This window comes from Prionailurus bengalensis, chromosome D4 (genome assembly GCF_016509475.1).
Source record: "Prionailurus bengalensis isolate Pbe53 chromosome D4, Fcat_Pben_1.1_paternal_pri, whole genome shotgun sequence".
NCBI classification, from domain to species: Eukaryota; Metazoa; Chordata; class Mammalia; order Carnivora; family Felidae; genus Prionailurus; species Prionailurus bengalensis.
Window position 1 is genome coordinate 60,556,065 of NC_057359.1, and position 107,114 is coordinate 60,663,178.

The window sequence follows — 107,114 nt, forward strand, 5'->3', positions numbered from 1 at the left end:
TGATACAGATTTTTTTGATCTTTCAAGAGAAGCCAGAATCTCATGATGTTTTAACATTGGAAACTAATTGCGATGTTTTTAAATGTTGATGAAGAGCCGACAAGACATTGCCCAACATTTCAGCAGTTTGCAATCTTGGCCAGAAAGAACACGGGTATAGTTTGTAGCCCCAGAGAGCAAAGCTAGGACTGATAGTTATGTGAAATCAAGATTTCAGTTCAACCTGATGAACAGTTTCCTAATGATTTGAGCAATATGAAAATGGAATGAAGCATCTCAGGAGGAGGTGAATTCTTTGGCACCAAGGTTCATGTTTGGGTCTTCTTAGAATTTGAAGTATATGATCTTTGAGATCCTATTCATTGATATCCATATAACATGTCCTATATTCACAAAATATCACTGATACACCCTTATCCCAATATTAACAGCAACCAGAATTGAGATTGTACCAATAGTACTACTGAAACACAACTCAGTTTCCTTTTCCTGGAATATGCTTGACTTATCACTTCTGGATGTTTACCTAAGTATCAAGGGGAACAAATGTATCTTGTCTTAGATATAAAGATGCCACTAGCAAATCCTGTACAGATATCACATCATGATAACCTCTAGCATTATATTCTAGCATGTCAGAGATGGAAGCATCTCAAAGATCATGCAGGCCTGTTCCATTTAATGGGAGACACAGAGAGGGGAAGGAACTTAAATTACACAGTAAAACCATGACCAGGATCTGGATATCTTTACTCTTGGAGCACAGTTCTTCCCACTGCAACTCAAATGACATATTTTGTTGTCATTAAGCTGAAATAATTCCCCATCACCCAGCTATCCCAGAATGACAGTACTTCTGGTCTAATGGACTTTAAGGTTCTAGGAGGAAGCCAGTCTCTGGAGGCCATTCCCTTTCAGTGGCCTAGAATGCTCAACTATTTATAGAGATAGTTTCTTTGATTATGTTTAGTGGTTACTTGTTTTAAAGGTATTAGGTCCACATGGTTCCAAATTCAGTGTTCTTTCCACGATGTCACTGTGCCTGGAAAAAAAACGCCATGGTTTTAGCCACCAGGAGCAGGATGAAAGGTGCAAGTGGGCCTGGAGGGCAGGCTGAGCCACTGAAACATGGCTTCTTAAATTCCCTAATAGGACAGAGCCTGCAGAGGGACTGATTGGCCCAAGCTATAAAGAGAAGAGGGACTCAACAGGGAGATGACCACCTTGAAACAGGACTTGTCTCATCGTGCTCCTTCATCCCATACCTCTAATCTGACACAAAGCCCTTTTGAGTCTTCCTGAGAAATATTTATCCTGCCTGGCCCTCCCTCTTTCCTCTCACAGAAAAACAACAACAACAACAACAACAAAGACACAAAAACCTGATTTGGACTTGAGTTACCCCACATGTAGGTTATTGTCACAGGCTTTTAGTTCACTTCCTCTGGGTTGCAGGAATAGTCTAAACCGAAATGAGCATGTATTACATCTGGTTTTCATTTATAGCATGTGTGTAAATTATGCTGGTCTTTTAAAAAGCCTAGATTTTTACCCTTCAACTCCACATAGTAAAAGAAACTCCATAAGTGCCACGCAAAGACTTGCTCCAGCTCAGAAACAAGGCTGGTCACCAAAAAGAAGAAACTTTCTCAGAAAATGGATAAACAAGTTGCATTGTATTTATACATTAGTATACTCTTCATTAATACAAAGAAGTGAGCTACTGATGCAGCCAGCAACCCAGATAAATCTCAAAAGTACCATGTTGAGTGAAAGAAGTCAGATATAAGAGAGTACCTGTAGTATGATTTCATTCATATGAAGTTCAAGAACAGGCAAAATCATCTCCTGGGGATATAATTTGGGATAAGGGTTGCCTCTGATAGGGCATGGGAAGGGATACAGGGGAATGTACTTTCTAACTTGATTGGGGTGTTGGTCATACATGGGTATACCTTTGTTAAAACTCACCAACTATATGCTTAACACCTGTACATTTTTCTGTGTGTAATTATTCCTTAAATTAAGAGGCTGTTGTAGAAAGAAGAACCCAGATGTCTGGTGAAAAACAATGGCTTCCTAGTAGTCCCCTGCCCTCTCTCAACTTCTCACTAAAAAACATCTGAAGAATTGGGGAAATTCGGAGCCTCCAGCACCATACAAAATCTGACAGACATGCAATGCCAACATCTTGGCATCATTTCTTCTCCTTTAAAGTACATGTTGCAGCTGGATTAAGAAAATCATATTTTAAAAAAAGGAAAGAAAATCATATTCTACCACTTTTTTTAAGGTATCTCCAGGCTATGATACTTTTTTTAAAATAAAAAATTTTAAGTTCATTTATATATTATGAGAGAGAGACAGAGAAAGAGCATGAGCAGTCAGGGGAGGGGGGTGGCAGAGAGAAAGGGAGAGAATCCCAAGCAGTCTCTGCACCCTCAGCACAGAGCCCCAGATGGGGCTCAAACTCACCAAATGCAAGATCATGATCTGAGCTTAACTGACCGAGCCCCCCCCCCCCCCCCCCGGGCGCCCCATGTCCTACCACTTTCATTCCCTGAGCAGATGCCTGAGAAAGGGTATGAAGCTCCGTGGCCCCTCCCACACCATCTGTCCTCTGCCAACTCTGGGGACATCCAGCCCTTTGGGAACAGATCTAAGGCAGCCAGAACACCATTTCTTAGTATCCACAGCCACCAACACGAGCCTCCTCTGCCAGCTTGCTCACTGTTTAAATTTCATTTGTTTCAGATTTAATACACCAGACAGTTTTTAACACCAAATAGGTCTATAGCACTTGCTACCCAAACAGCAGCTCCCGCCCCGCCCCTTCCCAGCTCACTCCCCATCCTCCCCAGACAGGGCTTCCAGTTCTTTTAGTTGTTGCCTCTGGTGTTTGCCTCCTTTTATATAAATAATGTGGTTATATCACTCTTTGGGTTTTGTTTTTATTTGACACATTAAATATTACTATTGGGGTGCCTGGGTGGCGCAGTCGGTTAAGCGTCCGACTTCAGCCAGGTCACGATCTCGCGGTCCGGGAGTTCAAGCCCCACGTCAGGCTCTGGGCTGATGGCTCAGAGCCTGGAGCCTGTTTCCGATTCTGTGTCTCCCTCTCTCTCTGCCCCTCCCCCGTTCATGCTCTGTCTCTCTCTGTCCCCAAAATAAATAAACGTTGAAAAAAAAATTAAAAAAAAAAAATATTACTATTGACTTCCTACTATGGAAAATAGGAATTTCGCTCTCTTACACCCTCACGCCTGCACAGCTTTGACTACACCTCCTTTCAGCACTGGTTATTTATGTTAATGTGCCTTCATGTTTGCAGATAAGCCAGCTAAAAAAACTGTATTTCTTGTACAACTTTTTATTTTTCCTGGAGTTAAGAATTACCTCCTTTCATTGTTTTCATTTCTCCATCAGAGCTATGAAATTCTCTCTCAGTGTGCTTACACAGGAGGTGATCCTTGTTTTCATTTTCCAGTATCCTCCTGGAGCCCTCTGACCTCTTGCTCAATCTGTACTGGGTTGCTCTTGAGGCCTGCCATACTGCAACCCTTGTGGGAGTATATTCTCCGGGAGCTTCATGAGGAAGAGTGCATGCAGGGTTACTATTTTGAGATCTTTAATGTCTGAAAACATTTTTAGTCTTCTCTCACTCTTGAATGATCATTTGACTGTATGTTAAGTACTTAGAGGACGATCCTTTTCCTCAGAATTTTCTCATAAGGCATCAGTTATGCCACTGTCTTCTAGCTTCCCATGATCCATTAAGTCACATAACGTTTGATTAAAAATTTTTAATGTTTATTTACTTTTGAGAGAGAGAGAGAGAGAGAAAGAGCGCGCAAGTGGAGGAGGGGCAGAGAGAGAGGGAGACACAGAATCTGAAGCAGGCTCCAGGCTCTGAGCTGTCAGCACAGAGCCTGACACAGGGCTCAAACCGAGGAGCTATGAGATCATGACCTGAGCCGAAGTTGGACGCTCAACTGTCTGAGCGCCCAGGAGCCCCATAACATTTGATTTTTGATCATTAGGATACTTTTAGGATCTCTGGTTTTTGGAAATCTCATCACACTATGATTTGGTGGGCCATTTCAATCTGAAAATCCAAAGGAACTGTGTTTTTTCCCTTAGGATACTTTCAGGATCTCTGTTTTTTTGGAAATCTCATTACACCATGATTTGGTGGGCCATTTCAATCTGAAAATCCAAAGGAACCGTGTTGCATTATTGCTTGATAAGTTCATCCTTTACAGCTATAGGTACTGAACATACCGACATTTGAGGGTCTCTCAGTGGAAGTACCAGCTTGCTTCCTGATCACCACAGAGTGATGCCCCCTAGTCTTTAAGACCTATCAATGCACACAGAGTTTCCACTCATATTTTTAGTGCCTCTCTTGTAAATATGGATATTCAAGAATGATCAGATGCTCAGGAAAGACTAACACAAGAGCCAAAAATCTGAGTTAGTAAAAAGGAACGTGGAGAAAATGAACACAATTCAGATATGATAATAAAACTATCTCCTCAAAGAAAAGATGTTACATCAATGAAATAAAAACAGGATGCTATGAAAAATGAACAATTATAAAGAAGAAGAGAAAGCCCTTGGATATTAAAAATGTTATAGCTAAGATAAAACAAATCTGGTTATTTTAGATATTTTCTCTTAAATCAGTCACTTTCCCCTAAAAAGAATCCTCCAATCTTCTGCCTTTGGAGATCAGCTAGTAGTCTTCTGGAACTAAGTGGGGGAAGGGGAGTTGGAAGGATATCTCATAGTTTGGGATGCAGATAGACTTCCACTTAATTCTCTCCATTTTATTCTTCTCTCTGTCTTGAATTCTGATTAATCTAATACTGGACCTCCTGGGCTGTCTTTTAATCCTATTTTGCCTTTAGTAAATTTTTTTCTTTTTGTTCTGCTTGCTGGGAAAATTTCCTCAACTTTACTTTCGAATCCTTTTAAAGATTTGGGAGGGGATGGCACTAAGCATATGAGTTAAACCCATCACCATTATCAAACTGCAGAGCATTTCTGCTACTTCAAAAGAACTGCCATACTCATTAGCACTCACTTCCCATTACTCCCAGCCCTTGGCAACCACTAGCCTACTTTCTGCCCCGATGAAGTTGGCTATTTTACACATCTCACATAAATGGAATCGTATGTGGTCTTCATGTCTGGCTTCTTTAACCTAGCATAATATTTTTAAGGTTCATCCATGGTGTAGCATCTATCAGTACCACATTCGTTCTTATGGCTGAAAAAAATTCCATTGTATGCATATACCATATTTTATTTATTCATTCATCAGTTTAGGGACATTCGCTTTATTTACACCTTATGGCTATTATGAATAACACTGCCATAAACATTCATGTGCAAATTTTGTGTGAACGTATATTTTCATTACCCTGGGTACATACCTCGGGATGAAATTGCTGGCTTTGTTTAGCTTTTTGAGGAACTGCCAAGCTGTTTTCCAAAGCAGCTGCACCATTTTACATTCCACCAGCAATGCACAAAGGTTCCAATTTTTCTACATCCTCACCGACACTTGTTGTCCATCATTTTTATTATAGCCATCTTGGTGGGTGTGAAGTGTTGTATCATTGTGGTTTGGGTTTGCATTTCCCAATGCCTACTGATATTGAGCTCCTTTCATGTGTTTGTTGGCCGTTTCTATGTCTTTTCGGAGACATGTCTGTTTATGGTTTTTGTTCGTTTTTAATTGGGTTGTCTTTTTGTTGTCGAGTTCTAATAGTTCTTTTTATATTCTAAATACAAGTCCCTTATTAGATATATGATCTCCAGATATTTTCTCCCATTCCATGCATTGTCTTTTCACTTTCTTCATGGTGCCATTTGAAGCACAAAGTTTTAAATTTTGATTAAGTCAACTTTATCTTTTTTGTTTGTTTGTTTGGCTTTTGGTGTCACAACTAAGAAAGCTCTACCTAATCCAAGGTCATGAAGATGAACTTGTTTTCTTCTGAGTCTTATAGTTTTAGCTCTAATATTTAAGTCTATGATCCGCTTTGAGTTAATTTTTGTATATCCTGTGAGGTAGAGATTCGACTTTTTTCTTTTGCACGTGGATATATAATACTCCCAGCACCACTTCTTTAAAAGACTATTCTTTCACATTGAATTGTCTTGGTGCCCTTAAGTTTTCAACCTTGTCGTTAGTTGAAAACTGACTGACAACGATCTTTAAAGATAATACACCTGGTCATGATATCACTGTTCTTGAGTTCCAGCCTTGTGTCAGGCTCTGTGCTGACAGCTCGGGGCCTGGAGCCCACTTCGGATTCTGTGTCTCCCTCTCTCTCTGCCCCTCCCCTGTTCGCATTTTGTCTCTCTCTCCTTCAAAAATAAACATTAAATTTTTTATAAAAAGATAATGTACCTAATTTAGGCAAGGGTGAGGGAAAATTTTACACGATGCTAATGGGAATATAAAAGAAATCCAGCCTGTCAAGGGCAATTCACTGTGCACATCCAAATTTGAAATACATATACTTTGATTCAGGAATTGTACTTCCAGGAATTTATTTCAAGGAACTAATTGTACAAAGATGTTGTGCATAGTGGTGAACAACTGGAAATAGCCTAAATGGCTATGAGTAGAAGACCAGGTAAATAAATTACGCCACATCCATACAATGAACTATGATGCAGACTGTAAAGATGGAGATAAACAAATTTATGAACAAACAAACAAACAAATATGATGGAGACCTAGATTTATTGATTTGGAGCTATTTACTGCTAAGAGAAAAAGGAAAGCATGTCACAAACCACCACTTAGAGTAGGATTCCATTTATATATTATGTATTTTACATGTGCATCTACATTCATAGAGATAGCTCGGGAAATATTCACAAAAATGTTAACAGTGGTTGCTACTAGGTAATGGGATTTGGTTGGCTTGTATTTTCTTCTTTATACTTTTTTGCATTGCATGAATTTGCTACATGAATATGTATTGTCTTTATATTCAGAAAAAGAAAAGCTATTTTCATTTTGTAGAAGAATGTCCTCAAGGAATGTATATTGTGGAAGACTCTTCAGTTGCATGGAAATGTGTTCATAATATATTATTGTTAACCAAACAAAGCAGGTTACAGTATCATCCCACTTATCAAAAAATTTTAATGTAATATATACAGCATTTCCTAGATATTATGATTTTTTTTCACTATTTGCTATTTCTGAAATAAGGATGTCTCATAATCAATATGAATATTTAATGTAGTAGGCTTCCCCCTCCTCACCCTCCTGAAAAGCTGTTATTAATGAGACGATGCTTCTGGCAATCTGAGACTTTAGAAAATGCCATATGTGTGTAGAGAAAAGACTGGAGGAATAGACACCAAAACATGAGCAGTGCTTAGCCCTGAATTGAGATTTTAATTTTTTCTTTTCATTAAATAGAGTTTCCAAGTTTTCTATAGTGTGTACATAGATAAACATTAAAAAAAAAAATAAGCCACCCAGGAACCTGACTGCTGTGCTTTTCAAGGAAAAAGTAGAGTGGGACTTACGGCCTTTACCAAAAAAAAAAAAAAAAAAAAAAAAAAAAATCCTAGCAAACTAGGGAGCACATATACTGCCAGAGTAGTGTCAGAGTCTAGAGTGAGGGAGGAGTACCTTGCGTGCCCACCAAGGGGCCCTGGCCGGGCAGGAGCTGGCAAAGCAAGCTTCAGAACAGATGGAAAGTTCAATCAACAGGAACAGGACTCTGAGATCAGTCTTAGTACTGTGTGGACAAGGAAATCCCTGTGAGGTAGAGGAGAGGGTCCAGATGGTGGGGACGCTGGCTAATTATGGCGAGGGATGCCCAACACTGTGGGGCCACTCAGATATTTTCCAGGCTAGCTCAGGGACACGTTCCCAATTCCTCACGAGAGACCAAGGACTGAGTCAAACAGAAAATAAGTCCACCCCCTTTGAGAGTGAAAACTGATGTAGGTTTGGGTGAGCCCTTCTCTCAGCCAAAGGCACAGGGTCCCTTCAGGAGATGAAGGACATGGAGCAGAGGTGAAGGACTGAAGGCCACAGCAGAACTTCAACAGCCTCTGAGGCGGCCAGCAAGCTCTGGGTCTCTGTTTAGGGTAAGGGAGGGACTTGGGCTTTGGGTGACTTGTGCCCGGGACACAGAGGAGAATGCCAGGCATTGTGCCAGGTAGGAGCTTCACCTACACGATCAGGTCTAATCCTCACAACAGTCCCCTGATGAGCAACCTGAGGCTCAGAGAGGTTATGTGGTTTGTTCAAAGGCACACAGCCAATAAGTGATAGAACACGATTCCCAACTCAATGGAGTCCCTCTCTGAAAAGGGAAAAACTGAGCAGAATTAATACTCATACTAAATATAAATATTGTTTGTTTACAAAAAATATGAATACACAGGTGGAGAAACACTGCAAGGATATATGCCTTAATGGTGGAATGGTGGATATGTCTCAGTGGTAGGAATTTAAATTTTAAATTTTATTGTCTGGGCTTTGGTGTTTTGACTTTTTTTTCTTTTTTTTTTATTTTTTTCCTTTCCACCTCCTCCGTGATGAGCATGTAAATCTTCTTAAAGCAGAGAAAACAAAAACTTTTTTCAGAAGCAGTTGTGAGGACTAGTGGATCAAAGTAACAAGAGTGAATTATAGTGAGACCTTAATGACAGAGAAATCCAGGTTCTTACTGGCTACGTGAGTTCCACTTGGCTTCACTGAACCTGTTTCCTAAACAATGAAAGGGGATCATAATCTTGTCCCAGTGAGCTGTTGCCAGGATTAACTGAGATGCAATGTACATGAAAATCCCAAGCACAGTACTTGGCATAAGGATGGTGTTTAATAAATATTAAACTTGACGAGTCATAGCTCTTCATGCTGCACCAGGAAGGCCTAGCACTTACAGCTGTTTCAGAGAGCAGAAAGGAATCTGGTTTCTTTGGCAGGGGCCCCTTACTAGACCTGCAGCTGCCTACACACCTGACACTCTTCTCCTTCTCCGTTTTTACCATCTGGAGACTAATAGGATCTCATTCCTTACCCCAATTTCATCTAACTGTTTGCCTCTTTCTCCCTTTGTTTCAAGAATCCCAGCTGCCTAGACAGTATTTTTGAATACATGTGACATTCTTTTCAACATAACACCCATTTGCAGAGCACCTGTGTCCTAAAGATGGCCCCAGACTTCTACTCTCCATACCCTCAGAAATACTTGAGCTCATAGTCTATTTGTATGAGCTCATAGTCTATTTGAGAATCTAGATCCTTCAACTCCCAGTTGGGGTCTGACTGCTGTAGCAGGTACACACAGGGTGTTGTGGAAACCCAAAAGGCAGATTTGCCAGTGTACGCACATATGCATGGGAGAGCAGGGGGAGAATAGAAGTATTCAGTATTTAAAGAACAATGATTTCTATATCACACGTCACACGTCAGCTTCATATAGTATCTTCACTAAAGAGAAAATGTGCCCATTCTGCTAAACTGGCTTCAAAGCCAGTCACACCAATGCTCGAGTGGGGCTGTTTCCTCCCGTCTTCAGATTTATTCAATTCTGTTCACAGCCACAAAGTTTGTGGAAGGCTCCGGTCATCTGATGATGTTGCTGAGGCAGTGGGGTGGAACAGGGCCAAGGAGTTACAAACTAGCTCAGAGTGTTCTCCTCGGACATTTTGGAGCTTATTGGAATACACATTCTGATTAACGGGCAGTTCTAGGACTCAAGTGAGTGCCCAAACCGGGCATTATTTGACGGATTTTAAAAACTTATTAGGCAAATGTTAACATTAATGGGAGCAAAAAGAGATTCACCCATAGTTCAGACTCCCTAAGAAACTAAGTGGTTTTCACTTTTGCTTATTCTCTTCTGGCCCTTGTTCAAATCCGTAAATTCCTGGACATGGTAATCATTGTAGATTAGATACAATTATATATTCTATTTCTTTCTTACACCCAGATGCATACTCAGAATGATGTTAAGTACAGCAACACTCAAAACTAGGGCACTGTGACAACAGCCCCTTCAGGCCTGTGGACTGGCCGTCCAGTGGAAGATGTTGGCAGGGCAATGAGACACACCCTGTTCTGCCTGTGTTATTTATGCCTCTGGCAGTGAAGCCCCTGACAAAGAAGCATGTCACTGGAACACATGCTCTTTGTTCACAGAGGTGCATGCCAGCACCGGCTGTGTCAGAAGGGACAGTACCGGGTTTGTAGTCTCTCCTCCTCTGGCTCTTTTGCTTTCTTTTTATTTGCTTGCACATTGTGGCTATGTTTATTAATTACTTTGTAGCTTAATCTTATAAAACAGACATTTATCCTGTGAGCTATGTAGCATGGGGAAAGAGGCCTTCATAGCCTTGCGTTGGTTATAAAGAGAGGACAGGATCTCAAGATTTGCCCCTTTTCTCCCCAAGGATCAATACCACCTCTCCCATGGGCCACCAGGTTACCACTCTCTCTGGCACAGAGCTACCATGTTCCAGTCTCCTTCAGCATCTCTCCTTTGCCTGCGGCATGGACACCTGCACGCTCCGTTTGGTGTTAAAGGCTGGCTACAATTGCTCTCAATCTCCTGTTCAAAGCAGGCCCCATGCTATGAGTTCATTTCAGTTGGACTGATGGTGTAACAGAAAAAAGATGGCAGACTTTGGAGTCAGACTCCTCTGGGTTTAAATCTTAGCTCTGCCTCTTAAGCCATGCAGCTTAAGGACCCAGAGCTTCAGTTCCTCATCTGTAAAATGATTAAAACACAGTCCACTTCACAGGGTTTGAAGATTACATGAGACAGAACACATTCAAGTCCTAAAAGTGAATAGCTCAATTATTGCTTGTTAGCTCATGTAACTGATCTGCTAGTTTTTCATAAAAGCCTTTATTTTATGGCCCTGTGGCTCTCATAACCTTATAGTTACAGACCTCCTGTGCCATCCTGAAGACTACTTCCCTCACAGATTTTCCCGTCACAGAGATGTCTGCTAAGACTAACATTTTACATACAACACTCAAGAAACAACGTACTAAAAAGTTTTTGCCTTTTCCCAAAATGCTTCTAAAACTTTTTTTGCTTTGAAATTTTAACTCGATACTTTAAAAATTGGTATAGGTGGTTTCGTTTGCCACTAAACGAACTCAGGTAAAATGGAAGGGATTGAGTCTGTCTTAACTTCAAGAAAACCTTGTTAATGCATAGAATTGTGCATTTTTCTCCATTCATAAGTTGTTGTCAATCTTTGGAGTCTGTCTATTAAGATTGTATCTGACTTGACCCATGACATATTTACTTATTTTAAGCTGAATACACCCTGAAGTGACTCCCTGGAGGTCTGCAAAACAAACTTAGTGCTCTAACCTTGGCTCTCAGGGTGCTGTCTGAGCCAGACGATTACAAAGGCTACCTGCCAAGCTTCCCCGAAACGCAGCCCAGCAGCCCATCGAGAATTACACACCTCACAGGGGTACCCTGAGGAATAAATGAGATAAAAGTGTGCGGAAAAACTTCGTAAAACTTTGAGACCCCATTAGAAATGCTAATTGCTGCCTTGCTAGCCTATGTTTAAATGTTAGGAAACCCAGGGAGATTCTCCGAAACTCGGGGACGCTCGGTCCTTCTGTGGCTCGGGCGGGCGCCAGGGATGCCCTGTGCCCACAGGCCGCGAGGGCCAATTCCGCCCGGTGCCGCGCGGTGCAACGCGGGACGGCCGCTATTCCGCCCCCGACGGGGGTCCCCGCAGCACTGGCCTCCCGCCTCCAGGCCAAGGGGTGTGGGGTTCGGGCTGTTGGCTTCGCACCGTATGAGGGAGAGGAAGGCGAACCCGAAACCCCTGTCCTGCGCTCCCTTCACGTCTCCCGACTTCGCGGGCGTCGGGCCGGCCTGGTGGAGCCTCCCCGGACAGACTAGGCTTTAAAGACCCCCGCAGCCCTCCGGGCAAACGTCCAAGGGCGGGCCGGAGACCCGCCTCCCGGCGCGGCGAGGTGGGGCCGGGGAGAGGGAGGTGGGGGGGTCTCACTTCGGTTGCGGGCGGGGAAGCCCCCGAGGAAGGTCTTACATCAGCCGCCCCACGTGCAGTCGGAGGGAGGGAGGAAGTCGCTCCAGTCCCCGGGGCTGCGCCTTTCCCCCCCGGCCTCCGCCCCTCCCGCCGCGCGTCTCCCCGCCCCGTCCTTGGTGCAGCCGCGGCCGCCGAGCCGAGCAGCGCCGCGCGGGGCCGAGTCGAGCCGAGCAGCCGCCCGCGCCGCGTCGCCGGTTTAAGCGCAGTGCGGGGCCGCGGCCGGGGGCGGCGGTAGTGAGACCAGCGCTGCGCTCCAGCCCCCTTTTCCCTCCATGGTTTCTCTCCGCTCCCGTGAGTAACTTGGCTCCGGGGGCTCCGCTCGCCTGCCCGCACGCCGCCCGCCTCCTGGGACCGCGCCGCCGGCCTCTGCCGCCAGCAGACCCCTTCCGACGGCCCTCGCTGCGCAGGCCGGGACGCCTCTCCCCCCTCCGCCCCCGCCGCGGAAAGTTAAGTTTGAAGAGGGGGGAAGAGGGAAACATGGACATGAAGAGGAGGATCCACCTGGAGCTGAGGAACCGGACTCCGGCAGCTGTAAGCAGAGACCCCGTCGGGCGCCCTCTCCCCCCGATGACTTGCATGTAATGGTGGCCACCTGCGGGGCCCGGGCCGCGGGTTCGCCAGCCCCGGCTCGTAGAAGGGCGCAGCTCGCGGGCTCGGACAGGGAAGGCGGGCGGGTTGGCGGGCGTGGAGGGGGGGAGCGAGCGCGCGGGGATTAACTCTTTGGCGCCCGCGGGCCCCCGCGGCCGTCTGGGGAAGGCAGTGGGGTGGGGGAAAGCAAACTTTGAGCTCTTCGCCCGCCGGGGTCCTTCCCCGGAGGAGCGCGTGTGCGTGTGGCCGGCGGCGAGGGAGGGAGGAGGGGGTTGTGTAACGCTGGGAGCCATGTTTGCAGCCTCCCGGGATGCGCGGCCGGGCGGAGGCCGGGCCTGCCGAGGAGCCGCGCGGCTAGCCGGGGCTGGGCCGCCCGGGCTCCGAGCGCTCCCGGACGGCCTGGGAAGGGGCTCGGGCGGGGCGGGGACTTCTCCGGTCAGGCCTCACGGTTGGCGCCGGCCGGGCTGAGGGCCGGGGCCGTGGGGGTGAGGAGGGGGGGCTGTCGGCCTCCGAGGGGGGCAAGGAGCCCCCTCGCGCGTCCGGGGGGCTTGGGCGGGCGCGGCCTCGCGCGCGCGGAGCGGGGGAGGGGCGAGCCGGGCGGCGGAGGTGGCGCAATCGCCGCCCCTCCCGAGGCCAAGTTTGAAAAAAGGACGCGGTTCCCGCCATTTTTCAAGCCTAAAAATAAAACTTTCTCCCCCATTTCTTTCGCTCCCCTTTCGTCCTCCGGGCCTTCCCCACTCCCGGTCTCCCGGGACGCGCCCCGTTCGGCCCAGGCCAGCCGTGGTGGCGGCGGCGACGGCTTTGCCTTTACTCCTCGCCGCGGTGGCGGAGCCCGGGGCCCCTGCCCGGAGTCTGGCCCCTCGGTGTGGGCGGGCTGCGGCTCCTCGCGCCAGCCGGGGCGCGCCACGGTCCGACGCAGCGCCATGTTGGCGGGCGCCCGTCTCCCTCCGCTGCGTACACCGGCCTGTGGGTTCGAGCCGCTGCTCCCGGGCCCAGACCGTGGTTTGTTTTGCGCCCGCTTCGCCGGGACTCGGCTCGTACTGGCGGGAGCCGCGCGCTCCGGCCGCCGCCGACTCCTCCGGCTCGACTCCTCTCGGGCGCGCTGCCGTCCCCCTCCCCCGTTCTTAAAAGGGCAACGCCAGGCGGCCGCCTCCGCCCGGGCTAGGCAGCGGGGGTACGGGCGGGCCTCGGCTGGGTTCGCGGGCCGCGCAGTCCCGGCGGCCTCTGCCCCGGCACGTGCTCCAGGGAGGCCGGCACCCGCCGCCGCGGCTGCGTGAGCGGCGAGCGGGGCTTTGAGAATCGCCTCTTTCTTCTCCACTCCTGCCCTCGCGGCGGCCGGGCGCGGGGCCATGTTCCCCGGCGCCCGCGCGGTGTGGCCTTGCCTCCGCCAGACCGGGGCCTCGGGTGAGTGGCGTTCCCTGGCCTTGGGGAAGCCCAGGGGAAGTCCTCCCACTCTGCCCCAGTCGAGCGATGGGCGCGCTTCGTGGAGGCAGGTAGCTGTGGGTAATAAGTTGCTAACTTGTGAAAATTCGTCAACCAGGGTTTGCCTGGTGTCCCCACAAATGGGGTACCGGGCGGGCCGCCCCGCAAGCCCCCCCAGCGTCCCCGGAGGATATGAGGCAGTTGGGCGTCTCGGCTCGGCACTCTGGGTTTTAAGGTTGAGGTTTGACCAGGGCCGTCCCTTCCGTCCACAGTCAGACATTTTGTGTCGGCCACGTGCTAGTGTAATGAACGGTTAAGCCTCCTCGCACCCTAAAACTTGAAGAGTGGTGTTCCCATTTTGAGGAGTTATTAATTTTCATACCTTTGCGTTATTACTGCGTAGCTGCACGTCAGTGCAATGTGGAGTAGTTAGATTTAGCCAACATTTCTAAAAGTATGCACATGGGACTTCAAAGCGCTTTAAAATCTGGAATTTGAATTCTTTGTCCGCAAACTAAAGTGCTGTTAAAGTAGTAAACTAAAGTAAGAGCAGTGTTCTTCCTATCAGGGAAGCACAGCTGGGATGATGTTCCCACTATATGGAATTTTTTCGTATGCGATATCTAATATGTTACTTCTTAGAAATGGGTATATAGGTGCAGGTTTTAACTTTTCAGGTAATCCTCTTAGGCCTTACACTCTTGCCAAAGACAGGTCAGAGTCAGGTGATTGTTTCATCAACGTTAAAAGTCAGTTTATCTTTGGCACTGTCCACATTTCAAGGGTTCAAAAGCAGCAGGTGATTAGTGGCTACTGTGTTGGACAGGACTAGCCTACAGCAGTCCACTGGTTTATTAAATAAATATTTGAGTACCAGCATTATGGCAGGGCCTGGAAAAGCAGGGTGAAGTAGAGAGCAGCCTCCTCCATTCTGAAGCCTCAGAACCCGGTGGTGCCTATTGCACTGGTGCGATTTAGGGGCTTTGGGAGCATCCTGGGAGCCTGCCAAGGTTGGGGGATAGGCAAAGAAAGGCTGCCCTAGGGAACCTGAGGAGGAGACAGAGACAGCAGGAGTCAGGTTCTTAAGAAAGGAAAGCTTTGACCTTAAACTGGAGGCTTTTCAGGAAAAAAATGCAGTGGATTTTGAAGGAAATTCTAAAAGAGGAGTTAAACAGTGTTTTGCGCAAAAGAATCATCCTTGCGGCAAATGAAAAGTTTGAAGATGACTCCTTTAAAACCAAACTCAGTCACATGGCTATTTATGTTTGTTGTGGGGCCAGCAGTTACAGAGCAGACTTGGCCTCTGGGACCCTTGTCATTTGGGAAAAGAAAAAGAACCCTTTCTTCACTGAATGTATAATATGGACAGGAGCTCTTAAATGCATACATGCATCCCATGGTTGACCTTAAAATCATCAAATGAGAACTAAGACTTTGAGGAGGGTGAAGGTTTAATCACATTTTTTTTTCTTTGTTTAGACCAGATGGGCTTTTATTGTGCCCATGGCTGGTTTTTTTGTTCGTTTGTTTTTGTTTTTGAGGTTTGAGTATGACCCTGGTAACACTTTTACCTTCTTAGGTTCCTTGCCAGAATACATGAGACCAAGATAATAGGTTTAGTTCACCTATTACCATATCCTTATTCCTTAAAACAAGTATGGACATTTCTTTAAGAGGGTACTTGCAAAGAAATGTATAATTCGGTTTTTTTCTAAGACCAAAAGAGCTCTTCACATCAGGTGTGTTTTCATAGTGGAAAAAATGGCCTAAGATGGCATTTAAAAATAATCTACATAAAGAATGGAGATCACCATTTAAAACTATAGGCGAAGGTAAGAAATACCTTATGCAAAATATTTGCATTGTCAGTTACTTCACTGAGAGCAAATTGTGCAGTGCTGGAACATACCGTATACACTACAGAAATTGGTATTTTCAGATGTGAAATGAGACACTGGCATTCAATAGTGAGATGTAATTTAGTTATATTCTAAAATTGGAAAAAATATGTGTTCCTTATGTGAGGCTCTCATCCTTCCATTACACCAAACATGACACTCTTTTCCAGCACACTTAGCCTTGATGTTAGCTGTTTTTGAGTTTTCCATTCAAAGTTAGAAAGCCCAGCAGTTCTGTGGTTCACAGTGGATGTCCATGTGGGACCCTGGTGGGCTGTGTGCGAAGACTAGGCACTTCTCACCCATAAGAATTGTCTTTACTTAAGAGACACATCTCCGGTTTCCCCACTTTTATGCCTTTTAAAATTTTTTCCCCAACTTTTGCCATCTTGTCTATTAATGTAATTTTGAGCACAATGGGGTATTCTGATTGGTTGCATAGCCAACTAATTGTTGGGTTTTTTTTTCATTTTATAAGTAATCTAAATTGAAGAAAAAATTAGATACAGATAAGTCAAAAATCCTGGATATAGATAAACATTAATAAAATAGGGTGGGCAGGTGTGTGTAAGATTTTTATCTAGACATTCTGGTGTATGGTCTACCAGAATGTCTATTTTTTTCCAAAGCCAAATTCTGTTAATGCATATATTATTACATAAATAGAGTAAGCTTCTTTATCTCTCTGTCACTATTATTTTACAGTCTTATTGTTAATGTTTGCATGGATCATAACTTATGGGGTGGTTAGAAGGGTTTTTGCCATTTTAAATAGTACTGAAATGAACTTCTTGTAATGTGAATCTTCTGTCAAATTGCTGTTTAGAATGGTTCATTTCTTTACCTACCCACCAATAGGATATGAGTGTTTCCTTCTCTCATGTTGACAGTTCTGTCACCTAAACACAGCTGAGAACCTGATCTAAATTTGTTCTGTCATTTTGAAAACATTATTTTAAAATAATGGTAAGGAAAAAGGTTTGAACATTGGTTAACTCAGAAGAATGGAAATTGGCAAGGATGACAGAAGTTACTTATTCTACATTTTTGGATGATTTCACTTTCTGCAATAACCATGTATTACTTTTCTAATTAAAAGAATTGGTAACTCTGTAATTCTTCCATGTTTCCCCCTCCTAACTTATAACTGGGGAAGATCACCCAAGCAATTTAAACCAGGTAGGTTTTGTTTTGTTTTGTTTTGTTTTTAAGTAGCCAGGAGAACGGGAAGTGAGAGCAAGTTGGAGAGGGTGAAAGGAAAATTGCTTGATTTTTCTCTGTGACCCCTAGCACCCATCGCCATAACTTGGCTACAGTATAGTTCAGATTTTTCAGTGAAAAAGTATTAGAAAACAGTACTGTTTTACTGATAGTTGCAGGAAACAAAAACACGAGTTAAATAGGAAATAATATGGATTACTTTCAGTTAAGTGTTTATCCTGAATTCATGTTTGGAAAAAATATATATAGTTTAATTAGAAAATGGTGCTGATGAGTGAATTGGCCTTAAAAGTCCCATCCATCTTCAAGCAGAAGTCCAGTTAACTTCATCTTGGACCAAACAGCTCCCTGACTTGTACACACAAATGTACAAGTGCCTGCCCATCCTTACCTCCTTAGATAGTAGCTCTGGGAGGATTTGGAACATCCAAAGGAGAAGCTGGGACCATTCTTTTCTTGATTAGAATCCCTCATTTATTGAGAGGTCACGGGATTATCTATCCCCAACTCCCTACCCACCGCCCCCTCTTCTGCAGTTGTTATCTCCCTTGCAAGTGAGTCAGGATCGCTTCATAGTCAAGGTGTAGAGGTGGAGGAGGCTTAGTTTTCTCAAATGTTGCTGACCCCATGCCTGAGAGCCGACACGTTTTGCCATGTTCTTGTTTAGAACTTTAAATGGGCTGGAGGAAGGCTGCTGAGGGTTGACTTTCCAGACCTGTTATCCTGGGCACAACCCCAAGTGGAACCCTCCTGTGGCCTCTGCTTTCTCCAGTAATTTCTACTCTGCTCTGTGCATATTCCTCAGTGGCTGATCCTCCTGTGCCTGTGGCGCTCTGTTCTAGCAGATAGCATGCTTTACTACATCTTCAGCTTCCTGGAAAGGTCAAGGGGCATGCCTTCTCTGCTGAGCCATACAATCCTCTGCCCTACTCCCCCCCCAGTAAATTCTGTTACCTTCTACTCATGGAGAAAATTAAAGGTCTCCAGTGTGCATTCCCTGAACTTCTTGCTCTCCCGCTTAGAAACTCCCCTACACCTGTATCCATCCTGACCTCTGTAGGAAGAGCTCCCTGCCTCCAACAAGAGTAGAATGATCTCATTTTTAATATGTATTTACTGTTGTAGTTGAACATCAGTTTTTTAATGTGATCTGTATTTTTTATGGCTTGTCTGTTTTTTGTCCATGCTTCTTTTGAGTTATTTTTTTTCTCACTTAGGGTAAAAACCGTATCCTTGAGCAAAAGATAAATAAATGCAAATACCTAAAATTTTCATATATCCAGAAAGGTCACATTCTGGATATATGTTTAAATACTTAAAGTATTTAACAGACGGGTTGGTTGCCATTTTAAGTTAGGAACTCAGAACTCAGTAACAGAGACTCGAATGTCTGTATTCTTTCATCTAGCAACAAATTGTGAGGAGAGAATCCTAATTACAAAAGAAATTTTACACGAAGGTATTGTGCCATTATTATGATAGGGAGAATTAGAAATACATTCAACAGGGAGGATTGTAAAGTAATTTTTGGTTCATCCATATACTCTAATGTTTTTAGTCATTTAAAAAATATTCAGAGTTGTTAAAATAAGCTAAGTAATAGAGTTTTATCTCACGACATTTGAAATATACAAAGAGACTGAACTAATATACCAAAATCTTCATAGTGACAAACGTAAATATTACTTGCATTGATGTGATTATGCTTGTGATCAGAAAGAGGTTCTCTTTATATCCAAGTTTTCTATTGTATCATCTACTCAATCCCCTACAATCCTGACACAAATCCCAATACAGTACTCTGACAAGCCTGTGACCAGTTTTCCTCATTTAACAGTTGTGAAAACTCTTTCTCATACTGAGATATAGTGGTAACTAAAGTAGACATTACCCTGCCCATCATGAAACTTGAAGTCTAGCAATGGCTTTTAAAATTGTTATACTTGTAATAAGTTAACATTATCACCATTGAAATGCTAAACAAGGTTATGTAGAGCAAGCTCTCCCCACCACTCAGTTTCTCTTCCTGAGAGATTTTCTGTACATAGAAGAAAGTGTGTGGTCTATAGCATAAAGGATAATACCCATTCTGCACATTTTTCATCCCACAGTGTATCTTGGAAATACGTCCCTTGTTGATGGGCCTTTAAGTTGTTTTCTAATTTTTCAGTCCTTTTTCAATAACTTCTCATGCTTTATTTCCATAAGCCTTTACACGTGTTTGAAACTAATACTTCACCATTGGTACCACTCTCAGTTTTTCTTAGGTCTTTCTTGCAGGTTCCTCAGGGTTCTGTCGTTGGCCCTCTTCTTAGGGATTCCATCCTTCCACTATTGTCTCTGCCCTGATGATTCCAAATACAGAACTGACAACCCGCCTCTATTCCAAACCACATTCCCAAAGGAACTTTAAACTCAGTAGCCTTCATGGTATTCATTACATCCACCCCTCAGAAAGCCATTCCCTGCTTATTTCCATCTAGCTACATGGCTCCCATTTTTGTAAGCCAGAACCTCAACTCCCCTCCACCATCTTTCATACCCAGCAACTAGAACCATTTAACATTTTTTTTTCTCCCAGTTCCTTCCTCTTGATTCCTATTTTGCTGTTTGGTTCAACAAACCAGTTGAAAGAAATATCCAAAAGGTGATTTCACCCAGTGACCTGGGAGGCAATATGGCTAAATCTAATTCGTCCTCATTTGGCTTTTGGCATATAAGTGTTACTCTGTATAATTTGGATCCTCTGTCATATAGTCATAGAAAATCCCCCAAACCAAGTGAGAACATTTTAGTTGTAGTGCTGTATTAGGTGTGTGGGCAGTTACAGTTGACTTTATTTTTATGGTTTGTTGGTTTTACTTTTTTTTTTTTAATACAAAAGAAATACATGCTTATAAAAACCTCATTACAAATAGGAATAAACAGCAGAGGTAGGTCCCTGTCATACCCCTACTCCTTTTCCCCAGAAGTTACTTTTTTAGCACTCAGTATGTTCCAGGTGCTATTCCTCTGCAACTCCATGCGGTGAGTACTGTTATCTTCACTTTGCAGATGAGGAACCTGAGACACAGAGAGGTTAGGTGAGTCTTCTGAGATCACACAGGTTGTAAGTGGTAGAGCCAGGAGGATATGACTTCAGGCATCTGTTTGTAGAGCCCACCTCTCCTCATTTGACACCTTAAGTTTTCAGAAATACTTATTTTCCGTAAAAAGGGGGGAAATGGCAGAGATGTGTGAAGAAATGTGGAATGAAGGAAAGAAAGACTTAAAGGTGTAATAGGCCTGCATGCATCCTAACTGAAACCAGGGCTTATGAGGAGGAAGTAGACAGGGTAGTGAGAAGTAGTGAAGAAGCAAGTGAGAAGTTGTGGTGTTGTGTGTATCACGACTCTAAATCTGTTTCCTTCTCTGTAAACGGGGGGAGGGTGTTGTGGTGCAAAGAATAATGAGTAAGTTCTCTGTAAATGATAGCAATTACCAGAATACTATCCTTGGATTTTGCACTGGAGGATGAAGACATTACTAGCTCATATTTTTTAGAACTATGAGTATCTTACTTCCATGTACCTGCTTGATGAATGCTATCAAACATGGTAGATTCACCACAAGAATGCCTTTGGCCGTTACTGCCGTTAATTCTAATTTGCATCACTGTATATTGACCAAAATGTGTTAAAAGTTGCAAGTTTCAGAGTTAACCACAGAACAGGAATGGAATAGGGATTATCATGGTAGATATTCACAGACTGTTTATTAATTGATCAGTATTTAAAATCATGGGGCACCTGGCTGGCTGAGTCAATAGAGCATGCAACCCTTGATCTCAGGGTCGTGACTTCAAGCCCCACGTTGGGCTTAGAGTTTAAATAAATAAATAAATAAATAAATAAATAAACAAACTAACTAAAATCTTCAGATATGATACCCTTGGACGGATTGGAATTCTGAATTTCAGGATCCACAAAGGAGATTTTATGGCCTGAAAAATCTAATTTAATGTTTAACAGTTTTCTCCCCTGGAAATATCTTCATCACATGTAACCCAAATTGATCTTTGTTTTGAATTAAGGCCTCTTGTGTCTTGACCCCTTCTATTGTCAAGATAATCTTAGTAAAGATGAGTAAATGTGTAGTGCAGAAACGTGTTGCCAAAATCTCTTAGCGATCTTGTTGGGAAAAGCAAATGTTTCCTCTTCTCCTGTGTCCATCTCCTGGGCGTTGAGGGAGACACAGCCCTGGAAGGGGTGGGGTGGTCTTCTCTGCATTTATAGTTAAAGCCGCGCCTTGGGAGAATAGACTTGGGAAAAGGAATCAGGGAGATAATAGTTTCTTCACCTGTATCTTAAGAACTGTAGTTTCTGTCTCTGGAAAGTAAAGCGTTTAAATCTTTTTTATACCATGGTGTAACATTCCATCCTTGATATCTAGTAGTATATTGTTACTAAAGGCTTAATCATTTTTCATTTATTTATAACTGTGATCTTGGTTTAAGTAGAGGCTGCCCCTGTATGTGGGTGTTTTTGCTCCGTGTTTATGGTTGTAGTTTTTGCTTCGTTCTTTGTTTTATGTATGTTTTTGAAAGCTTGGTTTTGTTTTGTTTTTTTTCTTTTTTCCCCTTTGTCATTCACAGGTTCGAGAACTTGTTCTGGACAATTGCAAATCAAATGATGGGAAAATTGAGGGCTTAACAGCTGAATTTGTGAACTTAGAGTTCCTCAGTTTAATAAATGTAGGCTTGATTTCAGTTTCAAATCTCCCCAAACTACCTAAATTGAAAAAGGTAAGTACTTTTTCTTCAGCAGTAAAAGAGAGAACATTATGAGAAGGGAAACATAGGTGATTTTACTTGTAAGGAAGCATTTAGTGTAGCAGAAAGCACATGGCCTTTGGAACTGGGCATATCTGGGATTGGATTCCAGCTCTATCATTTCCCTGATGGGTAATCTTCTGCAGGTTACTTAATCTCTCTAAGGCTCAATTTCCTCACCTGTAAACTGGTGCTACCACCTGACCTTACAGAATTGCTGTGATGTTTGGAAATAATACATGTTGGATGATCAATAAATAGTTATGAAGAATAATTATTTTGTGAATAAGTTACTAATTAATTGCTATAAATTTGTTGGTATGTTAGCTATGTGTTTTTTCTTAGTATGCTCTGGTTTAGGAACCACAGGGGCCTCTCTTCATGTTTTGTTTGTTGATTAAGGGTGAGTTTCAGTAAAGACTTCAGATTTGTAATCTATGATAATTCAAACCCATTACGAATTCTTAATGATTAGAAAGAAAGTTTAAAATGTGTTGTGATTAGGCGCACCTGGGTGGCTCAGTTAGTTAAGCATCTGACTCTTGATTTGGGCTCAGGGCATAATCTCCCAGTTCATGGGTTTGAGCGCCACATCGGGCTTTGTGCCGACAGTGCAGAGCCTGGTTGGGATTCCCTCTCTCCCTCTCTGTGTGTGTGCCCTGCTTGCACGAGCACATTTGCACTCTTTTTCTCTTTCTCTCCTTCAGAAAAAAAAATTAATTAAAAAAAAATAAAATGTGTTGTGACTGCAAGAAATCACTGTAATGAAGCTACTGTATTTCCCTATCGTAATTGATGGCTCATTGTTCATATTTTATTGGTCTAATTATAAACCAATCAGACCCCCCCAACTACCAATAAAAAACCCTCAAGGAAAATGTTTTCTCATGTCCTTACCCATGTAACTGTCACTGAGCTCCAGAATGTTAAAACTGGAAGAAACTTTGCTCTTCTAGTCCCTTATTTTATAAGCATAGCAATAGACCCAGAAAGGTATAGTAATTTGCCTAAAGCCACCTACAAAAGAGGTTTGTACTAGAGCCAAAACTAGAATCCGTATCTCCTATTTCCTAAACCATGCTTTTTCTATTATATAATAAAAGATACATGGTCACATAAATATTGCAGAATTTTCCACTGTTTCGGTGTTCATGTTATTAGGGATTTTAAGCAGAACTGTCATCCAAAAGTACACATTGAAGTCTGGAATCAGAATTAGACAAAATGCAAATAGGCTGTTCCTGTAGTCTGTTTGAGTCCTGAGAGGAACTTGTTTTGGGTTAAGTATATGAATTAAAAACCAGAAATGTTTACTTATTTGCCTTAGTTAGGTAATAAGTGTTCAGGCAGTCCTCATGAGTTTCAGGTAACTTAGCTTCCTATCAGGAAGAATAATCTTGTTATATTTAAATTGGTAAATAGTTCCCTTTCTTCTGTTAAGCATCTACTTTACAGGTTCAAGTATAATCTTTTTATGTTTACATGGTTATTGGTGACATTGGGAGCTCTGGTTAGCCCATTAAACAACTGGTGGCTTTCTGGCATGTATCTACGTAAACTTGATGCTAGTATGATTCTAGTGTGTATTTTGTGTTGTTTTCCTAGCATCCTGGTACATTTTCCTGATGTACTGTGGTCTGTGTGCTGTCTGACTTAGAAGAGGAGTGAATCAGTGACCCATCTATATAGGCTTTATCAAATTCTTCTGAAGTCTTGTTAATCACTTCCTTGCAGAGTTAGGGAGGAATGGAGAGATCCTACAAATCAAACTTAAAGGCAGATAAGATGTTCTCACAACTGATACAGACCTTATTTTCTTTCTGTCCTAGAGCACAGATTACTTTTTAACAAGAAACAGGTTCTGAAAGAAATTTTGTTGTACGAATGTCACAGGTTTCCTAAATTTACACATTGATTTCATTTCAAAATAAACATGTCACTAAATGCTTTGGCAGATTGCCCTGTTTCTCTGCTTCCTAAGATAGTCATGTTGAAAGGATACGAACATTACATAATGTGTGATATTCCAACTAACCAAGAGAAATGGTCTCTTTGTTTTGATTTACTAAAATCTCAGTAAAGCTAACACTTGAGTCTTTGTTGATTATAGACTTGTATTTTTAAATCTAGACCATGACTAGATAATCTGACTGGAATATCCCATGGGAAGGAAGAAATGTTTTGAAATGTTGCAGTTTCATCTTCTGAAATATTTAATAACACCTAAGTTGTTGAAGACTTGAGTTGTCATTTAAAGTCATTCTTCCAACAAATATTGAAGTTTTTAAAAGTTCTCTGTTCTGCATCATGTAGTTTATTTCATAGCATGCCAAAGACCAAATTACATGAAGTTTTCATGCTATTCTTTGTACGTAACATGGTGGGAAAGGCAAATTCTTCTGAAGCTAGCCTGCCTGGCTTCGGAATCCTCAGTCACCACCAGAGCTACTTTGTGATCTTGGCCAAGTTTTAGAGTCGTCTTTGTAGTTCATTTTTCCTCATCTGTAAATGCGGGTAATAATTCTACCCTACCCCATAGGGTTAGTAAAAGTAAATGAGTTCGTGTATCTCTAGTGCTTCAAACATTGCCTGGCACTTAGGTACTGTGTAAGAGTTAGATGAGGTTACCGTTGTTGTTGGCACTTAAAATAGAGAATTGAAACCAGTTGTATAGCCTAAGTTTTCTCATCTGCAAACTGAAGAGTTTGAATTATATGCTCTCAACTGTCTAACTTTTCCAGGCTCCAATTTCTTTCACTTCCCATTCTGATTCCTTGGTGAAGGCTCTTTCTTCATTGGCACACGGCTTGCTGTGCTACTTGACCTGCAGCTAAGAAATAAGAGTAGGTTCTTATAAAGGCTAGTGCGGCTTTATGCAAGAAGTGGCCTCTGGGGACTTGGTTTCGGCAACCCTGAAGCTGTTGCTCCACTCACTTTTCTGAGGTCATGGAGCTTCTTTAAGGGCTTGTTTTGGGGCCTATCCCACTCCTGTAGCCTTCAGAGCAACATTCCCCGGTGGCTTCCAGGTATAGAACCCTACAATGTGTCAGAACTCTACAGACCAAATTAGGTTTCGAGTCGCCATAGTGAGTTTTGTTTGGCACACGGAATAAGCTGCTTAGAATGCACAGACCATTTACCCTTCCTGGCAGGTATAGAGTATTACAACTTCTCAAAGAATTCTAATTTGCTTTGACCCACTTTTTAGGTTAGAAAATGGATTCACTGATATTAGGAGCCAGATCTTGAGCAAACTATTACAATTAGCAACTGGTTAAGGAATTCTTAACTTCTAACACAGCTCTTCTTATCCATCCTGTTTCTCCTCTTCCCCTGAAATGCTCTTGGAATCTATAAACTATTTATCTGTGTTTAATCAAATAGAGTGAACAAACATGTCCTGATAGGAACAGAGATTATTTGATCTTGATAAATATTTAAAAACTGTATTTGGTACTTAAAAGTGTTTCTCTGTGTGTATTTGTGTGTATATTGTATATTATCTTGCAGCTTGAGCTCAGTGACAATAGAATCTTTGGAGGTCTGGACATGTTAGCAGAAAAACTTCCAAATCTCACACATCTAAACTTAAGTGGAAATAAGCTGAAAGATATCAGCACCTTGGAACCTTTGGTAAGTATGTGAGAATTTGGAAACCAGGACTTATTGGTCATTTTCATTTTCATATTTCTTTATACTGAGGGAAATGCTTGGAAATAGTAATTGATCAAGAAAGTGGTGGTTCTTACTATAATACTTTCTAGAGAAGTTTTAAAGATCAGGGCCTTTCTAGTTCTGTGTTCTATGGCTTTGCTCTCCCTACCTGATACTGCGCTGGTGTCCTTTCACAGGGGAATTCTTTTCTTTTTTGTCTTTTTTGAGTTTCATATATTGACCATAGCCTTAAACATTTATCTTAATTTTTTTCCCCCCAGACTGGCCAGGCTATTCTATACTGTTATACTTGTATAGAAAAAGCTATTCATACTGGTGGCATATCTGAGTTGTAGGTGGAACAGTCCAAGGACAGCTCCAGTAAGTTTTAGGTCTTCTAATTGATTTTGTGCCCCAGCTGGATTGCTGTTGGCTTAAGTTTTGCATGGGAACCGCAAAATCCTCCTCAGTCTTACATACTAGGATAAGCTATGAAAAGATAAGTTTAAGTGCCAGTTGGGTTGCAGGCTCGCTGTGTGACCTTGGGCAAATTGTTTCTTCTCCCTGGGCCTCAGTTTCCTCACTTATGAAGCAGGAAGGCTAATAATCTCTGCCTTACCTTACTTAGAAGTTCTGAGAATAAAATAAGGTAATACGCTTAACTCTGCTTTGTAAGTCGGGAAACTGTACTAATGGGGGTCCAGTCCATGTGGAGATTGTAGGCCAAAAAAGAGCTGGAGAGAGAGGTTAATGCAAGGTATGGGGCAGCCTCCCAAGCTGTTCTGTTTGGCTGCCACCTGGAAATTTCTATGAATTTAAGATTGTTAAGTGACTGATTTCTCTAAATATGATATTCTGTAAATTTGGCATATATACAGAATTCCATTTTAATATGGCTAATGGAACTCCAGCTTGTTTCATACTATCCAAAGAAGCCTGTGGCTTCTTACTGTTTTTACATATACATAAAGTCAAGTGTTTCCATTTGACTCACCTTACAAATGTTAATTGGAAGAGGTTTATGTAAGCATATAGGAGGTGTCTCAAGATCTGGAAGAGCAGAACCCAAGAGGATAAGGCATCTTTCTGTACTATCTCTTTCAATTCTGATGTCACAATACATTAAAATATTTGGGTTTCACATCACTTGTACAGAATGCTTTATTAGTATTTCAAGGAAGGGAAGGTAGTTAAATTGTGACTTCTTTTAACAAAGGATTTCCTGCCAGAATTATAGCATCTTTTCCCTTCTAATCAATAATTAAGGCTCTACTCCAATGTAGGCTAAATTGCCTTTTATTGAGTCCCTTTATTTTTATGTTTCATTAAGTGGACCACATTTAGCTCATATTTCTCAAATGTTAGGATCCTGTTTCTTAGCTTTGCTTCATGAATTTTGTCCCCTTTTCTGATATAGGTACACCCCAGGTACTTGGGCTCCTTCCTTTTTTACTGGTTCTATTCTTTCCCTCCAAACCAATCCCCGTTTCCAATATTTAAGGAAACATTTATTGAGTTTTGCTGTATTTGAGGACATTAACATTTGCCCAATGTGTCCTCCTAGAACCCAGAGAAAAGAGAAGAGCTGTACCTCTTTTAGAGATGAGGAAACCAAGTTTAGAGAGTTTAAATAATTACTCAGTGGCCACATATCTAGCGATTCAAATCCAACTCTGCCATTCTTTCCATTGCCTTTGGGGCATATTCTTTTTACCTACAAATTTATTTCATACCCAAATTGACCTTAAACTGGGAATTCCAACAGGAGTACTAAAGTAAGTGCTGGTGTCTCCCAGTTGACAGGCTACACCAAGCCTTTATTGTTTATGTGTCAATGATAGGCCTATCGATTCACAGTCATTGTGAGCGTAAGAACACCTTTTTTCTAGAACAGAGTGCCACACAGTACCTTCTCATGCTGGATGACTGGCTGTTGCCTAATTCTTATGCCAACTGGAGTCCTCTTTGATGTTTCACCAGAAGCCTTTGTCAGTGTCCTAGCACACAGAGGCAGAGCAGAAGCAAACCTTGTATGGGATTTGTTTTCTTGGGTGTTCTGACCTGGTCATTGATGAATGAGGGCCATTTGGTGGTTGTGAAAGTCTCAGTCCCCAAGGACAGTGAAGAATGAGAAATAATCATAATTGTATTTACCGTTTTTAGAGGATCTGTTACGTATCATACACTGTAGTAGATGCTTTATGTGTGTTGTCTCATTAGTATTCCTCAAAAAATATTTCTACAAATAGAATAGAAATAACATGGCCCTCATTTTACATATGAGGAAGCTGAGGCTTGGGAGAGTCTGAATCCCTTGTCCAGAGTCACACACTTGGCTAGCCAGTGACAGAGCCACAGTGCTGCACACCCCGCGTGGAAAAGCCTGGGCTCCTGCCATTCTCCTGAACTTGTTGTTCACATTCCTAGGGGTGTTAGGGTAGGTCTCCGGAAGTTATATCCCGGAATAAAAAAAAAGCTGTAGGAGAAGGTGAAGGGGGGGAATGTTGGGTCCATTTTGTCTTCTGAAAGTTTTCTTCAATGGGAAAAACACCATCCTCATCCTCATTAACCACGTACATTTTGAACACCGTCTACTTTGAGCCCAGTTCTTACAGTCAATGCAATGATTGTGAATGCCTCTGCTTGCTACAGGGACATTAATCGAGAGACAAAGAAGGCATCAATTCAAACTTCCTTGGACACCTTTTTTAAGAGACCTGGGCCATCCAAACCATCCCCCAAAGCCCTTCTAAATTCTAAGAAGGCAAGCAAAATTATTGTTAATAAAATGTTTAATGTTTATTATGGCTAGCCTATTAGTTTTAGGCCAAATTTCTGGTATGGTAGCATTCTGATTTTTGGGTTTCTTTTTTGCTTTTGTTTTTTTTAGCAGTATTTACACATTACATTGGGGTCCTGAATAATCTGTGGGTAGTATATTTGGGGCCTTAAAGCACAATTTTAATATTTTAAGCAATTCTGGAGTACTACAATTACTTGGAATTTTGTTATTTGCTTTCACTTCGTTTTCTAGCATACTGTTTGGCATGTTTGAATTATTCATAATGGGTCCTTTTCTTAAGTAGCCAAAAACCTCACAGATACATGGAGTTTCAGTAATAGGTGAGCTTTGGAGTCTTGTCTACTGTGATAGTAGATGGAATTAGAGAAAGGGCTTGAGGCACTGTAGCACATTAAAGATGAGGGGTTGTATGTATTTTTATGCATCCATTTCCCGAGTATAATTTTGAGAAGTGAAAGGCTTGTTCCTTGAGTAAAGAATTTTTAGACTTTGGGAAAGCTGCCTAAATTTGCTTGTGGTTATATCTTAGCTGGTATAGAGTCAACCTTTTTGTGACGAGAAAAGAGTTCCCAGTGTGTCAGCTAGTTGTCTGGGGTGGTATTTCGACATTTTTTCCCTCTTTGGCAAGAAGTCCTAACTGGGCTTCTGGAGGTCAGGGCCTGCCCAGTGGGGAACCTAATCTGAAAGCTACACAACATAAAAGCAGCTCTCCCTGTCATTAGAAGTTCGGGGACACCTTTCTTATGACCTCAGGGGACTAACTTACATAAGCACATTATTTGATCCATAAACTCTTGGATCATTGTACATTGGTGTTTTGAGGAGTGCATTTGCCTGTTGCCGTAACCCTGTTCGGTGTTCCCTGCTTGGCTGTCTGTTCCCAAGGGCTGCTCAGTGAAAATAAAACACGTGTAGGAACCTCTTTGACCAGGAAGATGAAGATTCTGTAAGTGCAGGGGTCAGCCACCCTTTCCTCTACAGGGCCAGATAGTAGATCTGTTGGGCTTCTGAGGCCATACAGTCTCTGTTGCAACTACTCAGCTTTGCCGTGATTGTGGCACAAAAGAAGCTGTACATAATACATGGCCGAGTTACAATGAAACGTGTTTTACAAAAACAGGCAGTGGACCAGGATGGGCCAGTTGACTTGCCAAGCCATGCTTTAGGGCAAAGAATTTTAAATAATTTTGTAACTCTCCAGAATTAGTCATATACCTCAACTCCTGATGACAAGGTTTTTTTCATCTACATTTCTTCCCAGGTTCTTGTAAATGTTGAAATAGTTTTCCCAATAAAACATCAAAGCCTTCAAACGATGTTTATGTTTTCCAACTCAACTTTACACAGAGATCCTCTTAGTTTTTTTGTGTTAGTACTACTTTCTCAGAGAATACCAAGCTTTTTCTCCTGATTCAGAACCATTAAAAGTGATATTTATGAAGCTATATGTCATATGCCCTCCGGGCTTATTGGCCATATTCTAGAGGGCTCCAGGCTACATGCTGCTTCATGTTTTATGTTTGCTTTTTAAACACTTGTCCCTCTTCTCCTTCCTAAGAGGCCCTGCTGTACTTCTGCTGCTCTTTCCTTACTTGCCTATAATATACTACCTCTGCCCTCCCAACGTCTTCTTTCACCTTGAGTCACAACTTAGTAGAGCTGGGATAGAAATACTAGTACACGGTTGTAATAACAAATGAATCTCTGAGTAAAACAAACGGACAGTTTCTTATCTACTTTGGCTACTCAGAGCACTTTCCTTGGCCCAAGCTTTAAATCTCAACTATTTTGTGTTTCAGATAGAAGACAAAGTTCTAAACAAATGAGGTATTGCCACAAAATTTCAGGGTATGGTAAAATCAGAAGAATTTTATATCAGAAAGCTCTGGTAATAGTATTGATCTCCCGCCTCCCCCCAAATTAAAAAAGAGTAATGTTCCTCTTTCTCCTGAAGTTTCAACTCTGAGTGTCCCCCACCCTTTCCCCAGCCTGTACTGCCTCCTCTCTTCCTGGAGAGTAACTGTATCACTACACTTTGTGCTTTATTATATTCCGTTCTCTAGTGTTTCACATTTGTGTCTTCGAATAGAAATCTCAACTACCTTAAGATTGAATTGATTGATTGAGTGATTTTTTTTCCCATCCTGTCACCCCAGAGCTTTGAAGACTAGGCTTGATATCCATCAAGTTCTTACTGACTATTGGGTTACTTAGATGTTAAAACTTAAGTTTTGAACCAAATTTATTGAACCTGTTTGATTTGTCTCATACAGTGAAAAGATCTAGTTTAAATATTTTTTCAAATTTATTTTTCTTAAAACTACTAATGCTGCCAGAAAAAGACCATTCTCTGAGAAGGTAGATGTAGAAGGTAAATTGTAGAAGGTAAAATCTGGTGACTTACTATAAAGGTTGCAAAGGACTTGAAATGTTTTCCTGAGTATAAAACTGAGTCGGTAGCAGCTAACTGAACAGAGCCTAGAATTTTACCTCTTTGAGAGATGGGTTTTGTTGCTTATGTTCCTTTGGTTTAGAAAGTATGTTTTTTGACCCTTTTCTTCAGAAAAAGTTGGAATATCTGAAAAGCCTGGATCTGTTTAACTGTGAGGTTACTAACCTGAATGACTACCGAGAGAGTGTCTTTAAGCTCCTGCCTCAGTTGACCTACCTGGATGGCTATGACCGAGAGGATCGGGAAGCGCCTGACTCAGATGCCGAGGTGGATGGTGTGGATGAAGAAGAGGAGGATGAAGGTGAGTGGCCATAACATCCAGTGAACCTAATTTTTGCCTTTCAAAGGTCATGAGGAAGCTCCAGAATGTTGTTGTTACGGAGAAAAATAGTATGCATGTGTATAGGCATTCCATTAATTTGGGATTAGGACTTCTGTTGAATTTTAAGAAGCCCTTGGGACACTGAAGCCTTCAAATGATTCGAAATAAAAATGGCTTGTTAGCTAGTTAGTCTTGAATTTGGAGAGATCATAGACTGTGCCCTAACATATTGAAGTAATTGTGGTTTACCCTTTACTAAAAGGACCATCATCTCTCATGTCTGCCTGCCTGTTCCAGTTATTCCCCTTTCTTGGTTACTGTCTGACTTAATCCTCACAAACTACGCTCTGTCAGCACTTCCAGATTGCACTTCCTGATGCCCGTGAGCTAGGTTAGGTTTCTGTGCGTGTTAAAGCATCCCCTCATTTACTTCTTTCATAACCTGTCTCTCTGCTGTTATTGTCCCTTTGAGCTATGCTATTACGATCTTCTTGGGTAGGAACTATCTTTTTCATCTTTATTCACAAGGCCTAGCACTTCGTAGATACTAGGTACATGTCCGTTATATCCAAATGTAAATAAAGCAGCTTTCCTTGCATGGTGACCCACTGATTCTGAGCCACTTAGGATAAATAGTTTCTCGCCTCTCCACTGGCTTAAAAGGAAGCAGAGCGATCACTTTTCACATAAGTCAGCATGAAGAAAACTTACTCTCAGAATTCCTGATGTTGCTGGAATCTGGTATTACCGTATTTGAAGCATTATTTTAAATGTCTTTTTCTTTAAAGATAAAAATCCACAAAAAGAAATGGGCAAGAAAAGTAGAGGAGGAAATCTATCAGGCAGCTTGGGTGCAAATTAATAGTGTAGTACTCTGGTAGCACTTTTGCAGTTTTATGGCAGATTTGAGACAAGGTAATAAAGGATGGGATGTAGGTTGTAAAGTGGACACAGAATAGGACATCCCCCTTTGTTCCAAATGTTCACTTACTCCCTTCACTTGCAGGTTCTCTGTTATTCCTGAAAACCATTTGTGCCTTTTTGTCTATTTAATTAAGCTCACTTTAAACAGGTTGAATGGCTGTGTGTGTAGGAGCATGTAAGGAAATTACTTGGAGGGTGGAGAGCAGCTCCTGAGAGGGAGTATCAGTCAGGCAACAAATTTGCGCATTTCTTAGGTGTCGGGCACTGAGGTATATAGTTCTGAAGGTAAAAACCAGACTTGGTTCCTGTCTTCTTGGTGCTTACTGTCTACTGAGAAGAGAAATGTTAAATAATCACAAGTGAGTAAAGCATGAGGTAAGGAGAAGCATCAGGTGCTTCTGTAAGAGCTTGTGAGCTGGGATTAGGAGGTCTGGTGAGTCTACCTTGGAGAAGTGTGATGTTTAGGGGTGCCTGGGTGGCTCAGTTGAGCGCCCAATCCCCTGCTTTTTTTTTTTTTTTTTCCTTTTTTTAAGTTTATTTTTTTTGAGAGAGATAGCGAGCAAGGGAGGGGCAGAAAGAAAGAAGGAGACAGAGAATCCTAAGTAGGCTCTGTGCTGACATCACAGAGCCTGATGCAGGACTCAAACTCAGGAACTATGAGATTGTGTGACCTGAACTGAAACCAAGAGTTGGATGCTTAATCAACTCAGCCTCTGAGGCTCCCCGAGCGACCAACTGTTGATTTCCGCTCAGATTGTGATCTCATGGTTTGTGTGTTCAAGCCCCGTATTGGGCTCTGTCCTCACTGCTCAGAGCCTGCTTTGGATCCTGTCTCTCCCTTTCTGGCCCTCTCCTGTCCATATGCTGTCTCTCAAAAAGAAATAAACATTAAAAATCAATTAAGAAAATTTAACTGAGACCCAGGTGTTTGAATCAGTGTTAGCCAAGCAGAGAAGAAAGGGAAGAATATGCAGAGACTAGGAAGCAGGACAGCACAGCGAGCTTCAGGACCAGGAGAGGTAAGAACTGGTTGCCTAGAGGCCTGAGCCAAATGGAGTAGAGACGCAGAGGTGCAGGTACCGCTCAGCCTGCCTCTTATTTCCTTCCTCTCACAGGGTTATTACTCTCTTAGATTCCTCATCTGGCAGCTGGCTTTATGGTGATGCCCTTCCCTCAGAGAAGGAGCTCATTATTTATTTATTTTGGGAGGGGGGGTAACTTTTTACTATGGAAAATTTCAGACCTAGACAAAGATAGGAATAATAGTAAATTGAACTTTCATGTTCCCATCATTCAGCTTCAACAATCACTGATTTGTGGCTGATCTTATTTTATACATACACATCCCTACCCACTTCCCCCTTCCTTATTTTGAAGCAAATCCCAGAGATAATATCATTTCATCACTGACTGTTGTAGCATACATCTAGTCCGCCAGGACTCCTGGTCCCCAGATGTAATGGCATCATGATGGACAAAGGGACTGAGTTGCAGCAGCCTGGGAGAAAGGGGGCGACCAAGGGGCATGGGTTTCCCGGACGTTGGTGTAGCACAGCATTTGTTCTGTGGCTCAACCTGAAGTGCCCCAGCACCTTAGCAGGTGTGCCTTATGGGCCATCAAGGGTGTTTAATGAATTCCTTTGGACTGTTTTCAGAAGGAGAAGATGAGGAGGATGAGGAGGATGAGGATGGTGAAGAGGAAGAGTTTGATGATGAAGACGATGAAGATGAAGACGAAGATGTAGAAGGGGAAGATGATGAAGACGAAGTCAGTGGGGAGGTTGGTGCAACTATGTTTGCTGCTCTGTTTCCTATTTGTAGTTAAAAATGTGGGTGATTTTATTTTGTATTGTTCTTAAGAAAAAGGAAAGAAAAGAAAAAGGACTTCCAATGCAATTAGTAAACTTGTAAATAGACCATTAACAGTTGGATGGTTAATTCCTGTTCCCCCCTTTTAGTAAATACTAAGTGAAATCCTTGGCTCTGTGGACTTATCAGTCTTGACCCTTTAACTTATTGGGAGGAAGTAGTGAGTTGAGTGTTCATTCCATAGGATGAGAAAACTGGAAATGTTGAGAGCTGATGTATGGTCTGTCCCTTCTGTTGTGTTGAAGAAGGGACGGGAGGGTATGTTTACCAAGTCTGAACTTGTTCTTGTATGTTGAGCCTAATTCGGTAAATACGTTCTACGATTGCCGTTTTCAAGATTTGGGGATGTAAAGTTAAACAAGAATGTGGTCCTGCCTTGAAAGAGCAGGTAGTCTAGTTTATGGGACACCCAGTAATATAGTATCTTTGAGGAGCTGACTGCCAAGGAGGACAGGAGAAAGGATTGACCTAACTTTGACAGACCTCAGGGAGGTCGTGAAGATAGGCAAAGAAAATGAAATGTCATCAAAAAGCATGTTCTTTATAGTACAAAAAAAGTAAGGCTGAGCATTTATGTAATCTCATAGGTATTTAATGAAATTAAGTTCCTAAAAGGTTTTTATAAGGATGGGAATACAGAGAGTTTTATCTGAACCTGTTCTAAAATTAAGAATTTTTAGGGGCGCCTCTGTAGCTCAGTCGGTTAAGCATCCGACTTCAGCTCAGATCATGATCTCACAGTTCGTGGGTTTGAGCCCGCAGCCTGCTTTGGATTCTGTGTCTCCCTCTCTCTGTGCCCCTCCTCGTGCTGTCTCTCTGTTTCTTGGGGGGAAAACATGAATAAACATTAAAAAAATAACAAAAAATTTTTAATCATTTCTCGAATTATCCATTATAAATAGTATATTAAATTAACATGTCTGGGAAATAAAATGCTTACTTCTGAAAAGCAGTTTTTAAAGAAAATTTTAATTCATTTATTCAGAAAAACGAACAGATCTCAGAACATTAAAGTAGATAAAGATAATATTAAAGTTTTCTCCTTGGTGAATTTTTACATTTATTGGCAAGTTATTTTTCTCTTTGTACGTCTCAGCTTGGCAGATCAACCTAATAGTGGTTGCTGTTTACTGTTCTTTAGGAAGAAGAATTTGGACACGATGGAGAAGTTGATGAAGATGAAGACGAGGAGGATGAAGATGAAGATGAAGGTGGGTCTGATGCACGCACGTTGGTCCTCCTAAGTTAAAAGTCATGGGGAAATGTCCATGAATTTAGAATTTTAAAACTACAGGGAACAAAATAAAATTCCCTTTGCCCTGGTGGTCTTCACAGGGGCTTATATTGCCCTGTCAGTGAGCCTGTGTTGGTACAGACCTCCTGCTCTACGGTGATTAATAATGCCTGTCTGCAGGCAGGAGGCTGGCCTTCAGTCCCGCACTTTAAATGTGTTTTTAGACCCCCATCATTTGGGTTACTGCCACACAGGAGATTTCTGGTTTTGGAATTCTCTCTTTTGACAAAAAGTCTTTCTAATTGGATCATAATTTTTGCAGAGTATATAAATAGTACCTTTCCAGTTTTATTACAGTTAATTCTTTTTCCCTACCACAGCCAAAACCAGTGAAACACCTGTTTATTACTCATTGAGAGTATAGATTCTCCTACCTGTATAGGTTTCAGTGTACCAGATTATTTGCTCTGCTTTCCATTGGTTCATACTTTCTCAACATCTGCTCTCTGTGCCAGGTACTGGACCAGATTTTACATTGAATACAAGAGTTGGGGTCCAGTACCTGCCTTCAAGGAGCTTTCTGAAACATAATGTAAATTTAAGTAATTTTATTGACATAGCCATGAATTTTTACTAATTGGAAAGAACAGGATGATGTATAGGTGTTTTTGGCTCAAATACCTAACAATTCTAAGAAATACGTTTTGAGTTAATACTAACTTGCTACAATTTGAGTCATCTTTTAGATGGCAGCTTAAAGTTGAGAAAACGGGGTTAACCTTGCTGTCATTTGAAATGCTGTGCATTTTGTCCTTCTTAAAATCGACAACCTACCAATTTGATCAGTCTTAACATTTTTTTCATCTCCCAACCATCAGAAGTTCATTGTTGTTACCTCCGTTAGCAGTAACTTAGACAAATGCCTTTCCCATTGTCTTAAAGTGAATTTTTGTTATTGTGCAGAGGAGGAAGAAAGTGGGAAAGGTGAAAAGAGGAAGAGAGAAACAGACGATGAAGGAGAAGATGATTAAGACCCCAAATAACTTGCAAAAAAAAGAACTGTTCAGTATTGGTTGGACTGCTCATACGGATTTGGTAGCTGTTTAAAAAAAAAAAGGTAGCTGTGATACAAACCCCAGGATACCCACCCACCCAAAGAGCCAAAGAATAGTTCCTGTGACATTCCACCTTCCTCCATTTAGTCCCTCTTGGAAATTCACCACCAAGCTTGGGGACTTCACCCCAACAAAATTGTAAGCGTTTGTTAGGTTTTCGTGTAAGACTCTTGCTGTAGCGTGGATAGCTGTGATTGGTGAGTCAACCGTCTGTGGCTACCAGTTACACCGAGACTGTAACAGCATTTTTACTTTCTGTACAACAAAGAAGCTTTGTAAATAAAATCTTAACATTTTGGGTCTGTTTTTTCATGCTTTTCTTTTCTTTTTAATGAGATTTTTTTTTACATTAGGACATTTTGTGTGTCAACTGCCAAAAAAGTATTTTTAAGAATTTAAGTGAAATAAACACGTTCCTCTTTGGTAAAGCCTAGTTGTATGCTTACATTTTTAAATTAGACTTTAATTGTAAGCTCATGTTAAAACACTACAGAACTGGTTTCTCTGGCATTTGTATGTATTAGGTGGTGATTGAGAGGAAATGCACAAGTGTATAGGCTCTTTGAACACTTAAATTTGATTCTCATTTCTCTACTGTGGGAGTAGACTATTACTTATTTGTTTATAAATTTTCATTTTTGAGAGAGAGAGCGTACACGAGTGGGGGAGGGTAAGAGAGAGGGAGACAGAGAGAGGATCCTAAGCAGGCTCTGCACTGAGAGCAGAGAGCCGGACGCAGGGCTCAAACTCATGAACCATGAGGTTATGAATGACCTTAGCCAAAGTCAGCCGCTTATCCAACTGAGCAACCCAGGCAGGTGCCCTGGGAGTAGACTGTTTTTTTTTTTTTTTTTTAATCGTGTGTTTATTTTTAAGAGATAGAGCATGAGTGGGGGAGGGGCAGAAAGAGGGAGAGACACAGAATCCTAAGCAGGCTCCAGGCTCTGAGCTGTCAGCACAGAACCCAACATGGGACTCAAACCCACAAACCATGAGATCATGACCTGGGCTGAAGTCAGACGCTTAACCGATTGAGCCACCCAGGCACCCCTAGACTTTTTTTTTTTAATTTTTTTTTTTTCAACGTTTATTTATTTTTGGGACAGAGAGAGACAGAGCATGAATGGGGGAGGGGCAGAGAGAGAGGGAGACACAGAATCGGAAACAGGCTCCAGGCTCTGAGCCATCAGCCCAGAGCCCGACGCGGGGCTCGAACTCCCGGACCGCAAGATCGTGACTTGGCTGAAGTCGGACGCTTAACCGACTGTGCCACCCAGGCGCCCCACCCCTAGACTTTTTTAAAACAACATTTGAAATTCAGTGCTCTGGAGTCCCTGAAAGCCAATAAAAATGTTAGGTTCAAGTAACAGGTGAGTTAAAAAAAAAAAAAAGTATAAAGGGAAAAGCCTTACTCAGTGTTCTGGGAGATCCTAATTCTAATTACTGCCTCTGCCAGTGGTTTCCTCTATAACCTTGTGTTGACCTCTGGATCACCTCCCAGTCTGTAAAATTGAGGGGGTGTGACCAAATGGCTTCTGAAGTCTCTTGTAGCACTGATGGTCTGTGACCCTCACTGACAGGAAGGTCTGAAGAAAAAAAATGGGCTTTGCATCAAGGCCAAAACACGTAGGGTTTGACTGACAAGTGAACAGAGTATGGTTTGTTATCAAGACAGGCGTGCTAAAGAGGAATGACATGTGAAAAGCCTTGCCAAGGAAGCGGGTAGGCACTGCCCAAGGTCAACTCAGCTTTTCCAGAAGATGGAAATTTTCTCTATTCTTAAAGATCCTAAAGGGATTTGGGGGAGGGGTAAGATGTTCGGCAGTCTGCGTGTTCAATGCAACCATTTAATAGATACGTGACTTTGTTGTCAATGTTTTTTGTAGTAGAAGATTTGAGGATTCTTTTAGCAAATCTTAACACTATAAGCTACTGATCTTAACACTATAAGCTACTGATATGAGTAGGGTTTTTATGCATAGAAGTAGTTTTAAAGATTGGAATCTGAGTGTGTAGAAAAAGTTACATAGTGTCAATGGTACTCCCAAATCGTGTACTTTAAAATTGAAGTCTCTAGGCTATAAAGTGGAGTTTGCTTCTTGCTAAGGAAATTCCAAAAAATTAAATTTTTATTTCAGGTTTAACAGGTACTACTATATATTCTTCAGCCACAAGGCCTTTGCCATTTGGCAAATCTTCGAACATTATAAAGCAATTTCTTCTGTACCCAGGTTTTGCATATATTGCCAAATATCAAACAGTAACTTTGGATGATTGTTTTCCTGCCTCTTTAAGTTTACAGAATTTTTCCAGTATCTACCAAAGCACTTAGGCTGTGCCAGACACCCTAGCCGGACAAGTGGGAGAGGGCTGGGATGGAGACAAGCGAGCTGTTGGATATGCTCACAGTAACTAGTAGGGAAGAGAAGACAGACGCAGGAGTGATACTTAACTAGTACCTGCAGCTAGAGCTCCGGTAAGTGTGAGAGTAATACAGAGACTGGAAAGGTGGCATCCATCTAGAAGGATTGGGAATGTCTACTAGAAAAAATATTTCAACTGTACATGCTGCCACTACAGGTTTAGAAATAAAACGGTTTAGAAGAGGAATGGGGGAAGGAGGGAGGAGCATGATGAACAGGGGTCTGAGGTTGGCACCTGATTACCTTTAGATTCAAATGGGCAAGTTTGCCTAGAGGATGGGTAAGAATACAGGAATGGCAGGTGAGACTGCAGCACTAATTTGGGACTTCTAGGGGGCCTTTGAAGGTCATTCATTCTTGGGCATTCACTTTGTAAAATGTCAGTTTGACCTACTACATGTGGCCGGTAAAGATGTCTGGGAAATTACCAAGCCAGGTTTTCATTTCTATCATTTTTTTTTTTTTTTTAAATAGGGTTCTCCAGAAGTCTGTGACATGCTGCCCTCTGGGAGGGCCTTGAGGCTCACCTGCTCTTGACTAAAGATTATTTTTAAATTGTTGACAAGCAAGCATTTTGGTGATGAGGCCACAGAGTGGACCCTATTTCTGGAGTTGTCTCCCATCTGAAGGAGACCCTCACTGAGCAGGTTTGCTTTCAGCTTTTGCAGTAAATGTGAGTTATCAACTGTCTAAGCTGGGTGGGAGCTGTGTTGGGCTGGATGGCTGGTCTCACCTTGCTTGTGCGGGGCGTAGGTGGAATGGGTCTCTTCCTCACACCTGCCCTCCAGCCACAGCAGCTGCTCTCTCCCTGTGTAATATGTTGGAATGTCTTGATTGCATCTGAAACATTTGTAAATAAAAAGGAACCAATACTCATTGTGGAGACGAGGAAACTGAGGCACAGGCAAGTGAATCAAGGACTAGCCCAAGGTTTCCTGGTGAAGTGAAAGAACCTGGCCTAGAAGCCACATGGCCCAGTTTTCATCTTGGTGCTCTTACCTTTAGTTTTCTCATTCTGCTCCAGGAATCCAAGCCCAAGAGTGCTGGCCACTTCTGACAGGAATGCAGAAGCATTGTGTAAGATGCTAGTCCCCACTCCTCACCAGCATGAGGACTCCTGACCAGTGCCCGCATGAGGGTAGTTAACGACAGTCCCATGTTTCCATTCTGGCATTCCTATTTGCACTACACTACTCCCAGAGAAAGGTGAGACAGAACCATGAAGGTGGTTCTACCCTTAGGCCATGACCTTCCCTTTTCTCCAGCCCTGTCAAGTGGTGCTGACATCAATTTTAATGAGGCTGATGATACCGCTGTGCTGACAGTTTGAAAAGGGAGTCAAGTTACCAGCTGACTTAGACTTAAGCTTAGGTCGGCCAAACAGTTGCTCTGCAGGGAAACCACCAAGATTGCAGCAAGTGTAGAAATTCTTTCTAGAGCCAATTAGGTCAGCCTCATAATCTCTGACCAAGTATCTTTTATAACTTGTCCCAGAGGTATTGGGAGGGCATATAGAGAAAGAAAATTACCCTTGGAGCTATTCTGTCTGATGAAAGGGACTTCACTCCAGGGCAGGAGGGGTTTGTGAGGAGATGGGTATCCATTAAGGCACTGCCCCACCTCAACCCTAGAGAAGCAGGAGTGGTACTTGGTGAGGAAGGTTTCAGAATCCAGAGACCCTGTTTTAGCCCCCGCCTGGCCACTAGCTGGTATTTGGCCCCCTCCCCACAGCACTTCCTTTCTGTGAGTCTCCAGTTCCTCAGCTGAAATTATAGGGCCTGAACTAAAATGAGCTTACAGCTCTCTTCCAGCTGTACAGATCTGAATGGGGTACAATCCCAAGTTCTCTTCAGCAACAGGAATCCTTCAGTTACTCCTGCTTTACTCCGTTACCCCAGAGCCCTTCCAAGGAGTAGGTAAGGGTTTGAACTGATAGAAAACGTCAGCTTTGTTTTAGGCTGATGGAGTAAAAGGGATAGACCGGTAGCTGGAGACCAGTGAGGAGGCCAGATGTGGGCTGCACCTCTAGGACTGATGAGTGAGATGTCTTCCAAAAACTGCAATAGAAATACTAGCGGGACACCTGGGTGGCTCAGTTGGTTAAGCGTCCCACTTCGGCTCAGGTCATGATCTCAGTTTGAGCCCCGCATTGGGCTCTGCTGTCAGCACGGAGCCTGCTCCAGATCCTGAGTCTCCCCTACCTCTCCCTATCCCTACCCCCACTCGTTCTCTCTCTCTTTATCTCTCTCGCTCTCTCCCTTCCTCTCCCTCTCTCTCAAAATAAATAAACTTTAAAAAAAAAAAAAAAGAGAGAAAGAAAAATCCTGGTAAATCTGCCTTGACCAGTCCGACTACTCAGTGTTCTGGAAGTAACATTGCAGACTCATCAGCATGAGCAGGATGTATATCTGCCACTAGAGGGCACTAATGCTTCCAGTCAAGAAGCAGATGGCCATTTATTGAGAAAGGATTCTTTTTTTAATCCTCAAACCCTGTGAAATAATAAACTGTAATCCCCATTTTACAGATGTGGAAACTGAAGTAGCAGGAGGTGAAGTGCACTGGGGCATCTGGGTGGCCCAGTCCTCAAGGGTCTGACCCTTGATTTCGGCTCAGGTCATGATCTCAGGGTTTGGGATTGAGCCCCGTGTCAGGCTCCACACTGGGCATGAAGCCTACTTAAGGTTCTTTCCCTCTGCTCCTCTCCCCTGCTCCCATTCGCTCTCTCAAAACACACACACACACACACACACACACACACACACACACACACAACCTACTTAAGGTTCTTTCCCTCTGCCCCTCTCCCCTGCTCCCATTCACTCTCTCAAAACACACACACACACACACACACACACACACACACACACACACACACAACCTACTTAAGGTTCTTTCCCTCTGCCCCTCTCCCCTGCTCCCATTCACTCTCTCAAAACACACACACACACACACACACCAGAAGAGATGAAGTTCCTTAGCCAGAGTCATATAGCCAGTAAATAGCCTGGCTGGGATCCTAATCCAGCTATGCCCAAATCCAAAGCTTCTCCTCTCTATGAATGTGCCTCTTTAGGGCTCTCTGGCTCCAGACTCTGTTCTGGTAAGTGGGCATATTTCTTCCTCCTCACTCTGGGACAAAGTAGAGGCTGGCTAACCACACCCTGTTGGTTCCAGAGGTTCAGGACCGAGTGTAAGGTTTTCAGAGCTGGAGACGTAAAATGCTTGGGGGGGGGGGGCAGGCAAACTGAGCATTCTGCAAATACAGTCCCCATTTTTAATCATTTTGTGTTGTGGAAGGCAGTCCTGTCATATACCACTTTGGTGAACTTGCTAAACACCCTTTGCAATCTTGGAATTCTGTTCTCCCATTTGTAAATTGGGATTGCTTTGCTGTTCTCTCTGCTGAGTGAAAGTGCTCGATGCCCATGAGGGGTAACTTCTTCAGAAGACCTGGGAACAGCCTATGCCATTGGCCTCTGTTTGTGGTCGACTAAGCTAAGCGTGCATGTGACCAGCTGTGCACCTCCGAGCTGCTGTAGCAGTTGAATGAGAAGTGGGCAGCTTAGCAGGGGGGTAGCCTGGCACTGAGGGATTCTGGGAGTGGATGGCAGGACCCTGGGGAAACTTGAGAAGTCCATAGGACCCCAGCCAGCTCCTGGGTTGGGAACTCCTGTCCAGCTCTTGGCTTTGTGCATTCCAGGGACCAGGTCATCTTCCACCTTGTCTCTGATTGGCCTTTAGGTTCCTCTCTTGCTGGGGCATCAGACCATTGTTTCCCTGCTTCCGGAGCCACCCAGTGCCCCCCAGGACTACCTGTCTAAATCCTACCAACAATCACCCTGCCACCCTGACCGGGTCCAGTCTGACCGGTCCTGAGCCGCACTTCTGACAAAAGAAATGCTGGCCCCGGTGTGTTCATGGCACTCTACAATTTGTATGGCTCTTACATGCCCATTATCTTACTCAAGGAGGTAGCGTGAGGATTCTGACCCCATCTTTCAGATGAGGGAATTGAGGCTCAGAGTGACTGTTGTAAGACCCCAGAGTGCAGAGCAAGACCGGTTTCTCTTCCCACTTTGTGCTCTTCCCGGACAATAGCGGGCTGGTGTGAGAGAGCTAACAGGGGCTACTGGACCAGGTCCACTGGACTTGGGAGAAGCTCATGTGGGTGGTAACTTTTGAAATCCAGAGCTCTCAGTGATGCAGGTGCTTCAGTAGGTGGCAGATAGAGGGAAAAAGAAGAAATGAAGCTGAGGAAATCCACGTTCCCATGTCATGGGCCACTTGAGACCAATCTTTCAGTGTCCCACCCTGGACCTGTCATCCCTACGCTGCTCACCCCAGAGACACACACAAAACCTCCCCACCTTTCCAGCCTCACTCCCTGCCCCTCAGTCCCAAGTCCTTCCTGGCCCAGCCATCTGCATGTTCCTGCATGGGACTTGTTCATTCTTCCTCCACCTGCATGAGCAAAACCCACCCCATCTTCAAGAACCTCCACAAATGTGTTAGCCTCCCCAGTGGCCTGCAGCCAGGGTTTCTTCCCTGGGGTCCTCATTTGATGGCCTTGGTGACTTGCTCTCACCATCCTGGCACTGGCTTCTCTGCTCCCTGTCTCCTTCCCTGCAGATAGTGGGTGCTTTGGCTACATGTGCACTAGCCATTGCTGTGCCTCACGCTGGCACTCCATGCACATTTCCTCAATGACCCAGTGTATTAGTGTCCTGGGGCCTCCATAATAAAATACCACAAACTAGGTGGCTTGAACAACAGAAATGTGTCATCTCACGGTTCTGGAGGCTAGAAATCCAAAATCAAGGTGTCAGCAGGGTTGATTCCTCCGACGGCCATGGGGAAAGGATTTGGTCCGTGCCTCTCTCCTTGTCTTATAGACATCATCTCCTCCCTGTGCCTCTTTCCATGGAGTTCTCTTTCTGTACATGTTGGTGTGAAAATTCTCGTTTTTTATAAGGACACTAGTCACCTTGGATTAGGGCCCACCCTAATGACTTCATCTTAACTACTTGCATTTGCAAAGATGATATTTCCAAACAAGGTCACATTCTGAGGTGCTAGATGTTAGGACTTCAACAGACGCATTTGTGGAGGACACAATTCAATTCATAACACCAAATGAGTGAATTGTGAAAACCTCTGGGCAGAGAATGGCTGTCAGATGCTTAGTTCCCCCTCCCCCACCATCTCCCTTTGGGTGTTTGGATATACAAGCAATGTGATTAAAAGGAGGGCCTGAGAACTCTGGTTTTGAGAGCACAGTCAAACCCTGATTTGCCTCCCATCAATTTTGTGATCTTGTGTGACAGTTATTTCAAACCACATTTCTCTTCCGTATTAATTCACATTATTCAAACCATATTTCTCTTAAACCGTATTAATTCACATTAATTATCTTACCCTCCTTTAAACCCAACCAGAAAAATGAGTATATTTTGAGGAACAGAGGGCCAAAGTGGCAGCAGATAATACAGATCAGTACAAGGAAGTCTTGTGTTGACCCCAAAATCAGGTCCCACCAATCTGGAACTAACAAAGTTCTATCTCCAGACACCTATGGGAACCTAAAATGCCAAGAAATCCAAGCTCCCTAAAGTAGAAGAAACGAGATCTCTTCTACTTGAATCCCTCTGCTAATGCTGGAGCCCCCGCCTTGTAACATGCCTGACTTTAGTTGGATGCCTTGGTGATGGGGAGCTCACTCCTTATAAGCCAATATATTCCATCTTAGAAAAACAAAGTTCTTTATCTCTAGAATAATAAGGCATCTTTATCTTTTATTATTATTTAGTTAGGTAAGCAGTCTTTGTAAAAAAACTCCTAAGATTAAAAAAATTTTTTTTTAATTTTTTGAGAGAGAGACAGAGCATGAGCGGGGAAGGGGGAGAGAGAGGGAGACACAGAATCTGAAGCAGGCTGTAGGCTCTGAGCTGTCAGCACAGAGCCCGATGCGGGGCTCGAACTCATGAACTGTGAGATCATGACCTGAGCCGAAGCTGGACGCTTAACCGACTGAGCCATCCAGGTGCCCCTATACAAAACTCTTGTTTTTCCAAATCTCTAACATTCTTGGGCCTATGGAGCCACGGGGGGGGGGGGGGGGGGGACTAATCCAGCTTTTTCAGTGGAGTCCTGTAAATATTTGATGATATCCATCATGCCCCTGCAACACCCAACCTCTTTTCCCCAAAATTTATCTCATTTGAATGTTCTTGCAAGTTTCAACTAATGAATACCCCATGACGAGATCCCAGTGTCAGGTTCATCCATGTTATAGCATGCATTAGTAGTTCATTCCTTTCTTTTCCCATAATATTCTATTGTATGGCTGTATTACATTTTATTTATATTTGTGTAGACATGTTTTCATTTTCTTGGGTATATGTGAGGAGTGGAATTGCTGGGGCATATGTTTACTCTGTGTTTAACCTTCCGAAGAACTGCCAACTGTTTTCCAAAGCAACTGCACCATTTTACATTCCCAGCAGCAGTGTCTAAGGGTGCCTGTGTCTCCATGTCCTTGTAATGATCTGTCTTTCTGATTCTAGACATCCTCATGAGTGTGAGTTGGAATCTCATTGTGGTTTTGTGGCTAATGATGTTGAGCATCTTTTCATGTGCTTATTTGCTGGAATAGTATCTTTTTTTTTTTAATTTTTTAATGTTTATTTTTGAGAGAGAGAGAGAGACAGCATGAGTGGGGGAAGAGCAGAGAGAGAGGGAGACACAGAATCCAAAGCAGGCTCCAGGCTCTGAACTGTCAGCACAGAGCCTGACGCGGGGCTCGAATCCACGAACTGTAGATCATGACCTTAGCTGAAGTCAGATGCTTAACAGACTGAGCCACCCGGGTGCCCCTGGAATAGTATCTTTTTAAAAAAAATGTTTATTTGGGAGGGGGGAGAAGGGCAAAGAGAGAGAATTCTAGGTAGGCCCCACGCTGTTAGCACAAAGCCCAATGCAGGACTCAGTTCCATAACCGTGAGATCATGACTTGAGCTGAAATCAGGAGTCAGCTGCTTAACTGACTAAACCACCCAGGCTCTCTAATATTTTTTTTTTTTTGTAGTTTATTTATTTTGAGAGAGAGAGCAGGGGAGGAGCAGAGAGAGACAGGGAGGGAGAGAATCCCAAGCAGGCTCTGCGATGTCAGTGCAGAGCCCTATGAGGGGCTTGATCTCACAAACTGTGAGATCATGACCTGAGCTGAAACCAAGAGTATGATGCTTAACCATCTGAGCTTCCCAGACACCCCTGGGATAGTATCTTTTAGCATGTGTCTGGATCAATCTGGTTGTCCTCAGGTTGACAGTATCCATGGTTGAGACAGGGTTGCTATGGGGCATTCTGAGCTACTGGGCTGTTTTTAGAAATGGCTGTGAGCTGAGCAGACAACCAGGGAGAAGACTTTGTCTGGGCTGGTGATGAATGTCTGGGAGTTGCCCATGAGGACACATGAGATCTTAAAACCCAGTGAAGAGATAAGAGTGCCAACATCTCTAAGTGTGAGGGGAGAAGAATTAAAGTTCTTAAAGCTTTGGGGACTCTTGGAAGTTAAAGGTGAGAAGAGCAAGTAGAGACACATCATAGAGATCCACTATCCTAATTTGGGAGATAAGGCTGCTGACTGTCCGGATGAGGTCTGAGGGTAGGGAAGGTCCCAGGAGGCCACAGGCAGTGGAAACAGACCAGGGAATCAGAGTTCAGGAATGAGACCACTATCTGGGTGGACAGGTCTGGGTTGTTAGGGGTCTCACACATTTCTTCTGCTGCAATCCTCACTCCTGCCCTCTGGTGGTGTTTGCCTGCCTGTGGCAGGAAGTTGAAAAGTTCTTCCTCTGGAAGGGGCAGAGCTGAGAGTGGAACCCAGGCCTGACTTATTCCAAACCCTGTTTGGAATGTCCTGCTTCTTCCAGCACAATGTTTTGTCTCAGTCTCATGTGGTGACCCGACACAGGAAGAGATTGTTATCATTTGGAAGGAATTTGGGATGGGGGTTTTCACCTTAAATGTCAACTCTTCAGAAAGACTCTTCCTGGGTGTGCCTTGGTGGCTCATTTGGTTGAGCGTCCCCATCTTGATTTAGGCTTGGGTCATGATGTCACAGTCATGGGATTGGGCTCCGTGTGGAGTATGGAGCCTTCTTGAGATTCTCTCTCTCCCTCTCCCTCTGTCCCTCCCTCCTCCACTTTGCACTCTCTCTGTCTCTCTCTCAAAAAAAAAAAAAAAGACTCTTTATGACTCCCCATGCAAAGAAGCCCCTCCCCTTGTTAGTCTTACCAGCACTCAACTTGTTTTTTTCATTGCCCTTATAAATCATGATTTTATATTGTTAAATAAAGAAAACCATAGGCCCCACATGGTGTCACATAGACCAAGTTCCCAAACCAGGGCTTAGTACCCAATCTAATTGCAGTTTCAAACCCTCCCCCACCCCCCCACTGAAATATGGTCTTAACAGGTCAGGAAATTTTTCTTTCCATGAGAGGCAATGAAATCTGCCACCTGGGTTCTCTCCATCCCCCAAAGAAAGATGAGGTGATCTGCACGATAAGATACCTTGTTTTTCCCTAGCAAGCAGCCTTCTCTGGAGCAATCCTTTTCTTTCATGAGTACGTTTCTTGCCCCACTCTCTGTCTAGAAAAACCTTTCATTTTGTACAATTCCTCTACTTGCTAGAGGGAGTGCTGCCCAATTCATGAACCGTTTCATAAACCCCGGTAGATCTTCAAATTTACTTTTTGAAGATCTTTATTGTAAACTACAAGTTGCAAGAAAACTCTTTGTTCCCCATTTTATTCCTGGTGCCTGGCGAGGTGCCTGACATACTAGGCACTCAGAAATTATTTGTTGAATGGGGGGTGAGGTCGCATTTGGAAAACGGAGGCAGGTAAGATGTGTATACACAGGTCAAAATTCTCTGAGGGAGTCAGTATGAGCTGACTTCTACCTTCCATACCCCCCAGGGTGTGATGGTGGGCTTATTTTCTCAGGGACAGTAGAAAAATGATGTTTATGTCACAGGGATGGGGACCAAGGTTGAGGAAGCAGGAAGTAGGTGTGGGTGGGAGTGTGACTAGCAAGGGTGCCTGTAAATGGAACAACTGAGAAACTTGGGAGTATCAGACACTTTGGCCACTTACCACCAGGTCCTTGGCGGCTGGGGTTGGGAAACTTGGGTGGATCAACAATTCACTTCTTCCTCAGAGGAACTTTCCAGAAAGCTGACTTCAGGAGCAACCCAGGGAACAGTCATGTTTGCCTAAGATTGAATGTGGCCCGAGGAATAAACATATGAAGTCAGCTATGCCTCAGTATTCATGCCATCTTTCCTTTTCTGCACTTGGGCACTGAGAAAATATTTATTGGCACCTATTAAGTGCTAAGAAATTGTGTGATTGGTGCTAGGGATATAGTCAGAAACAGTCCAGGTCTGCTCTCAAGGAGCTCCTGGCCCTGCAGGACACTTATAATTCAAGGAAGGATCTAAGCAACATATGGGCAGAGGTATGGACTATCTTGTTCACCATGGTATCCCTAGGCTATTCGTGCTGAGCAGGTGCTCCAAATGGTTCCCAACCCAAAGAAGTTCACAATCTAAAGAGAAGACAGACGAGATGAGGCACAGTTACCATAAGAGATAATAAGTGGGCAAATAAGAGTCTTTTGGGAGCCCAGAGAAGATTGTTGGGGAGACCTGAGAAGAATCTGAGAGGAAGGACTTCTATATTAATGGACCAGAAGGTGGTCAGTCATGGCTCAGTACATGGAGGTGGAGGAGTGGGAAACCTACAGGCTCAGAAAACAGCCTATGCCAAGGCCTGGAGGTAAGAAAACATGACGCTTTAGGGGAACCCAAAATAGTTAAGTGTAGCTAGAGCACAGAATGGCAAATGATTAGGTAGTATTACCACGTGGTAGGATGCTTTATAGGGACCAACTTAAGAAGGGGCTTAGCATAGTAGGGCTGACCCCTGGAGCCTCAGACCCAGGGGTCTCAGGTCTGGGAATTGGGTCTCCCTCCTTTACCTTGATCCCCATGACCCAGCACTCTGGGTTACCCCAGTTTCTGCAAAGCTAAGTTCTTCCTTGACCTCTCGCCAATAACAGGAAAAAAAAAAATCCCTCATTGGTTTTAATTTGTTTTTAAGACCTTCCCACATGCTCTCACCCATTTCTATATATTGAACATTGATTCATTACCCAAGCAGAAAACGCCTCAGAAAGCTCTGGAAACTGGCTTTTTAAAAAGGGAGAATGAAATAAAAAATTTGTCTTTTTCTCCTTACTCTAGTAAGTTATATAGCACTACTTTAATTTACTGAAGGCTTTTATGTCATCACAAATGACATCAGCCTAATTTGCTTTTGTGGCATGGTTGTATTTTTAAATGTGGTTTCACCTTTTTTCCCTTTAATTTTCACTTATTCACAAAGTATTCAAAACCATAATGGTTTTCTTTAGCACGAAGTTCCTGAGTTACTTTAGCGCTGCGTTTAATTTTCTCTGTAGTCAGGGTCTGTTGCTCAGCCTCACCCAGAGGTTGACTGTCAGTTAAACTTGACAGAACACATGTGCCATCCGGTCTAGCACACCCACATATCACGGATGAGTGAACCCCTCTTTCCTTTGGTTGCTTCCTCCTGGCCTCCAAAGGTGCACTTCTTCAAAACCCCTCAACTCTGGGACCCTGTTTAGCCCAGGGTCCATTTGCCATCTGCTTTAACAACCAATGTGACTCAGAAAAGGTCTATTTTTGTCCTGTCTGCTTCCTCACCTCCCTTGGCCAACAAATCTGCTATCTCCAGCAGATCCCCAAGTCTCCTGGTCTCTTCTTGCTTATTCTCCTGGACTGCACTGGGCCTTTGACCCTGTGGGTCTCCCCACCTCAGGACCACCCTAGTTCTATCACCTGTTTCTAGTCTCTTTTCTCCATTCCTGCCTTCCCATCTGCCCAGGCTCATTCCTCTGTACGCTCTCTCCGCCAGCAGTCTAACTACCCTTGGTCTTGGTCTTGCTCTGAATCGCTCAGGTTTCTCTCTGGCCCAGACCGCTACTCTGAGCCTCAGCCCTGTCTTTCCTCCTACCTGGTAAGCAGTTTCACCTGCATATTTATACTAACATGTCTTCTCGCCTTCCACCTGGAGGTGCCACCTCCTTACCTTTCTCTTAGTGTTACTTTGCTCATCAGTTCTGGTAAGTCAAGCTGGAAATCAGTGTTTTTTTCTTTTCTCCAAACTGCCTCTTACTTCTGAACTTTGTCTGCAACTTAACAACATACTGCAACAGCCCTAGACTGAGAGGCAGTCCAGGGTCCTGGTCCCAGCTCTGCTCAGGCTTTCCGGGTGGCTTTGGGCAAGTCAGTGGAACTTTTTGAACCTGTTGCCTCTCATATAACAGGAATGGAGACCACTTACTGAAACCTTACTACAGGCCAAGTACCGTGAGCAGGGCTTTCTATACATCATCTCACGAATCTATATCATTTTCCCATTTCATGGAAAAAAAAACGTTCAGAGAGACTATTCACGATCAAGAGCCGGTTAGTGGGAGGGGCTGTGCTCAAACCACCCACCTCAGTAAGTCCACCTCCAGAATCCGTTTTTTCCATTACACCGCAAGGCTCACTCTCCCCACGCCCAAGGCAGCCGTCACCTCCCCAACCCCTCTTCGGGAATATTTGCTAACGGGTGCACGCAGGGACGCTGCAACCAGGAGTGGGGGCCCTGCTTTTCTTGCCGTGAGCCTAGAGCCCAGATCTCGCGAACAGAGCCTGCTGGGTTTTCCCTTCCCACCGCAACGCCTATCTTACGGGTGGCTCCGCCCCCTGCCTCGATTGGCTGGCGGGATCGAGGTGGGGCCCGCGGATTGGCTGCGCGGCGGCGGGCTGACGTGGCGGAGCTGACGTGTCTGGGCACGCCTGTGGTCCCCGCAGGGCTGCGGACCGGACTCGCGGCGGGCAGTGCGGCGCCGGAGCGCAAGCCGCCGCGATGCCGCTGGAACTGGAGCTGTGTCCCGGGCGCTGGGTGGGCGGGCAGCACCCGTGCTTCATCATTGCCGAGATCGGCCAGAACCACCAGGGCGACCTGGACGTGGCCAAGCGCATGATCCGCACGGCCAAGGTAAGGGCAGAGCCCGCGAAATAGAGGGTGGGGATCGGGGGCGGGGCCGCAGGAGAGCTGTCGGCGGGGAACCCGGACCACGTTTCTGTGCCTCTCGGTGCACCGTGTGCGACCTGGCGTCCAGCTTGCAGTTGCGTTTCCGAATCTTTGGAATTCTCATCCCTCTCCACGCCCCTGACTGCATTACAGCAGTTGCCTCCTAACCCGACCCAACCCCCTTCTGATGGCACCGTGATCTTTCTAAAACACAGGTTTGATCAGGTCATACCCCTGCCTCACAACTTCAGGGGCTCCCCGTTGGCCGCGGGTAGAGTCGAAACCCTTTAACATAGACTTCAAGACCTTAATGACCTGGTTCCTTCCTGCCTATCATTTTTCATCTCTGATATCTTTCAGCGACAGTGAATTACTTCCAGGAAGTTCTAGAAGTTCCTGGAAGTTGTTTTGGTCTCTCTCACTTGCCATTCTTTGTGTTTGGAATATGAAAGGGTTAAAATGCTAGGACTTTGGGTTCAAATTTGGATGCCACCACTTATCAGCTGTGTGAACATGGGATAACGGTTACTTAACCTCTGTGATCCTCAGATTCATCATTTGAAAATCGGCTTGGTAATAGTACTTAACCTCAGAGTGGTAAGGATCAAATGAGATGATTTATGTTAAGCTCTTAGCACAGTACTTGGCACAGAGGACTCAATAAATGTAGCGATAGGAGGTTTATGCATATTATTAACTGCTCCCTCCTGGCAAATTTCTACCTCTGTACAGATCTACTTGGATGCTTTTTCCAACCCTTCCACTCAAGGATGGGCCCCTATCCTTGTTCCCACCAGATTGCATTGCCCTTGTCTAAGTTTCTTTCTCTCTTGTCTTAGTTTGTGAGACACTTGAGTGGGGGGACTGTGGTGTTTTCATTGTGATTCTAGCCCCCAGCATGAGGTCTGCACTGTGATTCCTTGGTTTAGAGATTGCTCACTGCAACTGTTTTTTTTTCCTCTTCCCTTCAGTCAAAGCTGTTCACCTGATGTCATCAGTTGTGATTAGGTTTTCCCTTACTCTTCTTTGCAGAGTAACTCTGCTTTTATGGAAGTCTAATGAATCATAAAAACAGTTTCTTTTAAGCTTATTTATTTGTTTTTGAGAGAGACAGCAAGCGGGGTAGGGGGCAGAGAGAGAGGGGAGAGAGAATCCCAAGCAGGTTCTGCACCATCCGCGCAGAGCCCCATGTGGGGTTCGAACTCAAGAACTGTGAGATCATTACTTGAGCCAAAATCAAGAGTCAGATGCTAACTGACTGAGTCACCCAGGCGTCCCCATAAAAAACACTTTTAAAGAGTGACAGCTGCTGATGTTTTTGAGTGCTTACCCTATCAGATACTGGGCTAAATGCTTTAAATGCACCATCTCATTTCATTCCCACAATACAATATACATGGTAGATGCTGTTGGTCTCATTAAAAAATTTTTTTTAATGTTTATTTATTTTTGACAGAGACAGAGCGTGAGTGGGGGAGGGGCAGAGAGAGAGAGGGAGACACAGAATACGAAGCAGGCTCCAGGCCCTGAGCTGTCAGCAGCACAGAGCCCCACGCAGGGCTCGAACTCACAGACTGCGATATCATGACCTGAGCCGAAGTCGGTCGCTCCACCTACTGAACCACCCGGGTGCCCATGTTGGTCTCATTTTAAAGGCTCAGAGAAATGACTTGCCTAAGGGCACACAGCTAGTAAATGTTACATTGCATAGCTTTGCTCCTAGCCAGAGGGCTCTAGCCTTTGTGCTGTAACATTGTTTTCTAGGGGGAAAATTCCTGCTCTTAATTTAGGGAACAACCTGTTTGTGGAGATGTGACCTCTGAATGCTAAAGTTGTAAAAATACCTAGAGATGTTGAGGCCATGGAAAGAAACAGAGTTGTTGTTGTTGTTGTTGTTGTTGTTGTTGTTGTTTTCCTGCTCTTTTAATTTTGGAGGTTAGTTTTGGGACGGGGGAGGAGAATGAAGAGGTTGAGGCTTTGGTGTAGTGGAAAGAACACTGGACTGGAGTCAAGAGAACCATTTACTAGCTGAATATTCTTGGGCAGGTGACTCCTCCTCTCTAAGCTTCAGTGTCACTTGTTTCATAGCGTGTGCTTGTTTTTGTTTTTAAATTTACAGTAGTGGAATCTTTTTAAATCTTTTGTATTTTAGGATTTTTTTAAGTCTTTGTTGCCAAATAAAGTCACATTCCATGTTTAGTTACCCAGAGTTGCTCAGACCATGAAACGAATCTATTTGCAATATTAAAAGTTGAGTTCATCCAATTATTTTTGTTTTCTTACAGCAAAATATTATTGTAATTATATGCTATATATAAAATATAAATGTATTATAATTAGAGGTTGCCTAATTGAATGTACTTTTAATTGCCAAATTTTGCTCCAAATGGAGCATCACACCTTGGCCCATCTGGAGTTCTGCCGCTTGTCATTTGCCAGGAGAGAATCCATAAAATCTTGAACAGAGAAACCATCAACATTTTAGTAAAACAGTTACGGGGATTGTGTTTTCTGAACCTGGAGTTCACCATAGAATTAAACAGTTAAAAGACGTCGCTCAGTTTTAGGAAAGAAGCTGAGGAAAGCAGAGGAAGACCCTGCTCTCCTCCTCATACAACTGCTGTCTTGTGGAATGTGGTAGAACTTTCTCTGACCTCTTGTCTTTAGTAGTCTCTGCCACTTTACTTTTCTCATCTTGCTGTAAAGGAAACGTTTGCCCAGAGCAGACAAGCTATTTCACTTCTTGAAGGTAAGTCCACTCCTTGAGGTAGAGCTGAGAAGCAAAGGAGGCAGGAAGCAGCGCTCTGTGGGGCCCTACCCCCTAGCTTGCTGGAGGCCTGGCTGTCCCAGCGAGATCCAGGTTGCAGTCAGGTTGCAGTCGTGAGCCAGGAGACAGACCTGTCCTGCAGCCTTAGGGAAGCAGTCTGTCCAGTCCAGCCAGAGACTCGCTGTGCAGCTGTACTCTACTCGGGTCACTCTGGGCCTGGGGATCTTCCTGTGGACAATGAGAGCTCTGTTGCCCAAGGTCACTTTCAGTTCTGTGTTTTGAATCTTCCTGACCATGCCATCTTGTGGTCTTTCCAGGAGTGGGAGCAGAACTGTTAGCACAGATATTTCTGGAGCTGAGGTTTTCAGCAGCGTGAATAACTCTGTCTCCCTAAATGTCCGTGAGTTGAGACTTCAGAGGGTTTTCCTTCATCTTTCTATTGAGTAGTCTTTAAAAGCAATTTTAAGAGCTTGGGGGCTGTGTGGCAATAGAATTATGACTTTTAGAGTCGGACAGTCCAGATTTTATGTTACAGTTTCTGTTCAGTAAGACTGGAACTTAGTTCTAAGTCTTGTTTGTTTGCTTTTTGCTCCAGAACCTCTTGTTCAAACAAGATGCCATGCAAAACGCACAAGTGCAAAACAGCTAAAGCAGAGCTGTCTGTTTCCTGCCCCATAAGGGGCTCCTCAGAACGGTGAAGGGTCCTGGAGCTGGCCCAGAGCTGCTGTTTATGTAGATGGAGACGCCGAGTCCAGAGACAGGAAGTGATTTCTCCAAGGGTTAGCAGATTCTGACTTCCCCTCAGTTCTGGCCTAGGGCTCATTTTGCTATCCTCTGCTGAGTTACCCAACTTAAAATCTTCTTTAGCTCTTGAATTATTTTCAATATTCTAATATAAAATAAAATTTAAAAAGCCTTCATTTTTTCCTTTTTGCATTTTAAGGGGGAAAAATAGGGGGAAGCTCCATCCCCAGCCTTTGTTTCAAGATTTTCTTCCTTCTGCCCCTTTTGCCACTGTCAGTCAACCTTATTTTTTTTTAAATACTTATTTATTTATTTATTTATTTATTTATTTATTTATTTTTGGAAGAGCACAAGCAGGGGAGGGGCAGAGAGAGGGAGGACAGAGGATCTGAAGCGGGCTCTGTGCCAGCAGGCTCGCAGCAGTGAGCCCGATGTGGGGCTCGAACTCACGAACCACGAGATCATGACCTGAGCCGAAGTCTGATGCTCAACCACGCAACTGACTGAGCCACCCAGGTGCCCCTCAGTCAATCTTTATATTTAAAGTTACTGATGTCAGAGCAGTTGCCCCAACATTTCTCTCCTCTGTGAGAATCCAGGACAAGTCACTGAAGGAGCCCTGTTGTGTGTTGCAGGAGTGTGGGGCCGATTGCGCCAAGTTCCAGAAGAGTGAGCTGGAGTACAAGTTTAATCGGAAAGCCTTGGAGAGGCCCTACACGTCGAAGCATTCCTGGGGGAAGACGTATGGGGAGCACAAGCGCCACCTGGAGTTCAGTCATGCCCAGTACAGGGAGCTGCAGAGATACGCCCAGGAGATTGGCATCTTCTTCACTGCCTCTGGAATGGATGAGGTGAGTCCTCATGATTCCCACTCTGTTACTTGCCACTTTAGCAGACTCAGGGGACAGCAGGCGGCCTGGTGGCTTTTGGCCTAGAGTCGGCTCCAGCCCTTGCTTGAGACTTTTGTGCTTTCTGGACCTAGAGCTCCCCATCACATTAACCATATCAACGCCCCACTAAATGGGAAGCCAATGGGAGCAGAGGCCCAGTGAGGTTTTGTGGGAGGAATACCAGAAGTTTCCAAACCAGTTGTCTTTGGGAGTGGGGGCAGCCACACCGGAATCCCTGAGTCCCTCAAAGCTTGTGGGAGACCCGTGCCAGACCAGTTTTCTCCCAGTGGAAAATGGCCTGGACTAGGAATCAGGAAACCTCCATTCTGATAGGGGTCCGGCACTTGCTGAGTGGCCTTCGGTGATTTGGATGGGGGACATTGGTGTCATCCTGAGTTGCTCACAGAATGGCATGCTGACATCCTGGAAAAGTCCAGCTGGTGCCAAGTCTCAGGTCCCATCTGCTTTGTGACCTGCCTCTGTGAGATTCTTTCATGAATTCTTTTTTGAATGTAAAAACTGTAATTGTAAAAATAATAGATAATCACAGAAAGTTTAGAAAACTGACCCATAATCCCTATAGGGTGGTTCTCTTTGTAGATTTCCTCCTGAAGTCTTTTATATACATGTTTCATTGCCTGGTTGCTACATTTGTGAATATTTAGTTGTGCATGCTTTTCCCATTTACCATTATATCACCAGCTTTTACCCATATCTTGTTTTTTCTTTTTTCCAACTTTATTGAGATATAATTGACATATAAATCCCCACTTCTTGTGCTTAAAATTTTTAATAGCAATACAGTGCTTCTTTTGAGGATTTATAATGTACCTAACGGTTTCTCTACTTTTGGACATGTGGGTCAGTTCTTTGTGCTTATAAATGATGCTGGACGTGGACGTGGACATCGTTTTTTTGTGTTTTGTGTTGTTTGCTCGGGATAGCTTTGCAGACATGGATCATTAGATGAAACCTATGAGCATTTTTATGACTCGAAACATCTGGAATTCTTTCAGTTGATCAGAATATTTGAAACACTTCCATTTCATTCTGTGGGCCTCTCTGACCATTTGTGCCACTGTTCCAACCCCAAAACAGGGCTGCAAATTGAGCTGAAAAGAAACGGAAGTCTAGCGTAGGCTGTTGGTAGTTTTTTTGTTTTTTGTTTTAATGTTTATTTATTTTGAGAGAGCGAGCAAGTGAGCATGAGCAGGGGAGGGCCAGAGACAGAGGGAGAGAGAGAGAATCGCAAGCAGGCTCCTCACAGTCAGTGCAGAGCTCAATGTGGGGCTTGAACTCACGAACCTTGAGATCGTGACCCGTGCCAAAATCAAGAGTCAGACGCTTAATCAGCTGAGCCACCCAGGCGCCCCACCTGTTGGTAGTTTTAACAAGGGTGGGGAGGCAGAGAACCTAGGCATCTGTGGGAAATGACACATCCAGGCTTCAGTTCTGTGGCCCAAATTCATTCCTTAATTTGCAGCTTTCATAAGCATGACATTCTTCAGCTCCAGTTGTGCATTTGATAATCATAATTTTCTACTTTTGAGTTATATGTTACGGCTTACAGAGCATCTTGCCGTCCAGTAAATATATTTTATCCCTATTGTGCCCCACTCTGCAGATGAAGAAATAGAGGCTCTGAGGGGCTGGGAGGTTTGTGCAAAGTCACACAGCTAGGAAATGGGTCTTGAAGGCAGATCTGATGTGTGGTACCATGTGCTTTCTCTGGTCCTTCAGTTCTGCCTGGGCATCCGTGCAGGTGTGTGTGGCTTTGCAGAGCTCAGCAGAGCCTTTGGGCATCTCCCTTGCTCTTCGCCGCCTTGATGTTGATGGCCTGAGAGTCTCTAAGCCCAAAAGCTTTCCTGGAGACAAGGGGAGAGATTTTTTATGGAAAATGTTCCTAAAGAGGTTGCTGGGCATTTTTCTGATCCCAGTTTAAAGAGCACTTCCTCTGGGAATTCTTCCTGTTCACTGGTTTGATTCAGGCCCCTCCAGATGTATTCTTCTGGTACTCTTGTAATTGCATACTCTTGTGTGTTACTCTTGTGTGTGTACTCTTGTGTACTCTTGTGTGTTAACTCCTCCCTACTAAACTCCGAGCCCCACAGCATCCCTGGTGCCTGGCGTGCAGCAGGTGGTTGGGAAATACTTGTTGAAGGAATAAATGAATGAACCAAACAAAAAGGGTTAGTGGAGTTTTTTTTGTTTGGTCTTTTTTAATAGTTCATTTTTGAGAGAGAGACAGAGCACGAGTTGGGGAGGGGCAGAGAGAGTGGGAGACACAGAATCCAAAGTAGGCTCCAGGCTCTGAGCTGTCAGCATAGAGCTCGACATGGGACTCACATTCATGAATGTTGAGATCATGATCTGAGCTGAAGTCGGCCTCTTAACCAACTGAGCCACCCAGGTGCCCTAGTGGATTTTTTTTTAAATTAATTTTTTAATTTTATTTAAATCCAAGTTAGTTAACATATAGTGTAATAATGATTTCAGGAGTAGAATTTAGTTACTCATCACTTACATAGTTTTTATCAGATTCTTAAACGATCTGTAAATTAAAAAAGTTTAAGCAGGAAAGAATGTAGGCTTTAGGATCTGAAAGACTTGGGTGTTGTTTTTGGTTTTACTATTAGCTAACATTTCTTGAGTATTTACAATGTACCAAGTTCTGTGCTAGGTATTTTAAAAATATCAATTCATTTACTCCTCTTAGCCTCTTCAGATAGGACAATTTTTTTAAAAAAATAGTTGGGGCGCCTGGGTGGCGCAGTCGGTTGAGCGTCCGACTTCAGCCAGGTCACGATCTCGCGGTCCGTGAGTTCGAGCCCCGCGTCGGGCTCTGGGCTGATGGCTCGGAGCCTGGAGCCTGTTTCTGATTCTGTGTCTCCCTCTCTCTCTGCCCCTCCCCCGTTCATGCTCTGTCTCTCTCTGTCCCAAAAATAAATAAACGTTGGAAAAAAAAAAAAAAATAGTTATTCATTTTTGAGAGACCATGAATGAGGGAGGGGAAGAGAGAGGAGGACAAAGGATCCAAAGCAAACTCTGAGCTGACAGCAGCCAGCCCATGTAGGGCTTGAACTCCCAAATCATGAGATCATGACCCGAAGTGAAGTCAGACACTCAACCGACTGAGCCACCCAGGCGCCCCGGGTAGGATAGTTATTATCCCCATTTCACAGGGAGGGTGTCAGTAGTTACGGATCAGCTAAGCCAGGCCGACTCCAGAGCCCTCCTGCCTGACCACACTCTCCTTTCATCTCTCTGGGCCCGTTTCCTCTTAAGTAAAGGGCCACGCATTGATTAAAATACAGAACATGCAGGCCTCGTTTTCTGGAACTGGTGAGACCGTACGTGTAAAGCACACGTCTCAAGGCAGGACTAGGTCTGTGTGTTCACCGTGAACTCAGATCCTGACATAGTGATCCTGGTACATGCCAGTACCTGCTTAGTCAGTGCCTTGGTGGAAGGAAGCTCACACCTAGAAAGTGACATTTGTTTTCATAACATGCCTGTTTCGCATTACTGCGGGTTCGTGGCGTTTTGGGATTGCCCTTTAGCAGCCCCTAGGACTCAGGCACTCAGAGACAACTGAGCCCCCGTCCTCAGAGGGCAGGTTTGGGTTCAGGAAACTACTCATCCTTCCTGTGCTAAACGTGAAACTTTTGGTCTGATTGACTTAGTAACTTAGTCAGTAATGGGCAGGTTTGTTTCTGTAGGGCCCACAGAGCTCTGGAGAGAATTTCCAAAGAAGATTATAACAAATATTTTGGATCCCTATTGTTGTTTTTGCAATAAGCACACAGCCTTTCCCAGAGTGGCTACTTTAAGAAGCACTGGCATTTGGAGGACTGAGTCCTGCCTGATCTTTCTGTTAAAACTAATTAGCCTCGGGGGTGTACTTGCCCCCCTCCTCCACCACATAATTGCTTCCCCAGGACAGTTTTCCTAAAACCTGACTGTATCCAATATTGAGTCCATAGAAGGGGGAAGTGGAAGAAAGGTCATTTGGGAATTCCGCAGCAGTGACACCTGAGACCAACAATAACACATGAGAGTAACGGGAAGAGTGTGGCGGCAGTTCTCAAAGTGTGGTCCAGGAACTGTGGGGGAATCGTGAGACCTTTCAGAAGCTCCACCAGGTCCAGACTATTTTCGTAGTGATACTCAAATGTGATTTGCCTTTTTCACTGTCATACTCTCCCACGTGTATAGTGGAGTTTTCCAGAAGCTGCATGATGTTCGATGACGCCATTCCCCTGGCAGTACCTGAGGAAAGGTATGCTGTATGCTCTCTGTTTTAGTAACAGCTCTTTTCACAGACCATACAGTTCACCAATTAAAGCTTACTTTACAATTCATTTGTTTTTATTGTTTTTTTAATGTTTATTTTTAAGAGAGAGAAAGTGAGCAAGTGAGTGGGTAAGGGCAGAGAGAGAGAGAGAGAGAGACACCGAATCTGAAGCAGGCCCCAGGCTCCGAGCTACCAGTGCAGAGCCCCATGCAGGGCTCGAACTCACAAACCATGAGATCATGACCTGAACCGAAGTCAGACGCTCAAGTGACGGAGCCACCCAGGTGCCCCCAGTTGTTTCTCGCATATTCACAGAGTTGTGACTATCACCGCAATTGATTTTGGCGCTTTTTTATCATGTACCCGTAAACAGCCATTTCTCAATCCCCCCCAATTCCCTCAGGCCTAGGCAACCACTAATCTGCTTTCTGTCTCTATAAATTTGCCTTTTCTGGACATTGCATATAAACAGAACGAGACAATATGTGGTCCTGTGTGTCTGGCTTCATTCACATAGTAACGTGTTCAAGGTTCGGCCGTGTTGTAGCGTGTATTAGTACCTCACTCCTTGTTACTGATGAATAATATTCAGTATTATGGATATAGACTACTTTTTATTTTCCCATTTGTCAGTTGATGGACATTTGGATTGTTTCTACTTTTTGGCTAGCGTGACTAATGCTTCCATGAACATTCCTGTACAGGTTTTAGGGACATGTTTTCATTTCTCTCCAGGATATATGGTAACTCTGTGTTTAATTTGTGAGCAATTGCCAGACTGTTTTTTTTTCCAAAGTGACTGCACCTACAATCCTCCTAGCAGTATATGAGGGTTCCGGTGTCTCCACATCCTCACCAACATTTGATATGATCTGACTTTCTGATTCTAGATATCCTAGCAAGTGTGAAATAGTATCTGGTCGTGGTTTTGATTTGCATTTCCGTGATGGCTGATCATGTTGAGCATCTTTTCATATGCCTATTAGCCATCTGTATACCTTCTTCGGAAGAATATCTGTCAGATCCTTTGCCAATTTTTAATTGGGTTATTTGTCTTTATATATCCTAGATAGGAGTCCCTAGTCACATACAGATTTGTGGAAATGTTTTCCATTCTCTGGATCGTCTTTTCACTTTTTGATGATATCCTTTGAAGCACAAACATCTTTAATTATGATGCTGTCCAATTCATCTTTGTGTGTGTGTGTGTGCTTGCCTATTCTTATGATTTAAAAATTTCTCAATTTTAAACCACATTGTGGTCTTGCTACATAGCTGTGAGTCTGGCTAAAGCAAAAAGTGACAATAACACCAAAGGTGGGAAGGACACAGAGAAAATGGATCATTCATACATAGCTGGTGGGAATGTAGAACAGCATAATCACTCTAGAAAATAATATGGTAGTCTCCTTTTTTTTTTTTTTTTTTAAATGTTTATTTATTTTTGAGAGAGAAAGAGAGACAGAGCACGAGCAGGGAAGGGCTAGAGAGACAGGGAGACACAGAATCCCAAGCAGGCTCCAGGCTCTGAGCTGTCAGCACAGGGCCTGACATGGGACTCAAACTCATGAACCTGAGCTGATCCTGACCTGAGCTGAAGTCGGGTGCTTAACTGACTGAGCCACCCAGCTGCCCGGTAGTCTCCTTGTTTTAAAAACAACTCTATTTTAATACAATTCACATATGGTGTCATATCACAATTCACTCACTTAGAGGATACTGGTAGTTTCTTATAAAACCGGACATGTAAAAGAATTTTGTACCTATGTGTGGGGATGGGTTATGACTGAACTAACCATTTCATAATATATATGTATATCAAATCATGTTGTACACTCAGAACTAATACATTGCTCTGTGTCCATTTTATCTCAGTAAAAAATAACCATTTATTGCATACCTGAAAAAAACACTACCACAAACTAGATGTGTGCTCGTCATGTTGCTTGCCATGCGTCATTTGGTAATTTCTCCCAAAAGAAATGAAAACGTGCATTGACAAAGCTGTACATGCATGTCCATAACAACTTTATTTGTAACAGCCCCCAAACTAGAATAACCCAGATAGTTCTCTGGTAGGTAGGTGAATGAACGGTTCCAGCCATAAAAAGGAGTGAACTGCTGATACATGTTGTGGCTTGGCTATATCTCCAGGGTATTACGTTGAGTGAAAAAGCCTGTCTCAGAAGGTTGCATACTATACCGTTCATTTTATGGAGCAATCTTGAGCTGACGAAATTACAAAGGTGGAGAGCAGAGGAAGGGTTATCGGGGTTAGGGAGGGGAAGGAAGGCAAGGGGATGTGGCTGTAAAAGTGTAATACATGGGATACTTGGAGTGATGCCACAGTTTTGGATTGTGACTGGTAGTCGTGAGTCTGTGCACATGGTAAAACTGCATAAAATTAAATACACACACACACACAAATGAATACATGTAAAAATGGTGAAATCTGAGTAAGATCGGTAGACTCTTCTCAATGTCAATTTCCTGGTTGTGATTTTGTGTTCTAGTTTTGCAAGATATCACCATAGGGGACAACTGGGTGAAGCGTACATAGGAATTCTCTGTATTATTTCTTAGAGCTTCCTGTTAAGCTAAATTATCTCAAAATTAAAAGTTTAAAGTTAAAAAAGCCCAAATCCCTTAGTTTTAATTTTAATTCAATAAATATAAGTAGCTAGAACCCACATAAACAAAAGCCCTGTAGAGTCCGTAGTAATTTTAAAGAGTGTAAACCTTTGAGACCCCATGCCGAATGTCACATACCCAGGCCGTTTGATCTCATGGTTAAGTGCATGGACTCTGGGGTCAGATTTTGAGTTTGAATGTGGTTCCGCCTGTCATTCTGTGTGGAGGTTGTTGAATCACTTTGTGCTCCTGTTTCTTCGGCTGCTAAGTAGGGTTAGTACCTGAACCCATCTTGCAAGGTTGTTGTGAGGATGAAACCTGATTGTTGATACACAGCATAGCACACAGCCAGCACTTAGCAAACATTAGCTACGGTGAAGGTAGGCAACCTGCGCCGAGTGTCAGGATGCCTGGCTTCTTAGCCTGACTCTGCTCTGAGTTGATCTCAAGTGTGAGCTTGTGGAGACCCTTCCCTCTCTGGGTCTCTGTTTCCTTTCGAGTGTGAACCCGCTGCCGTCCAGGGGCTCTCCCGACCGGAGAAGAGGTCCCTAAGGGCACTTACACCTGGAATGAGGACTTTCCTTCTCAGTCCGTGTCGCCAGGCATGTGAGCTCCAGGATGTGGACTCTGAAGGAGAGAGGGCACCTCCTTGCATCTGTGAGGCTGCCTGGGAAAAGTCACCTCTTTAGATCTTTAGATCATTCGCTCGTAGGTGGCTTGGAGCTAGAAGCAGGAGCAGCCGGGGAGATGGAGGAGAGCCCGGGGATTGGTGGGCGGCATCTGCCTCTCAGCCTTTCCCTTCGGTTCCTGTCCCTCTGCTCCCCAGGAAGCCCTTCTGTGTGTGTGTGCAGCGCGTGCTCTGCAGCCACACTGCCTGAGTTCAGGTTCTCAAGTTGACACTTTGTGGGTTCAGGTGCCTCATGTGACCTTTTTGAGCTGCAGGTGACCTTTTTGAGCTGCAGGTGTCCCATCCGTAAAAACAGGATAATAAAGGTGCCCGCCCCACCTGGTAGTGGCGAGGTGTTGGGTGCGAGGGCCGTGCCAGACCTGCATCCACCGAATGATGGCCATTCTGTTTTGCAGAACCCTTTGGGGTTGTTCTGTTTCACACTGTGTGGACAAAGAAGCTTCTCTGCCCTGGGAATGCCATTTGTTCCCAAGGATCCTCCCGGCTGACCTGGGCGAAGGCAGTGAGGGGAAATGCATTCTTAAGAGCCTTTACAAGAGTTCATTGGTTTTGCTTATCAGGTCCCTTTGCTGAACCTGCACGTCCTGTCTGCCTGGCTGTTGGAAATAGGTTGGTCCCTTGTTCTGTGTTTACCTGGCAGGTGGCTCTGAGTATTTACCCACCTTAACTTCCTTGTGGACAGTAGCCATTTGTGGCGTGCCTGTTTTCCCCACTCTTTGTGCTGTCCCGAGGTGTTCTTCATATGCTGAGGAGACGTTGTGGTGTTGTGGAATTTTATTAAGGCTGAGAAAACTACCAGGGCACCTGGCCAAAGCTGCAGAGAGGCTCGTGGGATGGGGCTGAGATGAGTAGAGTTTCTTTGGTCTAAATGGAGAGTTCTATTGAGAAAGCAAATGGAGGCCATGACGGTCGAGGTGGCTCCTGAAGGACGTGCTGCCCTCACACACAGGTGCCCCATCCTAGCAGAGGTGCCCTTTGAGGCGCCCTCTTTCCTCCTCTCTTCTTTCCTTTGCCACCTCCACCAGCAGGGCACCCCCCTGCCCAAGCCGTGATGTACTCTGACAGGGCCACGGGGAGTCTCACGTCCCATGCTTCCCCCCCTCCCCCTCATCATTCTGTCACGCTGGGCAGCTCGCCAGGACCCCGTTCTCCACGACTCATCACTCTGGGCTTCTTTTTCCTTTTCCACAGGATCCAAAAGCTGAGAGCAGGGGAAGGGGCTTTAGAAAAATCCCAACTCCTCTTCTTGCTTTGGTTACCCCTCAGATCTGTGGGCCATGGTGCAGAAAGGGGACTCTGTGGGCACACATTATCGATCCTCGTTGATAATAATTATTAACAATTAATTCTTGGTAATAAAGCCTCCCCCCCCCCCCCCAATAAGCAAGGTTCTGAGTTGAATAAGTTTGGGAAGCACTGGAATTAAAAAAATAAAATGCTAGACAAGTGATTTCTTGGGACTCTGTAAGAGGGAGTTCTGGCAGTGCAGCATTTCACTGAAACCAGGTTGCTGGTTGGGCCCTTTTCTGTGTATTAAGCCAGCTGGATGCCCAGGGAAGGTCTTGTCAGCAGAATTCCTTCCAGACAGACTGAAAGCCTTTGTGCTGCGGGGTGGGAGGGAGATGTGAGGCTGCCTGGCCTCGCTGTACCCCTAGATGAAAAGGGGATGGACAGCAGGGTGGGCAGGACTAGGGGAAGCCAGGGAGTCCCTGGAGAACGGGGGGGGGGGGGGGAGGTGGCACCGGCGCTAACCTAGCCTCAGGGGGCCTGGGCACGGCAAGACAGCCTCAGGATGGAAGGCTAGGATCTTCCCCATTACTGAGGTTGGCACCCTTTTTGCAGAGATGAAGCCACAGTGGCAGTATTCGGAGTGACCGCTAGGTGGGACTGGTTCTCCGGGAGGACTGCAGACAGGCCCCTTTCCCTTTGGAGAGGAATTTGTCCCCTTTCTTCACTTGAAAACTAGAATTCCAAGCAGATTTTCCAGCCTTCGTAGGTAAGCTTCTGCAAAGTGTGTTCTCCTGCATTTGGTTTTTCCTCGCTCCTGCTTGCCCTGTGCCTCTCCTGAGTGGGCTCATCCTCTGTGCCCTTGGGGGCTTTTTCATCAGGAGCCATTTCTCTTAGAAGTTGAACATTATAAAGAAGAAAACTTAGCATAGGGTTTTCCCTCTTACAATAGAAAACACTCTCTCTGCCAGATAGAATGAGAAAAGTGGGGGAAGTCAACTTTGTTCAATAAACACTTTAGAAGGAATGTTTTTCATCCTCCATCATAGGGCTGGTCAGCAGTGTGAGAGACACATGAGCAGGAGAGGCCAGGTGGAACAACATGGAAGGGAGAAGAGAGGTGAGGAAGAAATAGCAGAGGGAAGACCGTGAGAACCGCAGTACAGGTAGTTTAGCAGACTTGGAAGTGAGTGGAACTCAGACCACACTGGATGGCGTCTCTTGGACCCAGGGGTTTGTGAACTGCCTTTAAACTGTTCACTGGCTGGTTACACACCGGGTGTGGCTTTCTGGCGGCTCTAACCTTCACGATATTAGAGGATTTACAGATGAGGAAAGTTAGTCTCTGATTGCAGCCAGTGATTGGAGTAACTTATCACCTGCCGACAAGATGGAAGGAAGCTCAGGCAGCAGCGAGTTGACCTAAAGCGCCTGCTGGCCGAATGACCTCATGCTGTTTCTGGCCACCCTATGCCCTCTGGATTTTCAGGCACGGTGACCTAGCTCCTTGTAAAATAGGGTTCACGGAGCAGCAGTGGCGGTCTTACCCAAGAACTTAATGGAAACACAGACCCTCAGGCCCCACCTTAACCCAGCAGAGTCAGAATTTGCGTTTCATCTGAGCAAGATCCCCAGGAGATTGGTATCCCATATTAAAGTGTGAGAAGCAGTGACGTAGCTGATCAGGCCTTCCAAACCTACTTCTGAAACCCAGGCAGCATTTTACAATAGATCAAACTTAGATATAGGGAAACATTCTGAGATATTGATTCTCCCCACTTCTGATTTCCTACTTCAATTTTTAAAAATAGTAAAAAAATGTAGTTTTTTGGGGTTTTTGTAATTTGATGACCAACTGAGACTTTTACTTTTAAAACTTGTGGCCCACTGATTCCTTTAGCAAGCGTTCACTGACACTTGCCAGTTTCCTGATCCTGAGTCTTACTGATGAATCCCAGTGGAGGTGAACGATGGTAAAGGGCCCTCCATAGGTAACCTCAAGCAGTGACGTTGTGTCAAAAAAAGTGGATGAGGTTTGTTTTTCCTGTGGGCAGCATGGTTTGGGGGCTCAGAGGGTTTGGGTTTGATGGGCCCTGCCAGCTGTGGACCACTATGTCAGGCCTGGGCCATAAAATGCTTCATTTTTTCCCCGCTTTTGGCAAGGATTGAAATGGCCTCTTTTCCTGGCTATTTGGTTTTGAGTAAAGGGTGAGGCCTTTGGGAGCCATTCAACTTTCTCGCCACCCAGTTTCCTGGGTCAGGATTAGGTTGTTCAACCCTTTTCCAGTTGTTCACTGGGCCCTGGGTCCCTTGGAAGGCAGCTCTTCTCACCACTATACCACCAACACACACTCCCTGGGTCCCCTGGGAAGGGATGTCTCGCCTGGGGTCTGAATCTTTGGCAGATCTCATCACCAGTACAGGCCAGCATGCAGTGTTGTTGGACAAATGGATGGGTGGCTAGGAATGAAAGAAGGTTTGAATGTGAATGAAAGGACTGGTAACACATCTTTGCCTGCTTTCAAGTTGTTGCGAGAGTCCCTCTTGCTGGGCAAGACCAGGGGGGTTTTCTGTTGGTGGCTCCTCGCCTGACCCGAGGGCAGTAATTTTGAACGGTGGTGAGAAAGAGCTCCTTCTTTGGTTTTTATAGATGGCAGTTGAATTTCTGCATGAGCTGAATGTTCCGTTTTTCAAAGTTGGATCTGGGGACACTAACAATTTTCCTTATCTGGAAAAGACCGCCAAAAAAGGTAAGTGTTTAATTTTTGCCCTAAAATGAGGGAGTCCAAACCTTCCCATTTTTATTCCTTTAGTAGAACCCGCTAATGAAGTCTCCTGAAGACAGACTTTAGAAACCTCTTTTCAATTAGCATATACTTCCACAGTTGCATGTGCTGACTTGAAAGAAATTAAGAATAAGTCAGTTTTGATAAGAACTTTTAAAATTAAAAATTATTTTATTGTGTTGATTTATATGAAATTGAGGATATGGCAGTACAGAGGAAGTTCTGACTTTGAGAAATTGTCTTGATCTTGTAGAGTATCTACCCTCCTCCGTTATGGTTTGGAAAGTGGGTTTGCAACCTGAATCATCTCGTTTGATTCTCACAGCAGCCCTGGGACTGAAGTTGGTTATTTGATTATGATGCTTCATACTACTTCATAGATGAGGCATGCGAGGCCACACAGCTGGGAGGCGGCCGCTCCGGGGCTCACACATCTGCTCTCGAGTCGGGAGCAGTGCTCACCCGACCATGCTGTGCACACTCTTACCCCAGTGAGATGCTCACCTTTCTCTGAGGAGTGTGAAATTCCTCTGCCTCCTTGATTCAGTTCACTTTGCTAAACAGTAATATTGCGGGTGAGGGGAGTCTCCATTTCCTCTGGGTTGAGGGCAAGAATCCACCAAGCTCCCCTCTCACCACGCAGCGGCTGGCACAGTGTTGGAGAGATGTCTGTGGAGTTCATTTGAATGATGAGACCAGCAATTGGGGTATGCTTGAGGGACAGTCAGAACCCCTAAAGAGAATGTCATGATGGTGTTGGCGTTGGGTCACTCAGGCCGCCCAATGGTGATCTCCAGCGGGATGCAGTCGATGGACACCATGAAGCAAGTCTATCAGATTGTGAAGCCCCTCAACCCCAACTTCTGCTTCCTCCAGTGTACCAGTGCGTACCCGCTCTCCCCCGAGGACGTCAACCTACGCATCATCACGGTGAGCAAGCCGTTGTCTGACTGGGCCTTTTCTCGGGTCATTTACTGTGGGAAAGAGGGGGCCTTTGTTGTAACCAAAATTCTAACCCATCTTGACATGCTTCGTGTAATTTGACCCTCCATTCACAATCTCATAGTTATAGAATTAAATTAGAACCAACTGTGCAGTTAAGGAAGCAGATACATTCTAAAGAGGGTGATTATAAATTAAATTTTCTGAAAATGAATCTTAATTTTTCCCACTATGAAATTTTAGGTGTGAGTCCTCATAATTGCCTCTCTATATTTTCTGTATCCCGTGTATTGGCCATTAGAGGTCTCTCTTCTGTAAACTGCTGGTTCATACCCTTTTTTAGTACGTTGTCTTTGGTGTCTATGTGTGTGGCAAAATACAAGATTTCCCATTTTAACCGTTTTTAAGTGTACAGTTCAGTGGCATTAAGTACATCCACACCGTTGTGCGACCATCACCGCCATCCATCTCCAGAACTTTTTCATCTTCCCAAACTGAAACTGTGTCCCAGTTAAACACGAACTCCCCATTCCCTTTACCCCCGGCCCCTGGCAGCCACCATTCTGCTTTCTGTCTCCATGAATTTGACTCCTGTAGAGACCTCATCTAAGTGCAATCCTACAATATGTGTCCTTTGTGTCTGTCTTTTTGCACTTAATATAATGTCTGCGAGGTTCATCCATATTGTAGCGTGTGCCAGTATCTCACTGCTTGTTGAGGCTGAAGAATATTCCATTGTGTGTATCTACTGCGTGTTGTTTACCCATCTGTCCGTCGATGGACATTTGGGATGTTGCCACCTTTTGGCTATTGCGAATAATGCTGGTAGGAACACTGGTGTACAAATATCTGTCCGGTTTTCTTCATACTGAGTTGTAGGAGACCTTCTTGAAACTTCTGGCTTTTCCTTCTCTGCGCTGCTTGCCAGCTCTGTTGTTTTCTACCTATAATCCTGAGCCTCCCTGAGGCCCAGATGGGTTACAGTGACAGACTTGAGGGAGCTTTCTCTCTCCCAGGATTTGGTCTATCCACCTCAGTCATCTTACAGATGGTGAAATCCGGTCCCAGAGGGAAAAGGACTCTTGCCTGAGCTTTCACAGCGTCGTGGTGCAAACCTGGGACTACAACCCTTTGTTTCTTGTTGTCTCAGGCCATCTCCAACCCTACGTGCTTTCACCTCGTAGCACCTGAAGCTCCACTTAATTAGAAACATGTATATGTAATTATCATACAAAAACGCAGTAGTGATATTAGTGGAATTGCAAATATACACAGACACACAGTTAATCTTGATACTGCAATTAACCAGTGTCCTTTTATATTTTCCTTTTAGTAACAGTATTTGACATTCTGGCTTTTTCCACGAGAGTATAAGCTTTTGTGCATGTTGCTACACAGTCTTCATATTTAACTTAAAAAAAAAATTAGCCTTTTTTGAAAACGGACACTGCTGTCTCTTTACCTAAATTTTGTCTCTCCCAGTTGGTGGTTTTTTCTCCATTTCTAGCCTATCTCTAAACCATGTTATTTTAAAAATTTAAACATGGTTTTAAAAAAAAACTCAAACAGCTCTGAAAACATAATCTAGAAAGTAAACGTGCTCTGGAATCCCATCCCACAGAGATCACTATAATGGGCAGTTTACTGTTTGAGACTCCAGATATTTTCCTTGATTTTCTTTCTCTGTGGAGTGTGGCCCCTCTTTCCATTCTCACCCAGGCTGCCGTCATGGCCTCTCTCGATACCAGGGCACAGTGAGGATTCAGTTGCCCGCTTGCCCCGTCCCGGGCCCGGTACAACCATGTCAGAGCAGTTTGACCCTGTCACCTGCATTCCTGTGTTCATTATGCACCCTACAGCCTGGTTTTCGGGGCCTTTGCCACTCAGCTGCCCTAATCTTATATCAAACCCCATCTGGGTCTTCCTGCTACTCTTAAGCTTTCTGGTCACCCTCAATGACAAGACTCACTTGACGAATGTCTTTTGTTACATTCAGTGAATTCTAGATCACAGATTAGTTAATTATTTAGCATTTCCACCAAAGGATTGTTTCGAGATTGGGCTGCATATATTATTGATGACGATATGTGTACATACAGCACACTTGCTTTCAGCAGCTCAGGCTAATTAAATGTGACGGCTGCTTTTTGAATGAGTTTCGGCAATCGGCCATGGTTCTGTTATTCCTGGTGGTTCGCGTAGTGTGAAGCATTCCTGGAGTGCATTCTTGATAACGGTAGCCATTATTTTGGCAGCATTCCAGCGCGCTGAGTGCTTTTCGTGCATCTGGAGCAGCCCTGGACAGGTACCACTATTATCCCAGGAAGGAGAAGCTCAGAGAGCCTCAGCATCTTGCCTGTAGTTGCACAAAGAGTGAGCAGCTCAACTGGGACTCCAACCTAGCTCTTCCTGACTCTGCACTGTATGCATAACTTAGCCTTTTCTCTTTTTTTTCTATTTTAAAGGAATATCAGAAGCTCTTTCCTGACATTCCCATAGGGTATTCTGGCCACGAAACAGGCATAGCGATATCTGTGGCCGCAGTGGCTCTGGGCGCCAAGGTTTTGGAGCGCCACATAACTTTGGACAAGACCTGGAAGGGGAGTGACCACTCTGCCTCGCTGGAGCCTGGAGAGCTGGCCGAGCTGGTGCGGTCCGTGCGCCTTGTAGAAAGGGCCATGGGCTCCCCGACCAAGCAGCTGCTGCCCTGTGAGATGGCCTGCAACGAGAAGGTGGGTTCTGCACAACTCTGCCAGGCTGCACTGCTCTGAGTGGGGCCGCAGTGGGCTTACGTGCCAGGGGAGTCAGTACCAACCCTGCCTGAGCCCGGGCCGACCGTCTGAGTGTCTCTGGGCTCATATCAGCCGCAGGAGAAGCTTGTCACTTAAGGGAGACTCAGCAGTTTCTCCGGCCTCCTAGAATCACGTTACGGTTTCCCACCAAGTCTCTGAAGCTTGTGGCGCCAGTGCTGTAGACACCAGGAGATGTAAGGGGGTGGGGGTAGAAGGCACCTGGGTGGTCAAGCCTGGGGTCCCTTGGAGTAGGTAAGCCTTGAGAAACAGTTGGGCCGAGGGGTTCCGTGAGGCACCGGGAGAAGGGCCTGTGATACACGGAGGCACCCCTAAACGGAGGAGGCCCTAGATGGACAGGGCCGTGTGTGGTGCAGGGGTTTGGCGACGGGGGGGGGGGGGGGGGGGGGGGGGTGCGCGAATCTTCCCTCAGGAGCAGTGTGAGCTGTGCAGCATTGACCTTCAGACAGAGGGGACGCTGAGGCCAAGGACTGCCTGGTTTGCTGACCACCTGGGCTTCTTGGAAGCCGTGGCCTAGACCTGTCCTGGCCTCTAGTCATACAGCCCAGTGTCCTGGGGCTGCCAGGACTGCAGCCGCTCCTGATCTGCTGTGGCTGTCTGGGTCGAGGCAAAGACCAAACACCAGGCATGCGTGAAGAACGTTTTCATCTTTTATTCTAGTGGGGCCTGATTGCCTCCCTCAAATTAAAGATGCAAAGTACCAGGAGATGAAAATAACAGTAAAAGGAAACACACTGCCTTGCAGAAGAAAAGGAGAGAGAATCACATCAGAAATGCGGGAGAGTTGCGCCCTTACTTTGTTTTTGAGCCTCTTGGCTCCCTGGGCAAACAGCGATGGATGGTGGGATGCGTGATCGGATAACATCCACTGACAGACCTTTTATCCTGGCACTTACTTTTTTTTTTTTTTAATTTTTTTCAACATTTATTTTTGGGACAGAGAGAGACAGAGCATGAACGGGGGAGGGGCAGAGAGAGAGGGAGACACAGAATCGGAAACAGGCTCCAGGCTCCGAGCCGTCAGCCCAGAGCCCGACGCGGGGCTCGAACTCACGGGCCGCGAGATCGTGACCTGGCTGAAGTCGGACGCTTAACCGACTGCGCCACCCAGGCGCCCCGGCACTTACTTTTAGAATTGACTCCTTGGCCCTCACCTGGTGCAGTGCTTTGTTCAACAGCATTTAGGGACAAGACATAGAAAGGCTGGTCATGAGCTTCTGGTATCCTTCATTCCCCTCGGCTGCCTGTCCTGCCTGCCCCTTCGTAGGCGGCCCCTTTTCCCATCCACTGAATAACGGCACACTCGGTCTTTTGTGAGCCCTCCATATTCTTATTTTACCGAGCATGGTGGCTGTAAGGTTTGTGTCCCTTAAGAGCAGTGGGCCAGGAGTCAGAATCCCAGTTTCTTGCAACTTTGGCCAAATTTTCTGCCCTCTATGGATCTCAGTTTAGTTTCTCCGCGTTTAAAATGAGATGTTGGGGGCGCCTGGGTGGCGCAGTCGGTTAAGCGTCCGACTTCAGCCAGGTCACGATCTCGCGGTCCGTGAGTTCGAGCCCCGCGTCGGGCTCTGGGCTGACGGCTCGGAGCCTGGAGCCTGTTTCCGATTCTGTGTCTCCCTCTCTCTCTGCCCCTCCCCCGTTCATGCTCTGTCTCTCTCTGTCCCAAAAATAAATAAACGTTGAAAAAAAAAAAATTAAAAAAAAAAAAAAAGTAAAATGAGATGTTGAACTGAATGATGACAAATCATAATGTTCACGTACTGGGAGCATGTTTCAGGTAGATGACATATATTATTACCACTAATTCTTGTAGTCGTCTGACATGCTGGAGGCACTATTATTTCCCATCTTACAGAGAAACTCAGGCACGGCTTGTACCCACCTGAAGGGAATTTGGACCTGGCTCTGTTTGGCTGTATAATCTGAGCCCTTTCCTTTACACTTTATTGTTAAGGCCCCTCTCTGAGTCTCTAAGTTCACCCCACACTGGCTGAGTCCCCAGTCTGTGTGAGGTTCTGTTCTAGGCACCAGTGGGAGAACAAAGTCCCTGCTCCCAGGGTACCTGTGAAGACTGGTCAGGGACCTTGGGTATAAAACAACATGTTCCAGTTAACTTCTGGGAGGCTGGCACTGAGTCTTAATTTTATCCACAGCTGGGCAAGTCCGTGGTGGCCAAAGTGAAAATTCCAGAAGGCACTGTTCTAACGTTGGACATGCTTACTGTGAAGGTCGGTGAGCCCAAAGGCTACCCTCCTGAAGACATCTTTAGTCTGGTGGGCAAGAAGGTCCTGGTCACTGTTGAAGAAGATGACACCATCCTGGAAGAATCGGTAGAAAATCATGGCAAAAAAATCAAGTCTTAAAATAAAGTGCCGTTCTCTGAATTCTGAATTGCCTTGCTCGTACTGTCGGGGGAGGTGGGGCAGGAGTGATGGTCTCCAGAAACCTGGCTTTCATCTACTCCTCCTCCCTAGACACACAGTTTTGGGCCAGGCCCTGTATCAATCCCGTAGGAGGGATACAAAGAGCAAACATGTCAGTCTCTGCTTCATGTTGGCGGGCCCAGAAGGGGAGGTGGGCTCAAAAGCAAATCATTGTTGTCCAGCTGCTGTGTGGGTACACAGGGGCGAAAGCTCACTGTACAAGGCCCTCTTCTTTAAGCCTTCTTTCATCCTGCCTATAAAGCCAGTCCACATGACCCCAAATCTCCCTTCCGTCCTGACCTCCAGCTGTCTCTTCGCCATTGCCCTTGTTCTCTCCCTGCCCTGGGCCTCTGTATCCAGTGAGCTGTATAGTGGTTGGTGGGCATCAGAGAAGGGGTTGGTCAAGCATCTTGCAGGCGGAGAAATGTTAAAAGCCTGCATATATCTGTGAGCGAAGAGAGAGAAATGATGTTCGTTCCTTTCAACAATATGGAGGTTCTGCTCTGTGCCAGGCCCTGCTTTAGGTACTGGGATTCAGCGGTGAGCAGCCCACATTTCTTCATGGAACTTCACTCAGATGGGGATAGATGCACAGCAAACCGTAAGCATAGTAAGTAAATCACGGTAAGTTAGAAGGTGCTGTGTGCAGTGGGGGCGGGGGAGTGGGGAATAGGGCTGGGTAAGGGAGATGGGGGTGTGGGGCTTGGTGTATTTGTAGCTTGTGGTGGTTTTTTAATACAGTGGTAATGCTGAAATCAGCCCTTCCCTAATCCATAATGAAACCCAGCTAACAAGAAAGATTCTCACTGCTTCATTGAACAACCGCATGACCCTTTCATAGGGAGTCCATATCGGACTCTCCTTTGTTCTTTTGAATGAGTGCTAAGATGAACAGTTCTTTTCAAATGTATTTCCAGATTCCTAATCTTTGTTCATATTTCTTTGACGTTGTTCCCTATCACTTCTTGTTTCAAAGTGTGTCCTTGAGTCTCTTTCCAGATACATATAATTAGCCTTTTGAAGTTTCTTTACTTTTGAGTTTAGGGCCTCCCTCTCCTGTGGATCCCAAATCAGTTTCTGGAAAGGCACTGATGTTCGTAAGTGTGGGTGGAGTGGGGTGGGAATCCTGGGTTGTACTCATGTGTAAAAGAGAATGCGTCAAATTGATGTGCTAAGAATTGAAGTGCGATAGTATCAATTTCTGGCCGGTGTTGACTTCATTTGTCCCTATAAGCAGCCTTGAGAAGATCATCAATGTTTCCGATTCCGTAACCTTTTCCTCTACAACAGCAGAGAAGGTGACATTTAGGCAAATATCTGAGACTTTCCTAGCAAGAAGAGACATGGGATGGTAGTAGAGGGATATTCCGGGGCCTGGAAACAGGATGTGGGTCTGGGAGGGAGGGAGGGATGGGCCTGACTTGGGCTCTAGCTGAGAGTGTGGAGCACCTAGTTTCCAACAGGGACCCAGTCAGTTGCCTCTAGGTCCTGGCAGACATTCGGAGTGTTAAAAGGGTGACCCAGGAAGCTCTGTAAACGTCAGCTGGATTTCCCTCAGAGCAGGAATCAGTAAGGCTCAGACCTGGAAGAGCCACTGAGGTCATGAGTCTTAACTCTGCCTTTTGTGTGGAGGACTGGATCGCGTGTTGGAGAGAGTTGCCGGGGGTGGGGGGTGGTGGTGTCTGGAACACACTTCCTGTTGGGACACGTAGAAAAGATAATCACCTGTGTGTGACATGGGTGGGTACACTCGGCGTGCCAAGTAGAGGGTAGAGGGACCACGATGTGTACCCTCTGCTAGGCTGACATCACAGTCACTGCTCCCTGACAGAGTGGAATCGCAGAAACAAGAGATGCAGTAGGCAAGGAAGGGTCCCGAAATCTCTAAGTATTAGTGACCCCAGGTGGCGTCAATGTGAAGATGAAAGATGAAAGGTGCCAAAAGCAACATGGTATTTTCTTGGATAGAATAGCTGGGAAGCAGGACTTGTTTGTACATAGGGAAGAATTTCATAAGTTATCTTCAGAAGTGGTGAACTCCCCATCCCTGGCACTATTGAACCTGGGACCAGCGGAGCTGACTCCCACAAAAAAGTTGTGGAGGGGACGTGAGGTGAGTGAGGCCCTGTCCAGGCCTAGGTGCTGTGTACTTGAGGCAGCATGAACTCCCAATGAAGAGCATGGTTACAAGGTACAGTATTCATCTTTATTAAGACAAATCACATAATAGAAAATTAAGGTCATTTAAAAATATCTGCAGGCAGTTTGCTGTATTAAGAAATTTCTGATGGGGCGCCTGGGTGACTTAGTTAAGCATCCGACTTCAGCTCAGGTCATGATCTCATGGTCTGTGAGTTCGAGCCTTGTGTCGGGCTCTGTGCTGACAGCTCAGAGCCTAGACCCTGCTTCGGATTCTGTGTCTCGTTCTCTCTCTGCCCCTCCCCTGCTCACGCCTCTGTCTCTTCTCTTTCTCAAAAGTAAAAACATTAAAAAAAAAATTTTTTTTTAATTTCTGCAAGTTCATATCTGAGAGAAATTTAGGTAAGTGACTTTATAGTCATAGACCCCAAGGAAGCTTTAGTCCTGTATGAGGAATAGTCAGGGAGGTTCCTGCTACTGCTGGATGGCTGCTGGGAGCTTCTGTTGCCCCCACACTATGCCAGGCACGACAGGAATTCCACTGGGGATGCTAATGGGTCCTGACATGGTCCAGTGCTGTATGGTTTTTAAAGCAAGTTCAAAACCGTTGGCTCTTTTGAGCCTCCCAGCACTAGGCAGGGTCATTACTCCCATTTTACAAATGATCCTCTGAGAGGTAAAACGACTAGCCTAAGGTCACTAGATTGTGTACCGAAACTGCAGTTTTCTGGCTAGTGCAAGTCTTGATACAGAGTAGGCGTTTGAGAAGAGCCAGTTTTTGTCCTTTATAATCCAGCTCTGTCTCTGATACATGAATTCCAAACTCTCAAGTTCCTCTCTGGGTGCAGGACCTCATCTCAGCCCAAGGAAAATAATCCAAAGCTAGGCCCACGTCCCACAGAGTAAGTAGGCCAAAGCCAAGTATCACAGGCAAAACAGGCGGGAGCGAGCAGGCACTGGCCAGAGACTAGCTGTGTTCACCCAGACAGTATGGCCTGATGGACCTGAGCATAGACCCCAACTCCACCACTGGCTGTGTGACCTTGGGCAAGTTACTCACTCTGTATCTCAATTTTGCCATGTGTAGAATTGGGGTAACTTTCCACCTCCTAGGGATGATGTAAGGATCAAATGAGTTAATAGTCGTAAAGCATCAGAACCGTGCCTGACAAAATAGCAGGTGCTGTTAGTGCTTGGCCCTGGCCGCCGTGGGTCTGGGAATGTCTTTGCAGGGAGAGATACAGTATATCCATCTCCTTCTGTCAGGAATGCCCTGTCAGAATTCAGGTCTGGCTCATCCCCAGTAGAATTCTTTTTTCAGGATTCCTGGAGCAATGTGCTTAGACATTCTGCTGTTTATCCAGCTAGCGTCTTAAGTAATTTAGTTAGAACTGAAGGCACTCTTAAGGTTCCTTCTGCCTTGTATCCTACTTATATTTCATTGCCCTATATGAAAGTGGCATTTTTAGGTCAGAAACTGTTAGAAATTGTCAGTTTTATGTGGTTCAAGCTAATTAATACCCTGAAACCGTAAGTAGGTTTCACCTTTGCATTTTCTTCACTCTGCCACTGCCCTCTTGCCAAGCACCTAAGAAGACACTTTAACACAGGATGGTTTCAAAACCATCTAGGGAATTGGACAAATAATGATGCTAAGTCTTCAGAGCTGAGGCACAGACCCAAGAAAGATGCTTTTCCCTTTCTGTTAGAGAAGCTGGCCTGTGAGGTCCTGCTGGTTTGGCCTTCTCTATTTCTGTCACTTCTCGTTTGTAAAGTGGTTCTCTGGGTTCTCTGGGTTTCCGTGGCAACACCTGGAACTGAGGGGCCTGAGGAGCATGGGGATGTCTGGACTGTCCAAACCTTACTTTCATCTCCTCTTCTTTTGGTTCCAAGACAGTTGGGAAAACTGCCTGTGGTTGCTAAGCAGCAGTCACCTGCTGGTTTTCTTCCCAACATCCCTGAGGAATGAATAAGCAGTAAAATCTCTCAGATCAAGAGCTGGGACAGGGACCAAGTAAGACACTTGCCTGGGGGCTGGAGCGGGGCAATGCCCAGCCCTTAATCACCGAGGGTGACTTTAAGCAACGTTCTTTCAGGCCGTCTCCCCACATGTACAGTGAGGTCAGGCTGGGTGGTTCATGTGGACTTCTCAGCTCAACTGCTGAGTCAATGATAGCTGGCTGCTGGTCATTCACTGCCTGGGAGGAACGGAACATTCTGAACTTTTCAGGGTGGGGAGAGTGTAGGACACAGCTGCCCTTGGGAAACTTCCAATCTAGTTGGAAAGCAAGGTCCCAGACTTGTGGTTCTAATAGTAAGAGAGATTCCTGTGGCTTGGGGAGAGACTTCCTGGGGCAGTTAAGCCAAGGGAAGGCTGAAACAGGCAAAGGAGGATGAAAGGGCTTTTCTGCATAAATGAGTGTATGGGGCCAGTAGCAGAGGGCAAAGGTGTAGACAGCTCTAATTGGAGGGTCTCTGAAAAGAGCCGTAGAAGCCTGATGAGGCATAAAGAAGTTCTGGGCAGACTAGAAAGGCCTTGAATGCTAAGGGAAAGTGCCTGCTTTTCTCCCTGTAGTCCTTAGGAACCTCCTGGTAGTTCTAAGGTTAAGCGAAGTTTTAGGCACATGCCTCTGGCCTTACAGTGGAGGATGAGGACGGGAGAGGGTTCAGGCCATGAGGTGTTAAGATGCTCCTGCAGCTGCTCTGAAGGTAAGTGACATGGATAAGCTGAAGCAGAGTGGAGAGGAGGCAGATCAAAGGGACATTAAGGGAGAAAGAGCTGGATGACTCTCACATATTTATTGTGTGCCTACTAAGTGCCAGGTATTGCTGACTGCTGTATGAGAGAGAGGTCCGAGGCCGAAGATAATGTATTCTGACACGGTCAGGAGGATGCTTAGGGCTCACGTGTGGGTGGCACCTGGACTAAAAGCAGTGTAGTGTAAGTGCCCTGGTGGTGGGAAGGTCCGATGAGACAGTCCCGGCAGAGGATCTGTGTGTGGGGCATGTTTGAAACCAACCTAGGAGAGGAGACCTTCAAAGCACCTGTGCATGACTGGCGGGGGAGATGATAGGCGTGCTTAGGGAGCAAGCAGACCAGCCGCATCGAGGTCGGGTGACACCAGAGCGGCGGAAGGCCTAGGGCAGTCACTCCAGTCTCAGCCCCTAGGGCAGCCTGGAGATGCTGATGGCCCCTTCCCAGAGCCGCAGGGCCGGGTAGAGCGGCTCCTGGAAAGTGGCGCGGAAGGTGTGCAGGTGGCTCATGCCGCCAGACACGTCGTAGAAGGCGAGGACGCCGGCCTCGTAATCCAGGAAGACACCGAGACGGTCGGGGTCGTCGCGGGGCCGCAGTCGGCTGCGCTGGCCGTCGTGGAAGGCCCAGTACTCGAGGTCGTAGCGCTTGAGACACCAGGACTGGCGATTGCAGCCGAGGCGGGCGGCGGCCGAGGCCCCGCAGCGCCGCAGGGAGGCGTAGGCCGCGCCCACCCACCAGCCGACGCCCGCCTCCTGCACGTCCACTTCCCAGTAGTGGCGTCCGGCGGCGAAGCAGTCGCGACCCAGCACCTGCCACAGCTTGTCAAAGCGCAGCTCGGGCGTGGGTCCCAGGCGGCCCAGCAGTCCACAGCGCACCGTCAGGCGGTCGGCGGACAGGCGCAGGCGTGCGTGCATGGTGTCCGGCTCCAGAGTGGGCGTGCGCGCGTCTGCAGGGGGCGGGGACACCGGGGCGACACGTAGTGGGAGGGGCAGCGCGGTGCCCCGACCCGGCAACCGACCAGGCTCGCACCCGCAGCCCAGATTGGGAATCACCAAAAGATAAATGAAAAATCACCCTTGTAACCCTGCCTGCCTCTGGGAAGGTGGCTGGGCCACAAGTGAAGGAGTGAAAATGTCACTGAATTTTGTACCATCCATGGAATTTGTTGCTGATGTCTAAAAATTTAAAATCCTATCCCTTGTAACACGGGTGTATATCCTTCCAGTTTTTATCTTACCATTTTATAGTTTTTCTTAACATCATGCCATACATGCTCTTGAGTAATCTGCTTTTTATAATTTATTGACATACTTAAGGACATTTTACCCTGTCAAATAATATTCTTTCATCAGAGCACTTTAATGGCAACCCTAAGATTTTGATGTATTGGATGTATTGTAATTTAACCTATCCCTCCCCCTTTTCCATATTTAGGCTTTAAAAAAAGCTAAAATATTCTGAAAATATTAATTACATCTTTATGTATCTGATTATTTCTTTAGGATACATTCCTAAAAGAGGAATTGCTGGGTCAACATGGATAATTTTGCTTTTAAGGACTTTGGTAAATACTGCCAAATCGTGTTCCAGAAGTGTGGTGCTAACTTAAATCCCCAATAATCGTTCTCAGTGCATTATACCACATATGCAGACATGAAGTGAAAAAAACAAAGTCTACGTGGTAGGATACATAGATGTTCAGCTTTACTAGATACTGCCAAATTGTTTTCTTAGTAAAGTTCTGGAGTTTCCTGTAGTGAGGTTTTTGCAAGTCTTTTGTTAGATTTATTCCTGGTTTTTAAAAAGTGTTACTGAAAATAATATTTTTAAAAATTCAGTTTCTAGGGGCGCCTGGGTGGCTCAGTCAGTTAAGCGTCCAACTTCAGCTCAGGTCATGATCTCACAGTCCGAGTTTGAGCCTTGCGTCGGGCTCTGTGCTGACAGCTCAGAGCCTGGAGCCTGCTTCAGATTCTGTGTCTCGCTCTCTCTCTGCCCTTCCCCTGCTCATGCTCTGTCTCTGTCTCAAAAATAAATAAAAACATTTAAAAAAATTTTAATTCAGTTTCTAGGGGCGCCTGGGTGGCTCAGTCAGTTAAGCATCTGATGGCTCAGGTTCATGAGATCAAGCCAACACTGCTTGGGATTCTCTCTCTCCCTCCTTCTCTGCCCCTCCCCTGTTCATGCTCTCTACTCTCTCTGTCAAAATAAATAAATAACCTTAAAAAAAAGAAAAACATTCATTTTCTAATTGTTTACTGCCAATATATAGATATATGATTTTTGTATAATGATATTACATCCAACAGTTATTCTAAATACACTTAGTAGTAATTGTAATTTACCTTTTGATTATTTTAGATTTTCTGTAATCATGTCATCTGTGAATAATGATCTTTTTCCCTTCCTTTTCCAATCCTTATAGCTTTCGTTTCTTTTTCTTACCTCAAGGCACTGTCTAGGACATCTAGAATAATGTTGCATAGAAGTGGTTATAGTAGGCATCCTTTTCTCCCCCTCCTGGGTAAATACCCAACAGAAATGCATACATAACGTGCATCAAAAGACATGCACGGGAATGTTCATAGCAACATCATTCACTACAGGCTAAACCGGAAATAATCCAAAATGTCCTTCAACAATGCTATATTCATACAACGGAATGCTAAATACAGCAGTGAAAATGAACAAACTACTACTCTGCACAATAATATGGATAAATCTCCCAAATGTTATGTTGAGTGACAGAAGACACAAAAAAGTACAGTTTGAATGATCTAGTTATATCAAGGTCAAAGACAGGCAAAACTAACCTACAGTGTCAGAAATCAGGAGAGTAGTTAACCCTTCGGGAGTAGTGAATAGAAGGCCACAAAAAGGGTGCCTGGGTGGCTCAGTCAGTGTCAGTTTGGTTCAGGTCATGGTCTCTCGGTTAGGTTCTTGAGATTGAGATTGTGCACTGACAGCGGGGAGCCAGAGGGAAGAACCTGCTTGGGATTCTCTCTGCCTCTCTCTCTGCCCCTCCCCCCCTCTTGCGCACAGGTGTGTGAGCTCACATGCTCTCTTTCTCTCTCTCAAAATAAACTTTAAAAAAAAGGCCACATGAGGAAGGCTTCTGGGGAGCTGGAAATTTCCATTTCTTGGTCCAAAGGAGGTTATAGAGTGTTTACTTTTTAAAAATAATTGAGCGGCACCCCTTTGACTTTTGTGCTTTTCTTTATGTATATTTCAAAGTTTACTTTAAAAAGTACATGCCCAGTAATTCCCCTTTTGAGAAATTTACTCCTATAGAATAATCCAAAAATGAGCTAAGGTGTATCCATTCAATTATTCATTAATGCAGCTAACATGTATAAGAGTGTTTATTATAGCATTGTTCATAGAAATGAAAATATAAAGCAGCCTAAATGCACAGCATTATGAATTGGTTAAATATAGCATATTCATTCAATGGAATACTATGCATCCTTTAAAAATAAAGATGATATTTAAATCTATTGAAACAAAACTGTTCAAGCTACACTGTTAAATAAAAAATTTACAAAAGAGTATCATATGATCCCAGTTAAAAAAATCTGTACATGTGTGCTTTTAAAATGTCTGGAAAAATGTATGCCAAAATATTAATAGCATTTATCTTTGGGGAAGCAACGGTTTTCTTTTTGTGTATCTGTAATTTCTAATTTTCTGTAAGAAGCATGCATTAATTACCTGTATAATTTTTTTAAGGGAACAGAGATTTTCACAACATATCCATAAATGAAAACAGGTTACAAAACAGTAGGTATAGTTGATACCATGTTTGTAAAAAACAATATATTAAATATATCCTTGTATGTATATATAAATAAACCAAAAAAAGCTAACAGGGCAAATAATACTAGTAGTTATCTATGAGAAAGTGATGGTCTTTAAAAAATTGTTTTTGTTTTCTAATTTTTCTACAATGAGTATGTATTATTTCTGTATTTAAAAACTAATAATAAAGGTTAAAAAACCCCAAGTTGGGTCTGTTAGGAAAAAAGGGGGGGCCTCTATTTCTATGACCCCGTCTCCCCTCCCACGCACCCAGCCCTCTCCACCCTCTCTTCGCTCCCACTCCTGGGGCTTACATTTTAGGAAGAGTGATCGCTCTGGTGAGGGGCTTGTTTTCAACAAGGAAACTAGCTTGGTGCTGGAGGAGCCTGAGAGCTGGCAGTTCATGTCTGTAACAGATTGTGAGAAATGAGTGCCTGGTGCTCATCTAAGCAAGAGCAAACTACAAAACATACTAAAAATATTACAAAACTGGAGAGCCGCATAATCTCTCCCAAGAACCACATACAAATGTAAGCAGTTAATGCAAATTCAGGAATTTGCAACAGGAATACTCTAGGATAATACTTGGATCTAAGGAGAAGTGTACTTCTGAGGGTGGGAAGTGAATTCGGGCCAGGGTGAATGAGCCCTGAACCTGGGGAAGAGACCACAGGATCAAGGATGATCACGAGAATCAACTATGTGTTCAAATAGTTGAGAATGGGGCGACCACATGGCGGAAATGCAAATTCCAGGATAAAATGGAAAACAAGAAATGAAGTCATCAGAAAGGTCATGTTGGTGTCTCATTTGAGTGGGAGGGGGTTCAGGGGGAAACCCAAGCCATGGTCCCTGTCTTCAACAGTTCCGTCAGGTAAATGAGGTGGGCTCACTTGAGCTACCAGCCAAGGCACAGAGGGAAGAGAGGTGAATCAAGGGAGACATCGTGGAGGAGGAAGCACCTTAGCTAGCCCTTCAAGGATCGGGAAGATTTGGACCTCCAGAAAGAAGGATAGGAGGCTTTCCCAACAAGAGGGTATAGCAGGAGCACAGACATTAATTAAAGGCAGGTGCTAGGAGTGGCATGTAAACAGCAGGGAGCCATGGAAGGCATCTACGGGTAGACAGAAGCAGAATTTCCAGAGATCTCTCTGGTGGGGGATAGATGGGGCAGGGTGAGCATGGAGGCAGAGGCCCTGCTAGGAGGCTTGGGCCTGAAGTGGGGCAATAGGGATGGAAGAGGGGGCTGGGTTAAGGAAATCTGCAATGGCAGAAGTGCCAGGCTTAACTGTTTACTGGGAGTAGACTGGAGTCAAGCAGCAGCAGACTGGGGGGAAGATGCTGGGTTCTTTTTTTTTTTTTTTGTAAAGTAGACTTCATGCCCAGTGCAGAGCCCAACATGGGGCTTGGACTCACGACCCTAAGATCAAGACCTGAGCTGAGACTAAGAGGCGCACACTTAACCGACTGAGCCACCCAGGTGCCCCAAGATGCTGGATTCTGTTCGGCCCTGTGAAGCCTACAGTGTCTGTGGAAAATACAGAGGGGGGACGGGGCACCGGAAGGGCAGTGGTGCTGCAAGACCCCTGTCTCCTTGTGTCCTTCCTGGGAGTGAGCACCTCTCAGTATTACTTGTGATCATGAGAGTGATGATCTCATTTGGAGGTCGGTGAGGGGTGATGGCCTGGAGGAAGCAAGGTGGGGGGCGGGAATCAGAACACAGACCCTGGGGTCAGAGTGTGTTTGAATTCTGCCTCTACCGCCTACCAGCTATGCAAGGTAAGGCTAATCAGTTAACCTCTCTGAGCCTCAGCTCCCTCATCTGTAAAATGGAAATAATAAAGGCATCCCCCACTCCCCCTCCCTGCCCCGACCCTGACACGATAGTGGTGAGGAGTTGCTGGATTTATCTGTAAAATGCTCAGAACAATGCCTGGCACGGAGCAAGCGTTAGCAATTATCATGGACTCAGCAGGCACCACTGGTTCTTTGGGAATGGGCCACTGAGAATGTAAATGTGGGTGAACCGCATTTGGGGTCCATCTGAGTAACATCTTGTGGTGGTTGGGGACATACCAGTGCCCACTTGCTGAAAACTGACAAGCCCAAAGATTCCTAAAACTGACCACTAAGATTCTTTTTTTTTTCTTTTTTTCATATTTGACTATTTATTATTCTTTTTAAACATTTAGATATATTGACTGCTACAATTCTGACATGTGGTTTTATTTTTAATTTCATCTTAAAATGTTTTCAAAATTCCAGTGGAAGTTATGAGCAAAGAGAACATCATCTATAGATTTAAAATCTGCTTTAACAAACCAGCTTGGAAAATCAAAAAACAAAAGACTACCGCTCAGCCTTGCTACACACTTCACAGTGTCCCAAACAGGCTGCAGCCTTCTCTTGACTCAGTTTGAAATGCCATTCCCTGTTTTCTCCCACTCTGGAAGCCTTAGTGGTTCATCAAGGCCCAGCTGATGTGCCACCTCCTTCAAGAGGGCTTCCTGGTTTTCCACCAGAATCACTCTCTCCTTCCTCTGGGTGCTGCTACCTCCTGTGTCTCTGTTACTCACCCATGAGGTTGGCCGGCACTGTAGCCAGGGCTTGGCCTCCCCTCTGTCCGTTTCCCGGAGGGGGCTGAATGGGTGCTTGTAGCACTTCCTCTCGCCCTTTCCTCTCCTAATTTCCTGCCACTGCCCTGCCAGGCCCCATTTGACCAGGTGGCATCCGACTTCCTCCACTTCATCACTCAGTTTCTGCCCTGAATGTCCTCAGTAGTTGGCCTCAATTTTCTAAATTTAATTTCATCATTCTGCAACAAAGCTCAATTGAAACATGCAACCCGTGAGGCCACCAGATGCGATTTTGGTTCCTTGAGTTCTCGTGACCTGCGTTTTGCCACTATTTCTTACACTGAACATAGCTGGTGCTTTCACATCACACCGATCATCCTGAGAAAATGCATCAACCACTTTTCTTCTTGGCTCCCCTTCTGTCATCCTACATCAGGCGTTTGTTCTTGCAAACTACCATGGTGTTGCTCAGAGAACCAAAAGGGCCATTGCCTGCAATTCTAAATGCTCCTCCTTCCCATCTCAGAAAAGGGCAAATTTCTTCTCCCAATTGCTCAGACCAAAGTCCTTGGAGTCTCCTTGGTTTCTCTCTCTCTGTGTCTCTCTCTCTCTTCTTCCCTCCTCGCACCCACATTCACTCCTGTTGACCCCTTTGCTGTTCCTTCAACATGCCAAACTACTCTTTATTGTGCCTCAGGACACTTGCACTTGTGTCTCCCTCTGCCCCAAAAGAACTTTCCCTCAGATGGACCGACTACAGCAACAATAATAGCTAATGCTTACATACTGCTTATTATGCCTGAGCACGGTTCTAAGCAGTTTATGTATGAGATGTTAATTCTTACACAACCCTATGAGAGGGGACTTTATTATTCTCTCCGTTGATGTGGAAACAGAGGCACAGAAAACTTAGGTGCCTTGCCCAAGAAAGGAGGCTTAGGAAGTGGTGGACCTGGGATAGGAACCCAGGCAGCCTGGCTCCAGAGTCCACGCATGTAACCACTACACTGAACTTCAGCCCTTCAGACCTGCAGAGCTTGCTGGGGACTTCCTTCGGCCATCTTGCATATCCCCTTCCCAGAGATGCCTTCTCCACTTCGCCATAAGAAATAGCTCCTCCTCCTAGTCACCCAGTGTTCTCCTCACCCTGCTGTATTTTTCTTCAGAGCACTTACCGCTGACATACTGTTCTACATGACTTTCTCCCAGAACAATGAACACCATAAAGGTAAGACCTTTGTTTTGTACCCTGCCATTGCTAACAGAGAAAAGGGGCTCAGTAAATGTTCTGAGTGAATCATAAGAACAGAGGTAAATGAATGGAAAAAAGGTATTTCTGAGCATCTGCTTTATACCAGGCCCTTCAGGGACCTCAGAGGACTTGTAGTGGTTCTTGCCTTTGCGGCATTTATGAGGGGCAGGGAGAGGTTCATGGATCCAGCTCACACACAGCCCCAGGCAGGAGATCGGCCAGGGCCTGGAGGGGGGAAAGGCAGAGGGGGAGATGGCCAGCAGAGCCAGCCCAGGCTGGTGTGGAAAGGACTCCCAGGTGAGCGTCCTGGGCTCACTGCAGGGATGGTGGGACTTGGCTAGACAGAGCAAGGGGAGAAGGGAGAGTTGGCTACTCCAGCAGGGAGCCCAAAGCAGGCAAATATAAAGTGTGACAGAATCCCGGGAGCGACTCAGGGGCAGAAGCACAGCGGTATACTTGCGAGAGGCAGGACAGGGTCTCAGAAAGGGAAGGAGGTGAAGTCTGAAGGGTGGGTGGGGCCTAGGCCCAGGAGTCCTTGACCGCCCAGCCAAGGGCCTCTGTGTGGAAAAGGTATGACTGAGATCACCATTTGGGTCTTTGCCGTTGTCTCTGGGTGAAAGGGCACTAGGGGAGTTAAGGACACAAGGCTGGCCACGCAGCGACTTACTTTCCTTGAGGCGAACGTCCAGTGGTGTCTGTAACATGCTCTGCATGGCCTCCACGAGGCCCTTGAAGAAGCTCTTGGCGGGCTCGAAGGACAGGGGCACGGGGTAGCACAGCTCTCCCAGGCTCATCTGCTGCTGCATCTGCTGCTCAGCGGCCACGTACTCCTGCCAGGATGGGCGGGGGTCAGGGTGGCTCTGGGAACTGTGGGTGCTGTCCCAGCCTCCACCGCTGCACCCCGGAACAAACCCAGACCAGCAAGTACAGGCCCCACCCTGCCCCGGAAACTGGGACCGGCCCAGGCTGGGCCCCCGGGAACAGAGCTCTGAAGAGACCACACAGCCGGCCCCAGGGCGGCAGACACGCAGAGGTCCAGTTTTCGGGCCTACACTGTTGATTTCTTCCTCCCCTCCATGTTCACTGAGCTCTACTCTGTGCTAGGCGTTCGGGGCAGAGGAAGGAGGGAGGCTGGCTGATTGCACCTGCCCTTAAGTTGCTCACCGCCTTGCAAGGGACCCTGAAGCTTTACAGACACTGCGACGGGTCTGCTGGAGGTACAAGGGAACAAAAGGGATGAGGGGCCAGTTTTTCTGGGGAAAGAGCCCTTTGGGCATGTCTAAAGGAGGGAGCAAGAAACCATGTTCCAAGAAGGAAGCCAAGGACCCTGAAAGTTCAGCTGGAATGCCAGCTGAGGGGGAGGGCCCACCACTGGGGGGACCTGACCTGTTTTCTGCCTGGACTTCACCCTTTAAATAGCCTTCCCGTGTTAAGTGTTGCTTTCCTAAGTAGAAGTTAGAAAACTCCCTCTCCCAGCCTTCTTTGCACCTAGGTGCAGGCCTGTGACCGATCTAAGGCCTGGATGTGGAAGTGACCATGAGGCAGTGGCAGCAGCATGTAGCCGTCAGGGACAGCAGGGCTGGAGGCTTCAGGGGCAGTGCCTGGGTCAGTGGCCCAGCAGAGACGCAGCGGGGTCTACGCTGGAGCACCCCCGTGCTGTGGCCTGGACTTTCCTCCTGTCGCCTGGTCTTCATCCTAACTTTCAGGCCCTCCTGGAGATCCTGTGACCTGCCAAATACTCGTTCTTTCATAAACTCCTTTCCTGCTTGAAACGGCTACAGTGGACTCTCTTGTTGGCAGGTAGGAGCCCACTCTGCACTCTTTCAAGGGCTGTCCTGGGCAAGGAGTGCCTTGAGTGAGCAGGCCCTGGTTAGTGGGCGGTGCTGCTCAGGGCAAGATGGGCAGATGGAAGCCTCAGGAGGGAGCACGGCCTGGCCCTCTGCCGTTAGGCTAACGGCAAAACCACTAGGCAGGATGGTGGACCTCAGGAGAACCTCAGGTCAGGAGGCTGGTCCTAGGCCCTGTGCAGCCTAGGGGGTGCCAGTCTGGACTCTATCCACATTTGGTGGGGAAGAAGGTAACTGTGGGGAACCAGGCCTAAGGTCACTCCCAGGAATAGAGCTGGCCAGGGAGTCAGAGCACTAACATGGGGGCCAGGGTGCCACTCTGCAACAGGAGGGTGGCTCAGAGGGCAGATGGGTGGAATGGGATGGGGGAGAGAGGGTGAAGGACAAATGCCACCACCTGGTACCCCCAGCTCCAGCATCTAGCACAAGGTGTGACACATAGTAGGTTCTCGGTAAATATTTATGATAGAATAAGGAATGGAATTGAGCACACCTGCTTCTCAGCTTTGCCAACTCAGGCAACAGCTCTCTAGCCACCCATCCATCTTCCTTCCTTCCTCCCTCCCTCCCTCCCTTCTTTCCTCCCTCCCCTCCTTCCCTCCTTCCTTCCTTCCTCCCTCCCTTCCTCCCTTCTTTCCTCCCTCCCCTCCTTCCCTCCTTCCCTCCTTCCTTCCTTCCCTCCTTCCTTCCTTCCCTCCTTCCTTCCTTCCCTCCCTCCCTTCAATATTTTACTTGTTTTTGAGAGAGCACAAGAGTGGGGGGCAGAGAGAGAGAGGGACAGAGAATCCAAAGCAGTCTCTGCGCTGCCAGCAGCAAGCCTGATGTGGGGCTTGAACTCACGAACCATGAGATCATGATCTGGGGCGAAGTCAGACGCTCAACCAACTGAGCGTCCTATCTTTCGAGCAGAGGCTGGGCATCATCTTGCATCTCCCCCCTCCCCCACCACTTCCAATCACCAATCCCGTTGCATCTCTCAAACCTGCCTGCCTCTTCCCATCCTGACACCCTTCCACTGGCCCAGGCCACCTCAGTCCATCCTCCACTCTGTCACCAAAGTGACCTTCCAAAAGCATTAAACCAACCAGGTCGTTCCCCAGTTCACAACACTCCTCACGTATCTTTACAGGACAGTCTAAACCCCATGACCAGGCACATATGGCCCTTGGCTAACTAGCCCTGGCTTCCTGGTCCAGCTGCATCTCCCAACACCCCCTCCTCCCTCGTATCCCTGCCCGGCTGAACCCCTGCTGCTGCCCAGCCTGCCAGGCTCTCACATGCATAGGATTCCTTCCTGTCTGGGATGTCCTCTCTGCTCTGTCCCTCTGTATATCCCCAGTGGCCTCTCCTCATGCTCCCACACTGAGCTCCACTGTCACCTTCCCTTAGAAGTCTTCCCTGACCCCCCATACAGAATTGGACATTTCTTGGACATACTTTTGATAGCTTACTTGGGCTGCATTGTAAATAAATGTTTCTGAGTATGTCTCCTGACCCATGAGCTCTTAATGTCAAGCAGGGGCCTGGTGTGAACAGGTTGCTCAGTATGTATTTGATGAATACGTGAATGAGCAAATAGAAGGGAGGAATGACAAATGACGAATATCAGTAGTTCTGGCACCAGAGAATAAAGAAAGAAGATGGCAAAGCCCTGAAACTGTATCTATGATAAAAGAATGGGGCGCCTGGGTGGCTCAGTCGCTCGGGCGTCCGACTTTGGCTCAGGTCATGATCTCACGGTCCGTGAGTTCGAGCCCCGCGTCGGGCTCTGTGCTGACAGCTCAGAGCCTGGAGCCTGTTTCCGATTCTGTGTCTCCCTCTCTCTCTGACCCTCCCCCGTTCATGCTCTGTCTCTCTCTGTCTCAAAAATGAATAAACGTTAAAAAAATTTTTTTTTAAAGAGAAACATTCTTCTCCACAGAAGCATCCTTTTGTGTTAGATATCCCTACAAAGTACCATTATTTAAAAAACAAATGTACCCCACTGTGCATCTAGCCCCTCTTATGGCATAATATCCACTGTGCCTAGGAAAGCACCTCACCCAGAATTTTTCTTAGATTTAGTTTTTTGCTAGCTAACAATGACACACGGAAGCCAAACTGACCCAGGCCACATAAAGGCACAAGTCTAGAAATATCTGACAGGGACTGGCTTAACTGGTTTTGTACTGACTGATTGATTTGTCTGTCTTATTTTCCAGCCACAGTCTAATCTGTGATTACACTCCAGGACACCTTTAGTTATGCCTTGCCTTCTCCCACAAGCCTGTAAAGAATCTCATGAAGGCTATCTAATACTGTAAGATTTTCCTTTATAATCAGGAAAATTAGGTGAAGAGAACGCCAGGATAAGAACATAAGCTGGAAGCCAGAGTGAGACGAGGAACAAGATGTATGCCACCAAGTCTTAGCCAAGCTGTTTGAAACATATTTAGCTCTGAGATTCCCAAAAGCCTTGGCAAGGAAGGAAACAGGAAGAGTTCCACGAGGAGGAAAGCAATCCAAGCACACTGGAGGCTGCATGGGAGCACTGGCGCGAGAAGGAAGTTTCTTCCGTGGTTCCTTGAAAACACGAACATCATTCACAACAACATGTGTTCACTAATACAGCAATGAATCACAGGGGCTATTTCTTAGACTCTCCCTCGGTATAAGGGAAGAGTCTCCAACAAAGCCCAGTGGCCAAGGAGTAGGATCCTTCTCTCCCCTTTGAGCAAACTGTGATTCACCTCGTGGAGCCTGCTCAGGAGCTGAAAGGATACCTGACCTTCCAGGAGGGGGAGGGTCTCAAATAAGACTCTACAGGCAGAGGGCCAGGCAGTGGGGCCTCGTGGCTCTGCAGTCAGGCAGACCTGGGCTCTGATCACAGCTCTGCCACCTACCAGTTGTGTGACCTCAGACAAGTCACTTCACCCTCCCTGAGCCTCAATTTCTCATTCATAAAATGGGGTGAGAATATCCACGTTGCAGACTTCTAGTAAATATTAGAGCTAAGATACACAAAGTGATGGGAACATAGAACCTCTTCCCTGCCCCCAAATGGTGGCTGTTAATGTTATTTAATTAGTCCAGGATGTATACACTGTTCCTAACAAAGCATATTTTCTTCCCACTGGTGTAGGGGCAAGAAAACTTGCGTGCTGATTCTCTGTGTATTTACTTGGAGTGTAAATACTGTGTTCCAGTGACCAATGTGAAATGCTGGTGGCGGGGATCCACCGTGAGGGCAGAAATCCAGCATTACCTGCAGCAGCTGGACAGGACTGGGCTCCTGGCTGATCCTCCAGACCCTGCTGGAGAGTTTGTTCATGATGTCTATTTGCTCTCCACAAGACTCGATTTGCTCCCTGTACACCTGGAGGGTAAGCTGCATGTTTTTATCAATGAATTTCTTTGCCAGCACTTCCTCTTCATCAAGTAGCAATCTGAGTTCAGTGAATTTTCCCGTCAGCCAGGTTTTACTCGACTCTGCATGAGCCTAAAAAGAAACCAGTTACAGATGACATCATTGCCAACCAGGAAATCCGGAATAGTCAACATGAAAAAAATTGTAACTTCTAAAACGTAAGTTCAGCAAGGTGGCTGGGCAAGTAGAAGATCAGCTTGTTAAAACTCAAGCTTTCCAAAGTGCCAGCTATCACCAATTGGAAAATACATGGGGAAATAAAGATGGTCGGGGAAAAAAAATAGGACAACACCTAAAAATAAATCTAACAAAAATTGTAATGACCTACATAAAGAGAAGAATAAAATTGTATTGGAAGACATTTAAAAAACAAAACAAAACACCAAACCTCTGAATGTGTAGAACAAAAAACCATTATCTGTGGCTAGAGATGCTACTTGTCTCCAAATTGGTCTACAAATTCACTGTAATCCCAAAGTCTTAATTAACAATGCAGATTAAACAAGTATTAAATTATGGTAGGGAAGAATAAGCACAAGAAAAGCCAAAAATTTTTAAAAAGATCAATGAAGGATGAGCTGCCTTATTAAATATGAAAACAAGGGTGCCTGGGTGGCTCAGCAGGTTAGGTGGTCCGACTTCCACTCAGGTCATGATCTCACAGTTCATAGATTCAAGCCCCGTGTCAGGCTCTGTGCTGACAGCTCGGAGCCTGAGGCCTAGTTCAGATTCTTTGTCTCCCTTCCCCACTTGTGCTCTCTCTCTCTCTCAAAAATAAATAAAAACATTAAAACAATTTTTTAAAAAAGTGAAAATTTTCCTAAGAGGAAAGGTTCTGTACAACTACATGACAAGTAACAAACTACACAGGTTTATTATCCATAACTTATAGTAAAAAAATCATTTGATTGAAAATGGACCAAATACATGCCAGTGCCAATAACTGTATGAAGAGGTACTCAGCCTCTCAAACAATCAAGGAAGTGAGCAATGTAAGCAGAAAATATTTTCTGGCCATCAGACCAGAGGAATCTTAACTGATGGACAATAGCAGAGTCTGAAATGGTGTGGGGAGTAGGCACTCACATACATGGTGGGTGGTAGCATCTGTTGGCAATGCACTTTTAGGGCAATGTGACAATATCCATATTTTAAATGCATATGTCCTTTGATGCAGCAATTCCTCTTGCAGGAATTGATCCTAGAAAACATTTTCACATGTGCAAGAAGGTTTGTGTACCAAGATGCTCATACAGCATTTTCGGTGGTAAAGCTGGGCAAAATTTTCATTTTGGGAAATACATGTATGTTTATTATACACATTATGAGGCATTCATGCAACGATAATACGTAGTGATTAAAAAGAATGCAGTGTTCTGATACATGCTACAATTGGATGACCCGGGAAGATATGTTAAGTGAAATAAGCCAGACACAAAAGGACAAATATTGTATGATTTCCTTTCATAAAATATCTACAATACACCAGTTCACAGAGACAGGAAATAGATTAGAGTTTGCCAGGGGCTGCTGGGAAGGGAAGTAATTGCTTATTGGTTAGAGTTTATATTTAAGATAGTGAAAACTTTTTGGAAACAGATAGTGGTTCTGAGTGTACAACACTGTAAATGCAGTTAGTCCCACTGAATTTTACACTTAAAAATGGCTAAAATCATAACTTTTATGTTATGTATATTTTACCACACACACACACACACACACACACACACACACACACACCCTGCACAAAGAATTCAGGGGATCCATATGCCCTGGCACTGAAAACTCTCCAAGACACCACATGAAAAAGAGCAAGTTACAGAATAATATATACAGGATGATCCTATTTATATAAAATATAACTAAATAAAAATTATATATGGATACAGGTATTCCTGCTTTCTGAAAGTCTGTGTTAGTCCACTTTGACCTTACGAAAGCTACATTAGTGTGGTAATAGTTTTTGTCCCAAAAGTGAAAACGTTCTTCAGATTTCTTTTGGTTAGAAAACAGGCATTAATGTAGGTCTTTTGTAAAAGTGAAGTGGTTTTACTCAAACGTTTGAAAAGCGGGAGATGCTCTTTACTTTATGCCATTTCTACCTACAGAAGGTTTCACAGAACACTCTACTTTTGGATAGCAGAGGAAACCTGTATAGCCATCTATATGTCTGCAAGTGCATTCCAATGTCTGTTAGTTCTGGTCATGTTTGGGAAGAGGTGTGAGGATTAGGGGGATGGCGAAGAGGAACTCCCACTTTGTAGTTTCTATAGTTCTATACTATGTTCTAATATACTATGATTAACATTTAAAAAAATGAACATGTGTTCATACACTACTAGTACAATTAAAAGATAAAACAGAAAATCATTAAAAAAAATAAAAGCAAAACATAGGTCTCTTTCCTACACCCAACAGAATAGCAGCCCTTGGTACTTGGTGAGGCACCGGGGGTGGGGGGGGATGCGGTGTGGACAGGCTCCCCGTGATGTCATGTTCTCTTAGTGGGGCAGGAACATGTGGTTTGGCATGATCTGTGGGATGAGTTCCTGAAGTCCCGTTTCCTATACAGTGCTCTAGGCAGTGGTTAGGTTCTGAGGCTAGCTTATACCAACCATATGCAACATAGGTTAAATTGCCATTGGGCTAGCCTGGGAATTAGCCTACACTTACAACAGGGTTTCTATGGGCCAGTGAACCTGGACACAAATATATCTCTACTGAATGACCCAAACAAAGGAAAGAAAATGTGTTCCAAACTCTTGATTTATAAACACATTTTGGAGGCAATGTAAGTAATTGGAAGACCCTTCTATAGAAACTAAGGGAGCAAATAATTTCCTGATGAAGCTATGCTCCAAGCAGTTTCTATAGCTCTAATTTTTTTTAAAGATTTTTTTATAAGTAATCTCCCATCCAACGTGGGGCTCAAACTTAAACCCCGAGATCAAGAGTCACATGCTCTAACAACTAAGCCAGCCAGATGCCCTCTACAACTCTATAAACACATTGTTATAACTCTCACTCCAGGAATAACTGTTTGAAAACATCCACAAGAAAACTTATTTTTTTATTTTTTAAAGTTTTTTTTTTTAAGTTTATTTATTTATTTTGAAAGGGTGGGGAGGGGCACAGGGAAAGAGAATCCCAAGCAGGCTCCACACTGCCAGCATGAAGCCCGATGAGGGCTTAGAACTTGTGAACCACAAGATCATGACCTGAGCCAAAACCAAGAGTCAGATGCTTAACCAATTGAACCACCCAGGCACCCCTCTATAAGAAAACTTAAGGTGTAAGCAGATAAGGCTGATTATGCAAATGGTTAAAAAGAATTTGGCTCAGGTCATGATCCCAGGGCTGTGGGATTGAGCCCTGAGTCAGGCCCCGTGCCAAGTGTGGAGTCTGCTTGAGATTCTCTCTCTCCCTCTTCCCCTCTCCCCAACTCATGTGGTCTCTCTGAAAAAAAAAAAAAAAAAAGAACAAGAGAGACAGAGTGAGATAGAGAGACACACAAAGACTGGGAGGGAGAGGGAGAGAAGAAGCGAGAGGGAATTCTGGCAAGGAGATAAGGAAGTATGTGTCTGGTTTGGGCCACGTTGGTTCAAAGTGAAACTGTAGCTCGCACTGGAGCGGGTGGGGCTGGGTGAGCGCCTGACAGTCTAGTTGGGAAGGTAACAGGCTGGGGAGGGAAGGCACTTGGGCAGTGATGAAGCGCCCTCATGGGAGGGTGGGGGATTTTGCACATGGAGTGCTGGCTGCTATGTGACTCCATCTCTGCTCAGGGCCCTGGAGGCCTGTCTGGGTCCCGTGGAGGGTAAGGAGCCTGTGAGGAAAACGGAAAGAGCTGTTTTGCTGATAATTCAGTAGGACTTTGGACAACGCTTCTATGGGCACCTGTCAGGGGCATCCCACTGGGGAAGGCAGGCGTGCTCTCGACCCCTGCCCTCTCCACTTTAGCTACGCCATCCCGACCACTCTGATATGTGGCAGTGGCCTGCAGGAAGAAGCAGAGGGGAGGCCATGCCCAGCAGGGTTGGTAGAGACCGGTGGCATCGTCACTGTCAACAGCAGCCATGGCTGAGTCTACATCTTCCCGTTCCCACTCTGGCAAAGTCCACTTTCTGTCACATCACTGGTCCCCGGACCCTAATCTGTGGTTCAGGCTCTGCAGCTCTGTGGGTCACAGGGAAAGGCATAAAGCCAGGAATGGAGGCTGTTTATTTCCCTGCGCAGGGAGCCAGTCTAGGCCCATGTGACTCAGGTCCATTTCCTGTCCTTCCCCCAGCACTACTCCAGAGGGAGAGGGGCTGACTCCTGAATTTCCAGGATCTTCCTTCAGGCTGGGTCTCATCAATGGGAGGAGGGACTAGAAGGAGGCAAGAGAAGGCAGCAGCCAGGGTGTCCCTCCCACCAGGGTGGTTTTTCCACAAGAAGGTGTATTCCTGCATCCCTTCTACCCTCCAGCTTCCACAGGACAGGCCCACTCTGGTTCCAGTTCCTGCAAAGGTATCTTGGCCCCTGCCCCCGGTTATCCCATCTTTTCCCTTGGCCTTGCCGGCTACATGTAAAGGTGCCTCCTGCTGATGCTACTGCCTCGCTGCCCCCTGGCTGGTTTCTCCACCTTTCCCACGCTGGCCTCCATTCCCTGCATTCATCCCCTCGAAGTGGCTTCTGTCTTCCTGGATGGGCCTTGATAGATGCAGCTGTGGCCCCAGGTCCACCTCTGCCTTCCTGTGTGACTGGTGGTAAGTCACTTCTCTTCCTGGGTGGCCCCATCTCCAAGGGCCTTTCAGCTCTGGAAGTCTGTGCCCATCCTAACTTCCTACCTAGGTCTGGATATGACAGACAGTAATCAAACTTAACTACATATTTATCTATATAGTATATATATTTATATGCTCCCCCCTCCTTATAACGGTATCAAAAGTTCCCTGGAATAAAGTGGGAAGATTCAGAAAGAACATAAACACTCCCATCCCTGTTGAGTTAGGGTAGCAGGTAAGTGTTGAGTTTTCCGTCCACCTGCAGGTACTGGCCCTCTGAGGAGCCACAAAGGGGAAGCAAACAGCCTACCAACAAGGATGTCAGAGAAAATCATTTAATGGGTGTTGGTTGAGGATTAATGAGGAAGGTCCTCTTGATTGTTCTCTGGGAAGAAGGGGTTAGTTGGGCATGATCATTGGTTTGTAGACAATGGGCTTTGGACCGTGTATAAACTTTACTGTTTTTAGTTTGTTGACAAAGGTGTTTTATGGATTAATTTTCAGGTGAATGACCTTTCCCCTAGTAATGCCTCTAGGAAATCAAGTACAGAGCGGCATGGTTTCCCTTGAGCTTTCTTCCACACACCACACTAGCCACAGTTCAGCGGAATGCCTGAGAGTCCTTATAAACATTTGTGCCTACTGAGCCAGACGAATCATTTCCAGGAATGCGTCTGAAGAGAATAAGTAAAAAATGTTCACTGCAGTGTTATTTTACGTTAATGGAAAACTGGAAATGATCTAAATGTTCAACACTGGGGAAATGGCTTAATCATGGTAGATCCATATAATGGAATATACAACCTCTAACACTGACATTGATAAAGAACTTTTAATGACACAGGGAAGTGTTATGATCTTAAGCAAAAACAAAAACCCCATATGTAAAATGACATATAGTTTTGGTCAATAAGAGAGAAGGAGCTGATGTGGAAAATCTCCCTTCCTAGTTCAAATACATAGAAATGCTGATAAAATGAGCAAATTTTTAAATTCCACGACCAAGCTCAAAAACCAAAACCAGACCTACAAACAAACAACAAACAACAGAAACCCCTAGTTGCCCGAAACAAAGAGGGAACCTGCTGTAAGAGCTGCGCAGAAGCTGAGCTGAGTGGCCCCAGGAAGGGCGGAGGAGCGTATGACAGCCACACCACACTGGGGGCCTGGTCGTCTCAGAGGATGCTCTGGGCACCTGTCACCTGCACCAAGTCAGGTGCACAGACAGCCCCTCCATCCAGGAACGAGGCACTGGGAAAACTCCACCCACTGGCCTGAGGAAGGGGCAAGGAATCTTCTCATCCATCAAGGGTCATGGGTGAAAAAGAGAGTCATCGGCAAAACACATAAACCAAACAACAGGCTTGTATTGAGAAGAATTCAAGTCCTAGTTCATAGACCCTCAAAACTGAAAAATTCATATATAAAAAACAGGTCTGTAACTACTGAAACTGATAAGAGTACACTGCAGATGCTCTGGCCTCAGGGCTCTGAAGGCGAGCTCCCACAACCCAGGGGCACAGGACACCATGCAAAACACCTACTGAGGGCAGCAAGGTGAAGATACAAATAGCAAATCACACAAAGAAACGAGCCAACGTGCCTTAGCTCCAAAGTGGGGATATGATATTAGAATTGTGCAGAGGATATGTCTCAAACTATATCAATGCGTATACATGTACAGAGAAAAAAATATCAAAATGTGAACAGTAGTTGGCTTGAAGTGTGGCTGAATCTTTAAAAATTCCAGTAAAATTAATGTACAGTGTTATGTTAGTTTCAGGTGTACAATACAGTGATTCAACAATTCTATACATTACTCAGTGCTCATCATTACAGGCATATTCTTAATCCCCCATCACCTAGTTAAGTACAGCTGAATTTTTAAACCTCTGTTTTTTTTTTATGTTTATTTATTTGAGAGACAGAGAGACAGAGAGACAGAGCGTGAGTGGGGAGGCACAGAAAGAGAGAGAGACAGAGACAGAATTCAAAGCAGGCTCCAGGCTCTGAGCTGTCAGCACGAAGCCTGATGTGGGGCTCGAACCTAGGAACTGCGAGATCATGGCCTGAGCAGGAAGTCAGAACCTTAACTGAGCCATGCAGGAGCTCCTAAACCTCTGTTTCTTGACCAGGAATGGAAATATAAATGCCCCCAGGAGCCAGACTGGTAACACAGTGAGGGAGGTGCTCAGGTGGGGGCTGGGAGACTTGGAGACAGGTGTCCTTTTAGTGGGAGCACCTAATCAGCTCTGACAGGTCCCATGTAGGAGCGCAGGCATAGGACGGCCACATCTTCATACTTTTTTACGTCTAAATTTTTATACAGATCAACCAATCAAACAATCAACCCATTTCAGCTTTAAAATGCTGACCACAGGGGCGCCCGGGTGGCTCAGTCAGTTAAGCGTCCGACTTCAGCTCAGGTCACAATCTCGCGGTCCGTGAGTTTGAGCCCCGCGTCGGGCTCTGTGCTGACTGCTAGGAGCCTGGAGGCTGCTTCCGATTCTGTGTCTCCCTCTCTCTCTGCCCCTCCCCCATTCATGCTTTGTGTCTCTCTGTCTCAAAAATAAATAAACGTTAAAAAAAAATTATTTAAAAAATAAATAAATAAAATGCTGACCACGGCGGCACCTGGGTGGCTCAGTTGGTTGAGTGTCTGACTTCGGCTCAGGTCATGATCTCATAGTTCGTGGATTCAAGCTCCAGGTCAGGCTCTGTGCTGACAGCTCAGAGCCTGGGGCCTGCTTTGAATTCTGTGTCTCTCTCTCTCTCTGCCGTTTCCCTGCTTGCACTCTGTCTCTCTTTCAAAAATAAACAAACATTAAAAAAAAATTAAAATGCTGACCATTAATCTCATTCTTTTTATTATCTTTTTTTAAGATTTATTTATTTATTTATTTATTTATTATTTTTTTTTTCAACGTTTTTTATTTATTTTTGGGACAGAGAGAGACAGAGCATGAACGGGGGAGGGGCACAGAGAGAGGGAGACACAGAATCGGAAACAGGCTCCAGGCTCTGAGCTGTCAGCACAGAGCCTGACGCGGGGCTCGAACTCACGGACCGCGAGATCATGACCCGAGCCGAAGTCAGCCGCTCAACCAACTGAGCCACCCAGGCGCCCCTATTTATTTATTTTAAAAGAGAGCGAGAGTGTGTGCACATGAACAGGGGAGGGGCAGAGAGAGAGGCAGGAGAGAATCCTAAGCAGGCTCCAAGCTGTCAGCCCAGAGCCCAAGGCAGGGCCGAACCTACGAACCATGAGATCATGACCTGAGCTGAAATCAAGAGTTGGACACTCACCTGACTGAGCCACCCAGGTTCCCCTTCTTATTACCTTCTGAGGGCCACTGAGCTGTATGTCCAATAAACCATACACAGATTTGCATGCTGAAAACTACAAAATGCTGACAACCCCCCCCAAATCTAAATAAATGAAGAGGGGTGTGGTCACAGACTGTAAGATAACATAGTAAAGATGTCAGCTCTCTCCAATTTGATAAACATGCTGAACACAATTCCTACCAAAATCCCAACAAAGCAGACAAGATCATTCTCAAACTTAAATGGAAAGGCAAAGGAACTAGAAGAGCTAAAACAATTTTGAAAAAGAATCCAGCAGGAGGTATCAGCTATTTCAGGACTTCTCACCTCTAGCAATCAAGACCATGTGATAGTAGAGGGATAGACTCGTGGATCAATGGAGCCGAATAGAGGACCCAGAAATAGCCTCAGCCAACTATGGCCAACTGACTTTTGACAAAAGCAATTCAATGGAGAAAACACAGTCTTTTCAACAAACAGTGCTGGAGGAATTGGATATCCGTAAGGAAAAAAAAAAAAGACCTTTGAGCTAAATCTCACACCTTATGCAAAAATTAGCTTGACAAGAATCATGGACTTCAATGTAAAATTATAAAACTTTTCGGAAAAAAAAAAAACAAAAAAAACCAAGGCGGAAATCTTTGGGATCTAGGGCTAGCCAAAGAGTCTCAGTCATGACAGCAAGAGCACAATCCATAAAAGAACACAATGGATACCCTGGACTTTTTTTTTTTTCTTAATGTTCATTTACTTACTTATGAAAGAGAGAGTGAGCGAGAGAGCATAAGCAGGGGAGGGACACAATGGGAGGAGGAGGCACAGAATCCGAAGCAGGCTCCAGGCTCTGAGCTGTCAGCACAGAGCCTGTTGCAGGGCTCAAACTTACAAACTGTGAGATCGTGACCTGAGCCGAAACCAAGGGTTGGATGCTTAACCAATTGAGCCACCCAGGCGCCCCTGTCAATTCTGGTTTTGATACTGCGCTGTATGTATGTAAGATCTAACCCGTAGGGCAAACTAGGTGGAAGGTACACAAGGCTTCTCTGTACTACCTTTGCAACATCCTGTGAATTTGGAATTATTTCAAAATGAAAGTTTAAAAGTTGGAAGAGGGGCGCCTGGGTGGCGCAGTCGGTTAAGCGTCCGACTTCAGCCAGGTCACGATCTCGCGCTCCGTGAGTTCGAGCCCCGCGTCAGGCTCTGGGCTGATGGCTCAGAGCCTGGAGCCTGTTTCTGATTCTGTGTCTCCCTCTCTCTCTGACCCTCCCCCGTTCATGCTCTGTCTCTCTCTGTCCCAAAAATAAACAAACGTTGAAAAAAAAAAAAAAAGTTGGAAGAGAAGACTAAAAGAAAGAAAATTCCATTCCTTAGAGGAAGCTGAAATGGGCCCCCTTAGACTCTCCACATGGGTCCTAACTCTTTCCTGGGGAGCCCCCAACCATACGTGCTCAGAGATTTGCAGACAGTGAATCTGTATCCCAATTCTGTTCTAGCTGCACAGCCCAAAGCACTTCCCCCATCCCTTGCCAAATCTTTTCAAACCACTATTGGTCTGAGCCCGGAGAAATGCTCTTGAAGACATGAGCGTCGCTATTAATAATGAAGCTGGGGCCACAGGTATAAACCACAACTGTCCCCAGCACACTCGGGCATGCAGTCACAGACAGTGGATGCTGTGCCAACAGGAGGTCAATTCTGTGGCCTGGCCTGGGTCTTGGCCTCTCCACTCTGCTGTGGGCCTGGCCCAGAAAGTCCTGGGTGCCAGCTACTCCCTTGGTTGGAGCCAGTCTCTCTGCCTGACTTGTGAGGGGTCAGTCCAGGGTTTATAGAGCCCTCAGGGGCAGAGACCCTGGGCAGGCATCCCACCCTAGCCCTCATTTCCAGGAGGGGCCAGCTGAGGGTGAAAGGGGAAGGGACCAGTTCAGTTCACATAAAAGGACCAGAAGACCCGGCAACTTTTTTAGTCAGATGGCAGCTCCCAATAACGTCAGCCCCAACTTCCCATTTCAAGCCCACAAAAGAATCCATGTAAATAAACACTGCTATGAAAGAAGCCTGAAGAAAGTATTTATTTATGGAATACATTGATGCCCTATTTTCTTTCTTTCAACAAAGCAGTAAAACCCAAAGAGCTGTTTGTATGCTCCTTATGCTGCATTTTGCTTTGTTTAAGGTGATTTGGGGTGCAGGGGATGGATGACTGGTCCCTCTAAGAGAATGGCCTTGACGGTTGCCAGAAGGAAAGGCTGTTCCTCCATTTTGTGAGCTGCCACGGGGCAAGGCTAAGGTGCTGGGCAGAAGTGGATTCACACAAAGCTAACACAACAGAAGCTTAAGGCTCCTCATTAGCCTGGGCCCTTCATGGTCTTGCACCTGATTTTGTGTCATTTTTCTTTCTTTCTTTCTTTTTTTAAAGTTTATTTATTTTTGAGAGAGACAGAGGCAGCGTGAGTGGGGGAGGGGCAAAGAGGAAGACAGAGAATCCCAAGCAGGCTCCTCGCCATCAGAGCAGAGCCCGACGTGGGGCTTGAACCCACGAAACTGTGATATCGTGACCTGAGCTGAAACCAAGAGTCGGATGCCTAACTGACTGAGCCATCCAGGCGCCCCTTGTGTCATTTTCCTTAAAAAGAGTCCCCTACATTATAGAAGTCCCAAGCCCCATCAAACCTGATCTGCCCCTTTGAGGTTAGTTTTGATCTTCTCTTGGCTCCATATTGAGGAGAGCCTTGTGTACCAGGGAAAGTGTGAACATCTCAACTAGAACAAGGAAGAAATGTCCACTTGCCTTGAGCTTCTCGGAAGCTTCTTCTATCTGGGTTATGTTGCCAACTTGCTGCTGCTTCTTGGCTTCCAACTGCTTTAAACATTCTTGGATGCGTTTCTGTATGTGAAAGAGCTAGGAAAAATTAATACTTAATACTGTGACTTTTGAGATAACAAGCCACCCCAGGGGTCATCTCCTCCCACCCCTGTATTTTGTTTCAGCTGAGGTATCTGAGACTCAGAGGTGAGGTGACTGGCCCAGAGTCACGTGGCAAATTGGAGGATGAGCCGGAATGAGGGTCCCTCTGATCCTCAGAATCCCACATCAGATATTCTTCCAACCTTGATCCCCCCTCCCTTTTTTCTAGAACAATTCCTGCTTATGGCCTGGTTTTTCACCCTTTCAAATAGGACCTTAAGGCAAGCAGCTTGGGGACAGGAGAAGAGCATTTCACTTATGGAGTCAGTATTAACTAAGCACCTATTACATGCCAGGGAGCCTGTGGCCCTTTGGCTTGAACTGGGGTTCAGAAGACCTGCATGGGTGAGGTCTGTGGGGGTTCATGCTCCCTTCTCCCTCCCACCTGAAATGGCTCCCTTCCAGAGTTCCTTGTTTTGCAATTGCCATTTTCCCAAAGGCCTGCTCTGTGAGCCTCTTCCCCACAGGTTTGAGCTCGCCTCCATCCAGATCTTCTTACAGCTGGCCTTACACGCAGCTGCTGGCCCCAGGTCTGGCTGCCCCGTCAACTGGAAGCTCCCTGAGGGCAGGCTTGCTCCATTCCCAGCTCTGCCATGGGGATCACGGGGTGACCCAGAAGTGTTTGCTGAATCAAACACTATGACCAAGGGCTGCCAGCTTCAAGTGGAGAGCTGGAGCCACCCAGCAAGCCATTATGAGCATAAGCCCCAGAGGGACAGGTGGCTTCCTAGGTCTGATTCCTGGCCCTCCTTTCATGTGACCTGGACAAGTGACCTCACTTCTCTAAACCTGTTTCTTTAGCCATAAACATGGGGATAACTGCATCGCGTTGCTGTAGAGAATGAAAAGTACACGAAGTGCTTGGTGCAGTGTTTGGCAGGCAGTAAGTACTCAACAGGTATAGCTCTTACTGTTATTGTAACACTCAACAAGCATCTGCTACTGTGTGCAGTTGTATTCTAGGTCGTGGCTGGGGGTGAGGACACAATGGTAACCCAGGTAGAAGCCACAGCCTCAAATTCGGGGAGCACATCTTCTACCCCACTGTGATTTCTAAGCCATCAAGTCTAGCTGCTGTCACCCAAAGATAACCCAGCCTCCTGGTGCCTGGGCCTCCCAGTCACATGGTGCTGCACCTGTCATGCTACCTGGTGGAATCCTACTCATCCTTCAAGGACAATTCCAATGGCACTCCTCTGGGAAGTCTTCCTGGGCTCCCTGCTCCTAGTTCATACGGTCTTCTCTCTGGCTCCCCAATTACGATACTTATCACACCGTATTGTCACTATTTGTTCTCACCTCACCAGCCGGGAAATTTCTGATCAGGGAAGAATTGAACTGTTCCTTAACTCGTGGCACAAGGTGTGTGCCAAATGAATGTCTGATGAATGGATGGAAGGATGATGGATAAACAGGTGAGTGGGTAGGTGTGTGAACACAAAATGAGTATGTTGGTAGGTAGGTGGGTGGACCTGCCTATGAGACGCCCAAGCCCTATCTCTGGAAGCAGCCATGTTAATTCTGGAAACAGCCTTCTGAGGAGCTATTATTATTACAGTTATTTCACAGATAAGAAAGGCCTCAAACCCAAGACTCCCCCCTGCCAACTGAACCAGGTCCCACAGGGCCCATTCTCACCTTGGAGCTCCAAGGTTGTCACAATGTGAGGAAAAAGGTCATTAATCACCGAAAACTGCTGGCAAGAGGAAGTGGTAGAATCAACATCCGCCAGAAACGGGCGGGCCTGCCTATCTCAGGGAGGCAGAGGATTTGACCAGAGTCACAGAACAAGTTGGCCCTAAGGCTGGAACAAGAGTCGGGAGGCCCTGACCACTATTAGGATTATGCACAGGTGAGGGCTCCAAGGTGGGAATGGGCCAGTGGAGGCAATCCAGCTGTGGAGTGCTGGGTTCAAAGCCAGCCTCGGCTTCCAGAGCCTTTCTTTTCTTATCAATAAAATGGCTGTCATAGCTCCCCACCTGGCTGTTAAATGCGTGGAATGGGCACGTGCGTGGAGGAGAAGGGCGGAGTCGGTGGCTGGAGGCCGCTCCCAGGGCAGGCAGTCAGGCAGTCCTCGGCCCCTGTCGGTGAACTCCAGGAGAGAAAGCCAGAGATGCCTGTGTGGCTTTTCAACTTTCTCTAAAGGCAGACTTTCTTTCAGGCCAAGGGCGGTGTGGTGGACCCACCGTGGTGGACGAGGTCAAGGACATCTGCGGATCAGTCGGGGCGCCTCAGTTTTCACTCCCGAAACCCACCTCTTCTGAAGCTTAACTGATCCTTGGCGACAGCAGGTGGGCCGCCTACAGGTCCTCTGGGCCGCCCTTCGGTTGCAAACCAAACCGAAAGAAACGGCCGGCCCACCCGGCACGCCCCACCGAGTCCGTTGCGGGCACCCGCCTCCGCGCGCCGCCCGCGTTCCCACCTGCACGTGCGCCGCCTCGTCCAGCGCCAGGCCCACCGGGTGGCCGCGGTGCGCGCCCAGCACCGGGCAGAGTGCGCACACGCAGCGGCGGCAGCGGCGACAGAAGAGCTCGACCACGCGGTCGCTATGCTCCGGGCAGCGCCAGCCGCTCGTGTCCTCGAGCTTCGCGGGGCCCGGCCCCCCCGGTGTCCCGCTTTGCGCCCCTGCGTCCGCCATTTAGCCCTCGGGTTCCGGCCGCGGTGTCGGGGAGGGGCTCCAGCGGAGAATCGAAACCCTGAGCGGTGGGGCGGGGCGGGGCGGTCCAGCTCCGGGAGGAAGGGAGGCGGGCGCGCCTCCCGCCGGGTAGCGGCGGCCATCGGCGCCCTGCGGCCCCGCGGGGTGCCCTCCCCCGCTCCGCCTGTCCCGGCAGCTTCAGTGGCGCTGAGGGGGCCGCCGCCGAAATGGGGTTCGCTCCTCGTGGGCTGACTGAAAGGAGGTGGGCTTCCCGGCTCAGTGATGCGAGTCCAGTCATGCTCAGAAAACTGCAGCCCTGTGGGTGGGGCCAAAGTTGGCGGAGGCCTCCCCAGGTGATGTGCGTTACCGACACTTTTCACTTTCCCTTGATTCTCTCTGCCCTTTCCCCAGGAGAAATCACCATTCCCACAACTGGCAGAATCACTCTGCAAACTCCCGTTGCCCCCAGGCTGTCTCCCAGTCCACCCGTGTAAATTCGTACAGCCATCATGGAAAACAGTATGGAGGTTGCTCAAAAAATTAAAAATGGAACTACCGTATGATCCAGCAATCTCCCTTTTGGGTATATATACCGAAAGATTATGAAGTCAGTAACTGAAAGAGATATCTGCACTGGCGGGCACCTTGCAAAATTATTCACAATAACCAAGACGTGGAAATAACCAATGTCCTTCCATGAATGAATGGATAACGATGTGCTGTGTGTATATACAGTGAAATGTTATTCAGACCCAAAAAAAGGAAATTCTGCCAGTTGCCACCTGGATGGGCTTGGAGGACATTATGCTAAGTGAAATAAGCCAGACAGAAAAACAAATACTATTTGGTTTCGCTTATGTGGGATCTAAAAAAACCAAAAACAAACAGTTGAACTCCTAAAAACAGAGCAGAAAGGCAGTTGCCAGGGGTTGGGAGTGGGGGGGGGGGGGAAGGGTACAAATTTCTGGTTATAAGATGCCTAAGTTTGGGGCGCCTGGGTGGCTCAGTCGGTTGAGTGTCAGACTTTGGCTCAGGTCATGACCTCGCTGTCCCTGAGTTCAAGACCCGCGTGGGGCTCTGTGCTGACAGCTCAGAGCCTGGAGCCTGTTTCAGATTCTGTGTCTCCCTCTCTCTCTGCCCCTTCCCTGCTCATGCTCTGTCTCTCTGTCAAAAATAAACATTAAAAAAAATAAGATGCTTATGTTCTGGGGGTCTAATGTATAGCATGGTGACTATAGTACTGTATACTTGAAATTTGTTGAGAGTAGATCTCATGTTCTCACCACACACAAAAAATGGTAACGATGTGATATAACAGATGTGTTAATTAACTCGAATGTGGTAATCATTTCATAAGGTATACATATATTAAATCATCACGCTTGTACACCTTAAAAAATCACATGCAACCTAAATATATACAACTTGTCAATAAAATTAGAATATCTCAATAAAATTGGAAAAAAAATCTCATTTCCTAGCCTTGGCTCTTAATACCCTTGATCCCTGCCCTGTCTGTACTCCACCCTTCACTTGTTTTCAGACCAGGGAATAGGCAGTTTTCTCTGTTTGGGATCTCTCTTTCCCAAATACCTTTTGCCCTGCTTGCTTCTATTTATCTTTCAGGGGCCTGCCGAAATATCACCTCCCCCAGGAAGCCTTCCTTGCTTCTCCTCCCAGAGCAGCCCACACTTTCCCTATCCTGGCCCTCCCCTTCCCTCCAACCAAGACTGAAAACTTCAGAGGGCAGGGACCAAGTCCGTTTCCTGTTGTATCTGTTTCCCAGCCTGGTCTCTGGCCCAAACAAGGAGATACTTAATTGGTATTTGTGGAACCAGTCAAGAAAAGGAAAGCTCCATGTATTAAAATATTTAGGCAGATGTTGTTTATTATTTTGTTACATTCTTGCCATCGCACGATTTCACATCTATTTTCACTTTTATGTCTTAATTTTTTTTTTTACAAAGGTAAAAGGAATTTCGGAAACAACATTAAAACCATCAAACTATTTCAGGCACGGGTTCATATGAAAAGCATAGATCTATTTTTGACTTCCTTCTTCCCTCTGTGATACAATCAGGAAGAATAATTATCGTAGAGCTAAGGTGGGTAGCCCTCAACGCTCATCTCCCAGGGCTGTCTTCGTTCTCAGAAAGTTCCTGAGTCAACAGGGGGCTCCCAGAGTATGGAGTAAAGAAATGAGTGCACATTCTACTTGCCCTGAGTGTGAGGGCCCGACCCTGCAGATGCTGGGCAAGTTCTACTTCATCAGTCAAGAATATAAACAAAAACACAATTTTTAAAAAGTGGCTTAAAAAAATATTTGATAAAAATTACCCATCCCTCACCCTTGCTGTGAAATCACTTAAATTCATTTAAATAATCCTAGTTGTAAAAACAAAACAAAACAACCCCAAAAACAGTTTTGTTCATGGATGCCTTCATATTGTTTTTAAGCATGAGGTC

At 45.4% G+C, this 107,114-nt stretch overlaps 3 protein-coding genes, 1 long non-coding RNA gene and 1 pseudogene across 7 annotated transcripts; 2 read left to right on the forward strand and 3 right to left on the reverse strand.

Moving 5' to 3' along the window:
- The first annotated feature begins 12,078 nt into the window (after window positions 1-12,078).
- ANP32B (acidic nuclear phosphoprotein 32 family member B) lies at window positions 12,079-36,685 on the forward strand. 2 transcript variants are annotated; one of them, XM_043565588.1, is made up of 7 exons: window positions 12,079-12,606; window positions 21,838-21,987; window positions 25,525-25,647; window positions 31,035-31,224; window positions 33,825-33,949; window positions 35,180-35,249; window positions 36,236-36,685. In XM_043565588.1, the coding sequence occupies exons 1-7, from the start codon at window positions 12,553-12,555 to the stop codon at window positions 36,301-36,303; spliced, it is 780 nt and encodes a 259-aa protein (XP_043421523.1). In that variant the 5' UTR covers window positions 12,079-12,552; the 3' UTR covers window positions 36,304-36,685. The 2 variants fall into 2 exon arrangements, with proteins under 2 accessions (XP_043421523.1, XP_043421522.1); XM_043565587.1 differs by having other exon boundaries at window positions 12,199-12,606; window positions 36,215-36,685.
- On the reverse strand, window positions 34,988-50,618 carry LOC122474614. The gene is made up of 3 exons (XR_006294957.1): window positions 50,404-50,618; window positions 47,972-48,090; window positions 34,988-35,278 (listed from the first exon to the last, which is right to left on the reverse strand). It is a non-coding gene; the product is annotated as an uncharacterized LOC122474614 (long non-coding RNA).
- A 93-nt stretch (window positions 50,619-50,711) lies between these two features.
- On the forward strand, window positions 50,712-73,149 carry NANS (N-acetylneuraminate synthase). Of its 2 annotated transcripts, none has more exons than XM_043565585.1 (6): window positions 50,712-50,950; window positions 55,133-55,348; window positions 66,878-66,977; window positions 67,789-67,943; window positions 70,421-70,687; window positions 72,919-73,149. In XM_043565585.1, the coding sequence occupies exons 1-6, from the start codon at window positions 50,819-50,821 to the stop codon at window positions 73,126-73,128; spliced, it is 1,080 nt and encodes a 359-aa protein (XP_043421520.1). In that variant the 5' UTR covers window positions 50,712-50,818; the 3' UTR covers window positions 73,129-73,149. The 2 variants fall into 2 exon arrangements, with proteins under 2 accessions (XP_043421520.1, XP_043421521.1); XM_043565586.1 differs by lacking the exon at window positions 72,919-73,149 and adding an exon at window positions 71,426-71,660 and having other exon boundaries at window positions 50,743-50,950.
- Window positions 73,150-75,372: 2,223 nt separating this feature from the next.
- TRIM14 (tripartite motif containing 14) lies at window positions 75,373-104,921 on the reverse strand. 2 transcript variants are annotated; one of them, XM_043565583.1, is made up of 6 exons: window positions 104,436-104,921; window positions 101,837-101,932; window positions 90,797-91,030; window positions 86,373-86,535; window positions 82,192-82,284; window positions 75,373-79,028 (listed from the first exon to the last, which is right to left on the reverse strand). In XM_043565583.1, exons 1-6 carry the CDS (start codon window positions 104,649-104,651, stop codon window positions 78,493-78,495), a joined length of 1,338 nt encoding a protein of 445 aa, XP_043421518.1. In that variant the 5' UTR covers window positions 104,652-104,921; the 3' UTR covers window positions 75,373-78,492. The 2 variants fall into 2 exon arrangements, with proteins under 2 accessions (XP_043421518.1, XP_043421519.1); XM_043565584.1 differs by lacking the exon at window positions 104,436-104,921 and adding an exon at window positions 104,200-104,311.
- Window positions 82,654-85,037, reverse strand: LOC122474613 (annotated as a pseudogene).
- Window positions 104,922-107,114: the final 2,193 nt, after the last annotated feature.

Bases quoted from the DNA above. Each gene is read 5' to 3' on its own strand.
- ANP32B (XM_043565587.1), top strand. From the start codon at position 12,553: ATGGACATGAAGAGGAGGATCCACCTGGAGCTGAGGAACCGGACTCCG. The intron at 25,648-31,034 runs GTAAGTATGTGA...CCTTTTCTTCAG, and splicing joins TCAGCACCTTGGAACCTTTG to AAAAAGTTGGAATATCTGAA. The intron at 33,950-35,179 runs GTTGGTGCAACT...ACTGTTCTTTAG, and splicing joins AAGACGAAGTCAGTGGGGAG to GAAGAAGAATTTGGACACGA.
- TRIM14 (XM_043565583.1), bottom strand. From the start codon at position 104,651: ATGGCGGACGCAGGGGCGCAAAGCGGGACACCGGGGGGGCCGGGCCCC. The intron at 86,536-90,796 runs GTAATGCTGGAT...CCATCCTGGCAG, and splicing joins GTCCTGTCCAGCTGCTGCAG to GAGTACGTGGCCGCTGAGCA. The intron at 82,285-86,372 runs GTAAGTCGCTGC...AATCTGTTACAG, and splicing joins GGACGTTCGCCTCAAGGAAA to ACATGAACTGCCAGCTCTCA.
- NANS (XM_043565585.1), top strand. From the start codon at position 50,819: ATGCCGCTGGAACTGGAGCTGTGTCCCGGGCGCTGGGTGGGCGGGCAG. The intron at 66,978-67,788 runs GTAAGTGTTTAA...TGGGTCACTCAG, and splicing joins GGAAAAGACCGCCAAAAAAG to GCCGCCCAATGGTGATCTCC. The intron at 70,688-72,918 runs GTGGGTTCTGCA...TTTTATCCACAG, and splicing joins AGATGGCCTGCAACGAGAAG to CTGGGCAAGTCCGTGGTGGC.